Source organism: Pinus tabuliformis, chromosome 2_1 (genome assembly GCF_031772625.1).
Source record: "Pinus tabuliformis cultivar Carrire ecotype Pingquan chromosome 2_1, CPIR1, whole genome shotgun sequence".
In the NCBI taxonomy this organism is placed as follows: domain Eukaryota; kingdom Viridiplantae; phylum Streptophyta; class Pinopsida; order Pinales; family Pinaceae; genus Pinus; species Pinus tabuliformis.
In genome coordinates this window covers 763,743,893-763,888,071 of record NC_142299.1, presented here as the reverse complement: position 1 = coordinate 763,888,071, position 144,179 = coordinate 763,743,893, and the positions used below count along the sequence as shown (strand labels likewise).

At 36.9% G+C, this 144,179-nt stretch overlaps 2 protein-coding genes across 3 annotated transcripts; both read left to right on the top strand.

The window, feature by feature from the left end:
- Positions 1 to 67,919: 67,919 nt before the first annotated feature.
- Positions 67,920 to 133,273, top strand: LOC149202818 (zinc finger protein CONSTANS-LIKE 14-like). Of its 2 annotated transcripts, XM_089403266.1 has the most exons (5): positions 67,920 to 68,875; positions 69,044 to 69,385; positions 83,074 to 83,292; positions 132,087 to 132,433; positions 132,555 to 133,273. In XM_089403266.1, exons 1-5 carry the CDS (start codon positions 68,297 to 68,299, stop codon positions 132,676 to 132,678), a joined length of 1,611 nt encoding a protein of 536 aa, XP_089259392.1. In that variant the 5' UTR covers positions 67,920 to 68,296; the 3' UTR covers positions 132,679 to 133,273. The 2 variants fall into 2 exon arrangements, with proteins under 2 accessions (XP_089259392.1, XP_089259393.1); XM_089403267.1 differs by lacking the exon at positions 83,074 to 83,292.
- Positions 133,274 to 140,802: 7,529 nt separating this feature from the next.
- Positions 140,803 to 141,399, top strand: LOC149202817 (uncharacterized). Its single transcript, XM_089401692.1, has one exon. The coding sequence runs from the start codon at positions 140,803 to 140,805 to the stop codon at positions 141,397 to 141,399; it is 597 nt and encodes a 198-aa protein (XP_089257818.1).
- The last annotated feature ends 2,780 nt before the right edge of the window (positions 141,400 to 144,179 follow it).

The window sequence follows — 144,179 nt, the reverse complement described above, 5'->3', positions numbered from 1 at the left end:
CTGCCCCAATAGCATAGTCAGAGGCATCTGTCTCGACCTCAAATGGTTGTTGTAAATCTGGTAACGCGAGCACTGGTGCCGTGCAGAGGCGATCTTTCAACTCTATGAATGCCTTCTGTTGAGATTCAGACCAAAAGAATTTTGCTTTCGCTCCTCCCTTGGTGACTTGACTCAAGGGCCAAGTGATATGAGAAAACCCCAACATGAACCTGCGGTAGAAGTTGGTAAGACCTAGAAAGCTGCGGAGCTCTGTCAGAGTGGTTGGAGATGGCCAATCCCGAATGACTTGGATCTTGGCTGGATCCACATGCACCCCCTGTTCATCAATAATGTATCCCAGATACTGAACCTAGGTCATGCCAAAAGTGCATTTCTCCAAATTGGCACATAGCTTGTGTTGCCGCAGCATTTGGAGAACCTGTCGGATGTGGTGGAGGTGCTCTTCCCAACTCTGGTTGAAGATCAGAATGTCATCCAAGTATACCACTACAAATGAGTTCGTGAATGGCCGCAAGATGTCATCCATTAGCCTCATGAAGGTTGCAGGGGCATTTGTCAATCCGAAAGGCATAAACAACCATTCGAAGAGGCCCTCCTTGGCTTTGAAGGCAGTCTTCCACACATCAGAGGGTTCGATTGGTACCTGGTGATATCCTAACTTCAGATCGATCTTGCTGAAATATTTTGCCCCCTTTAGTTGGTCCAAGAGGTCATCAATCCGCGGGATCGGGTACCTATTACGGACAGTGATCTTGTTCAGCACCCGATAGTCAATACAGAGTCTCCAAGTCCCATCCTTCTTCTGTACCAACACGATTGGGCTCCCACAAGGCGATGAACTCGGACGTATGTGACCTTTTTGCAGCAGCTCCTGAATCTGCCTCTTGATTTCATCGTTCTCCAGAACGGAGCACCGATAAATTGGTCCATTGGGTAGTAGCGCACCTGGGGTCAGATCGATGGAGTGCTTGACCTGACAGTGCAGAGGAACCCCTGTGGGGGAGGTAAAGATGTCCTCGTACTCCTTCACGACCTTATCCATCTGTAGTTGTCGTGCGGAGGGGCCCTGTCTAGAGGCCATGGCCACCGTCTTCTTCTTTCCTTGAGGGCGTATCATCAGGAAAACAAATTTCCCAGTCTTGGAAATGAGCTTACTGCATTGTTTTGCAGTAATCAAAGAGATGGCGGCAGGCCGTGCTACCTCTGGTATCCTGTACAACTTATTTCCCAATGTAATAATAACAGCACGGGGCCTTGATTCATACACAGCATGTCGCTTCCACAAGTATGGTTGTCCTAATAATACATCACAAACTTCAAGGGGAGCAATGTCACACAATACCTCATCCATGAAGGGCTTGATGTTGTATGGAAGGCGACACTGCTGGCTCACGCGAAGATCCCGTCCTTGGTGAAGCCACCCAATGGTGTATGGTTGTGGATGTGCTGTGGTCGGTAAGCCCAACCGCTTCACGACCTTTGTCAAAATGAGGTTCTTTTGGCTCCTGCTATCGATAATGAACTGTAGCGGGGAGCCCTTTACCCACATCTGGGAGTGGAAGAGACGCTCCTCCTCCTCTGGATCTTCGGGTTCATTTTTCTGGATCTTGGCGGTAGCAACAGTGGCGTTGGGATCCGCATCAATGATCTGCTTCCCTTTTTCATTTCCCTTGTCGGGTTCTGACTCAGAGTCGAAACATGCATCTGATTCTGGAACCTTTAGCTCAGCCACCAGTGACTGCTTGGCCCAACACTCACTGGTGTTGTGAGTGGAGCTCTTATGGAACTCACACCATTTTCCCATGTCCTTTTTCGTCTTCGCGGCGTTGTTCTTTGCATGCAGCTTTGGCGGGTTGTCTTGGGCTACCCCGCCTTGGCTTTGTCCTTTGTTCTATGTTTTAGGGGCACCTTTCCCTTGCTTTGGATTCGCAGATCCAAAGTCTCGCTTCTTTTGTTTAAACTTCTGCTCGACCTTGACGACATATCGGTATGTTGTGCCGAGCGAGGAGATGGTCAGGAACTGTATTTCTTCCTAGATGTACTTGTGTAGGCAGCCGCGGTATTTGAGTATCAAACGCTGCTCCGTATCCTTGATACCCAACTTTGTGCGAAGGGTATGGAAAAGATTGGTGAACTCCGGCACGTCTTGGTCCCTTCCCTACTGCAACGTGGTCCACTTTATGTATTCATACTCATAGCTTCCGACAGGGTAGTATTGCTCCTTGATGGCATCCCAAAATGAATTCCAGGTGGGTGCGGCTGAAAATAGTGAGCCGGTATTTTCATCCTTCTGCTCGCAGTAGGTTTCCCACCAGTCCTTGACGTGGGGGGCTGCTTTGAGAAGAGCGAAAACAATCTTTTCCCGACTCGAAAATTCATGAACAGAAAAATAACCCTCTAGCAGATTTAACCATTTATCTACGGCATCTGCGTCTATTTGGCCCTCAAATATGGGGATTTCAAAATTAACTTGTACCTTAAAGGGCGTGGCTTTTCCAGAGTAGCTGTTGGAAGCCGATGCGTCGCTTCTGGGTAGCCGCTTAAGGATTTGGGCAAAATTGTCCATCATCGCGTTCTGTTGTCGCTCGAGGGCTTCTTCGAGCAAGATTTTGATAGGATCTCCTGCCCCCTCGTCTTTCTTCTCATCCACCATAGGAGGCCGTCGGGATTTGCGAGGCTGGTCTCGCAAAGGTTCAACCAGTTCAAGCCCTAACTCCTTATATCCCGACCTCGTTGGGGACATGCAAAGAAAAACAGAGAAAAAGCAGACCGCTCTGATACCACTGATCCAGACTTAAACAGGAACGCAACAAATTACAGAGATAACCATAAACACAGATATGCAGCGGAAATAATACTTCACTTCATTAATGTAAAATACTGAAATATGCTTACAAACAGTAATGGAAATAAACCAGCTAGGGCGATGGTAGCTTATCTCTGAGAAGAGATGTGGTGGCTACATGCCTCTGAATTGTCTTACAATGAGGCTCGACAGCCTATTTATTGTTGAGAAACAATGGAAAACCCTTAACATTCCAAAACCTAACCCTAGAAGATGAAACGCCAAATTGTGGGCCCCGTTTGGGTAAATTGGTACATCAACTTCCCGGGGTCGTAACTTTGGCATACGATCTCCGTTTGACGCGTACAACAGCTCGTTAGAAAGATCTATCTGAGAAAAACATCGTTTAGGGCCTCAAAACGGCTCCAGAAGTTCAGGACCCGAAAAAACTGCTAAAAATAGTAAGTTGTGCTACAATTAAGGAAACTGAAAATGCTGAGAGAAACAATGGTGGGGGTCCAGGTGGACTTGGCAGGTGGCCACCAAGATCCACCTGGATCAAAGATGGTACAACTCCTAGTGTTGTTAGAATAGATAAAGCCTCAAAGCCTCAAAGCAAAGCTTTCATTAAAAATGTCAAATCCTACATACAGAACTTTCATTAAAGCCCACATACTAACCAATAATTATGTAATACTGACAATTAGATAAAAAGCACACATACTAACCAATAATTATATAACACTGACAATTAGATAAAAAGAAATGGCATAACCAACTTATTTATGTGAAATCATATGTTATTCAACCAATTGAAAATTCGATATTTGAAATTTAATAGATATAAAATTAAATTTACTTGTGGAGGAAAATCAAATTAATATAGTATTAACTTAAAGTTTGGATATCAGGGGTAAAGTAACTGGATTAATACATGGTTGGAAACATGAACTTTAGATATAAATTATAAAGGAAATTGAATTAAAACGTGGTCAACACACTCTAACCCCTCACCGGAAATTATAGTTCCTACTAAGGTAGATATGAATAAAACTAATCTTAAGAAATAGTTATTGATATTTAATATATCATAAGAATGTATCACAAAAGCCTAAATTTAGTTATATCATAAGAATGTGTTAGTAAATAAGTGTTGCAGAACAACTTAGTCCTTCTTACTCAAGTTAAAAAATATGTTATGGGGAAAACTGCATAAAAAATTATAATCTACATTCGTTAATGTTAGTTAAATTAATAGTGTTTAGTAGACAAATGGAATCCTACATTCTTTAGGAGGAATTAATAAATTGAGATGTGAAGTGGAAAAATTAATTGTTTGCTCACGCACATGGACTTGCATAAATTTTGGTGGGTAGTAACCACTAGTAAGCCTACACATTTATATATTTACTTCTACATAAGTGTTGAGGAAAACATAAATAATGGTCAAAAGTGTAACAACCCTCGTTAAAAATCCATGTAAAAATAAATATAAGACCAAGGTCATGGGACACGTATTCCAAGTTGAATGGTGGGAAAAAACATCCTAGTGGGGTGTCAGTTTGGTTACTCAATGGCTAAGGAAATTTGCAAAGGCAATGGCTAAGGCTTTGGAAAGGCTTGATGCATTAATCGACATTTTATTTATGAAAATAATGGAAAATAGGAGAAAATGAAGGTGAAAGGTCACAGATTTGCATGAGAGAAATTGAAGGAAAAATAATGGGAAATGAAGAAAATAGAGACCTCATTGATAAAAAGGCTTCTGAGGATCAATTGGCAGCTTTTTGTCAGTTCAGACTTTTGTTAGTTCAATTTTGGAGCTCTCTATATTTTCTCTCTTTCGTACTCTTGGACACTTAGAGTTTTCTTGGAGCACTCTTGGAGGAGTGCGACATACTTGGGATTTGGAGAAAGAAGGCAAAGGAAAAGCAAGAAAGCACAAGAGGACATCGGGATCAGTAGCTACAACAAATTTTTCTTGCAAGTACCGAGTTGCATGTATGATTTCCTTGCTAGTTTTGGCATGCATGGCATATGCATGTGGTTATTTGGTTATGATCTGTCATTGGAATGGAGGATTACCTGGATTGACAGTGTTTTTGCCTAGCCTTTCCATTTCCTGGATAGATAGTGGTTTTTCCTAGCCTTGCCATTTCTTGGATAGCCGTGGTGTTATGGTTTTTACTTTTATTTTCTGGTTGGTTTGCTTGTGCCTTTGGCTTTGGGTTGAGTTATTAGTTCCTAGAAGCCTTAGTTGGAAAAACGCTCTGGAAGCCCTATAACAACTTCAGCTGAGTTACTAGTCCTAGAAGCCTTGGTTCAACAAACGCTCTGGAAGGCCTTGTGGGGTTGAGTTAATATTCCTGGAAGCTCGGCAGCAGGTGTGGGTTGAGTTACTAGTCCTGGAAGCCCTGGTTGGAACAAATTCTCTAAATCCCTAGACAACTTGGGTAGAGACCAATCTGGTGATGGTTAGTGATGTCTGGCCATGAGGTGGAATCGTTGGTGGAGGGTTGAGGTGGTTTGGCCTCTGGAAGCCTTGGATGGTTTTGATTGATTTGTTGTATGAGATCACACATTGATGCTTGGAATATGGCACAGGGGTGACTGGCTGAAAGAAATATTTGGTTTAGCCTAGTCTATGGTCGAGTGGTTCGTGGAAGTCCCATACCTGGTCGACTTATGCAATCATCAATAATATCTCTCTTTCTCCTTGGTATTTTATGGGTAAATATACTTGTTTATATGTGGCTTATATGGTTGTTATATCCTTGATATTTCTGTTGGTTATATGCTGGTTATGAGTGAGTTTTATGATAGTGAAAATGTATGGCTCTAATCATGTTTTGGTTAATCACTGAATGTACAATGAATATATGGCTTAATAGATGATAATGTAGCTAATGTGAGAAGGCATCAATATTTCTTGACGATTCTCAGATAAGTGTGAGATGGTTATGCTCATGTTGTTTAAACCTGTAGAATGCATATTTGTGACATGTTTGACAAAATTCCTATCATGGCAAATAGGGGTCTAGTCAAGTCCTTTTTCAAGTATTTGCATTTGTATCATTCTTTTGATGTTACTTTCCATTTCTGGAAGTTTCATGGAGTTCTATGCAGTGGCCTGAGTCCTGGACTAGAAAAAGTGGCACAGAATCTGGAGTCGCTTGCACGAAACTACCTAGAAAAGTCCCCAGTCGCAGGCATGCCTTGTTATGGGAGCGATTGGGGCTTTAATGCATCAAAATGTCAGTTTGTCTCAGGGGTTGGTCACCTGGATGGGTTGGATGGCTCCTAGGGGTTTTGTTAGAAGGTCAAGTTGGTTGTGTTCCGGTGGTTCCACTTCCTTAACTGATACATAGGGAGTTGAATCATATCATAGTAACTCTTCGTCACATGTTTAACCTAGTTGGTTGGTTACTTGGGTAGATGTGGGAGGAGGATGTTACAGAGTGGTATCAGAGCATGGTTTCGTTCTCCTTGGGTGATGTTTAGTTTCTATCTCCTTAGAGAATTAGTTCTCATATGTACATGTCAGTTGCATATAGGTCCTTTTGCTTGTGGTCTATGTGCTTGTTGTGTTTTCATGGCGGTGGTCATGGTTTTCAGTGTGATGTCATGCAGAAGTTGACAGTGTTGTTTTTGGATGTGATCATCATGAGTGCATGTCAATTATGCATTTGTTATGCATGTCATCGTCTATATGTTATTATGCATGTATTTTCATGGTTATGATTATGCATGTATAGTAGGTCATACATGCATTGTCAGGTCATTGTATGTAATTTGTGTCATCATGATGATGTTGGTTGTTATGATGCTAATGTGTTGGGTAAGATAGAGCAGGAGATGCAGATCATCAAGGCGAGGTTGCAGTACTAGACTTCGGGGTAAGAGTAGATCGTCATACAAGTTTGTATGCTAGGCATGCAGTTATGTTGGTTAATGGTTGTTATAAGAATTAGGGTTACTTATATACTTGTCATTATATTTTTGTTGTGGTTACATGCATGGTAGATGCTAGTTAAGTGTGGTCATATGCACGTGCATTAGATAGTTGTGTAGGATAGTAAACTATTGTTATATGCATCGTTGTTGATGTTATATAATAGTTAACTTGATGATTATGTTATATGTTAACTTTTGTTGTTATATGTTAGTTAAACTTGATGATTAGGGTAATTTCATTTAAGATATTGATGTTATTATGTCTTGTGCTAATCTAGATTGACCTATGCAGATGATTATGGTTATGGCATTCAGGTATGAGTTAATATATTGTGATATTACATCATACTAATCTAGATTGATTATGCATATGGTATTGTTATGCATGAATCACAGTTTTTTATGAGTTTATGATGTGAACATGTTATCTAGTTAATGTTAAGGATATCATGACCTTATTTATGTTTGAGTTGATGTGTTATGAAGTTATATCATGCTAATCTAGATTGATTGTGTAGACAATATAACCTCCCCTGAGATACATTAAGGTATGAGTTTGGTTATGTGTTCTATTTGGTGTTTGAGTGTTTGATTATGTCATCTAGTTGATTTATTTAACATGGTATGTTTGCAAGTTGTTTGAATGTTTGATTACTTGCATGATATGAAATGGTCTTTGTAAGATTGCATGAAGAAATGATCTTGTTTTAAGATGGCTGTACTAACACATATGTGTTGAGACAAATGATATTTCCTTGAGTGTAAGTAGGTGATAGTTGTAGCATTATGCATTATGACCGATGAATGTGAGTTTATTGTTGATTATGATGTGGTTGTTAGACTTGGTAAAGGTTGATTTGAAACTAATAGATATGTTGTCTTGATCTTTGGAACATGTGATTGACATGTGTGAGCAGTATTAGCATGAAAAGGTAATATTTGATTTGTTTATATAACTAACCGATGGTTTCTAGTTATAGCTAGATCTGTCAAGGGAATTGGAGTCCCTTGAGAGATGGCATTGATATATTTAGCTACAAGGAAGCGTGCTTGGCACAACAAGGTAAGATAAATTGCTATATTTATTTTTACATTGACATCTATGTGTTTATGGCAATATGATGTAGGAATTGCATAGCAAAAGAGATTGCCATGAAATCTTGAAGAAGGCTTAGGTTGAGACCTTTGAAGCATTGGAAACCATGGGGATTGAGTCATGATGTTTGTTGGGAGTTTTATGCTTTTGGTCTTTTGTGATTTGTTTATGCTTGATTTGCGGCCTTGATTGCGTCTAGTGCATGATCATGCCACTTTGTTTGTGGTGTCATATTGCTATTGGTTTTCATTATTTTCTTCTTGTTTTCTTTTGTTCTTACCTTTTTGTGTTTCGAGGGTCTTCGAAGTTGGTTAGGAAAGAGGAAAGTTAATGGATTTCAGGAAGAGTTGAATGAAATCCAACAGGTAATGTAAGACTCAGATGAAGTTGGTGCATATATAAGGGCAGCTGAAGGTAAGAGTATGGTAGTAAGTTGGATTGGTTGGGTCCATTAGGATAAATGGACAATGGCAAATAGTCATGAGAAAGGTAACATTAAAGGTGAAGTATATGGATCTGAGGCATCAGATGCCTTGTCTATGTTGGGAATGATTGTTCTCAATGTTGTGCATGTTGTGCATGAATAAAGGGAGTTCTCTTAACCTTGACCGTATGATAGCCCGTAATTATGTTGTGATCATGATTATACTGATGTATATAAATGTATATGTGTATGTATGTATGTCAATGTCTGACAAGGTCATTAGGGATCAAGATTGTTTTATGCTAATGTGCATATGTATATATATATGTATGTATGTATGTATGTCATTGTTTGAGAAGGTTGTTAGGGATCGTTCTTGTCAAGGAATGATTGGTTATGCAAGTGAATGGCATGAAGAGGTTCCTGGTCTTATGGGGAATCAAGTGGGAAGATTAGCCTTGACAAATCTATGAGGTCAGTATCATGTGGATATGAATTGATATTATGTACTTATACTACGCCTATGTTTATGTCATTGATAGGTAATGTCGAGGGATACATCAGCAGAATTAAATCAGTATGATCTATGTCATGTTGGAGCAAGCATGGATGGTAGAAGGACACTAGAAGCAAGGTTTTCTGGTAGAGACAGTGTGGTTTTGGATGTGTAGTGCCAATCTTGTTTATATGTTGTGCATATTGTATATCCAGTGATTGTACCTATGGTGTTGTGTTCCTGTTGTATATATGGTGTTGTGTGTATATTGCATATGCACTGTTGGGTATAGACGGTGCTATGTAGATGTTGGATATGTGGTGTTGTGTACATATTGTATTATGCACATGATGGATATGCGGTGTTGTGTGCATATGGTGTTATGCACATGTTGGATATGAGGTGTTCTGTACATATGGTGCTATGTACATGTTATATATGTAGTGCTATGTACATACAGTGTGTGTGCATGTTGTACATGTGGTGTTATGTACATATGGTGTTATGTGCATGATTGTACAAGTGGTGTTATGTACATATGGTGTTGTGTGCATGTGGTGTCGTGTACATGTTGTACATATGGTGTTGTGTGCATGTGGTGTCGTGTACATGTTGTACATATGGTGTTGTGTGTAGGTGGTGTTGTGTACATGTCGTGCATGTGGTGTTGTGTACATGTCATGCATGTGGTGTTGTGTACATGTGGTGTCATGCATGTGGTGCTGTGTATATCTGGTGTTGTGTACACATTATACAAGTGGTATGATGTTGTTACAGGTCTATTTGGGCACATCACTCCCGATGATCAGATCAGTGTAAACACGGTCTATCAAACCCTAATTCAGTTGCTACATGCCCTAGATATGCCACCTCATTGAGTGCTTTCATCCATGAGAGTTTCCTAACTTCAAACCCTACTGAAGTGCTTCCTTGGGTCACCAACGCACCCCTGGTTAGGGGTAAGTGCTCTGCAGAGCAGGTAGCCCCATTCAAGGCTGCGTTACAGAGCACCTAAGCCCACTCAAGCCTGCACTAGGCGAGAATCCTCGAAATATTCATTGGATCCTGAGTATATTCCTCCTTTCTAGAGCATTCTAGAAGGAACCTAGCTCCTATCCTATCAAGATGAGCTCGACTTAGGATATACTTGGATCATCTAATCCTCTATCCTCTCATCCCTTTGAACATGGAAACTAATCATCCAATTATGGAAAACCATTCAATGCCATATTAATGACAAAACCACTTGCATTCATCTATAAATTGGCCTCCCATCATAGAGCCAAGAGAGCTTGGATATTATAGAGAAATATTGTTGGTTTAGAGACTTGAAATCATTTTCAAGTAATGTTATGCTGCTGGATTGATGTTGCTATTGGTGTGATGAGGGTTTGGACTAAGCTGGATGAGTGACACGAGATCGAACCACATTGGGTGTAACTTCTCCTTCTATCAATCAATAAAGTTGTTTGTTCCTTTTCCAATACTTTTGTCTATATCTATGATGAATGTATGTTCAAATGTTGTCGATTCCATTTGTTTACAATAAATAGATCATATGCTTTGATTGTTGTCGTCTTTTGTTTCTGTTGGCAGGTACCAATTGAGCGAATTCAGTTTGAGAGGGAGCGGTGGAAGCAACTCAAAAGAGACCAAAGGAAGCAAAGGATCACAAGTAGGTTCCTTTATCTTATCTGTTTAATGTAGGAAAAGATTAAACATCTTTATTTCAATTGTTCTAAGTGTAACTACCCACTTAGGGAAGATATACTTATCCATAGGTATAAATTTCGTATAACAAATTGGTGACCATACTGGGGATTGACCATCGTTCTTGGTAGTTATCCCTTGTCTTAGCAGCACCAGTAGACTTTTCTTGAGTTCATTTACCCATATTCAGTCATTTTGAAGCTTGTTTGGTCAAAATGTGTGCTTATTTGTGTGTTGATAGTGCTCTCTGGCATCAACGCATTGTTGTTCTTGACACAGTGCTCTGTAGAGCAACCTTAGCCTAGAGATAGTGCTCTGCAACGCACTGTCTCCCACTCAGGGCTGTGCTGGTCCCTGTCAAGCCAAAAACCCATCTTCTTGCTTGATTTTTTCCAAACTGTTTCACATCTTGTTTGCTGAATGGTCAATGTTTCTCTGTCTCTGAAGTCCAAATTAGCATTTCTTTTCCATGCCCACTTTGGCTTTGTTTGTTCAATGTTTCTTTATGTTTTATTTATCATTGTCGAATCAATCCCAAAGTTAGCTTACATTGATTAGTCTTTACTTTTCTGAAAAAGAATTGTCATAAAGTCTTCATTTCTTTGAAAAATAAATTGTCGTAAAGTCTTCATTTCTTGTGAAAAACATTGATTGATCGTTTGTGCATTTAGTTTCTTTATGTTCATCTAAATGTTAAAGGAATGAAAAGAAAAACATGCATAATGCATTTAGAATTTTGTGTGTGCTTATAGGAATGGTATAGGGAAAGTTGCATTAGATGTGCTCTATGCTCTTTGTTTAGAGATTATGATTGCTCTATCCCTTTTAGTTACAGTTTTCATTGTTTAAATCAAATGAAAAGAATGTTTCTCATCTTAGTTGCATTCTAGGAGTTTCAGAAACATCACGCGGTGAACCTGAAAGGAAAACTTTTAAACAAGATCAACTAAAATTTATCTCAATTAACCTAATGGAGCATTGTAACTTAACGTATAACATTTAGAGGTCTAGGCTAGAGACATGTTCCAGCGTCGTTAAACATAGCAGCTGTCGCTAATGGTCTGTGATACATTTCGAGTGTGATACCTCATTCCACGTACATAAGTATATCGTAGCTCATCCACATATTTTTAGGTATATCGGGCGGTGTTATAGTATGAAAAGTATAAGGGAATGCTCTCATTGTGTGATTTCGTATTAGACAACGCTAACACGGATTGGGCCTCCACGTACTTTCGGAATATTTGGGAGGACTACATTAGGTTGTTATCCATCCATAGGTAACCGAGTCAGCCACCTTGTATACTGTGATACACCGAAAACAACATTCGGGGATATTACCTACACGTATGTCAAGTCCTTGGCTCTTCCAAGGCGGTATATTGCAGTTCATAGTTGCTTGGTAATTCTTTTGCCTAGATTACCCTCTTTTTGTTTATTTCTTTTTATAATTAAAATCAATCAGTAATCGTGGAAGAAAATCAACCTTTACCCCGTCGTTTGAGTAGGATAACGAGTAAACCGCCTTTACCTCCTGAAGCTACACCTATTCAGCGAAAGCGGTCTCGTTTAACTGGTTGCAGTACATCACAAACTTCGAGTTCTTCATCTGATTTACCAGAGTCACCTATATCGGTACGTACTGTGATTCCAGTTACTCTTACTATTACTGATTTACCTGCTACTGAAGTGGAACCTTTACAATTATCTGAGGACACTGAAAGTGAACTTAGTGAAATGGTAACTGAATTTGTTCAATCGGAAGTTGATCTCAAACCTATCATAGTTCAACAAGAAGTTACTTCTGAACCAGAAGTTGTTCAAGAAATTCATCCTGAACCCGTTGTTCTTTTACTAGAACACTTGGATCTCGAAGTTGAACAACCAGAAGTTGTTCCCGTACCAGAAGACGATTGACCGGTTTATCCTTAAACATCTGTAACTGTTGAGACTTCTCCTTTACCATAGAGTCAAACACCGAAAATTTATTACAAACTTGACGGTGAAATCCTTCCACCCGATTTGATTGCTATTGAAGAGGAATTTGAAGAAGAAACTTCACCTAGAACTCCAACTCATTTTGGACCAGGGCTTTATCTTTATCCTTCTTTTCCTCAGTTAACTTATATTGCTCCTCTTGATCCTGTTTACTTTCAAACTCCTGTAGATTCATTAGGACATTTATTGGGTCATTTGACTATCGCTGAAACAACATCCCAGACTGTATCATCTGTTACAGTTGCGATAGCATCTACTATCGCTACTTCTTCAATGTTTACCACAACACCTGAGTCACATCTGTATGGTGGTCCGTCCGTCCCACTGGGTTACCAATCATTATCTGGAACTCACTCCGGTGTTTCTTCTAGTCCATGGTCTTCACCCATGTCGTCCACAGGAATTTTACCTGGTTCTTCACTTACAGATACTGAACAGTTTGATCCATCAAGTCAATATCAAGCTGGTCCATCTGGTTACCGTCCAATGTATCCACTTAACACTGGATTACCTCCATATGGAGCAAAATATGCCCAAGCTGCTTATTCTTCGTACTCTGGAGGGCCACCATATGGCAGTATACCATCATCTTTAGGTCCAACTTATTATGGAATGATTGTTTATCAATGGCAGCCTACAATGCTTGTTCAACCAAGGCTTGTGTATCCATCACAACCAATACAACCTATTTCATCCATACTACTACGTCTATCATTATGACTTTACCATAGTCATAAGCTCAATTGATTATATCTCAACCTTTGCAAGTTGATCCTTCAACCTCTTACCCTGAAGTTTCAGGTCTACAGAATCAGTCTTCTTAGGCCATTTTACAACAACCATTTGTGTCTGGAATCCAACAACCTCAGGCCAGTTTACCATTAACTGGGATGACTCATACTTATATTGGTCCAATTTATTCACAACCTGGATAAACTTATACTGGTGGGCAACAACTATTGTATCAACAACCGTGGAAGCCACAATACCAACAACAACAATTCCAACAGTACCAAACTTATCCTGGACTTGGTTAACAAGCCTATGCTGGGTTTGGTCAACAACAAGCTTACCCAGGTTCTAGTCAACAAGCCTATGTTGGTTTTGGTCAACAGCAAATTTATCCTGGTTCCCAACAACAACCTTATACTGGATATTCTCAACAAACCTACCCCTATCAAGGTTACCAGCAACAGATTCCTTATGCTGGTATGCAAAGGCCTATTTCCCAGGCAATTCCATCTTACCCTGGTTACACTCAACCCAACCTAAACCGATAGTTGCCTTTTGTCGCAACACTTGAATTACCAAATTTAAATCGGCTTACCAATTATCCCATTCTTTATTCAGCTTGGTGGTCAGTGATTCCACGCAAATTGCCTTCTGATATTCCTAAGTTCAATGGAAACCCTGGAGAAAATATGTCCAATCACGTTGTGGCTTTTCATTTATGGTGTTCATCCAACTCCCTAAATGATGATTCAGTAAGACTACGTCTTTTCCAGCAAACGCTCAATGGTCCGACTGCAAAGTGGTATATTGAATTACCACGAGCTTCATTTGACAACTTCACAGCCTTAGCCACTACATTTTTAACCCATTTCTATTTACCCATCAGATATGAAACTGGAACGGAACTATTGACCAACTTTAAACAGAGCACTGCTACTCACATTTCTGATCATATTCATGAGTGGCGTCATCATCGTCGAATGGTCAAAAATTTTGTTCCTGATCATCTTTTAGCTAAGTGGTTTATTAAATCCTTGTTGCCATCTATCACCGAGGATGTGGCTGAAGGAGGAGCTATTACTAAAGAGAAGGTAATTGCTCGTGCCCAACACTTAGACTTGATTTACACCTAGTCTGGCACGCTCTATGATAAGATTCAAAATGCACCTAGACCAGCTTTTACTATTCCACCACCTCCATCTAGTAAGGACTCTCATGCCGGTGACGGTGTGATAGGTTCTTCAAGCACTCAAACAGCAAGTAGACCATCTAGTCAAACACTTGCTATTTCAAATCAAACCTCTAATACACCTGATAATACACTTGCTTCCTAAATAAATGTCGCGTCATCTGACAAGGGTAAAAATGAAAAGAAACCTGGAAGCAAGAAAAAGGGGAAAACCAAAAAGAAACAAAATTCTCCCCCTTAATAGAAATCATCTGATTCCTCTTCTCTGGCTAGGAACCTCGTTACCCATGTTTAATTTGTAATGAGGAGCATTTTACATGAGACTGTCTTCACCGCTCTAAAGTCTCAAAACTTCTTAAGACTTCTAGTACATTCGTTGTGTTGAGAGACCCTTTTCCAAACCCAAAGACTCATCTGGTTGCTACAGATCATGCTTCCACTTCACAAGTGCTTATGCTATCCGCCACTAAGCCTAAGACTGATGTTTTGGTGACTACATGAAGTAAATATTACGGTAATCCGTCGTTGTCGTCGAATAACCAGGATACAGATCAACCCAATACTTCGACTTCGACTTCGTCTAACTCCATTCCACCACCCATTGCACTAGAGTTAACAATAAAACCGCCAAAGGGAGTTGTTCATAAATCTACATTCAACCCTCGAGCTCGAGTAACACAAAATTATAACATAGTAGAAGTTTTAGCTCAATCACCTTCTGTTATGTCGATGCTTGAGGTGCTTCAAAATTGTCCCTCCCAAAAGCATGCTTGCAATTGGTGGAATTGATCCAACGGATTCCAATCTCGTAGATTTTAACCATGCGGGTTATACACCACAATTACCAGCACAGTTAGCATTCTTGATCCAAGTAAAGGCTTTGAATCACCTCATTCACCGAACCATTGTTGACAAAGGTGCATCTACTTGTATCATGTCAATGAATTGTTGGAAAACACTTGGCTCACCACCTTTGTCATGATCACCTATGACGTTAAAAGCATTTGACGGTTGCACTTATACACCTTGTGGAATTTTAAGTAACCCGCAGATAGAACTAGGGGGAAAAACCATAACTGTTGAAGTTGAGGTCGTTAACGACCCCTTGACTACATTATTTTACTAGGAAGACCATGGGTTTACGCTATGGCTATTGGGGTTTTGACATACTTTCGTATGATCGCTTTCCCTCATAAAGGAAGAATCACAGTAATTGATCAACTCACCTTCTTTGCCTCTAGTTCATAGGCAACTGGAAGCATTCTGTTAGTTCACGGACCTCCGCTATCTCTTCAAAACATTGGAGTAGGTCTCTTCAAAGATTCTTCCCTAATGGGCACCTTTTCACTACCGTCACCATCACAAACAGCGGAAGTTGCAAAAGTTGAGACCTGTAACATGATATCTTCCACTTCATTTGACTCATGGAAGATTTCCAATAATTCTGAAGTTGATATGCGTAATGAAACCAATGAGGATAGTTCTTGGTCTTGTGTCAACCTTGTTAAAAAATGAAACAAAGGGTATGAGGATAGTTCTTGGTCTTGTGTCAACCTCGTTAAAAAATGAAACAAAGGGTATGAGGATAGTTCATGGTCTTGTGTCAACCTCGTTAAAAAAAGAAACAAAGGGTATGAGGATAGTTCTTGGTCTTGTGTCAACCCCTGTTAAAAACTGAAACAAAGGGTATGAGCATAGTTCCTTGTTTTGTGTCAAGCTCGTTAAAAAATGAAACAAGGGTCTCGAGGATAGTTCTTTTACTGTGTCAACCTCATTAAAAAATGAAGCAACTCCCTTTTCCAAATCGAGTCTTTGATTAAGATCTCGTAAAATCCCAATCGAGTCTTTCCAAAATCTCGAAAGTGAACCTTCATTCCATCCACCTAGCTGAATGAAATGAAGCTTAGGGGGGCATGTACCTCGAATTGAGTCATTATGTTGGGGGTATGCAAACTTATAGCAAGCATAGTTCTTCGTTTTAAGCTTGTGTAAACATGAAACCAAATCCAAGAAGAGTTCTTCGTGGTTCAAGATTGTGTAAAAATGAACCCATGCCCAATTTACATCTCGTGATTGTTGTTTTTATCAGCTAATTTCTGCTAGATGAGCCTTGGTTGTTTCATTCCATCGCCACCATCTCTTTGGCCAATCATATGCTTTCACTTGGTTGTTTTTCCTTTCTTGAGGAACCGCAGTGATGAGTGGTTTTATTAGCCAGCCTCTTAACCATTACATGTTTTGAGCAGTTCCACCATTACCAGAACTAGTTGCTACCCTTTATACCACTCGTTTCTCCAGGAGAAGTCATGTTTAAGCTCTTTTATGACTCATAAAAAATGAAAAGATCACCAAGTATTTTCCTTTTTTGACTCGTTAAAAGAAAATAAAAATAGGGGGTCTGCTTTCAAGCTTTTTTCCGACCCTTTAAACATGAAAATATTGTCGGGCGCTTGTCCTTTTCAACTCATAAATGGATTGGAAACGACATCTACTCAGTATAAGTTTAAACTTTTCCGGATTGAGATGGATTACTTACGAAAAAGGAATACGTTGATCGAACATGGTCAATAGGTTCTCTCTTGTATTATTTTATGCTTTTTCAGACTTAAGAGACAAATTTACGAAAAAGAACTTGTGGAGTTTTCTTTTTGTCCCTTTTCAAACTCTCTAAACATGAAAAGGACCGAGTTCTCATTGTCGTTAAACTCGTTAAAGCATCAAATAGCGACAAACTTGTCCATCATGACAAGATCGAGTTTCACCTTCGCTAGACTCATTAAAACATCACATAGCGATGGATTCACCCGAAGGGTAGAATTATACATCAAGCATATGTTATCCTCCTCAATCTTGTTAAAAAATAAAGAGGTACTGTTCAGCAATGACTGGGGAAAATGGGAAAAGGGATAAATCACTTTATGGTAGCAAATCGGTCTTGAACATGACACCTTCACTTCATCTTTGTGACTATTTGGGTTGGGTTATCTGCTTGACGGTTATCATACCTATGGTCAATCACACCATCCATCACTTTGGTTTTGGGTCAATGTTGCCAATTCATTCAGTGTCGCCGACATGTTCAATAGAAGTCACTCAGTAAACTTCATCCTTTGCAATAATCATAAACCTTCATTTTCATGACCGCCATTCCTGAACATTGTGTCATCAATTACATTCTATCTTCAAAATCATTACACTTGTTTTGTGTCGTTGATTGGGGATACATCAAGGCCCTCCTGCGACGAGTCGCTTCTTGTCGACATCAGCACATTATCCAGGAATCTGACTTATAAACACCCTTCCAGTACCTTGAGGCTTGCATACATCAATGGCAAGTTTCTCGCTTCCGGCGACAGGTTGACATCACAGGCCTTCGACCAAAAGACTTTATATGGTGTTCTACATCAAAACATCTATTCACACCATGCAGAATGTATTGTAGTACCTTGAGAGTCATTATCATTATTGATGATTTATCTCACGTCTATTAACAACTTACATCATTGGCTGGTAATCAGACAGTGTCTTCCCATGTTCGACTTTAGATCACATTTTCACATGCTTAGACTCGTACTTGAGCAAACAGTTGGACAAGATACAAGACCTCAGATCTAGTTTCATCCATCCGGGCTGTGATTTCAGGAGAGTACTAAATCATATGTACGATGGCTTTACACATATATTCATGGATCTATATCTGTAGACGACTATCTGATTTATGTACATGTAATGAAAATTTTATATGTTGAGCATGGGTATGCCTTCCCTCAGCAATTCATGAAAAACTCAAAGATATCATGATATTATGTATTGTAATTGATGCAGGTCACCGTCTGCTTCAGATCCTCCTCATCACATCATAAAGCATATCACTCAACATTATCATTTTTGACTTCATACTTTAGGGCGCAGTTGTTACAGGTCTATTTGGGCACATCACTCCCGATGATCATATCGGTGTAAACACGGTCTATCAAACCCTAATTCAGTTGCTACATGCCCTACATATGCCACCTCATTGAGTGCTTTCATCCATGAGAGTTTCCTCACTTCAAACCCTATTGAAGTGCTTCCTTGGGTCACCAGCGCACCCCTAGTCAGGCGTAAGTGCTCTGCAGAGCAGGTAGCCCCATTCAAGGCTGCATTGCAGAGCACCTAAGCCCACTTAAGCCCAAACTAGGCGAGAATCCTCGAAATATTCATTGGATCCTGAGTATATTCCTCCTTTCTAGAGCATTCTAGAAGGAACCTAGCTCCTATCCTATCAAGATGAGCTCGACTTAGGATAGACTTGGATCATCTAATCCTCTATTCTCTATTCCCTTTGAACATGGAAACTAATCATCCAATTATGGAAAACCATTCAATGCCATATTAATGACAAAACCACTTGCATTCATCTATAAATTTGCCTCCCATCATAGAGCCAAGAGAGCTTGGATATTATAGAGAAATAATGTTGGTTTAGAGACATGAAATCATTGTCAAGTAATGTTATGCTGCTAGAATGATGTTGCTATTGGTGTGATGATGGTTTGGACTAAGCTGGATGAGTGACACGAGATCGAACCACATTGGGTGTAACTTCTCCTTCTATCAATCAATAAAGTTGTTTGTTCCTTTTCCAATACTTTTGTCTATATCTATGATGAATGTATGTTCAAATGTTGTCAATTCCATTTGTTTACAATAAATAGATCATATGCTTTGATTGTTGTCATCTTTTGTTTCTGTTGGCAGGTACCAATTGAGCGAATTCAGTTTGAGCGGGAGCGACGGGAGCAACTCAAAGAAGATCAAAGGAAGTGAAGGATCACAAGTAGGTTCCTTTATCTTATCTATTTAATGTAGGAAAAGGTTAAACATCTTTACTTCAGTTGTTCTAAGTGTAACTACCCACTTAGGGAAGATATACTTATCCATAGGTATAAATTCCATATAACAGGTGTACATGTGGCATTGTGTACATGTTGTGCAGGTGGTGTCGTGTACATGTGATGTTGTGTACACGTTGTGTAAGTGGTGTTTTGTACATGTGGTACTATGTACATGTACATATGGTACTGGTGTACATGTGGTATTGTGTGCTTATTGTACATGTTATTTTGTGTACGTGTGGTACTGTGTATGTGCATTGTGTAGTCATGGTATTGTGACATGTGCATTCACTGTGTTGTACTCTATGTGCATATATGTATTGTGTTGTACACCGAGTATGCATGTGTCTATGATTCTAGTTTATGATGATTACATGTGATCTATGACTCTAATTTATGATAGTTTCATGTGATATATGATTTTGATCTATGAAGGTTGTGTTTTGAGCTAACCATATGTGATATGTTTATACATGATGATTTGGTCAAAAACTAGTTTGAATTATTGTGACAGGAAGTGAGTTGAATTGCAAGTGTACCTTATTAATGAGATACCAATGAGGCATGATTTGAATTTATTTCAATTCATTTTGAGTCTAATGGAAATTATGTGCTTGGTATAGGAAAGCATGGAAATGCCCAGTTTGGGTGGTCGAAACTAAATGCAAACATTAATAGCAACAGCAAAAGGAATTGGAACAAGCAACAGTATGTTGGTAAAGCACTTTAGGTGCAGGGCCATTGTGGGACATTGATACCTAATAATGTCCATTAATTGCCATGAGCATGCTGTGACTGGCATGATGGTTTTGAGGCAAGGATATGCCTTGGCTTTTGTATCTTCCGGTGTGAGGAAGCCTTGCCAAGGGATGGACTGCCCGGGATGGGGGTGCCAGCGGAACTTGGAAGGCGTGACTACACGAAAGGGGGTGACTGAATTACCCGAGGGACTGTGTAGCAGAGAAGGGAAGGTCGTGGATGTATTTGGTTTGGTCATTAGTATATTCATATGGAACCAAATGCACATTGGGAGTATGCCTTGGAACAATGAGCTGGTAACTGTTCATTGAGAGAACAAGTGGTGCAGGATTGTATCTGGACATTGGGGTAGTTTGACTTTGGCAGTGGGTTCTGGAATTCCTACGAAGGAGGTGAATCCTAGTATTACTTTGAGGGCGGAGGTGTGAGCCTTTGGATTCACTTGTTGCCGATACGGGCATCATATCCTTTTATTTGTTGGTTGAGAAAATGTGCATATGTGTATATTATTATAAATATTGTATCGAGTTGGATTTATAAAGCTCCATAGACAATATGATTATTTGATGGATGAAACAAATGTGCATAAGTATATGTGGTTATTGTAAATATCGTAATGAGTTATGTTATAAAGTTGCAGTTAACAATATGTTTGTCATGTTTCAACATTGCTCATTGTAAATACTACAACACGCTGTGTTATAAAGATCCATGGGTAGTGCATTTTTATTTTCAGTGGACTTGCTGGTTGTAGGTGTCATTGAACACAGAGGATAGTGTTTCCCCAAGGGGGAGGGCTCTGTAACATCCCTGGTTCAAAATCCATGTAAAATATATATATATAAGACCAAGGTCATGGGACACGTATTCCAAGTTGAATGGTGGGAAAAAACATCCTAGTGGGATGTAACTTTGGTTGATCAATTTCTAAGGATTTGAAAAGGTATAAGGCATTAATTAGCATTTTATTTATAAAAATAATGGAAAATAGGAAAAAAGGAAGATGAAAGGTCACAAATTTACATGAGAGGGAAATTGAAGGAAAAATAATGGAAAATGAAGAAAATCAAAGCCGCATTAAAAAAAAGGCTTCTAAGGATTAGTTGGTAGCTTTTGGTTAGTTCATAATTTTTTTTGCTCAATTTTGGAGCTCTCTTTATTTTATCTCTCTCACACTCTTGGACACTTAGAGTTTTCTTGGAGCACTCTTGGATGAGTGTGGCATACTTGGGATTTGGGTGAAGAAGGCAAAGGAAAAGTAGGAAAGCACAAGAGGACATCGGGATCAACAACTACAATGGATTTTTCTTGCAAGTACCAAGTTGCATGTATGATTTCCTTGCTAATTTTTTCATGCATGACATATGCATGTGGTTATTTGGTTATGATATGTCATTGGCATGGAGGATTGCCTAGATTGACAGTGGTTTTTCCTAGCCTTTCCATTTCCTGGATAGCCATGGTGTTGTGGGTTTTACTTTTATTTTCTGGTTGGTTTTCTTGTGCCTTTAGCTGTGGGTTGAGTTATTAGTTCCTAGAAGCCTTGGTTGGACAAACACTCTGGAAGCCCTGTAACATCTTGGGTTGAGTTACTAGTCTTGGAAGCCTTGGTTGGACAAACGCTCTAAAAGCCCTTGGTGGGTTGAGTTACTATTCTTGGAAGCCCTGGTTGGAAAAACGCTTTGGAAGGTTGGCGATAGTTGTGGGTTGAGTTACTAGTCGTTGAAGCCCTAATTGGAAAAAACGCTCTAGAGCCCAGAACAGCTTGGGTAGAGACCAATCTAGTGATGGTTCATGATGTCCGATTGTGAGGTGGAATTACTGGTGGAGGGTTGAGGTGGTTTGGCCTCTGGAAGCCTTGGATGGTTTTGATTTTTTTTTTTATGAGATCTAATATTCATGCTTGGAATATGGCACAGGGGTGACTGGACGAAAGAAATATTTGGTTCAGCCTAGTTTATGATCGAGTGGTTCGTGGAAGTCCCATACCTGGTCAGCTTACGTAATCATCAATAAGAGATCTCTTTCTCCTGGGTATTTTATGGGTAAATACAATTATTTATATGTGGCTTATATGGTTGTTATATTCTTGATATTTATGTTGGTTATGAGTGAGTTTATGACAATGAAAATGTATGGATCTCATCATGTTTTGGTTAATCACTGAATGTAAAATGAATATATGGCTTAATAGATGATAATGCATCTAATGTGAGAAGGCATCAATCCTTCTTGACGATTATCAGATAAGTGTGAGACCCTTATGGTCAGATTTGTTGTTTAAACCTGTAGAATGCATATTTGTGACATGTTTGACAAAATTCCCATCATGGCTAATAGGGGCCCGCTCAAGTCATTTTTCAAGTATTTGCATTCGTATCATTGTTTTGATGTTACTTTTCATTTCTGGAAGTTTCATGTAGTTTTGGTCAATGGCCTGAATCCTGGCCCGAAAAAAGTGGCACAAAATCTGGAGTCCTTGGCACAAAACTACCTGGAAAAGTTTCCAGGTGCATGCATGCCTTGTTGTGCGAGTGACTGAAGGTTCTTAGTCGCATGCGTGTCCATGTCAACGGAGTGAATAAGGATTTAATGCAACAAAATGTCAGTTTGTCTCAAGGGCTAGTCACCTAGATGGGTTTGATGGCTCTTGGGGATTTTGTTGCATGTGTAGAAGGTCAGGTTGGTTGTGTTCCAGCGGTTCCACTTCCTTAACTTATACATAGGTGAATCATATCATAGTAACTCTTCGTCACATGTTTAGCCTAGTTGGTCAATTACTTGGGTAGATGTCAGCAGAGGGTGTTACAAGAAGTAAGTCCCGATAAATATATTTATTTACATCATATTCTTATCCATTTTTTACGCAAAGTCTTACTTAAATTATGACGAAAGTAATTGATGGTAAATATGTTATTTCCTTTCTTAAAAGTTTAGAAATAAAAAATCACTGCACAAATATCTAAAAATAATGCATGAATATTGCAACTATATCTATAAATTATGGCATAAAATATGTGAGGTAGTTATCCACCTGGAATTATCTTTTGCCGATGCAATAAGGCCTTCAAGTTATGGTCCAATTAAATGTTTGAAAAATAGTTTTTTTTTAATAATATTGATTTTTTATTTTTTTTTTCAAAATTAAACATTATAAGTTGTATTGGTCGATGCTAAATTAGTAATGGCCGACAAGAAAATAGATTGTGAGAGTACGCCTTGGTAGCGACTAACAATGAATTTTTTAGCTTTTTAAGATTTGTTTTTATTGAAATTTGATTAAATAATTTTAACTATAATTATAATTTTGAATTAATAAAACTATTAGTTTAAAAATAAAAATAAATTCAGTCATTTTGAATATTTTGATTATAATTAGATTGTATAATATTAATATTTAATATTTTTATTTTACTAATTTAAATTATTATACTTAATTTCAAATTAAAAATGTCATTTCTCTCACATTTAGAACAACTAGAAAATGGCTAATTCCTAACAGGTCTATCTTCCTGTTTTTTTTTGTATTTAACATGTTGGTATAATTCATCAATTTTTTTTTTTTTTTTCTCGTTGCAGCGTTGTTAGGGAAGTCACGTACTTTTTCAAATTATTTATATGAGTAAAAAATATTTAATATAATTTTATTTTTTCATAATTGAGAAAAATATTTTAATTAAACTAAAATTAATATTTTATATTAAAATTAAAAATAAATGAAATCCTCCATAATGGGTGTTATCTCTAGTGAACAAGACAATTTCCACATGGTGGGGAGAGGATTGTCGGCAAACATACTGGTGATATAATTATAGGTTCAACTGGTACAAAGAAACTTAATTATTCACTTTTGTATATCAAAATCATTACAGGAAAAAAGACATTTAGTTCTAACACCAACTCCAAGGGATGTAGATAGTTAGGATAGAGATGTCAATTGAGCCAATTGTTTCAATCTATAGCAACCTTAGGTTGACAGGTGGAAACTGATGGTGGTGGTTAGCATATCTAGTTATTCCTTCACTCTAGTTGATTTGACTATTAATTTTAATTTTTTAATATATAGGGTTTCAATTGGGTGTTGATTAGTAGATATTCTAGTCTATCTAGTTAAAGCACCTGAGCTTGTGGGATTCATGCTAGTAAATGATGTAAATTTCCCTTTTATTTCTTCTACTATGTTGGTGCTCTTCTTGTGGGTAGGTCTCTAGGCAATCCCTTTGTTCATGGTATTTCTTAGTTCTGCTAAGTTATTAAGGAAGGGTCTTCTTCAAAGGTTGGGCTTTGTTCCACTTGGGGGGTACCTCTCTAGTTAGTTCTCAATACTCTCCCTTCCTGTATAGGCATGAAGCAAGGTATAGTGAATGCGATAACTAATCACTAATCGAACTATGTCGAGCTTGACACAAAAGGAAAAACGAAACTCAAGGTCAATTTTGGCAACCCAAATGAACAAGGAAAGCATATGACCAAAGCGCATAACAAATCCTACACATCAAAATTTTGTATCACTCTAAATTCAATCCTAAAACTAAGAAACAAATAGATAATTTTGAAGCTTTGATCAACCAAAATAACATGTTCATGAATAAAGAACAACTTAAGAACTCGTAGGGTGGGTGGAAGATGCATGATTCTCAAGAACTTGTGAGACCAAACTTTTCAAAACTACAGAGTCGCTCTAGGTTATAAAATCCCTGATAGCACAAGCCATTGAGGATAAGAGCATATAACAACGGTCAATTCTAGTTAGGATGGAATACTTGGAATTGAAGATTGAATTTATAGATGAGAATTTCAAAACACTAGGCAAGTGCATATTCAGATTATGGCTCAAGACTTTAGCTAAGCACAAGAAAGTTGGAATGTGTAGCTCAATTGGACAATAAAGTAACTTTGTCAAACCCTTTTGAGGTTGAAGAGTATATGGAAGAAGAAAAAAACCATAAACACCAAGATATTCAAATGGAAACTCCCCCAAGCATGTCTTTATAACCCTACTCCAATCCATGGAAAACATTATAAGTAAATTTTCTTTAAATGTTTTTAGTATATAATTAGGTTAGGTTCTCTTAGAATTTTTTATTTAGCTACATAGCATTAGAACAAGCTCAAAACAACTACTACAAGTGAGAAATAGTTTGATGACATGCCTTGTAACACCTTGGGTTCTAGTTTCCAAATGGTAAATTTATGTTCATAATACCAATATGGAAGCTAGTTTGCGAAAACAAAACAAAAAAACTAAGTGAAATTAATAATATTTTAACTGAAAGCATATTGTTATATTGTTATCATGAACATAAACTAAAAACATATATATTAACAATATACATGTATTTTTGTCAATTGGGATTATCTTAGGTGGTTAGGAGGAAATATTATTACCCTCCCAACCTAGGTTCAATTCCCGCAAGTGACATGATGATATTTGTTGTAATGGATTTGAGCTTTATTGTTGAGATTGCTAAAATTTTATATGTGTGTGTGTGTGTGTGTGTGTGTGTATTCCTTGGAATATAATTTTCAATCACAAAAATATAATCTTTACCTTTTTATTTCGGTAAACCTATAATGTAGTCCATAGATATATCTTCCCATATTTGATTAGGTATTTGTAAAGTTTGAAGTATCCCTAGATCCTTGACTATGTCTCATTTATTTCTTTCGCACACTTAACATTCTCTTACAATTTTTGAATATATTCTTTTTCATTCCTTGTCAACTAGGTTTATCTTGGGTGATTTAGAGGAATGATTGTTATCCTCCACACCTGAGTTTAATTCTTGCAAGTGACATGTAGAGTTCATATTAGATATCTTATTGTAATAACTTCAAGCCTTGTTGTTGTATGGCCTTGAACACTGAATAATATCTTACCCTTGAAGGTGGCATGCCTAGATACATGGAAAAATATTTCTTGATTTCTTCCTTCAAAAGGATATTGTTTTATCATTTGATTTTTTACAAAAAAATTCCAACACATTTATGCAAACTCTAAGTATGAAATTTTGAAATATAATAGCCTAAGATGTGTTTTCTGCAGTGACATAGGTTTGATTAACTTTTTCTGTGATAAAATAAAGTTGTGGTAACTTTCCACAAACTTGCTTATTTTAGCTATTCAATGTGCCAAATGTCTATTTTTTTTATCCGCTACTAAATTTTGGACCTAAAATACTATGGTCCGTCCCTTTTCTAATGAAACTAGTGGCACTCAATTTGGGTCATGTGGGGGCATTTAATTTAATCACCTTAGCTACATATAACCATTAAACCACAACTTCAAGATGACCCATGTTTTCATGAAAATCTCAAATGAATTGAACCTTACCCAAAAACTACTATGCTTCTCACAAATTGATCGAATGCTTTTGGGATTTTAATTTGAAGGATATGGGATTTATTTTTGATATAATTATGTGTGCATGGGTCATAAGATCATTTCATATGATCCCTATCAATGCAAACACATGTTCTAAAACTACCTTAAGCTGACCCTATGACAATAAAAAAATCCCTTTCACGAAATGAGACTTACTCAAAGGTTAAAAACTCCTTACTCCTCACAATTGGATCCAATACCTTTGGGACTTTGATTGAAGGTCATGGATTAGGCCTTGGATATTTATTTTTTAAAATTTTGGAGAAAAAAATTCATTCTACTTTTATTTATTTTGGAAAATAAAGGTTACAATCACTACTTCCAAATATAGGGGAAGTGACTAGTTGGTTTGTCTCTTTATCCATATTTGCAAAGTAGGATTAAAAAATCCAAAATAAATTCCATAGAAAACCATCAAAATCCATATTCAATTTACATTATTATGAAAATGTAGTTTAAGAAACAGAATATATATATATTTTGGATAATAAAGGTTACAATCACTACTTCCAAATATAGGGAAAGTGGCTAGTTGGTTTGTTTCTTTATCCATATTTGCAAAGTAGGATTAAAAAATCCAAAAGAAATTCCATAGAAAACCATCAAAATCCATATTCAATTTACATTTGAAAATGTAGTTTAAGCAACCGAATATATATATATATATATATATATATATATATATATATTCACATTAGTGTTTTAAAATATAATATACATCGGTACCTTACAAATATAATATGCATTGGTGTTTATTAGTTACAAGTGCACTAATGCGCCTTAATTATGTATCAACATGGAAAAAAATATCCATTAGAACTTCTAACCACCTAGAATTTTCTGTTATAGGTGAACATTAATTTAACCTCCATTAAACCTCTGTTGCAAACAAAGAAGGGATATATATAGCAAAGGAATATTTTAACCATAGTCAAGGGTATCATCCTCTGACACAAAAAGAAAAACATTGGCAATTACCTCTACACTCGAGATTGCTCAAAGGCAACTACTGAAAATTCCCCTCAAATAACTTAGAGAAGGAGTAGTAGGAGCAATGGGAGGAGGTTTCAATCAAAGAGAACCCACAAACACCAAAAGAATCCATCAACATCCTCCTGTTATGGACATTTTTATGAGACATCAATGGATGGGATTTTTTGAGCAATTAAATTGGTATGATGATGAGGTAACCCATGAATTTGTCATGGCCCTCAATTCTCAAGGAGAAAATAGTGTCATTATTGTTATTAGAGGACTTGCAATCCATTTGAATGCAGAGCTCATAAGCAGAGTAACCACCATACCCTTAGGAGTTTGATGGGGCAAGGAGGATAAGGCAGTAAGTGTCACATCCAAGAAAAACTTATTTTCCATATAGAGAATCACGTGGAAGACAAAAATGGAGTAAGAAGAGAGAGCCCCCCTTACCCTTGGGATGAAGTGGCCTATCACATCCTCAAGTACATATCTTGTGAGGGGAGGTTGAGCATTGTGTATGCCTATCAATTTAGGTTGCTCTATGAGCTAAGGTTCCAGACAAAGTTACCAATTCCAAAGAGGCTTAGTGTTCCACATTTCCTCTTACAATCCATCATTGAAATGAGCCAGAAAGTGAGGGAAGGGAAGCACCAACACATTTCCCATCATGGCCTCATCAAGCTCATTATCATGGATGCCTTAAGCCACCTAAAGAACCCTATGCTATGGAATGACTTTGTGGACATGGACAGGGAGGTATTCATTGAGACACAAGCCCTTACCTCCACACAGCAAGAAGAAACACCAACATCTAGTACTGGGGGTAGGGAAGAAAAGGAAGAAGAGAGGCAGAAAGCAAAAAAAGATAAACAAGCAAACACATAAGAAAAAGGGATAGAAATAAAGAGTAGAGGAAGAGAACCTTGAGCTTGCCCTCCAAACCTCAAAGGATAGGAAGACAAAACAAGAAAATAAGCCTCTCATGAGGAAACACAAAACAAGAGGTCACTGCCACATTGACCACACTTGGCACACCTGTCAAGCCCAAGAGAAGGAAGCCCAGGTAAGGCCCCTTATACTTTAAAATGAGAAAGAGAACCAGAATAAGGCAAGGAAGCCTCAAACCCCTTCAAAAGTCCCTATTACCATTGATGAATCAGTCAGTGAAAGAGAAGAAGTGGGACCTAGTGAAGGAAAATTTGAGGAGGTTACCTCCCCTAAAGCCAAGGGTAGATAACCTTTGCCACCCATAGGGAGGCCCACCCCTAGATAAGTCACATCTAAGAGGCTCAAAGCACAAGCTACCGTGTTACAAGAGAAAATAGAGGAACTACAAACAAAAAAAGGCCGCTACAGGGAGAAAAAGGACTGCTACAAGAGAAACATGGACTGCTACAAGAGACACAGGGACTGCTATAGGAGCAACAGGAAATGCTACAAGAAGAGGCAGCCACATCAAAAGGAAAAGAAGGTCTCCAAGAACTCCAAGAGCCTGATCCACAACCTGACCTTGGATCCTACTACAAATTTGTTGAGGGAGGTAGGATTATACCCGAAAAATTTTCAATACCACTCTTCTTTGAGTTGGAAAGGGAAAGAGGTAGAACTCATAGATGGATGCAAATTGTAAGATCCGAGAAGGTGGAAGATGTGGGACTCATGGAGGAAAAAGTGTATGAAATGAGTAAGGAATTGAATAACTTAAGGCTAAGAGAGTCAATCATGGAGGATTAGCTATAGACAAAGAACAAAAGGATAAGAGAGCAACTACACGAAAAGGAGATACAACTTGCCACTATGGAAAGTTTATCAATGGAATCCATACAGTGAAGGAAACCATTGAAATACTATGTCATCTTCCTCAAGGAGTAGTGGATGCAATTCCAGATAAAAAACATTAGCACAGTATGTCTCTCTACCTTTCTAAGACTATTAAAAGTTCATTGACTTTTGCAAAAAGGAAAGTATTGAGGATAGAGCCAAACTGAATGAGTTATACATGCACAATATGATCCTAACAGACATGAAATTTTGGGACCCTAACTCAAGATTGGGGGACATGTAACTAATGACACTAGCCTCTTGGTTGACCCATGAAGAAACAAGAGTTGAAGAAGTAAGGAGGGTGATGACAAAAGAAGAGAATGAGCCTTTATACATCAAAGTAGAATTAGTGAGCCCCGAGACTGTCATTAGTAACCACAACCTCATCTCCATGGATCCTGAATTGGTGCCTCGGTATATGGCAGCCCAAGAACAATCTATCCTCCATTTTGAGGACACCTTTATGATGTTGGGGACAAAAATTTTGCAGGCTTGCCAAAGAAGATGGCATGCTCTGCCTCACAATTTGCAAATCAGAGAGTATCGCTCTCCAAAAAGACTAAGGAATGCCTTGGAGAGAACCCCACTCTACAAAAGAGTCATGCAAAGGTTAAAGATCAACTGGACAGGGCTCAAACTTAGTACTCCCTTACAGTTGGGCCTACAGGAAAGAAGAAACTCGATAGAAGAACAAAAGGAGTGGACAGAGATAGAAGCAAATGCAGGGTTCCATCCATAGGAAGGTATACCATCTGAGATGCCTCAGGATGTTAGAGAGGCAACCAGGGCCATGAATGAACTTCACACTAGAGACTAAGTTGCTTAGAGCGTGAGCAACACCTTCAACATGGAGGTGATGATGGGTCCCATCAATAGGTATATTTTGAGGCCCATTGTGCTATCCTCTAGCCCTTAAAATTCTCCTTTTCTCACATTAATTTGCATTTTTAGCCATAATATGCTTATTAGGAAGACTAAAGGGTGCTTGTCATATTTCATGGCCTAATGTGATTAATATGTAGGCAAAATAAGCATTTTTGGAGATATTTACTATGCAGGGGCTTGTTGGAGACATCTAGAGAGAATATAGGAGGCTTGTCCACTACATTAACTCTCCAACTCGGCTTGAGACCAAAGATTCCTCACCAACAGCTCGAATCCACTAGCAGCCGAGGAACTCAAGTGCATGTGAAGATCCAAGGGAACCAGATCCACCAATTTCGAGATTTTGGAGGGAAGCAATCCTCCTTTCAAGGGAGCTGCCCCTCAGCCACTTTTTGTATAAATAAAAAAGCCTAAAGGCTCATTAGGATTTGAACTTTTGTTGGAGATAGGAGTAGCTACTGAGAGCCTAGTGCTTGATACTATTATTTTCATGTCATATGATGTATGTGACTCTTATTTTCTGTCAATGAAAAGCTTATTGTTGGCCTACATCTGAGTTAAATTTGGAGGGATGAAACCCTTAGGTTTGGGCCCAACAGAGGCTTTAGTCCCTCTCCTGTATTATTTCCTTGTTTTTGTTCAAGTCATTGCATTTATTTCCTTGTTTAAGTAGGAATTATATTACAAAAAGTGTAGTTGTAGGTTTGACCACCACCTCTCTTGTGGGAAGTGTGGTTGGAGGATCTACAACAACAAGCCAAAAACATGTGTTTATGATTTCTTGGAAATTGTTAAGTTTTGGATTGTAACTCTTTTGCATGCTTGGTTTCTGCAACTTAGAAGTTAGTAGCATTGATTTGGCAATTAGAGTAGGTATATGTTATAGGATAGAATAGATCTTAAAGAAACAAAATTCAACTCATATTTTCCACTTTGATTCATTTTGTTGTAATATTGACCATTTAATGCATGTGCTTGATTAGTCTACAAGGATTTTTGTTGACTTGCAGGGGTGGGCACACTCATCCACATCCACTTAGATCATTCCATCTTCCTCCTGGACACATCATACTGCTCTCAAACTCTGCCACCAAGATCACCCTTTCAAGGCCAATGAAGGACACCGTGGGCATGAAATTTTGTGCAAGATAGGCCTTCGAGGGGTACTAGTCTTGGAAAAAGGGCTCCCACATCCTTCATTCACCTTTGTCCACCTTCGTCCACCTTCAAGACACCATCCTTAGCCTCAGAAAGCTCCCAGACCCACCCCTATAGCAAAACAGGGCACTCTTGTAGCAAAGCAGGGCCTCCTGTAGCACTTCCAATAACAATCATGTAGCATTGCTTAAGTCCAACTAGATTTTCCCTAAACCTTGACTCTTGCATTTTGAAGTTGAATAATGACCCCAGGGCTTTGATTTCATAATTAAGGAGACTCCAAGACCACTCCACCCCTATCTTTTCTCCATTACAACCACAAAACAATAAGTAGAATTAGACTTAGTTTTTTGAATTCCATAGTTGTGTTGAAGATTGAATTCCTCCTTTCCAAGCAAGTTGCAATTAGATAAATGATTCATGCAAGTAGAATATTGATTTGAGTAGTGTGCAAATAGAGTAGCATGGTTTATTTCTACAATTAGAATAGTATATTCCTTTCATGCAATTACAATTAACATTTACATTTAATGAATGACATTTTCATTTCTGTAGTTAGAATCATGTTCATTTCCTTGCAATCATGATATGCTTTCATAGAAATTCTCTTTGTAGTTAGTTGAAGGAGTGGTCTTTGTATACCTTGATCTAATCTAATGATTGAGGGTGACATGAGTAGAACTTAACCTATTGTGCATATATCATTGTCACCTCTAAGTTTGTACGAACCTCGGGTTGATAATTTAAGTTGAGAGCCTCGGAAGTTGCAACATCCTTGATGCAATACAAGGACTCATCAAAACCTATGGTAGGTCTAAGAAGTATGTTGTTTCTCATTCATCATTACTACAATGGAACTAAAGAGAAGCACTCTTCCATATAGTGGACAACATTCAACCCCAAAATGTAGCATCACCATCCTCAAGTAAATCCAATTAGCTATACCATGCACTTAGGAGAGGTTTATCTTAAAAATAAAGGTCGGTAGTCCCTTTATTTTAATCGAGTATAAGGTATGCAAGGACAACCACGTCCACAATGGTTACACCCTCATTAAAATTTTCTTTAAATATATGTCCCTCCAAAAAAATAGTCCTTAATGGTATTGCTATGGTCTTGGATATCATTGTATAAATACAATTGTATAGGTAGGTAGGACAATAATTATGAAGGTCATTGGGTATCCTTCTTTGTAGTATTTTCTATGGACATTGAATTGAAAGCACCCGTAAATTTACCTTCTCACATGGAACCTTCCATCACCCTTACCAGGTTTCAGCTTATTAGATCATTGAAACCATCAATGAGCTATATATACTTTATTAATTTATTTTCTTTTAATGATTTATGTACTTCTAGTATTTTCAAGCCCTCCATAAATGTTATCCAATTTGCTTTATGATCATTCATGAACATTCTTCCAAATTAGGATTTCAAAGAAATGATCTTTTGATCCAAGTGGATATTGGTGGCCACCCGCTTATTCCACTTTGAACCCTAGCATTGTTTCCTATCAATTTTCTATTTTTCAACACAGTTTCCTATTTCGGCAGTTTTCTATTTTTGGTAGTTTTCAGGCCTTGAACTTCTGGATCCATTTTGAAGCCCTAAATGATGTTTTTATGGGAAATGGGAACACATCATCGTGTGACCAGGTTTGCAGTCAAAAGTTGTTTTCCTCAAATAGACCTTTCAAATGGGCTATCATGTACACCAAACAAAGGTTATATGCCAAATTTATGACCCCAAGAAGTTGACGTTCCAACTAACCCCATCAGGGCCCATAAGATTTTGGCGCTTCATCTCTTAGGGTTAGGTTTTTGGATGTTTTGGGTTTTCCATTGTTTCTTCATGATAAAAATGCCTAAGAACCTCGTTGTAACACAGTTCAGAAGGTATGTAGTTGTCACATCTTTTCTAAGAGATAAGCTACCATCCCTTGAATTATTTTGCTTTCATTTTGCATGTAAATACTTTTTAGCATTTTTTATTTATGAATTTAAGTTTAGTTTCACTGTGTCTATGTGTTTCTATTTTAAATATGTATTTAATTTCGTTCCTTCATAAAACTGGATCATCTTTATAATAGTTTCCCTTATGAGCTCCTTATAAACTCTCTTATGGTGTGCCATCACAACCCCCAAATCTCATTGAAATTATAACACATTTCATTTTCTTTGTTGCATATGTTGTATTACATATTTTTCATGGCTATGTGAAACGTTGAAAAAAAAATGTGTTCTCGCCTGCCCAAGTCTTCCATATGGTGATGATCTTTTGATGCCACTTTACATCCTCCCACTTTGATAAGTTGTCTTATTCATTCAGTATTAACTTATACCAACACTTCCTTCAATAAGTCCAAGCCTATGTGGATATGTAGAAGAGTCTTTAAGCCTACTTCATGATCTCTTAGTGACACCTAAATCCACAAACTTTTTGAAATACCACTCCATTTTTTTTTACATTTTGTAGATTTTGTTGAAATTACACCATTGCATGTTCTCCTCTACCTAGTCATAGACTTTCTACTCTTGTTGTACCATGATTTAAAACTCCTCATATGCCATCCAAATGGGATTGCATTTGAAGGGGGTTGGTGATTTTGAGCCTTCATTTTCCAACTATAGTTATATGGGGAAATGGTTAGGCCATACCTCCTCCCTATTATGATCCATATCCGTTATCTTCTCACTTATGATAGTACACCATCAAAAACAAAGAAATTATATAATTTTGAGGCAAATCTTCGCATCCCCTTATTATTCTTCCACTTAGGCGGTGGATCTAGTGACTCAACATCCACCAAGTGCTTCTCCTCAAAACAACCTATGAAATAGTTTATTGAGGGATCTTATCTACAAGTAAATCTTCATATCTCTCCCGTCTTCACTATGAAATTAAAGTCTTGTCCACAAATTATATCTCGTTCATAAAATACAAGTTGTGCAAGGAGTTATATGCAATAATATTTTCTCCCATGTCATAGTCCATAGATGTTTAAGATAAAGATGTACCTATGTAGTTATTTGAGTGTAGCAACTTGATTAGTGCAAGATCAAAACTAACACTGGTTTACATCAAAATTTGGTTTTTAGCACACTACTAGGCCATTTGATTGATCCATAACATCAACAACAAAGGATTTCCATCAAGAAAAATGTTTATATACTAGATCATCCCATAGTGTAGTCTTTTGGAAATGAGACAACACTGGTTTATGTAAAATAACTAACCTCTTAATGGATCTCTTTCTCTAGGAAAATATTAAGCATCTTGCATTTAAAGAGAGAGTAATAATTTGTTACTCCTTTTTGGAGCTTCGCTTGCTCTAAGGGATCCTTTGATAGATTTTTGTTTACATGAATGCACTTCCAGGAGACCCTATTCATTACGAATTGTAGAGATAACTTCCAAACCAAAGTTGGCTTTTGTGCTTGGGACAAGATAATATCCAAACCTCCTCCTACAAATATATCTTCCTATGTTGCTTTATACCTTTAAACTAGAAAATAACTTCTAGTTAAAGTTGGGGTGTCTTTCTCCTCAAAGGATGATGAATTGTCCTTGTTGACACTCTCCCTAGAGTTGTATTCTAACTAAATAATTTCCTCTTCCCCACTACTCCAATTATATTCCAAATCACCCTCTAATGCCTCTTCTACCTTTGTTTTACATGTTGGAAAATGTAACTCCTTTTTGTTGGCATAAGAAAAGGATTGTCCCTAGCCTCCCTCCCACTCAAAATATCCATTACTCATTTCCAAATCTTCTTCACCTTGGACAACCCGCCTTTCACAAAAGTTTGATTGATCCTTTATAAATATCGTTTCCATTTTATGCACTATGCTTCCCATATATCTTAAAATAGGGGATCCAAATCACATTTTGCATATTCTCATTATTTTTTCTCCTACTTTCTCTCCACACATTGTGTTGTTCCTCCCTTTATTTCTGAAACTCTTCCTGTCCTCTAAATTCTTCCCATGTCGTGTCTAGTTATTTCTAAACCTTTTTCAAAAAAATATCTTCTTATTTCCTTCCAATCATCACCTTTTTTACTCATTATACTTTGCTTATCCCCATTAACTCTTTTCAAGGTATCTCTCCAATAACTTGTTAGGCTCGCTACCAAGTGAAACTCTCCCACATCTTCATTCTCTTCCCTATCTAAGCACATATTCTTAATTTGAAAATGTTCTATACATTTATTGCACTTGAAAGGTATGTTTGTATAGTCTAAATTGCTTTGATATGATCTTGCACCCAATTGCATATCCATGCCATCTAGTAGGCCATTCCCTACCTCTATTTCAACACATATTTTGGCGACAATGGCGCACTCCCTGTTCTTGGCCAATGGAAATTTTTGGGGGCTAACTTTTTCCCATGGGCTAATTTTCCACACCTTTACACAAAAAATTATTCACCAATTTCCATTTTTTATATAAATTATTTGCCTAGTTCTATAACATAGACTTCTTTTATCTTAAAAATCACCATGGTTTTGTAGAAGCTATACAAAATTTCTTAGAAATTTGAATATGTTTACAAAAAATTTACAATTTGCATATTAGGAGCTAGTCAAATTTACCAAGGTTTTTACACATTAAGATAAATTTCCATCCTCAAAATTTTAATTGTCTTTGTCTTCTCATCAATTTACCTGTTTGTCCCAATGCTAATCTTGATGGACTTCATAATGTTGTCCACTAGAATTCCATTAGTAGTGTCCATAGTTTAACCTAAATGGGTATTTGGTTGATATGTTCCCTAACTAGGTTGAATAGAGGTACTAAGTAGCATGCAACTTGAGTGGGTAGCTATAATAATGCCAAACCTTCCAATAAATTTTAAGCTTATTTACCTTTGTTTGAACACAAAGATAATAAAAATATAATATACTAAATGGAAAGTTGGTGTACACCCCAAGGGATTCTTCCATTGTTTTGTTAACTAAGGTTTAGAGAGTTTTTTATCATATGACTCCAACTAAACCACCCAATGAGGGCTCGTTCTTGGTATAAGTATTCGTTTTATTTAACCATCAAATTTTCTATGACTGGATTCATTTTTTCTCTTTTTTTTTCAAGTGATCTTCTTCCTTTTTTCCTCCTAGAGGGTTTTGTCTAGATGATTTATTTTCCCTAGTTGAACTTCTCACATTCTGTATGTAATTCCTTATCCTATTGGTGGCTTCTATATGTCCTACATTTGATCACCCATGCAAGATCACATAAGATATCTTCTCCTATATTTGAGAAATTTTGAAGTATATCTTGTTTTGATCCTCTAAGGATACTACGATTTTGATTCTCACCCCAGTTTTTTTATTTTTTTTGTGAGAGTGTCCTCCTCAAGGTGACCTTGTATATCTCCCCTTGTCGTTGCATTTATCCTTACTTTCCCTTTGATTGTCTAGATGCATTTTCCTTATTGATGATGTTGAAAATAGCAACAAGAAATGTTAAAAATAAAATCAAGAAGAAACATCCTAATTTAATTTGTCCTTGAATTAAATTGGGAATTAAATTGTAATTCAATATCTCATGACAACTTGTAATAGTTAACTAAGTTAATTTGACTTAGTTAGCTCAGTTAATTTGAGTTGAGGGTCTAACTAGAGTCATGTAGAGTGTCTCCTACAATTAGGAGCACTAGTTGAGTTTATTTTGAGTTGTAATTATTTAATTTAGTCTAACTAAGTTAAATTCAATTAAACTAGTTCCAACTGATGGAGGAATTAGTGGGAGATCCAATAGTGAGGTGTAACATGTAGCAGTGGGGTCTAACTTACTAAAGTGGGGTGTAACTTACTGTAGTGGGGTGTGACTTACCACAGTGGGGTGTAACTTACTGTAGTGGGGTGTAACCTACAGTAGTGGGGTGTAACCTGCAGTGATCAATAAACTGAAGATTCACTCATAATTAACTCATGCATGTCAGATCAGAGAAATACCTAGTTGAGATTGGAGTTCAGGGACAGTGTACTATCAGTTGTATAATCATCTAAATTGTATAGGTGGTGCATGCAATCAGAGGAAGGCCTATGAGGATTGTGCAATTCATAATTGTGGAATTTCCCAATTAAATATGGGCTAATTCCAAAGGGAACAACGCAAGGAAATAGGAGCTTAGCGGGCAACAAAATTAGTTTGAGCTTGTCTAGGAAGCAGTGAGATAGATAGAGATAGTGCAGAGGTTGCTCGGGCTTGAGAAAAGCATTGTAATCTTCTCATATTTTCTGATTAATGCAATATACAAATAGCGGGGGTTTTTAATTGTGGCTTTCCCTATAAAATCATTGTGTTATGTGTGATTGAATTCTTTCTCTTATATGCTTCGTGATTTCATTGATCGTTTATTGTTTCTGCTAATGAGTAGAGTAGATTCAAGTCAATTGTTTTAGCATATTACAATTTGCAGTTTGAATCTACAAGAAATTTATACATGGTATCAGAGTTGAAATCACTATAGAAGAGGAGAATACGAGTTTTTCTTTTGCAGGAGAAATCAAATTTGCAATATCATACTTTAGAGCTAGCAAGATGTCGTTCTACAGATTGAGACTCGAATATGCCCTTGAGGGTAGTTCGAACTATATTGCTTGGAAGGATAGGATGGAGGCAGTGTTGGAAGACAATGGGCTTAAGGAATTCATAGACAAAGATATTCCTAAGCCAGCTGATGCTCAAGATCTGGTAGAGTGGAGAAAGTGTGTGGCAAAGGTGAGAAGGATTATCTTAGAAGGAGTTCAAGATCATATTGTCTCGAACCTCCACGGTAAGGAGACTCCATTTGCAATGTGGAAGGCCTTGACAGACCTATTTCAAAACAACAGTGACCACAGGAAGTTGGCATTAAAGGACAAGCTTAGAAAGATCAAGATGGAGAAGGGTGACTCTATATCGAAGTACTTGACCAAGTTCACCCAATGTCGGGATGAGCTTGGAAGTGTCGATGTTATAGTTGCTAAAGACGATATGGTGAGCTTAGCACTTCTAGGCCTTCCCAAGAGCTGGCACAACTACCAGGAATCAATTAATGGGAGGGAGAAGCTACCAGAGTGGGAGTGGTTGTGGTCCGACTTGGTACAAGAAGAGATTTGGCGGAACACTAGAGATGGGACCTCATCCAAAGAAGTGGAAGAGGACTTTGCATTAATCAACAAAGAAAATAAATCCAAGGGAAAGCAGTCCCCAAGTCGAGGAGGGCAGCAAGAAGGACTTTTCGAACACCAAATGTTTTCACTATCACAAGTTCAAGCACTATGCCACGAAATTCCCACTGAAGAAAGCAAGCAAGAAGGAGCCTGCAGTAGCAACAATAGATGAAGCTCTAGCTTCACAATTCGAACTTGATTTCACTCTCATTGCATGCATGATAAGAACTATAATGTGAAGCATGTGGTATCTCGATAGCGGTGCCTTGTTCCATATGACGGGGAATAAAGATCTCTTCAGTGACTTGGAGGAGAAAGACCTCAAGCATAACATAGAGTTTAGAGATGATGGGAGGTATATCGCGACCGACATCGGTAGTGTTACTTTTTAGAGGGAGCCTGGCTCCCCTCTCAGACTCACATATGTGATGTATGTTCTAGGACTAAAGAAGAACCTTGTTTCTGTCGCGGTATTGGAAGACTGTGGCTACGATCTGATTTTTAGCAAAGGAAAGGTTTTCCTTAAACACATCGCCACGAGACAGGTGAAACAGATCAGTGTGAGAGTCAAGAACCTATATGCACTTGGGGTACACGATGCATGCAAAGCCTTGAGGAGCAAGGCAAAGGTTAGAGATTTGGTGGTTAGGAGGGAGCATAAATTACCTCTCAACATGTAGCCTCAAAAGTAGCCTCAGCAAGTTATGGAGCAACCAAAATTGGAGAAGCAGAGAGGAGGATGAGTGGAGACATCCACTCAAGCAGAGACCTCCAATAGGGGGGAATTTCGAGCCAAGTGGACAAAGGGAGCACATGCAACCATACCTCCTGGTGTGAGGTCGGGCGATGTGAAGCAATAGTCCCAAGAGTTGCAGAAATTTGGGCAAGGTCCATTGAGGTGTGTTTGTATCATGGATCATTACCTTGCTACGGGGACCCATAATATTCAGTAGCAGGAGGATCAGTGTCAGTCGGATACTGAGAAGTGAATAGCAGTGCTGAAAACAGAGCAGGAGGCTCAGTAATAGAGTCAACAACCGCACAATTTTTTTCCCAGTAGATAGTTGCAGACATAGTTGATTCTATTTATTTTGATTGGATGCTTTTTTTTGTTGCAGATGTTACAGTAGCAACAACAACAATGACAAGAGTTGCATGCAGAACATTCCAAAGGTACCAGATCAGGATAGAGTTGAATTCCTCGCTTGTTTAGAGGGAGTGTTGAAAATAGCAACAAGAAAGGTTAAACATAACATCAAGAAGAAAAATCCTAATTTAATTTGTCCTTGAATTAAATTGGGAATTAAATTGTAATTCCATATCTCATAACAACTTGTAATAGTTAAGTAAGTTAATTTGACTTAGTTAGCTAAGTTAATTCGAGTTGAGGGTCTAACTAGAGTCATGTAGAGTGTCTCTTACATTTAGGAGCACTATTTGAGTTTATTTTGAGTTGTAATTATTTAATTCAGTTAAACTAGTTCCAACTGATGGAGGAATTAGTGGGAGATCTAGTAGTGAGGTGTAACTTGCAGCTGTGGGGTGTAGCTTACTGTAGTGGGGTGTAACTTACTGTAGTGGGGTGTGACTTAGTGCAGTGGGGTGTAACCTGCGGTAGTGGGGTGTAACCTGCAGTAGTGGGGTGTAACCTATAGTGATTAGTAAATTACAGATTCAATCATAATTAACTCATGCATGTGAGATCAGAGAAAGACCTAGGTGAGATTGGAGTTCAGGGACAATGTACTATCAGTTGTATAATCACCTGAATTGTATAGGTGGTGCATGCAATTAGAGGAAGGCCTATGAGGATTACACAATTCATAATTGGGGAATTTCCCAATTAAATATGTGCTAATTCCCAAGGGAACGACGCAAGGAAATAAGAGCTTGGCAGACACCATAATTGGCTAAGTATTGGCTTGAGCTTGTTTGGGAAGTAATGAGATAGATAGAGATAGTGAAGAGGTTGCTCGGGCTTGAGCAAAGCATTGAAATCTTCTCGTATTTTCTGATTAATGCAATATAAAAATAGCAGGGGTTTTAAGCTTTGGCTTTCCCTAGAAAACCATTGTGTTATGTGTGATTGAATTCTCTCTCTTCACTACAACAAAACCAGCGATTAGCGTCCCTTTTTACTTCTCTTTTTGCATATAGAGTCCATTTTTGGTGCTATTTGCATCCATTTATCAAATATGGTGCAAAACTTGACACAAAATTTGCATCAAGTTTTGCACCAAATCTTACACCAAGTTTAGCACCAGGTATTGCGATAGGTTTTGCACCACGTTTTGCACCAAATTTTATGCCAAGTTTTGTGTCATCCTTTGCACCAGGTTTTGTTCCAGGTTTTGCATCAATTTTGGCATCTATTTTTGTTTGACATACTTTTGCATCCTCATTTGCATCCACTTTTTGCACCTACACTTGCATCAACTTTTGCATCCTTTTATAAATCATTTTTTGCATCCATTTTTTCATCCATTTGTGCATCACTTTTGCGCCAAGTTTTACATCGAGTTTTGTGTCTAGTTTTGCATATAATTTTGCATCTACTTTTGTTGCATCCACTTTTCCATCTTGTTTGGCATCCATATTTACATCCTCTTTTGCATCTATTATTGTACCCACTATTGCATCTAATATTTTTGTGCCACAATTGGCGCCTAGTTTGGCACCTCCTTTTGCACCCACTTTTGATTATAATTTTGCATCCACGTTTGCATCCTCATTTGCATCTAGGTTTTCATCAACTACTACATCTATTTTTGCATCCCTTTTTGTATCCAATTTTGGACCAGGATTTGCATCGGGTTTTGTGTCTCGTTTTGCATCTACTTTTGCATCAACTTCTATTGCATCCACTTTTGCATACAATTTTGCATCCACTGTTGCACCCATTTTAAATTTCACTTTTTGCATCCCTTTTTACATCTTCATTTGCATCATACTTTGATTCTTTTTTTTCATCTATCATTACATCCACTTTTGTTATGCCATAATTTGCACCATGTTTTGCACTCACTATTGTATCCACGTTTGCTTCCAATTTTGCATCCATGTTCACATCCTCTTTTGCATCAAATATTGCATCTATTTTTGCATCCACTTTTGTGTCAGGTTTATGCATTGGGTTTTGCATCTCGTTTTGTATCTACTTTTGCATCTACTTCCATTGTATCCATTTTTTTCATCCAATTTTGTTTTGCCTGTTGCATCAATGTTTGCTTCCACTTTTACATCCATTTTTGCATCTTATTTTGCATATTTTTTGTCTATTGTTACATCCACTTTTGTTGCACCATATCTTGTGCCTACCATTGCAACCACATTTGCTTCCATGTTTGCATCCACATTTGCATCCTCTTTTGTGTTCAAGTTTGCATCAGATATTGTGTATGTTTTTGCATCCCCTATTGTATCCACTTTTGTTTCATCCATTTTTGCATCTACTTTTGTGTCCGTTGTTGCATCCACATTTGTTTCACCACAGTTTGTGCCAAGTTTTACACCTACCATTGGACCCATGTTTGCTTCCACTTTTGCCTTCATGTTTGCATCCAAGTTTGCATTGACAACTGCATCTACTTTTGCATCCACTTTTGTGTTAGGTTTTTCATGTTGTTGTGCATCTACTTATGTTGTATCCACTTTTCATCCAATTTTACTTCTATTGTTGCCCCCATTTCTATGTTCGCTTTTGCATCCCTTTTCCAACACTCATCATATTTTCTGCATTGATGATATTCCTTATGGCATTGACAATTATGAACAATTGATGACAATGTCAATAATATTGACAATGATGAAAATGAAGATGATGGCGATGACATGAATTGTGATTATGATGATAAAGACGATAGTGGTTACAATGACATTAATGATGATGATGGCAATGATTATGATGATGACGATGCTAATGACCTTGGCGAATCTTCCCAATTTTAGATGTTGTCATTGTCATAATCATAAGCATTATCTTTGGTGTCATCATCATCATTTTCATCTAGGTCATCATCAAAAACAATAATGGCATGAATGATGATGATGATTACAACAATGTTGATAGAAATTACATTAATGATGATGATGGGGATGATAAAAATGACAATGACGATGATAATGGTGGTGATGATGATGATCATCGATCATCTCTCAAAAATAGAGTTGTTATTTCTCTTACGTATATCAATGTGTCCTAAACAACCCTTTTCTAGCACTGATCACATTTTTTGGGTTGATGATATTTCTTACAACGTCTATAATTATAAACAATTGCAAACAATGTCCATAATGATGATGATGATGGAGTTGATGATGATGGCATGAATGGTGATTATGATGATAATGTAATGATGGCAATAACGATGACAAGGATGATGGTGATGATGATGACAATGATTATGATAATGAGAATGAACAATTACTAGTTTCACTACCATCTTCTGGATACATATTACTATCATACTTTTTAAATTTTCTGTCTCTCTTGAGGTATCTTACTATAATGGTGTTGTCAACACTAGAAAGATATCTTGTTGTAATGGTGGTTCTAATGTTAGCACTAGCAAAGTTTTTGTTAAATTTTGGTTAAAAAAAATCGATTTATGCAATTATTTTGACAATCTATGTAAAAAAGTAAATAACATCCAATTATTTTGACTGTAGTCCCATTGATTATCATGAATTCACCAGTCTGAAGACCATCTTCTACATACATATTATTATTAAACTTTTTGCATTATATCCCTCTTATATCTTGTTGTAATGGCAGTATTAGCACTAAAAAAATATCTTGTTGTAATGGTGATGTTAGTATTAGCACTAAAAAAATCACTAAATTTTGGTAAAAAAAAGTTTATCATTTATTTATTTTTAATTTGGGAAATTTTTGTTTTTATTTTTTTTGTTTTTAATTCTATTTTTATGCAGTAATATTTTTTTTGGTTGAATTTTGGTAGTAACTAGTTTTTGGTCGAATCATATGTATTAACCATGTTCTTTATGCTACAAGTCTAATTGTTGGGACAAAATTGCTCTTTCAAATAAGTTGCAAAAGCTATTTTACATCCATTGTTGCACCCATGTTTACACCCACTTTTACATCCCTTTTTGCATCCTATTTTTCATCTTCATTTGCTTCTTTTTTTGCATCTATCATTACATCTACTTTTGTTGTGACAAAATTTGTTCCATGTTTTGCACATACTGTTGTACCCACGTTTGCTTCCAATTTTGCATCCATCTTCACATCCTCTTTTGCATAAAATATTTCATCTATTTTTGCATCCACTTTTGTGTTGGGTTTTGCATCTCATTTTGTATCTTCTTTTGCATGTACTTCCATTTCATCCATATTTTGCATCCAATTTTGTTTCTCATGTTGCACCCGTGTTTGCATCCACTTTTACATCCCTTATAGCATCTTGTCTTGCATCTAAGTTTGCATATTTTTTTGTGTCTATTATTACATCCACCTTTTTTGTGCTATTATTTGTGCCATATCTTATGCCTATCATTGCAACCCACATTTTCTTCCACTATTGCATCCATATTTGCATCCTCTTTTGTGTCCAAGTTTGCATCAAATATTGTTTATGTTTTTTGCATCCCATTTCGAATTTACTTTTACATCCACTTTTGATTTGTCTAGTTTTGCAACTAATTTTGTGTTCACTATTGCACCCATGTTTGGCCATGTTTACATCCCTTTTTTCATCCAAGTTTTCCTCCTTTTTGCATTCAAGTTTGTGTCCCTTTTTTTTTACATTCATTGGAGTATCCACATTTGTTTCACCACAATTCATGCTAAGTTTTATGCCTACTATTGTGCCCATGTTTTCTTCCACTTTTTCATCCATGTTTGAGTCCTATTTTGTGTTCAAGTTTGTATGAACTATTGCATCTACTTTTTCATCCACTTTTGTTCAATTTTTCTGTCTTGTTCTGCATCTACTTATGTTGTGTCCACTCTTCATCCAAATTTACGTCTATTTTTACCCCCATTTTTTTGTTTACTTTTGCATCCATTTTCCAACACACATCATATCTTTTGCATTGATTATATTTCTTACGACATTGAAAATTATGAACAACTGATGACAATGTCAATAATTATAACGATGATGATAATGAAGATGATGACGATGACATGAATTGCGATTGTTATGATAATGACAATGATGATAAAGACGATGGGAGTTACAATGACAATGATGATGATGCTAATGACCTTGGCCATTCCTCCCAATTTTTAAATGTTATCATGGTAAAAATCATAATAATTATCTTTGGCGTCATCTTCCAAGTCATCATCATCTGATCATCATTATCATTATTTTCATCTTGGTCATAATCAAGAACAATAATGGCATGAATGATGATTATGATGTTCATGATGAAGATGACAAAAATTATGATAAAACTTATATTAGTTATGATGATGGGGATGATGACAATTATAATGACGATGATAATGGTAGTGATGTTGATGATCATCAATCATTTCTAAAAAATAAAGTGGTTATTTTTCTTTCATATATCATGTGTCCTAAGGTTGGTGATATTTCTTATGATACCTATAATTATGAACAATTGACGACAATATACAAAATCATGATGATGATGATGATCATGAAGAAGACATGAATGGTGATTATGATGATAATGAAATGATGACAATAATGATCACATTGATGGTGGTGATGATGGCAATAATGAAGATGATGACCCTCCCTCTAAACTAGCGAGGTACTCATAATGAGACAAAAAAGTACTCTCAAGTTGAAATATTCATATAAGAAGGGATCTAGATTGATAAGCATCAATGATGATTTACATCAGCATAGCCAAAATTTTCAAAATAGTAAGGCCTTGACTAACAAGTTTATCTCTCCATTAGATCAGAGCACAATGTTGGGAGGCATAAATTTGGACACCACTGCCTTTCAAGGCACTTACCCCACCAAGATGTTTACCAGGTATGTCCTCACATGATCATTTCCTAATCCACTATCATAATATTTGACACCAGAAAATGTCAATCCTCATGACTATTCTTATCTTGGATTAATGTACTTGACTTATGGCGATTAGTCCTAGTCAATGTCCAAATTCTCAAAGAATATTGGTCCCAGATGTTTATCCAATCCACCATTATCCCTACTAGTGCCTTTACTAGGCTTACGATTGTTAATCCTAGCCATAGTACATGACACATGGATAACATGGTGTCTACCCTCACTCCCTCTCAACCAGGGAGGAAACATCCACAAGCATAAGATTTTCTCAAGAATACCCATCATTTTCGTAGAGAATAACATCATTAATTTGTTTTCATCACATGACGACTTTATGATTAAGCATTCATAGATTTGTGGCAAAATATTTCCCCTTTTGTATTTGTGATGGAATACAATAAAAAAGTGAAAGCCAAAATCATTAAACATACACTATATTGATTTATCTAAGTCTAAACTCTAAGGTTGAAGTGAAAATTCATGTAAATCTTATATCTATGAGTTGTGCCAAACTTATGAAAACCTTATTCCCTAAGTCCTATATATAAGAAAATGAAAAAGAAAGAAAAATAAGGGCCAATAAATGGTAACTCATGTATTCACTCCCTCTTTGGAAAATATATGAATATATACACTCCTAGTCACACTTGATCACATGTATGTGATGGTTAAATCATGAATTCTTCTTTTCTCCTTGCATTTTCACTTCATCATTTAAGCACCTAATTGAGGATCTAAGGAATGTTTGTTTCCTAAGGCTTTCATGTCTACTCTTGGTTTACTTATGTCACACTACTGTCAATTTATGTGACAGAGTGAAATACATAAGTTTGTGGAGTTATTATAGAGGTGTATTGAGTTCGTAACCACACACACATGTATTACATCTCATTGATCCACATGTGTGGGTTGGAGACTCATTTCTTGACAACTTTAATGGAGACTACTTTGTGGCTTTAATGGTATAGCTTACAAAATATCTTGTTAAACATTTCGATTCATTCTTTCTTTTCCTCGAGACACTTATAATATTGAAGTCACTCCCAACAATCCATGGAGATGGGGAGTATAAATTACTTGTGCTAGAAATAGAATTGAGAAATAGAGGTTTTCCATTTGCGATATTGGAGTCATAGACATTGGATACATGGTAGTAGTCCTCAATGTCAATTAACTAAAATTGTATTATCATAATGCGAAAAGAGGTAAACATATTGGTAACCTTGATGTCTTAATCATTTCAAATAATAACCATTCCACCCAAGTATCTCTAAGCATCAACCACTACTACTTGGAAATTCCTCCCCCATTTTCTAATTATATGAGGTTGAACCTCACTTAATATTTTTGCTTCTTATATCAACATTATTTATGGGTGCTTTGCATACCATTTTTCTTTTAGGAGTTTGTTTTCGCTTACTATTGATGCCCCTCATGTTCCAAGACTATTTTCATCAAAAATTTACATAGAAATAAAGTATAAAGTGACTAAAAAGAAACATGTCTCAAGATTTAAGTGCTTGGACAATTCCACTTCATGACTCCTATATTTCCTTAACCTGGGACCAAATGGTGAACTTGATGGCCTTAAGGGAAATTGATCAATGAAAATCTAAAAAAGAGGTGATTTTTGACTTTATCACATACAATTTAATATACTAAAAAAAATATCCATAACAATTTCATCAATCAATGAATCACTAAAAAAAATATCCAAAACAATTTCATCAAGAAAAGAATAATTGCATTATAAAATACAATATATAAACATTTTGGGAAAGTTTTGCTAAAACATGCTTAAAAATCAGCATATTTAATATTAATATTTAACAATAATATGGACAATAACACATTTTGATAAATTAAATAACATATTATCAAGCCTAAAAAATGTCACTAACTAAAAACTACAAAGCATGCAACCAATGGAAGTGACCACTCAAGGCCACCATAAGACAATTAATCTATTAAGACCAAGATTAATGGGGACAAAGATCTATAAAGGACAAAGGAAAACCTATTTTAACTTTATTGTTTTATTAGCCTGGTTCAAGATGAACATTTCAAGATATCATGAAGAACATAATTAGTTTTATTGCATTAAGAAAACCCAAGCACATTCTATAACTTAGCAAGAAAGAGATGTATAACACCCATCTCAGCAACACGACACATGACATTAAGTTACTTTACTATATATAATTTAAACTCCTATCATAAAATCACAAATTTAGCATGAATGGAATGTTTAAAATCCATTTTTATAAAAACAAAATATAATTTTTCTTATAGAAAAATATACCAAAAACTAAATATATTTTTCTAGAAAAAAAAAAATACTAAAACTAAATATATATTTTAAAAAAAACTAAAACATAAGCAAACTAGAATTTGAATTTGACATTCTTGGTCACTTTTGGAAACATATGGTGGAATGTAATCTCTTTATCCTCATCTTTAGCTTTTTCCTAAAAAATAAAAGCATACAAAAGTGGGAAAGAGCCATAAAGCATGGGGAAGCTTTTTCCTAAGCACAAAAGCATCTAAAAAGTGGAAAATTCCTTTTTTATATGAGGAAACATTATTCACCCAAAATATTTTTCCCAAATTGAACTAATGAGGAATTTTGGAAATCTTCATAGCCTCCACTTTCCTATATATTAGAGGCTTGGCCATTGAAAAAATGATGGGAATTTTGTATTGTCACGCTCTTGAGATCTGTCTTGAGAGGGAGAGTTTTGGAGCTATGAGTTGGGGGAGGTGATGTTGCAACTATATCTGATTGTTGTAACTTTCCTCCAACTCCTTTATTCATATAGATCAGTTGTTCTTCCTTCCATATGTTTCTATTCATTCTTTACTTCTTCTATTTAACTAATGTATGCATGGTTTTTGGTTTATATTTATTTATTCAATAATATTTATATGTTTTTTATAGTTTTGATTATTAAGATATTATGTTGTGAAGGTTGCTTTATTCTCTCTCTTATGTGTAGGACCAAGCTTTGGAGCGCTTCTTGGCTATATGAAAAACTCCAAGAAGACCTGCATGCGAGGACTCACAAGAATTCATTCTCTTTTTCTTAATCTATACTCTACATCTTGATCTACTAAGAATCCTAAGCCTTAGAACAACCTTTCTCTTAATTGGTTTGTCCTAGGTTTCTGAGATAAACTGAGAGGGTTTTGTTTTCATCTAACCATGCATTAAATCCTACAACAAAATGATATTTAGAAAATTTAATATATTTCACTATGTAAATGAACTTAGTAAAATGAACCCATAGAGGTGGTCATAAATGGAAATAAAAGTAAAACTCTAAACAAGAAGCCAAAAGTGGATTTAACCATGGATGAAAAATTGGGAGTAGAATTGGATGTTAAACTAGCCCTCAAAACAATATGCAAACAATGACACAAAAAGGTTTTTAAAGTAAAATTAAAAAAGGGTGCAACACTAGACACAAAGAAGGGAACAAAATAGGGCATATGAAAGGATACCGAATTGGGTGCAAACAAGGATGCAAAAATGGACACCAAAATGAGGATGCAAAGAATGGTGTAAAATTAGGATGCAAAAAGGATGTATGAAAAGACACAAAACAAGATGCAAAATGGGACTAAAAAATGGTGAAACCAAGGATGTCAAAGATGATGCATAACTAGATGAAAATTCCAACTAAAATCTAGGTGCAAAATGAGATGCAAATGTGGACACAAAATGTGGCAGAAAAAAGGATGCAAATTTGGAAGCCAAAAAGGATGAAAAACTAGATACCAAAAAGGATGCAAATTTGGACATAAAAAATGGTGCAAAATTGGACACAAAAGAAGAAAAAATGGTGCAAAAATGGGCATAAAAATGGCTCAATTTTGGATGCAAATTGAGATGCAACATTGGATGTAAAATGATGCAACAAATCATTCAAAACTTGGTGCAAAAACAAATGCAAAAGTAGACGAAAAAATGGCTCAAAAGTGAACGTAACAATAGACACAAAATGGGATGCAAAGGTGGATGCAATATATGGTTCAACATAGGATGCAAATTTAGATGCTCAAAAGGATGAAAAATTGGATGCAAGAAATGGTGTTAAAAATGATGCTAAATTGGATGCAACAAATGATGCAAAATTAAATGCAAAATATGGTGCAAAATAGGATGCAAAAAAGGGAGATAAATAAAATGCAAAAGTGGATGCAAAAAATGGTGCAAAAATGCATGCGAAATTTGGCACTAAATCAGATTCAACATATGGTGCAAAACTGGATGGAAAAGATGGTGTAAAAAAAGGCAGAAAAATTGGCACAAAAATAGATGTAAAAATAAGTACAAAATTAGAAGCAAAAGATGGCATAAGACCAGATGCAAAAATTGGCACAAATTGGATGTAAAAAAAGGCGCTAAATAAGATGTCAAAGATGGTGTAAAAATCGATGCAAATTATGACACAAAAATAGAAGCAAAGAATTCCACAAAAGAGGAAGCAAAAAATGATGCAAAAATAGATGTAAAAAAAGGCACAAAACTAGAAGCAAAACCTGTTGTAAAACCAAATGAAAATCTTGGTGCAAAATATGATGCAGAAAATGATGGAAAATTTGGCGTAAAAAAGATGCAAAATTTGGTGCAAAAAAGGACGCTTTAAAAATTGTACAATAGAGCCAGATTTAGCGCCAGGTTGCTCATCCCAATTGAGAAAAAAATGCACTAGAATCTGGTGCTAAATCTGGCGCAAATTCCCTGTTTTGTTGTAGTGCTTATATGCTTCGTGATTTCATCGATCGTTTATAATTTTCGCTAATGAGTAGAGTAGGTTCAAGTCAATTGTTTTAACATATTACAATTTGCAGTTTGAATCTACAAGAAATTTCTACAAATTATGCCTTCTTTTTATGATGATAAATCCACCCTCTTGGAGAATCTTCTCTCATACTCAACTAGATGTGTGTTACGACTTGACAAGTATGCCTTTAAGTTAACACCCATTTAAGTGTCATCACATAGGATAACCCTAGATGAGATGTGATTGGAAAACCCAATTCCATCTTGCAAATTTCCCTCCTTAATGTGATCTTGATGGACTCAAGTAGGAAGAAACCCTTATAAACCACTGCTATTAGTTAATACATTCTTTAACCTTCCACAAGTTAGTCCTAATTACAAAACCATGGTACTTTTTTTTGATGTGTTGACCTCTAACAAGGGGTCTCTTTCACCTACCACTATCACGAGAGGATTTAACCCATCACACTCCCTGAAATGGTTATTGTTGTATGCTCTACCTCTTATTAAGGCTTGCTCATTTATGCCTTAATCAAAAGATCCACCCTCTTCCACCTATTTATGTTCGAGTTGTATTAAAATGTCATTTAATTCCATGCACAACTAACTACAAACCCTTTGATCCTACAATGTCCATGTTAAATCCTACCTACCCCTTTCCTTCCCTAGTCATCTTCCTTATATACTAGTCATTTCCAATACCACATTCTTCATTACACACACACACACACACAATAACAATAATAATAATCTAATTTTAAGGGCACAACCAAGCAAAACACCATATTGGTGTATGAGACCCCCTTGTTTGTGGAACAATCTCATACACAATGTTCACTATGTATATAATAATAATAGTAATCTAAGTTTATGGTCACAACCAAACCTAGCACCAAATTGGTGTATGAGATCCCCTTGTTTAAGGAACAAGGGATCAACCTTTACGTAGCAATTTGACAACTAACATCAATGAAGGTGTACATACTTTGTCCCACTCTAGATTTGAACCTATGACCTTAAGAGGAAACACATGTTCTTAACCATATATAATCAAATTTGGGCTAATTACACGAAACTCTCATTAATTTACTCCTAAACCATAACCCAACCAAGGCTTTAAATTTAACCACATTTAGCCTTTTTCTCTTTAATTTGTTGAAGTGGTCCCTTCATACACATATCTTGGTGTGCTTTTCGTGGGCCCTCACCTAAACATGTTCCCTATTACAAAAGAGAGAATTTGCAAAGGATATGTTACACTAAGTACACTTGACAGACAATGTTTCTAGCCTTAGTTCCAAAGAGGTTATGTAAAAATTATATTTTCCACACTTTAGTGTGTCCATTAGTTTGTATGGGTGTGAAGTTCATGGTATTAGACTTTCAAGCATCGGTTTTCCTTAAGTCAATATAGTTATAATTTCTACAATGTCCAAAACCATGTGCACCAAATGCACAACCCCATAAATAATTATTTCAACTAAGTTTGGAGTTTCTATGTTGCACATTCAAGTGATATTCCACATAACAATGTTGCTCCATAAACTAAGGTGAATTGCAAATACAACGACCATTAAATAAAAGTAGATACCTCAATAAGGTCCTACCATCATCCATGATGTTTCCTAAAACAAGGGCATCAAGGTACATGGTATGCACATTGTGTGTCATTTTCATAGTGTGTAGCACTAAACATTGATTGACATCCATTTGTCATTTTCTCCATTGACACTTTGCACATGTTAAAGGGGTATCCACAAGTTAATCTAGTATTAAATATAAATGTGTGTATATGACACACATAGGACAATTTGCATTGAATTAGTGGAACTATTGTTAATGAAGATGCATGATTATTACCAAAACTACCTCCAAATTGAGAATGTGCACATCAATATCCCTACATATATTAGATTAAATTATTTGGATTGAGACTTTCCTTATGCCAATTTCTCATATGCACTGAGAGAAATATGATAATCATAATTCAAACACTAATGTTTCTATATGTTAATCTATTATGGGATTTGAGACATGCATTATTGCCTTTCTAGAAAATCACGGGGAGATTATTGTCTCCCATTACTTTTCATCGAGAGATGGCTTAACATAAAAGGGACATGATTGGAAGAATAGAAGAGACCTCCTTGGATGATACCTCATGATTGAACCCCACATCCAACTCATAAACTCATTCCTTTATTGACCTCTATGGGGATAGAGGTATAAGAAAGTTTATAAATGAATCTAGCGATTTTACTTGGTAATTGCTAAAGAGGATGACTTAGCATAAAAATACATAACTGGAAGAATAGAAGAGACCTTGGAAAATACCTCATGGTTGAACCCCACATCCAATTGATAAACTCATTCCTTCATTGAGCCCTATTATCTAGAGGCATAAGCGAGTCCATAATTCTACCTAGTGGTTTTGCTTAATAAGTGCCAACCACTGTGGAACAACACCACAACAAAAAATCAATTGTAAAGTTCATTGGCCTCCTATCTTTGGAGAGAAGTTTGGGAAGACCTGGGAAAAAGTTTGCTTAGCAAGTACTAACCACCTTGGAACAACACCACCACATAAAACCTATTGCAAGGTTCATTGGCCTCATATGTTTGGAGAGAAGTTTGGGAATACCGGTCCTCTTTTGCCATTTCTTTTTAACAACTCTCCTCTTGTGATGACTTGTACATGCGTTTTTGTAGCCTTTTTGTTTTCTTAAATTCCCTCGAGACTCTTGGCTCTTTCGATGTTGTACAATCTTTTATTGGGTTCTATTCGCATATTTGTGAACATGCTGCCACGTTATTTCCGGAGACCCCTGGTTCAAGATTAATCCCAACCCCGTGCCGTGGTGGATAAGTTTCCCGTTCCGTCGGTTGGAGATTAGAAAGTGGGTCGTCTCAACCGCCAATCTCGATCTCTCTCCCTGTAGAGATAAGATATGATGCAGGTTGGTCATGCCCATCTCTTTCGCTGTCTCTGGAGCCATGGATGGATCAATGAGTGGAACGATGCAAATGATGGGACATGGGAAGAGTTACTGACCGAATAGTGTTTTCCAAGATCTTCAATTGATCCCATCAATCATCCAGAGGTGACATAAAAGCGCACGGGCCGAACCCAACAAACCAGAGCCTCAATCAATGAACAGTAGGGGCAGGCGTGACAGATACTAAGAGCACAGACTTTTTTGTTCTGACGTCACAGCTGCCGCAAGCATATACCTCAGGCTGAGGTCGACCAAAAAGGTCGCCGGAATCGCCGCTTGAATCGCGGAAAGCGCAAGCGACGGGAGAATTCAGACAAATTCCAGAAAGGTCGCCAATAAGCTAATGGGTTGATTGAACAGCTGGACAATTTTGGCGAATATCCCAGTCTGCGCGTTCACATTGGTGATTGCCCTTGAAGCTTATCGTTCCCACCCAAGGGCCCGCCTGGTCGGAGAAGCGTGGAAAGCATTACATCGCGCGCGTACGGACTCGGCCGCGCGTATCAGTCGTCGTTGTCGGGCAGATGACAGAAACGTCAAACGTTGGCCACTAACCGAGACGAGGAATAAGCACCACCAGCAGAGTAATTCATGGGGCCGTACTCTAAACAGATTTTTTGTCATGGAAATTGTGGTAATATTTTGATAAATTCCAGTATAGATTTTTGTAAATCCAGAGTATAGGGGTCAAGCTTTAATATTTTGGGTGTTCCATAGATTTTTGATAGTGTTGAATTCATTTCCGTCATCAAAAATATGATTTAAACGCTCTTTCTTAAGATTTGCTGAAATATTTTTGCGTAGATTCCAACATTTTTTAAAAATATGATTTAAACGCTCTTTCTTAAGATTTGCTGAAATATTTTTGCGTAGATTCCAACATTTTTTAAGGTCCCTACAATTTCTCCGCCTTGATAGACCTTTCTCCGCATCCACAGAGTTGTCAGAGGTTATCCATCAATCACTGACTAATAAGTACTTAGTTACAAAGCATTTAATGTTGTATAAGTTTTTGTGCTATTAAAATTTAAATGATAATGTCAAATTCAATGGGATAGTAGTTACAAAGCATTTAATGTTGTATAAGTTTTTGTGCTATTAAAATTTAAATGATAATGTCAAATTCAATGGGATAGTAGTTACAAAGCATTTAATGTTGTATAAGTTTTTGTGCTATTAAAATTTAAATGATAATGTCAAATTCAATGGGATAGTAGTGACAAAGCATTTAATGTTGTGTTAATGATAATATCAAATTCAATGTGATGGTGGTTACAAAGCGTTTAATGTTATGGGAGAAAGATTTTGTCTTAAATGATAATGTAAAATTAAATGTAGTGATAATATGGGGAGGTGACTTTTTAGTTTTTTAATAAATTTTGTTTAAAATTTAATTAGAAATTTGGAACCCTAAGGAGGGTGCCCATGAGTGGTTATGATGTTAGCTCACACAAAAGGGGCTACCACTGCGATTATACTTGGTTCATTGCATGCTTTTTCATCACCTGATCATGGCAGGAAGTCACCACAAGGTTAAATGTTATTTGAATATTCTAGATGGCATAGGGAGGTATAGGCAACAAGAGAATTCCATCATATTGGTGGAGGAAAAAATTGATGGTATAAACCTTATGCTAACCATTCTAGCCACGGGGTCAGTCAACATCTCCTTCTCCTCAATGAGGGTAGTGACCAGTGGGAGCAAATGCTTGGAGATTCTGCTCAATAGTTGTTGACTCACTCATTTTTTTTGCTCAATAGTTTTTTTGTTTTCTCATATTGATGTATGTCAAGGTCTAGCTCATGTTGACCATTCTAGCTAAGATATCAGCCAACATCTCCTTCACCTTGGATGAGGTTAGGGCGTATGCTTAAAGATTCTACCTAATAGTCGTTATGACCCACTAGTTTTTTGCTTGGGGCATTAATAATCTTTATTGTCTTCTCATGTAGATGTATGTCGAGGTCTAGCACAACTAACCTATTTTTATAAATTTTTATTTACAAAATACTCTAATTAGACAAGTTTTTAACAACCTCAAGACTCTAAACTTATGTTACTGTTCTAGTTTCCCATGGGGTAAATGAGTCCCAAAAAATTGTTTATATAATCTTCATTTGACATAATGCAAAGTGTCTAACTTCACATTTTCTTTTTATAAATTTATACTTTTAACTTATTAAATTTACACAATTTCAATTTTTTTTAAATTTTCAAACTGAATTTATTAAAAAAAACAACTTAAATCATAAATCATTGTTTCTAATAACACTAAATCTATTTTTATATTTATTTTAAAATACAATTAATAACACTAAATCTATTTTTATATTTATTTAAAAATACAATTATATATAATAAATCTGAGCAAAATAGTGTGATAGCATTTTAATAAAAAAGTTAAAAAAATTACCTAATTAAACTATAAAATTAACTTAAAATTCAATAATAAGATATAAAAAGCATTAAATGTTGACACTAATATTTTTCGGAGTTGTCTATAATGCGACTTTTTGAGATTCCGGTGACGGAATCCGGCGGAAGAAATTGAGATGAAATCATGATTTGTTGCAGTTAAAATGGTTTTTTAACTGCATATTCGGATTTAGCACCCTGAAAAACCCCTGGGACGGTTTCATTGTGCAGAAATTAGCTATCAAACTTGGATTCCAATAAATTACTGCCGGATTTTCACCGGAAAAAATCGCCGAAAAGGCTTTCAAAAAGTCGCATTAAAGACTACTCCATATTTTTCTATGTAAGTTTAGTTGTACTTATCTGCGGTAGAGCAATTCATGGCCACCAGGGTTGAGCCTAATCTTTTCAGATTTATTAAGCAAACAGTAAAGTTACTGGTTTACTTGTACTTTTATTACCTTATACTGTTGGGCATTAATTGTTGATGGACGAGTTTTGGTTTTGAATGTCTAAATTTTCATATTTTATAATGTAGATAAGTTTTTGTCAATTTTGTCAAATTAGGATTTAAGTTGAGTAGTTGGGAAATGCTAGTCTCGTATTCAGAATTTAATTTCGACAAGAAATTTGAACTTTGTTGTAATGGGTTGTAATTTTATTGTTAAGTTTAAATAGTATTTTGAAAATTAAATAATATATATTTCAAAGAAAACGTTATAATAAAGGTAATTAAGTCAGCTCTTATTAAATTTTTTATTTTTGTTTGATAATGAGCCAAATTTGCCAACTCAAAAATTTGACTAAAACCATAAATTGTAATAGGTCTGAAAGAATCAATTTAAATTGTAATAAATCCGAAATAATTCATTTAAATTTAACCCTATCACAGAAATATAAATTCCAAAAATTATAAAAATATTTTTCCCAAATAAAAAACCAAATCAGATTAGTTAAAAAAAACACATTACTGCACAATTAAACAATGTCATATAAACAGATACCAAATTTACCGAATTTATTTCTCGACAGTGGCCTCGTAATTTTTACCTACTCTTGTCTGTAAGAGAGAATTCCATGAGGCGAGAGTATCGCGATTGAATGATTGCAATAGTCACCATATTGTACAACACACGTCATGGCAAAAAGGTGCTTTTGTCCATCCACCATGTGCAGTTTTTAAGATGATGATGATGGTTAACGTCGGTTGAGACCAAACATATATAGATATATAAAATTAATTTTTAATATATTTATAAAGTGAAATTATTTAATTTTTGGTAGTTTTCTGTTCAAATTTGTGGGAAAGACTTGAACATTGAGGCCGATTTAATTTAGGTTTAATTTTTAATTAAAAAAATTAAACTTTTAATAATTTAAATAGGTAATATTTTTTAAATATAAATTGAATTAAATTTATTGTTAATTTGAAAGAAATTTTAAATTTATTTTTTATTAATTAAGAAAATAGTTTTTTAAATATAAATTAATTAAATATTAAATTATGATTCAGAGCTATTTGATGAAAAAGGAAACTTATTCTATATCAATTACTAATCAATTATTACTAATAACAAAATTTTATTGTAATTTAATATTTACATATATTAAATAATGTTGCAAATAAATTTAAGATAGTTAATTTTTTTTCTTTTAAAAAAAGAAATTGAAGAGAAACAAAAAAACATTTGGAAAATAAATACAAGTTCTTAGAAATATATGATTAAATTTTAATAATTTTTAAAATAAAATGTATTTTTTTATATATTAATTTTTTATAATATTTATTTTAAATATAAATATGTTATTTTTTTTTTTGTTATTTAAGTAATGTGAGTATTAAGTAACCTAACATAACATCTTATCACCATTACTCTATATCTCCTAAAAATAAATATATTACATTTATTTTAAAAATTACAAAAAATAAATATAAATAAATAAATTTTTTATCAAAATAAATTATATAATAAAAACTTTTTATAAATAAAATTTCCAATGTTATTAATTTTAGTTTTAAATATAATAGGTTAATTTAAAAAAATAAATTATAAATAAAATAAATGGGTCAAAACTGAAACTATAATAAAGCCCTTTTACCAACAAATTTGCAAATATAAATGAAGTTTTACTATAATAATTTTTTTTTGAAAAATAAGGATGATTGCACAATTTTAATATTATTATATTTATTTTAATATAAAGATAAATGTGATTAAACAATGAATAATAATTTATATGGAAATATTCAACCCAACTAATATTATGGTGTAATGTTCGGTTTTATAAATTTTATATCTAAAATTATATAAAAATATTCAAACTCATTAATATTAATAATTTAAAAAAAAAAAAAAAAAATTCAAAACTTAATCCAACAAAACTATTTTTTTAAATGGGGAGGGCGAGGTCCCCTTAAGAAGCTGTATTAGGCCCAATTATTCAATATACATTATGTACAACCATCACATCACAATCAAATCATCATATGCTGCCGGCGCAGCGCTACAAATGGGGCTCGAACGCGGACCGGGTGCGAGAAAACCGTCATCCCCGGCAGCGTGACCATGCACTCACGTGCAAATCCAACAAAACTATATAACTGTGAATTTTTAACAATACAAAATATTAATCTATAATAACAATATTCCTTAAAAAAAAAAAAAAAAAAAATCATTTTTACACATAATAATAATTATTAGAATAAAGTCTCTCACTTAAAAACGTTGATAATATAATCAACAATGCTTCTCACATAAAATACCTAACGACCTTTTTCCCAATCATATAAGCACCTTCTTTTTATAAATTAAAAAAAATTATTGCTATAGTGGGAATCTCGAAATTCTAATATATTATATGTATGTATAAATATACGATAAATATCCGCACTATATATATATATCACCTTTTCTTAAAAATGAGAGAACCTAACAATGTGTACTCCCTTTACACGAACCTTATATTATTTCACTGATATTTTTTTATTTTTTTTTAACATTGGCCACCTTTTGATTACCCTTAATTTACCTTTTGATTACCCTTAATTTAGCTTTTCTAACTTTGATATGGTAGGATGCTTTAAACATTCTTTGGATATTTATTGGTTAGCTTTTTCTATTTAGAATTGGGTGAAGTATAGTTTTGCATTATTATATGCGAAAATTCAATTGTTCAAATTTTACTTTTAACGTGCGTTCAATTCAAATTATTATGATATAAAACGGTGTATAGTGTGATGGATCGAGGTTTGTGAAAAATAAATCAAGTTTCACTCGTATTTATTAATATATTAATTAATTGTTTTAGTTAATATTTAGGATTAAAAAATATAAAAATAATATGGTATAGAAATTTAAATTTAAAGGTGGATTTATTGAAAAAAAAAAATTAGAACATAGAGGAGGGTGAGATGGGTTTGGATGGAAGGAGGTTTCTTTGCGAGTTTGTGGAACTTGGTGCTTTGAGGCGTAGAGGGATTTATAAGTTCCACTATTTCATACTCCTCACTTGAGCCTTCACCATAAACCTTGAAGTTGAACATAAAGTTAGTATGTAGATAAGGTAAGTTTGGCTTCCAACTTTTAGACTACATCCAAAGGTTCTAGTTCATGAACCTTTTGGTTCTATAATGCAAGGTTTTGGCAATCTAGTAGAACTCCATGCCTCATAAAACCTTGGTGTCACAAAATTTGGAGAAACAAGAGTCTTAAACCTTACTCTAAAATTCCATGTTGATTTCTTAAGTTGAGGTTGTTTCATCATGCTAATCAACCCTTCCATAGCATGCCTAGGAACCTGATCAACACCCATGCAATAAAGATGTTGAGAAGCATGTCTAGCGATGTTGGCACACCCCTTTCCTCTCTTGGCCATGTTTTGGTTGATAAATCTAGGCTTGTGCAAATTGGTCATGATTGCTTCAAAGCACAAACCCAAGATTGATAATCTCTAGGCAACTCATAGCCATCTTAACTAACAAAGAGAGTATGCAGTAGAAGCACACTAAAGACCAACAAGATAAATAAAAGACATCTTAGCCTCAAACCCTAAAAAGATATAAACCCTCATAACCACAAATAATTATTTGTCCACCAAGAAACAAAAATAGAATGGCCAGAGGGCCAAAAGTAATCATTAGTAAACAATAAACAAAAAAACCAAGACTCAAGTGATTACGTTGAAGTGATGAATATGATAGACTATTAAAATTAAATCAAGTATCTCCATTTCCATTTACAATCATCTTAATTAACTACCATAATTACATATAAAAAAATGATTAATAAACCATAAACAGAAAAGCCAAGACTCAAGTGATTACCTGATTACCTTGATGTCATAAATGTAATAGACTATTAAAATTAAATGAGTATCCCCATTTTCATTTACAATCATCTTGACTAACTACCATAATTACATACAATATCAACTTAAAATCATGTGGCTGGTTGTAAAACCCTTGCACCTGCAAAATCTTATCCCTATGCTTGGCTCACACGAAGGTTTCTTCCTACACTCGAACTCATGAAACCAACTTTATTAACCTTGAAATCCCACCCCGGACTCATGAAACCAACTTTATTAACCTTGAACTCCCACCCCATAAGGGAAGCATGCATCAAAGATCCCTCTTCGTCAACCACGTAGCTTAATCAAATTTAGTTGAGATACCACCTAATCCAAGGTTAAATGGAATAAGTTAATTTTGGAGTAAATTTATCTTACTTTTATTTTTATCTGAAAACTGGAGTTGAATTTGATCAAAACTTCTAAATAATTTGAGTTTGATATGATTTAAGTTTTATGTCTTTAAAAAGTCTGTTTTTATTTTAAACCCATTTAAATATTTGGAAAATCAATTAGAGTTTTACATCAATTGGAAATTTGATTTATTGAATTATAGATTTAACTTATTCTCTTACCAATGTTAAATATATAAATTTAACTTATTCCGTTATAAATTTATAATTTAAATTATTCTATAAAGATTACACTTTATTTAAAATTTTCCTTTATATTAAACATTATTTTATATATTAATAAAAATTCTATTTAATTTATATTTTTTAAGTTAAAATTTTAAATTTATTTAAAGATTTCCAAATTTTTTTACGAAACTATATTTTCTTTAACTATGATGAGAATATTGTATCACATCAAAATCAAGTGTATAATGAAAATTTTTCAGGGTAGCTATACCTATAATCTCACGACGATCTTTATTTTAAATATCTATTAATTTTTCTACTATATTAAAGGACACATGTTTTTGGAGGTGTAGATTCTCCAAAAAAAAAGATGCAGATACAGATAAAATTACAAGAAATACCATTTCTCATTAGGATACAGATAAAATTACAAGAGATACCATTTCTCATTAGGACTCCTACTTCCAAGTTTACACTTTTATTGACAAGATCATCTCCAAAAGAACTGTTCACTATTAGCGCATGTAATAAGCTAATAATAGAGAAAGTTAGTTTCAGATTCCTTATTCTATGAATATTGCTTAGCAATTTGCAATCTTTATGTAATGCTCCATGAACAAGGTGATGGTTAACCAACTACTAATCTACCAACACCACCAAATCTTGAATATTTACTTCTCTAATCAGAAAAAATATTATAATAATTTATATAACTTTACCACATTATTTATTCAACTAACTAACCCACTGTACTCAATTTCAAAATTTCCAAAACTAAATTTAAAATTAATATTCTCGTAAATTTAAATTAAAAATTCCATAAAAATAACACATTTTGAGTAACCCTAACTTTAGCTCAATGCCAAAAATTTAGATAATCATGAAATTGCGCCTCACTTTCAAAATGCTGTAGTCTTTAACGCGATTTTTTGAAAGCTTTTCCGGCGATTTTTTCCGGTGAAAATCCGGCAGTAATTTATTGAAATCGAAGTTTGATAACTAGTTTCTGCACAATGAAAGCGTCCCAGGGGTTTTTCAGGGTGCTGAATCCGAATATGCAGTTAAAAAACCATTTTAACTGCAACAAATCATGATTTCATCTCAATTTCTTCCGCCGGATTCCGTCACCTGAATCTCAAAAAGTCGCATTATAGACAACTCCCTTTCAAAATCACTATGTTCTATATCATCGCGTCTAAAAGTTCAAAATTGTACGTATTTGGCTGAATAGATAGAGAGAGAGATTGTGATTATGTAAAAACATCACAATCCATGATTTATATTGTGTGAATAAATTTTTAGAATTATTTTAATGTATAAAATTTAAAATAGTGTGATTTGTTTAGTTATTATATTTGTGGTAAATATGGTAATTTAGTTTTTTTGAGTCGGTATTAGTTTTGACCAAAAATTTATGACATTTATCTATAGTTTAATATTAGAAATTCAAATTTTATTATTTTTTATTATTATTTAAATTTGTTTATGTGTAAGGTGATTGGTGGAGGTCATCTTATGGGTTGTTTAGTAACTCCATTTTTATTAGGTACTTCTTTTTTCTTTTTTGAATTATAATTTTTTCACAATATTTTCAATTTAAGATGGCTTATCATTAATTAAAAACATATTTTAATAAATTTAATTGTAAACGATTATATATATTAATAAAAATAAAACACACATATAAATATATGTATGTTAATATAAACAATATTAATTAATCATATTTCTTAGTTTTTTGTTATGGCATTTAACAATACAATATTTTATTAATTTATTAATTTTATTTTTGTGATGAAATCTGTCTTTGTTATTTTTTTGTTTAATTAAACTATATTTAAGCTAAGTGGCAGGTACTAGCTACTATATAACCCTTGTTTATTTTTAATGTGTATAAAACTGGTTGTATTCCATTTAATAAGTTGTGGAATATTATGCATGATTTATTATATTTTTATATAAGTGAATTAAAATATTTTTTTTAATGATAAATTAAGATAATATATTATCATCAATTTAATATTATTTTAAAAATTACATATTTAATCAATTTAAAAAATAAATGAATGATGAATAAAAATAATAAAAAAATATTTTTGAATAAAAAATAAATAATATATATGTATATAAGTGGTAGAATATGATGTATGATTTATTATATTTCAATTAAATTAAATATATAAAATTATTTTTTATATAAATGATTTGAAAATTTATTTTAATGTTAAAATTAAAACAATATATTATCAATTTAACGTTATTTAATGATATTATTATTAAAAAATATATATATTTAATTAAATACAAAATAAATTAATAGTGAAGTGAAAGCTTTATTATTATGAAGATTATGATGATTTTTTTAATAATATAAATAATTTATATATAGATTTTTTCACTGGAATCTAGTAAAACAATTTTAAGAAAGAATGCGATTTTTTGTTATTTTAAATGTATTTTTGAATGCATAAAAAGATTCAACACTTTGGGAAACCCCCTGGACACTCAAATTCTACATATTAAACAACTTAAAAGTTTTACAAAATATTTGGTGGATTTTTGAAAAAGTGTCATGAAAAAGGCTATTTCGTTTATAATTTAGACTATGCCTATATATATAAATACTTATTTCATAGTAATCTTACATTAATAATAATAATAATAAATTATACTTTTAATTTAAAAAATTATTTATTTTTATGTGTGGTTCACGAACACTAAAGATCGGTGGCCGCTACCTGTAAGGAAACTAGGAAACTGTTCAGGCAAATCCACCTAAAGGGATCACTTATTGCCAAGGAGAATTAACCCCAATAGCATCTAGGAGAATTAGCCCTACGAAGTCTCATTAGCAAAGTGCTTTAATGACTATAAGTCTACCAATTGAGCTAACCTTTAGGGCTTTTAATTTTTTCTTGTTTTTTTAGCAAAGTGCTTTAATGACTAGAAGTCGACCAATTGAGTTAACCATTAGGGCTTTTAAAAAAAATATTTTTTTGAGCTAACCCTTGGGGCTTTTTAAAAAAATATTTTTTTGTTTGTCAAGTTCTCTGTGTCCTCTAGAGATGACTACAGATCTTTGGCTTGAGAAACTACGACCCAGGGGCGTCTAAGCCATCAAAATCACCCCATCAAAATCATGGTGGATTGCACCTGCCCTGGGCCCAACCGCCCAACCATCCCATAACATGATGAATTTTTGAACCAATAACCTTCACATTACAAAGTGACTTAACAATACACCCCATCACAGTCTATTCAAAGTCCAGTGGGCTATTTAAAAAAAATATTATTATTACTATTATTATTTATCATAAAATAATTAATATACGAGTTAAACATATATACATCCTAACTTTACCATGGGGTTTTATTTTATTTTATTATTTAACCATGGTGAATCCATAACTCATCACATTAATCTAGGCTAGTCCCAAGGTCAAACCTAGATGTTGCCACTATAACACCAAGAGGATATCCAACAACTATAAGCTAGATTTACTAGGAATTTATGACTGGGTAAGAGCCAAGATTTTATCATGGAAATTCTTGACCTATAAATAGGCTTTGTTACAATATAATGTTTTATCAATATCACATACCGAACAAGGTATAATTCATTTCATATGACATTTATGCATGTGATATATATAAATAGGCTTTGTTACAATATAATGTTTTATCAATATCACATACCGAACAAGGTATAATTCATTTCATATGACATTTATGCATGTGATATATATATATATATATATTTTAATTAATCAATTTAATTAAAAAAATAGTGAGCATAACTATTTTTGAGATAAATCTCAACCTTTGATTTGTAGATATTATTAAGAATATTGTAGAATATTCCATGAAAGTTAAATCTTTACCATCTATCAAATAATTATTGATAATTAAATTAAAATTCTGAAAGTCTTATTCCAAAATAAACATATTTATAAATGTAAAAATAGACATATCAACTTAATTAAATAATTTTAAAATAAAATTTAAAATTACTGTCTTTTAATATAAAAACTGAATTAATAATTTAAAATTTTAAAAATCATTATTTTTTTTTAATATTAAATAATAATAAATCAAAATATAATTATTATTAAACATAAATAATCACTAATCCAATGAAGAATAATATTTAATTAAAAATTATTTAAACTTGATAATATAACATGAAACATAAAGAGGACAAATAATCACTAATCCGATTAACAATAATATTTAATTAACAATTATATAAACAAACTTCAACCTATTAAATAGAATAAACAATCACTAATCCAATTAACAATAATATTTAATCACAAATTATTTAAATAAACTTCATAATATAACATGAATCAAACATGTTAAATAGAATTTAGTGAATAAAGTACAAACAATTATTTTTTAATAGTTTATTTTAGATAATGGATATGGTCAATAATATTAGAATTTTAAACTAAGATAATCCATTAACCTTGATGAATGGTTTATTTATTTTAATGTTTTTAATAAAATATAATAATTATATATTTTTTAATCATATTTAATGAATAGATTACTTCATAACGAATAATTTATTTTTCAAATTTCCTTATTAATTAAACAACTCATTAAATGTGATGATTATTATATTATTGTTTAGGGAATTTTTTATATATATATATATATATATATCAATAAAATATTATTATATTATGGTAGGTTTTTAACCCAATTTTTTTGAATAAGTCAGAGTATAACAAATTATATTTTAAATTAATTATTTATAGGTGATATACTATTAAACTTTTAACTTATAATAAAATATTTAATTACTTTAGAATGACTAGTTTCTAATATTAAATAATTATTATTAATGTGATTAATTTGAAAGACTGATATCAATATTATATTATTGTTTAGAGAATTTTTCACATATATATTAATAAGAATCGAGAATTCTTATTATATTAAAATACATTGAGATAAAATTTAATTTAGATATATGATTTACATAAATAAGTTGAAACCAGTGAACATTGTGAGAATAAAGTATGTATTAATGACCATTTATATAATTTTGACTTAGAAGCTTTTCAACAAAATGCTATAATATTCAGAGTATTCCACTTGTACATTCACCAATATTGACCTAAGAAAAACCAAAATTGAATATTAAATCTTTACTATCTATCAAATAATTATTGATAATTAAATTAAAATTCTGAAAATCCTATTCCAAAATAAACATATTTATAAATATAAAAATAGACACATCAACTTAATTAAATAATTTTAAAATCACAGTCTTTTAATATAAAAACTAAATTAATAATTTAAAATTTTAAAAATCATTATTATTTTTTTAATATTAAATAATAATAAAATCAAAATATAATTATTATTAAACATAAATAATCACTAATCCAATGAAGAATAATATTTAATTAAAAATGATTGAAACTTGATAATATAACATGAAACATAAAGAGGACAAATAATCACTAATCCCATTAACAATAATATTTAATTAACAATTATATAAACAAACTTTAACATATTAAATAGAATAAATCATCACTAATCCAATTAAAGAATAATATTTAATCACAAATTATTTAAATAAACTTCATAATATAACATGAATCAAACATGTTAAATAGAATTTAGTGAATAAAGTACAAACAATTATTTTTTAATAGTTTATTTTAGATAATGGATATGGTCAATAAGATTAGAATTTTAAACTAAAATAATCCATTAAATTTGATGAATGGTTTCTTTATTTTAATGTTTTTAATAAAATATAATAATTATATTTTCTTAAATCATATTTAATGAATAGATTACTTCGTAACGAATAATTTATTTTTCAAATTTCCTACCTTACCAATATAAAAGGCACAATATAATTTTGCTTCTATTTAAAAAAATATTTATACTTAATTCTTTTAAAATATATATTATTAATTAAACAACTCATTAAATGTGATGAATATTATATTATTGTTTAGGGAATTTTTCATATATATATTAATAAAATGATTATTATATTATGATAGGTTTTTAACCCAATTTTTTTAACAAGTCAGACTATAACAAATTATATTTTAAATTAATTATTTATAGGTGATATTACTATTAAACTTTTAATTTGTAATAAAATATTTAATTATTTCAGAACAACTAGTTTCTAATATTAAATAATTATTATTAATGTGATTAATTCGAAAGACTGATATCAATATTATATTATTGTTTAGAGAATTTTTCACATATATATATTAATAAAAATCGAGAATTCTTATTATATTAAAATACATTGAGATAAAATTTAATTTAGATATATGATTTATATAAATAAGTTGAAACCAATGAACATTGTGAGAATAAAGTATGTATTAATGACCATTTATATAATTTTGACTTCGAAGCTTTTCAACAAAATGCTATAATATTTAGAGTATTCCACTTGTACATTCACCAATATTGACCTAAGAAAAACCAAAATTTACAAAGCATCAAAATGTTACATTAAACCATGAGGAATTATTTCTTCACTTTGATTTCCTGATTAACCATTAAGGAAGGGGGACATACCCCTTTTGTCCTTGCCACCAAAGTTCACCTTGATTTAGCCTTAACCGCAAATTAGCCATGTGATAAGCCTTGGAGTTGTTTGATATGAGAACATGGAGGCATTTCTTCATGGGATAGGCTAATATAACTAATAATTTTGCTTGAAAACTTGACTTAACTTTGTATTTGACAGGGAGATTTGAATATAAATAGTGAATTATAAATTACAAGTGTAGTCTAACTAATAGATGAAATGACCTTTTTTCAGACATTTTTTTTTCTAGTCAATTTTGTCCAAAATTTGATACAAATTTTTAAGAATGATGAGTTTAAGTTGTTTAATTTGCAAAGATAAAATGTCTGGAAGATTTTTTAGAACGTTAAATCTATTTATTCATTCAAAAGTACATTTTAAATAACAAAAATCCAAATCTCCAAAAAAACTTACTATATCCCTTAGTCAACTAAATAAAAAAATTCTTACCTCATTATTTTAATATTTTTAATAAAAACTCATTATGTTAAAAATAATTATTTGTTTTAATGGTTTTTTTTTTAAATGAAAAACAATAATAACCGGAAATAAATTTTAGTCATGATTAATAAATAATATTTTATTATTAATATTTTATACATCAAATTTCTATATCACTTTAAAGCAAAAAGCAATTTTACTCTTTATTAAAAAATAACCATTTTATTATAAAAACAAATATCATTATTAAATAAAAATATCCAAATTGATATCAATATTGCATAAAATAAAAATTAAATAAAATAATCCACAAAGACAGTCTTACCACGATTGGATTGGATCGAAACCCGGTAGAAGTCAGAAGACTGGAAGCAAATATGTAAGCCCATTGCCAAATGGTCAGGTTCATTTATCTTTGAGCTCCTCTCATCCCACAATGAATAAATGCAAATGATAGCTGAATCCACCAACTCATCCGCATAAATTTCTCCAGCAAAAATGCAGCCTCCCACTCGCGCGCATAAATTTCTTCAACGGAAATCCAGCCGGCCACTAAATTCTCTGCACTGACAAAAGCCCACAGACTAACAGATCCCGACATGGATCGCCCCATCCCCTGGCCATCTGCATACACAGAAATCTAGACTTGAAAATCTTTCTAAATTCTGTATGGAGCCCTGAACTGTAGGTGCAGGGTTCGATTACCGCTATGGATGAGGCCGCGCCCGCCAAGGCTCCTCTCCCTTGTGACTACTGTGGCGAAGCGAATGCAGTTCTCTACTGCCGCGCTGACTCCGCCAAGCTCTGCCTGCCATGTGACCACCACGTCCATACTGCCAATGCCCTGTCCAAGAAGCATGTCCGATCCCAGCTCTGCGATAGCTGCAAAGACGAGCCCGTTATTGTTTACTGTGCGGCCGATGACGCGGTTCTTTGCCAAGAATGCGACTGGGAGACCCATGGAGGAGCCTCCACTGGCCACCACCAGCGCCACTCCATCGAAGGTTTCACGGGCTGCCCCTCCGCTGAAATTCTGGCCACCAAGTGGGGTTTCGATCTCAGCGACAAATCTCTCAATAACTCTGCTTCGCCCCTTGGGCTCACCGATCCCCAATGCGGGAATTCCCTCGTATGGGGAACGCTTGATGATTCTCTTGACTGCATCGTATCGGGTCGTATGAAAGCCGATCCTGTGGATTCCTGGCTCTGCACGCCGTCCTCAGCTCTTCAGGACGTCCTCGTCCCCAATCCAAACTTGGGGCCCGTCGTATTCCCGGCACCAGGCAAGGTACTGGCCATTCCCCAACTGTTTTCTCGAACACCCAAATGTGATTTCAGTGTACGCACTTCGATTTTCCATGCAACTAAGGTTTTTTTTCAAACGCGCAAATGCGGTGTCAGTGTACCCACTTGATTTTTTCATGTAACTGACTTCTCGAATCTGTTCTGGTTACAGCAACAAAATCATCCTCTGTGTGGTAAGCAGAAGCAAGTAATATTTGAACAGCTGCTTGAGCTGATGAAGCGGGAAGGAAGCACAGAAAACCCCGAGGATGATGAAGAAGAAGCAAAGCCTATTTCCAGACCAGGCACTCCTAATCAACATCAGCCAATTCATCCATCCCTAGAGGTAAATGATGCGGGAAACCAGAATCCATCACAGGGCGAACAACGCTCTGTAGAGGCAATTCGTCCTGTTCCTTCCTCGTCATTGCTGATGCTTCAACAGAACGGATCAGATCGTGCTATTGAGCAAGATATTATCTGGAATCGCAGCTCTGGGAACCAAGCATCCCAGGTATGTTTCGGAGCTTTTCTTGGCCTTGTACAATTAGAAAATATTTCTATAGCTTACTTTGATTTTTGACTTCTAGGCGGTGAATCTGAGGGGGTTGGCTAGGCCCCCATATTCTTACTATGGTTTGACAGGTTTGCACTGGCCCTTGGGTGGTCCATATGCATATGCACGATAGTTTGGTGTTCTATTACTGTTGATAAGTTTGGATCTTTTAGCGCTGGGATGTTTAAACGAATGTCGGACAGAAAGTATGAGCCGGTTGCAGCTAAGCCGTAGCTTTTCTGCTAATAGTGTAGTTATACATATCTTTCCCTTGAGAGATCCATATCCATATCGAAGATGGTGCAGTTGCTGACTAACGTGTTCAGTTCCTGTCAATGAGATGAGTTTGCATAATTAACCACCGGGGAGTTCAAACCAGTGTCTTGCAACAGCATGACCTGGTTCCAGCTATGTCCTAGTTTCCTGGTAATAGTGTAGTAAATCATATGGAAAAACCCCCCTATGTACTGAAATATTTGTCACAGCTCAAGTGGTCTGAAACCACAGAATTGGACTCATAGTGATCTGAAGGCAAATACTACCGATGCACCATTATACCAAGCCCAATTTGACAGTGAATAATGGGAGACCAGGCTTGTACTTCCAATCAGCCCTCCAGTGTGATAAATTATTGGAGCTTAGGAGCTGCCTGGGTTACAAATGATTTTCTTCAAGAATAGGATGTGTGTGTCTCTGTAAATATAATACAATAAAGATAAATAAGATCAATTTCAGAGCAGCATTTCTCTTTAACATCTGAGTCTGGGGAAGGGGATAGAAAATTCCATTGCCTCACTAACTAAAGCACCCCTGTTATTGCTTCTAACAAGACTAATATCTTCCCCTTCAAAATGTCTCACCATGTTAACAGGTCGTCAATTAAGTCACGTGACACCGGGATACAAGATACACAAGACATGTGGATATGAGTGTCCAACAGGGGACACTTTGACCCTTGAAATGTGACCTGAGGAACATGTTATATATCTCTCTTCTAAAATGTTACAATACAAAAACAAAATATAGACATACAGATCCAAATTTTTTAGAGCATCCACAAAATATTGATACAACTAATTACTACATTAAATACAATAAATGTGAATATCCATTACACATAAAATAGCGGTTTAGAAGTTAGAACTTGAAACCATAAATTGCAGTTTTGTCGTTGAGTTATTTGATGTCATCAAATCAAAATGTATGGCACAGATTCTACTGATACTATAGATGGCAATGCTAATGGCAAATGCAAAATAGGGTATATACTAGAACCGTAGATAGAAAAATCTGAAAATTCATTTGTGTCCTCTTTGATGTCAAAATCATCAAGATTACCAACATTGCTATTGCTCTCTACTCCATTCTCCTACCCCTGTAGATCCTATCCAACTAGTGGTGTGGAGAATGACCCCTCAAGAGGATTACCATCATTAAAAGTGATTGGTTGTAGCATTGGTTCATTGAGATCCAAGTTTGGCTAATGCCAACTAAATGTTATTGTAGAATCCCATATTGTTAGGAAATACATCCCATATATTTGTCTTTCCTTTCAGTCGCTCATCCCTAATTTTGTATATAGAATAGTGGGTGGAGTGCACATGCACCACTGTCTTTGCTTTAGAAGTCGCTTGGAATCCTTTCAAATCTGGTTTTTCTCTGTCATCGGCATAATTGTAAAGCATTTTCTATGGTGGAGTGTGAAAAAGGAGGGTCAAATCGCTTTCCTCCACCATGGCATCCCTTTAGACTGGTTCATTTGTTTCTTCCTCATAAGTAGAAGGATCATAATCATTGATGCTGCTCATAAAGGTGAAATAACTGGAAAATCTAGCAGGTGGTGTACACCCTGAATTCTTGCTAGGAGCCTCTACATGCTCCTCCACATCCCTCAAGGTTTGTTCGGCCCATCTTGTCCTCCTCCTGGTAGAGCTTGAAGGAACCTCTCACTCCTCCGCCAGATTTGAAGGTTGTGCACCTACTATTGGTGCTGTTGGTCCCAGCTCAAGCTCATGAGCCTATCACTTTTGATCCTCTACCCGTGTTGGCTCTATGTCATGACACCTCCTGCATGTCTTGTCCTCCTCGAATCTGACATCCCGATTGATGATGTCTCTCTTTTGTCGTGGAATGTAGACCTTGTAGGCCTTTGAGACCTTGCTATAGCCCACAAAAATGGCCTTCTCCAATGAGGGCTCCAACTTAGTCCTCCTCTCTATAGGAACATGGACATAAACTCGATTGTCGAAGATGCGTACATGACTCACCTCCGGTCTCTCTCCCATCAACATCTTCTCAGGAGTCTTGTCCTCCAATTACCCTATGAGGACCCTTGTTTTGCAAGTAAACAACTGTATTGCAGGTCTTCGCTCACAAAAACATAGGCAAGTATTGAGCATATATTATTGCCTTTGTTGCTCCCGCTATGGTCCTGTTCTTCCTTTCTGCAACCCCATTCTGTCAAGGGTTGTAAGGCATTGTGAGTTACTTCTTGATCCCTTCCTCCCTGCAGAAATCCTAAAACTCATTGGAGGTATACTCGCCCTCATTTCTGAATCTCAGTGCCTTAATCTTCTTCCCAGTTTGGTTCTCCATAAGAGCTTTGAACCCTTGAAACTGATTGAAGACCTCACCCTTGGTCTTTAGGAAGTAGATCCAAGTCTTCCTGGAATAGTCATCTATGAATGTTGCAAAGTAGCTAGACTTTGTGATTGATTCCACTGACATAAGACTACATATATTTGATTGCAACAAGTCCAACACTCTCTTGAACCTAGTTTCATAGCGAGTAAATGCTGCCTTGGGATGCTTGTCAAATGCACACCCTTTGCACACTCCCTCTTGCTCCACCCTAATCTCTGGAAAACATTCAGCGATCCTCTGTAACATAGGAAGATCCCTGTAGTGTAGGTGTTTCATCCTCCTGTGCCAAAGCTTACTCTCATTGTCGTTGTCATGTACAAGAGCCTTCACTGGTTGACCTCTCAATAGGTATAGGTTGTTCTCCTTACTACCTATGACTCGCCTCATGTTAGGATCAACCCCTTTCAGCTTAGCAACTACTACACCTCTTGTGAAGCTGACCTCTAGTCCGCTATCCTCCATGGTTGAAACTAAAAGGAGATTCTTCTCCAATCCTAGTACAAACATCACCTCCATGATACTCCTTGAGTCCATCTGAAATTGTATGCTACCAATACTCTCTATTGCATACGTGGTGCTGTCACCAAGCTCCACATGTAGATCTCTAGGCTCCTTGGCCATGCTGGTGAAGATATCTTGAGATCCCATCATGTGACGAGATGATCCACTGTCGAGTGTCCACAAACCACACCCCTCTCGTAACAGTGCCAAAAAAGCATGATGCCAAGGGAAAGTTCTTCTTGAACTTCTTGGCCAACTTATTTATTTGTGTTGTGGTTGCCATAGATGTCTTCCTTTTGTGCCATTCTTCTTCTTTGGACATTGTTTGACATAATGATTGAACGTATGACATGCAAAGGACTTGACTTTTCTCACATCCTTCTCCTTCTTGCCTTGTGAAGATCCTCCTCACCCTGGTTCTGCTTGGCTTTCCCCTTGCCCTTCTTAGCTTGCGCAACAGGATCAATTTCCTCATCCCCACCTCCACTCCTACACTGTCCACCTCGTATTGAACTCTCCCAGATTTCTTCCTGGATGAAGTCATCCTACAATGGGCTCCAATCAAGAAGTTGTTGTCTAGCAAGGATCCCCTCCACAAAGGTGGTCCATTGCTTAGTGCAACCATTCAAAGCTACCTCCACTAGCTCCGAATCACTCAGCTTCTCTCGTCGCTGATAGCTCATCATGAGCTTGCTGGATCTTGGTGAGATATGAGGTCATGGTCTTTGATCTGTTTATACGAATGATGTTCAACTTCTCTCTCTGTTAGTTTGTGTAGTTTAGACAAGTGTTCTAGTCTCAAATTGTGTCTATGAGGTTATGGAACACATTTTCTCCAATACCTAAAAAAAGTTTTGCAAGAAAAGACCTTGATTAGATTTAATTAAGCATTTAATTAATTTTCCTAAATCTAACTTAGGGAAATAAGCTTAATTAATTAGTATTAATTGGGGTAAATTGATTTTCCTCTAGATACCTTTGGAAAAGTCATTTGACGGAGTCAAGATGATCTTAGCCATTGATTGTGATTATATCATGGCCGTTGATTTGTTAACGAGAGATTATTAGAGGAAATCGATGGGCATTTGGAGAACACATCGAGACACAAAGTTGCAATGACAGCAAAGGTGCAGAGGCAACGCATGAACATCAACAACATGGGTTTTAGCAGAGATTCTTCACAGTGATTTCCAGGGAGAGTTGGAGATCAACTTTTTTTGTAGAGAGAGGTCGATTTTCCAGTGGTGCGAGTTGCTCCGGCAGGGTGTGTGAATTACCCTAGCAGGTAGTTCGAATTGCTCAGAGAGGCATAAATTCTGGAGCAAGGAAATTTGCACAGGAGAGATCGATTTGCATAGGAGGATCAATTTGCTAGTAGAGGTCGAGATTTTCCAGTGGAGGCCTAGTTAATTTTCCCAACCAATGTGAGTTGCTAGGAGGGTCGAGTTTATTTGTCGGCCTGCACGTGTGAGTTAGAATCAACTTCAAAGGGAGGCCAATTTTGTTTTGGTGGGTCAAACAACTTCCAAGAGGTTAGGGAGACTTGCAGAAGTGATCAGAATAATTTTTCGGAGGTTTGCCATTTTACAACAACTTCTTGTAATATTTTTGCTGAAGAATTTTAATAATAAAACCCTCATCTGTAGATTGGGTTTCCCTTTGGGGTTTTTCGAGGGACATTTTTCTGAAAATATTGGTGTTTATTATTTGTGTGTGTGGGCATAATTTTCGTAGTTGTTGTGGATTTTTTTTTAGTGAAGTTGCAGTTGACAAATAAATTGAACAAATAGGAGAATAATAACCAGTAATTGCAACAATATTTAAAATTGTACATGGTATCAGAGCGAATATGAGAGTAGAAGGAAGATCTGCGCAAAACACAGGAAGTGAAAGCGAGGGTTTCTACCCATATCGAATTCTTCAATTTACTTCTCTAGTTTATTTGAGTTTGCTGAATTTCTAGACTTTCCAGAGATAGCCACAACACGATTGAGAGATCAGAACAGGTTGGATGGAGCCTCCAACTTTGGTGTTTGGAAGACTAGAATGTCATTCTTACTGGGCGAGTATGGTCTAAAGGAGTTTGCGGAGAACGTTGTTGCCGTACCGACAAATCCACAATAACGGGCTACCTACAAGGAGAATGCCAAAGCCAAGAGAATGATTTTTGATGGATTCAAGGATCATTTTGTTCCACATATCACAGAGAAAGGGACAACGAAGGAAATGTGGGATGCCATCATAAAACTGTACCAAGATCTTACAAAAAATAAGAAGTTGATTCTCAGAGAGAGACAAAGGACCATCAAGATGCAGAAGGGTGAAGACATAACTTCATATCTCACTAGAGTATGACTTGCCGGAGACGAGCTTGCTGTAATGGGTGCTAAGCCTAGTGATGAGGAGGTGGTGCGAATAACACTCAATGGATTTACCAAGGAGTGGGGTGTTTTCGTCCAGGTGATCAATGGGCGAGACCAACTTCCAAATTTGGAACACCTTTGGAGTGACTTCAGTCAAGAAGAGCTCAGACTCAGCTTGGTTAGTGGGAGTAGCAGCGACAATAAGACACCGAAGGTTGTGAGAGAGTAGGAAAATGTTGCCCTGGCAAGAAAAGGTAAAGCAAAGAAGGGGTCCAACAAGGGACCAAGCTCAAAAGGAGAGAAGAAGAAGGACATGTTACCCACCACTTTGTGGGTGATATCCCCAGGAGAAATTTTTCTCCATGATGAACCTCAGCCGACAGCCAACAACCCCTTGCAGTGTCCTACTAGCTCGTTGTGCCATTTCTCTACCACCTAAGCTAGCCATGTGGTCCCTCACCCACCTGTATTGATCGTATGTTTGAAGGTGGGCCTCCAGAATCTAAAGGTATGTTTTGTCATTTGGTAATTGAATCTTGGGTTTACTTATCATGGATACTTCTGGGTATGGATTGATGGGGGGATTTGGCGGAAAGTGTGGGCTTAGTTTGTGTGCTTGTCCCCTTGATCTCTTTTGGGTGTTAATGTTGGATCTTAGTCCTGTGGGATCTCCTTTATTGACCATTTGGTTCTAGGGCGGTACTACTTGGGAAACCCCGACTTTGGGTGCATGGTCTCGCTCCTTTATCCGCATATATTACTCCCTTTCTACTCACTATACCCCATTCATCATTTCTCCCACTTGGGTCTACATTTCCATTTTGGGTCCACATAGGGCCAGCTTCCCTAGCCTCTTGCCCCCACCTTGGGTTAGGCCTGGAATGATGCCCCGGAGGTTGAAGCGGCTAAAAGAAAAAGAAAAAAGCATAATTGGCCACATTTAACAGGAAATTGTACCACAAAATGGCCATGACAAAAAAATAATTAGCACGCGGGCAACAGCCAATACATGAGCTCTACCCCAACCCATGGTCATCACCGTGGTTCCATAGGCCCTAGATGAACCTCCTTTATCATTCACAAACCCATGATTGTCCCAACCCCTGGAGGGCAATGAACTGCCATACCTAAAAGGGGTTAATCACTGCTATATCTTACACATCATGCTCTTGTCCTTTGAACCTCGAGCAGTTAATTAAAGAAAATTCATAAAAGAAAAAAGGCATATAAAGAAGGGTGGAAAAATCAAGGTTGGGGCACCTCATGTACCACGATTGATCCCTCCTATACATTACATACCTAGGTGTGGGCTTCCCCTTATCCAACTACCCCTATGCCCCAATATGTGGCCCAGGGTTGCCCCTCTCATTCCCTATTCCATTCCACTTATTTATCACTTGCCACCCCCATTAGAGGGATGTACCTTGGACATAATATTCCCTTTAAGGGCTGAAACCACGTAATAAGGTACTTGGTTAACCTCCTTTGGAGCTTGGAGAAACTAGCACATGCCAAACCCCACTACAGAAGGGCATGCCATTATGAAGTGCCCACTTTTTTATCCATTATTTGTAAACTCTTTTACTCGATTAGTGCGAGTGGCTTTAGTGTGTTGTTGGAGGCAGTATATTTGCCATAATTTTTTTCAGAGGCAGAGTGAGTTCCAAAAGGAGGCATTGTGCACTTCCTTTTTGCCAGTGTGAATTGTTGGAGGAGGTGCAAATTGAATAGAGGGCTAAGTTGGAACTTGGTTTGCAAATGGAAATCATGGATTTCTAGTTCGATTTTGCTAGTAGAAGTGAAGGAAAAATATTGCCGAAGCTTTGCTAGCGTCAGACAAGTAGTTGATGTAATCCTTGATTTGTTGAAGAATTAATAATATAAACCCTCATTTGCAGAACTTGTTTTCCCCTCTCTGGGGTTTCTTTCTAGGGACAATTGGCCAAAAGTATTGGTGTCTATTATTTTGTGTGTGTGATATTTTCTCAGTTCCCGCGATTTAATTTTTGGTGAAGTTGCATTGGTGATTTATTCAATATTTGTCGCATATAATTTGCAGAAGACAAATAATTAATTTTAAAGATAGGTGAATAATAACCAGTAACTGGAAGTTGGAACAATATTAAAATTTCACATAGAGAACCAATCATTAAGAACACTCCAATGACCTACAATTGGGTTATTTTACCCCCATTCAACAAGTATATATATAGATGATGTGACATTTCATTTTCTCCACAAACAAAGAGCAATTCTGAGCATGAAGAAGTTGTTTTGGAGATCATCTTTCTATCTTTCTATCTCTGTGAAGGAGTCTTTGATCGAGTTCTTGGACGAGTTTGACCAACATTCTTGGACAGTCACACATGTGAATATAAGGATGAATTGACTGCAACAGTTGACTGAGTTTGATTGTTCGACCTAGCTGATTTGACTATAGTTTGATCAAAATCCATACTGTAGTTGATTGTAGGGTTGATGCAGAGCCGAAATTTGACCGTAGGAAGGTTGACCAGTGTTGAATTTATGATATTTTGGTTGGTTTGACCAACGTTGACTTGTTGAAGATTGACTAGGTTTGACTAGTATTTTGACTTGGATTATTGGCACATATTTCTAGACAATTGCTGATTTTGTAAACCTTGCTGAAGAATAATTTCTCCTAAAGAAAAGTTGTTGGGTTTTCTCCCAAGGTTGGGTTTCCTAGGGTAAAATTTGTTGTCTCTATTGTGCATGGATTTCTTTCTATGATCTTTATTGTTTCTACTGCATTTACTGTTGATATGTTTTGAAGTGTGCTCAATGATATCAGTGGCATAGAATACTATGTGAAAATCATTAGGAAGTAACTATCTAGCATAAAATTGTATTCTATTGTGCATCTTGTAGAAAATTCAACATGTTACACAATGTTAATGTCAATATTAAATACTCTTATGTTGTATTTGACCATGGTAGTGAGACAATATGTTATTTAAATGTAACAATTAATGCTACGATGGTAGTGAGACAATATGTCATTCGAATGTAACAATTAATGCGAAGGTTAGGTAGGTCATTAAATCACCATAACTTGATAAGGGTATTGCACATTATCTAATGTATGATGATATGGGTGAGAGTGATATGTGCATTTTGCACATATGTATTATAACATATCCCTATCATGTAATTGTTGTAGAATGAGTAATATAAGGCATTTACTATTCTCTCCTACTGAAGATGGGGCTGTGGCATGCTGAAGCTACTTCATCCTAGTTCTTCATAATCGTGCAGCAACAAGGAAGACTATAGTTAAAATAGAGCATCTTGGGTTAACTCATAACAATCGCTCTTTACATGACAATGCAAACCCAAAGAACATTTCACATGGCGGAGATCTTCTCCTCATTATAACATCCATGCACAAAGTTTACAACCAATCTATGCTCTTGCATACTTTACTACTAAACTTATAGCAAACTCACTAAAGTTTCCTATTGAAATGTATATTATGGCCATCTCTCTACAATTTGTTTGGTAACAATCTATTGACTAGCTATGATTCAATTGGCTACTTGGATTTTAATGGTTGCCATCATATTTTTTCTCCACAGGAGGTTTGTTTAGCATCCCTTGAACTATTAACCACCTTGTTACAACATCTCACTCTTTCGGTATTTGGATCCACATTTGACTCTTCACGCATATCATGTCTATCGTTAGTCGTTGTTTGCCTTCCTTTTGTGCATTGTCACATTGTTTCTTGATGCATTTGTCATGTGGCCTCCTTATTCCATTGCTTATACACACGTTGTTGTGCTCATGCTAATACCCTCTTCCTTTGCATGTTGTTTGCATGTCATGCACTTCCTTTCTGGCCAAAAACACATTGCACTCTTCTCGCTTTGTTCACACTCCATTTGTTGTGCTTTCACACTTGAAATTTCTTTGGGATGCTCTTGCATCAACTTCCCCTTGTGAATAAGGCATGAGTGTTGTTATGTTGCTTCTTCCTCCTTTTTTGCATTCTTTCCCTTCTGAAACTTTATGATGCTCCGAGAAATCCAAGTACCATCCTCGTCCAAATTGTTCTTTCATTTCACTAAGCATTATTTGTATTTGATATTCTGTGCGCTAGTTACCTTCTCCTCCATAACTTTGGTTATCTCCATTGGCATTTTTCTTGGCATCCACCTTGCCAATTTGCTTTTGTGCCTTGTTATTTTATTTATCATCTTCTTCTGTGATGGTGTTTCCTTCCTTGTACTCATACAATTTTGCAACATTAAATATGGGTGATATATTAAACTCATTTGTCAAGCTCAACTTTGTGTGCATTATCTCCAAAAGCCTTGAGATTCTTTAAGATCCAATCATCTTCATGTTCAACTTGTTGTATGCTTTTCTAAGATAGTGCTCCTTCCTCAAACACTCTATTACCAAGTCTCTAACTATAGTTGACTTGTAATTTTGTAGTGCACAAATGTGTTCTTTATTCTTTGTGTTCTTCAATTTGTCGTGGTCATTTACATGCACCTTTTCTATTTGTTTCACAAATACCTTTGCGTTGTTGCTCCTTTACTTAATTGTCACCATATCAATCTAGTTTACACTCCTCTTGGAGTTATTCCATATACAACTTGGAATGGTAGATTTCCCATTTTCCTATTATACATGGAGTCAAGCTGCACCAAAACCGAATCCCTTTGTCTTGTCTTGTGTTTAGCTAAACATATCAAAGGATTTCATCGGCTTTGGTTCACTATCTTGATCCCTTTATGGCTGATTTGTTGAATTCAATTGTGACTTTGATCCCATATTCTCCCATAGCATTTTTCAAAAGTAACTAAGAAATATTGTGTCCATATTTGATTTGATCATCCTTTGCATCATAAAGTTGTATTAACTCCTTTAAGAAAAGCTTTGTGCAATAGCTCACATCATTGCTCTTCTTACAAGGTAGGGAACAGACCATCTTCAAAACCATGTGAACCTGACAAACGCTATTTTAAACCTTCATTGTGTTCTCAACAGTTCAAATATAAAATTCATTGATATGGTCTCCCGAGGCAACTTTAGAATTGGCACTGATGTATATAAACTTGTATTTCGAATCACTCTCTTAAACATTTGAAAAATCTTGTACTATTGCCACAAATCTATAGAAATTCGTTGACCTTGTTTTACATATGTGACTAATAATATTTCTCCTCCAACATAACATGTGTTGTGTCATGCCCAAAATATCCTCCTAGGGTGTCATTTTGTGACTCTTTGATCAAGTTTTCCCTCGTTGATCCTTTAGGGATATCCATTTGCACTCCTTTGAATAAATAACTGTCTTGGTTTAAACAATCTAATTGCAATGTTTTATCTTGCGTTGTTCAGTTTGTACACACCTTTGTGACTTACCCAAAATTGTTGTCGCACTCATATAAATTGTTAATTTGTTCAAGCCTAGATGTCTTGTTCTTTATCATTACCAAGATCAATGCCGTCCTACTTCATGTGTCACTATTATTTTCTCATCTTTGGACTTGTGCTTGAGCATAAATGTGTAACTCTGCATAAGCTTGAACTATCTCACTTTTTGGTTCAAATTCCCTCGGTTGTTAGTGAAATCCCTTGGCAACAAATTATGCCTCCGTTGCTTCAACGATTGTACAATAGTATACAACTTCAAATAAATAAGAAGAATATTTCGTTTGTGCTTCATGCAACTTTCCCTGAGAAATGACATGTACCTTCTTTCTTCACTCAACATTGTGTTAATTGCTGCTGTATGTGCATTAGAATTCACTGAAAGATTTTCCCTAAGAAATGACATGTACCTTCTTTCTTCACTCAACATTGTGCTAATTGCTGCTCTATGTACATTAGAATTCACTGAAAGAAACTCATTGAAAATAGGTATCACTCTTGGTTGCTTCGAAAGAGTTTTTGTCTAGCTAGAAGAGCACTTTATTGGATGAGAAGGGCTTGTGGTCTCCTGTTCCCTTTGTTTATATTTTTAACTTACATTTGGAGAGCTTAGATTGGGTGTAGGATTGCATTGGGATTGGTGCTAAGGAAGCACAAATTGAGAAAAATGGGCACTTCACATGTGTGGAGTAAGCCACTTTGGAGTAGGGTATTAGGCACTTTGAAGTTGGGCACTTGGCCGTATGAGCATGTCACCACCTTACACAGTGTGAGGAGGATTGCTTGAGTTGAGGCACCATTGATTAAATAGTGCACTGTCTTGTAGGATGAGTGCTTGACATGTGTGCACGTAGATTGGAGGGTGCACAACTTTGGGGGTTGGACAAACCATAGTGTGACATGTGTTTTGAGGAGCATTTTGTTTGGCACTTTGTTTGTTGACTTGGCCTATGGTTGCTTGTGGACTTATTCCATTTTTGTTTTGTCGGCCTTCCTCACCTTACTCTATAGATAAGGAGAGGAGAGCGTCTTTGTTATGAATGACTCTATTTTCTCTTAGAGTTTGATAGTTGGTATAATGCTAGCTATTTGGATTATCTTTGAAGATCATATATTACTCTCGTAACAAGAATTAGTGCTTGTGGGATGTTAGTGCCAGTGTTCGCTGGCTTGTGAAATATAAGTTTTGAGTATTGTAGCTTCTAGGATGCAAGTGTGTGATTCTCCCTAATAGCTTGTGTGATTGAAATGGGAGATCTTAAGGTTTGGCAGTTGGTGCAATGTTGGCTTCTTTGTAAGTTCTAAGAATTGGCTTATAGAGCTTAGTTGGATTCCTTGATTGGCCTTTGTATTGCTGGTTAGGGTTTACAGTGATAATGGATGCCCTAGCTAGTGTTTGGGTTGCATTGAAGAGTCTTTGCATGGGATAAGTTGAAAGGACTACTTGTATTAAGTTGAGATGAGCTGAGGTATTGTACTTTGTCTTAATATTGTGATAATATGAAGTGAATTTCTGTTGCCTTAAATTTGTGATTGTAGCTCTAATTTTTTCTTGTACTGAGAAAGTTTAATGGTCGTTTTCGTCTGCTGATTTATTAGGACAGCAGGGTTAAATGACACATTGATTTTGCATGCTTAGTGAAACTTGATCTGATTTATTGCCGTTATATTTCTGCTATAATTGAAGTAATTTTCAGATTGTGTTTTGAGATAGGTCTTGCTGTAAGGGCCACTGACATGATCTGTGCTTCTGTTGGAATTAGTTTTAGTGCTAATGCTGAACACTATATGAAGTAGATCCATATAAAAGACATTTATAAAATAAAATGAAATGAATCCAATGTATTCTCTATTAGCAACATGACTCCCCCACCTTGTGGTGGGTCCTATTTGGCATGCACTAGAAGATTAGAAAGAAGTCGGAAATTTCAACAAATTGATGATATTCTTAGCTTGTGAGGTCATAATACAATTGTTTCCAGAGTTGGATAATTAAACAATTAGAAAAAAATGTTGGCATTAGACAAAATATCTTGACAGGTTGGGTGGGTATCCAAGTTGCATAAATTATGATTTAGCTATAATGGCTTAATCTTTTATGGAGTTAGTCTACCAAAGAGTTTCCTTCAATTTTCTAAAGAGAAAAGTAACCTTGTTTTGTTGCAAATGAAATAAACAATATTGTTCACAAGGACTTTCCTTCTTTATGTCTTTCATCCATGTCTTTTGGACCATAAGGCTATTCAGTTTTTTGGAGATAACATGACTTTTGTTCAATGATATTATGTAGTCATGGCATGCATTTTTTAAGGTTATTTTTTTTCTCAACATTCAATACCTTTGTATAATTATTCTCTTTGCTTACAAGGATCTTATGCATTTAGTGGAGAGCAAATGATGCAACATATTTGAGACCTTTCTCAAGAATGATAGGGATGCCTTAGGATGTTTTCTCAACCGGTACAAACTTAATATTTGGTTCTAAGATTTTACGATGCAAAATCTTATGGGTTTGCAAGAAATAACATCTATACTGCATTTAGATTACTTAGGGAGGTAGTTATACTTTTAGCAAAGTCTTTTACTCATTTTTTTGTATGCTATTTATTTATTCATGATTGGTGTATATATTAGTATATTGGTGCTAATAAATGATATATTGGAATGTATTTCTAGGCATTACCTTGTGGATATTTGATTTCTTAACTTATTCTTTGATAATCATTGTCATTGCAGGGTTGGGATTTGAATGCACATAATGCCACAAATTGTGAGGGTCACAATGTAGATAGATACAATGTAGCTGATATAGACTTTAGCAATTTTAAGAGTTACAGTGACCTACTTGAAAATGCTTGCAATGACTCTGTGATATCTTTGGAGAACATTAGCACTATGAAATGCTCACCAAAACATACTACTCGACCGAGTCTCCAGTACTTTGCTTCACATGATGTAAGTAAGATATAGTTTTTATGTGGCTTTGAAGTTTTATTTCTTTTCACTCACAATGCTTTCTAAGCAACATTGGCTTGTTAGAAGGAAATTAAGGACATATGTCCAAAAAAATAAATTAAGTGAGTGCTTAACAATTGTATATCTATTTTCTTCCCCCAAAATGATAGAAAGTATACAACCACCACATAAGAATAAGAATGTAGGCAATATAGGAGTCGTGCATATTATTGGTAGTGGAAGTGCGTAGAAGTTTTAGATTGCTTTAACTACTTTTTTTTCTAAGTAATATTGTTCTATTGATATGGTACAAAAAAGGTTACAGAGAGGCGTGACCTTAGAGTTGTTGAGCATCAATCATCATCAAAAATTGAAACTGTTTGTTTTGGACTGCCCCTACATAGTGGAAACCAGTCCAAGAAGCCATAAAGACTGCCCCTATTATGGGGGAAACCAGCCCATTGAACCAGAAAGAAAAAGACCATAGCTGGGTATACATTGTTTTTCCAAAAAGACAAAGAGAACATGTAGTATCAGAACCAAAAAGACAGAGAGACACATCCACCTGGCAGCAAGACGCATTCGTTGGAGGCCACGTGTTAAGTCGGTGGCTCCTCCTGGGCTGGTTCCTCCTCAATCCTGCATGCAAATTGATACCAGTCATCATCCGCGTCAGACACGCCACGTCCCTGAGTTGGTGGAGCCTCCTCATCGCCACCTATGCCCATCTGCCTCTCAGAAGTGTTGTTCTGCCTGCTTCCCGAAGCCTTTGTGCCATTATGCTTGTTGTCCTCAGCTGATGAACCGCCAGCTTTAGCCTTGCCATGCAGAGTCGTTCTGCATTCACTTTGATGCTTGTTGCTAGGGATGCTGATTCCTCGGCAGCCTGAAGCCTCCCCGCTCTGCTTGTCCCAGAGGCCAGACAGAGGAGCTTGCTGCTCAAGCTCTTTCGCGAAGGAAATTGTGACAGTGGCAGTGATTGTAGGCCGATTTAAGGTGCTGCAGAAGTGGAATTGAGTGCTGTGAGGGCCGGGATAAGGAGGAAGAGGGAAATCCGCAGAGCGAGCTGCTACGTCTCTCCTACCCCTACCACTTCGTGTATTCAGGTAGCGTCGAGAGGGGTAGTTGAGAGGATTGAGCGTCTCAGTGGATGAGTTTGAGGAAGCGGTGGCGGAGCTGGTCGAAGCTTGTGAGCGGATGAATCCTCCACGGGTTCCTCCGCGCCTACTGCACGTGCGATGCCTGAGGCGAGCCATAGCAGAATTATGAATTAAGTTGATAGCAGAGGAGTTGGAGGTATAGTGATGCAGAGAGTGAGCAAGGGATGTTGGAGCTTGGTCTAAAATAACGACGCTGGAATGAGAGAAATGGAAACCATTGCCAAGATCCAGGCAAGGAAGAATCTAGCAATGACTGCTGGTCGCAGTGCGAATACACGGTTCAGCAGCTTGCGAAGGGCAGAAACCATGGAGAAGAGGAGGATTTGCAAATCGATCTGCAGGGGCCATGGCTATGAGGGAGGTGAATGTATCACAGCTTTCGGGGTCATTTATTACCTTCTGCAATGTGTTATAAATTCGTCTGAGGTTGGCGCGCGGGACGATGCTAGTAGCCATATGGCTTTCCTGTCCGCCGGCGGTCCGTCTTATCATTTTAATTAGCGCTATTGACACCCGCATCCGGGTTTGCTTTAACCACTTTATACATGATCTAATACATCAATTTTGTGTGTGGCTAAGCCGTGACCTTAAAATTAGATTATTATTATTCTAATATACATCTATAATTTGGTATCACAACTGTTGATTGTGTGTAGCTTAAGTGGTGAAGGGGAGAAGTTGTTATCCTTCCCAACCCCCCCCCCCCCCCCCCCCCCAATGTAGGTTCAAATCCCATGTGTACATGTTTGTCCTCTATTGTTGATTAGGCTTTGCAAGGTAGCAATCTCACTCTTGCTTAAGCGCTCAAGGGTGGGACAAGTTGTTTCCAAAACTCCAAAATTCAATTATATTTAGCTTGGGTGGTTAAGAGGAGAAGTTGTTATCTTCCCCAACTAGATTCAAATCTTGCTTATGACATGTTTTCTTTTCGTCGGTTGAGGCTAACAAGGTACTAGTAATCTTGCTCTCGAGGGTGAGATGGATGTTTCCAAACATTTTAAAGCCCAAGGGGTTAGCTTAATTGGTTGTGACCACCTAAATTCTTGCTTCATCCTTGAACTATCCAAACTTACAATTGCAAAAGTTCAAATGACAAGATCAAGTACAATAATGTATCAATTATAAATTCTGAATAATTTTTTTCCCTTTGATTTGTAAGCATCAACATTGATAGAGTAAGTGCACATGTATCAATAGGAGGAATGTCCTCTTTGGTTGGTATGATGATGGTTGTGAGAACACACTAATTCACATTATTTAGGGCCAAAAATGGTGCAATACTGCCTAAAAATAGGATTACTATAGGTTATTGTATAAAACAATGGGTTTGGAAATACTTTGAATCTAATGCCCCACCAACCAAAAAATATAAAATCGACAAAAAAAGTTCCCCCTCCCCCCAACAAACCCTAATGCTATCCTACATAATGACAATCTCCCTCCTTGTCCCCTCCCCCCATTTGTCTCGCTCTTTTCTCATTGATCATTTGTGAGCGTTTGAAGATTTCGGTGTTGTGATAAAGAGAGTTGATTTAGAGTGAGATTAAGGTATTGCTTGGAGGATAAAGGAAAGATGATGATATCAATAGTCGTGTCAAGCCGAAGGGTGGTGATGAGAACCTCGATCTAGGGTATGATAATGAGTATACGTTATAGTATGATTTTTTTGGGATTTTAGATACCATTTGGAGCCTCAATGTTTATGCATTTTGGCTTTTAGATATGTATTGCATTTGAAGTGATTTTTCTATATTCACCCTTACAACCTCTATACATAGGGGAACTATACTTGTTTGGTTCCCAATGGTTTTGATTTATATTGATGTACATGAATAGGTAATTCTTAAGTTAAAATTTGAGTAACTTATGCTTTTCTATATGATTGATAGGTCTTTTTAGTTTGTGTCGTTTGAGATTTGGAAATTCTACTTTGTGTTTTGACAACATTGGCTACAACAAAAAATTGAATTGCAATGTATCAACAACAAAGATTTGGAGATGAAAATTGTTGAAATCGCAAGTTTAGTATAATACAATTTTTTGCTTTGATATTACTTTCTAATGATTTTCTATAATGTTCCAAACGGGGGAATTTTACAGATTCTCGGAGTTTTGGCTTCAACTTCAGTTAAAATTTCATTCAATTAACAGGACATTGCCATGTAAAATTTATCAACATAGAACTGCAAGTAACTATATAATGATAAAAAATAATTCTCAACTTTATTTATAATACATATAAACTGGGGTTTTACATGTTGAAACACTGATATAGTTGAGATAGAAACTGGCCTCAAGAATCTGCTCCAATGTTGTGCTGGCCCTCCAAACCTAAACTGAAATGCAACTGCTGAGCTCTCCTGTGAATTCTGGATGAATTCACAAAGGGGGGAGATGGGTACTTGCCCAATCTCACAGAATCACCCGAGGGTTTACATCCTAGGGCTACTATGAAGTAGAGAACCAGGTTCTCAAACCTCTCATACAAGAAGAAAAATAAAATCCAAGATGTCCTCTAATGGCCTTCTCCTCTTTTTATAGATCTGTTGGACTCCTCTAGAATCTCCTAGTTTATGATAATTTTAATCATTGAGCACATTTCCCTCTTTTTATTTCAATTAAAATATCTTTTTAATGTGGGAAAATGGTAAATTGGTCACCATGCCTCCTTAGGCCACTGAAAATCACTTTTAACCATCCCATCTTGTAGATCTTCTCGTTTCGGTTGCAATGAGCTATTACACTAAGGGGCTCTGTCAAGTATTCCTCTTGGAATGCCACCTTAAGCGTAATTAATTGAGTTAGGCACACTAATAACCCCGTATTATGGGAATTGTCAGAATACAATGGAATGAGAAACAAGATGTGTGGAATCAATCCAACTGATGGAATATGGCAAGTGAACTCCTCTAGACCCCATAAAACAACTCCAAAAGCCCCTGGGCCCATTGATGACGTAAACCTACACCTGACCTGTATGCCTCTAGACCTGAAAGTCCATCCTAACCATGCCATAAGGAACACTAGAAAAAGGAACATAAAAAATCCTCCTGCTCCAAGATTGCTTGCCCTCAAGCAATCCAAACCTGTGGACCAGTCTGGTGGTCCAATGCAACTGAGACCCAATGCCTAGATCCCATACAAACCACTGGGTGATGTTATGCCTTTGTGTCAACCTACCATGAACGAACCCCTCAATGCTCGGATCCCAGAACAATCTCTAACTGTCATCAACAAATCCTCTTGGATCCCAATGACACCCAGAGCAAGCATCAATGCCCCATGGCTCTTGCTGTTCTATATCACTGGCTATGAATGTTGTTCCATTAACTGTGTACCAACTCATCACCTCTTTCCAGTCCAACCCTTAGCATAGGCCAAGGTCAGTCCCACTATGTAGTTGTAGGCCTAGAGTGCTGGGAAGTTGTTGGCCTACATCCCATCGCCAACTAGAGCATGTAGTACTCCTCATGTCTTAAGGGTCCTTGCTGTACTATGCTCACGATTGAGAATATCGTGCCACCAACAGCATACCAACTCATAATCTCCTGCCAATCCATCCCATGGGAAGGATCAAATGCATGTGCACTTGTATATGGTACGAGTCCACTGTGTTGCACCATGCTCAACTCATGCAGCTCTACCCAACCAATCAACCAGATATGTCTAGGAATCCCTGCCTCTCTCCTTATAAGTGGGCAACCTATGCTGCACACACTGTCTATTTACCCCTGGAGAGTGTTGCTGCCTGGAAATATTGTAGCTTTGCTAGCTGCCGCTGCATCTACCTGGACCTCATCAATGGGCAAACCCAAAGATGGATGCGCCACTATCTCCAAAAGAGCCTCCCTCATCTGACCGAAAACTTCATGCCCCATCGGTCCACTCGTCACCTGCAAAACTGTTTTGTCAGGGCCCAACACCTCTTGATGACCAATGTTTGCAACTGGCAACCCGCACATCTGTATGCCCCTCATCAATGGCTGGCCCCAAGGACTGCTGCTCATCCTTCTCCATCATGGGTTCAATATGAGTCATTAGTTGACTATCCAAAACTGGCCCATCAAGCAGACTGTGCTCCATTGTGTGCCGCACATGGTGACTCATCAAACATGGATGTATATCTAGGTTGCTGTCAACATCTCTACAAGTTTGCTCAAGCTCCTCTATGTGCTCACCATGCTGGATTTCTACTGATAGCTCATCTCCTTGGTCTCCTCCCCATATGGAAATAATTTGCTTCTCATCAAACCTATCCACCAGATAGTTATGCATATCATGGTTGTTGCCATCATCCCCACATGCCTGCTGATACTCTTCAGAAGAATCCTCATCTGGAAGGTCAGAATGAGTCTCCCCTTGATGTACCTCTGTCATCGCCTCTATGTCACTCGAGCAAGAGTGGTCAAGTCCCCAAGGTTCCTTGTAGGTGAAGCAAGGACCCTTCGTCCTTAATTTGTTCTTGCTGCATGTCCCATCATGTTAAATTTAGGTATGTTCTATGCTTGGAGCAATTTACTTCAATTTTTCATATTAGCCCAATGTCAATATTCAGATTAGCAATCACATGAACATGATAGTAAAGTGAAGATAGAACATAAAGATAAATAGTAGAAGACAAGCCAAGACAAGAGGACACAGGATGTGGCACCAGCCAGGGACAAAACCCAATGTGGGGAAACCCTTGATCAATTCTTCTTATATTCTTCAATAGTTCAGCAGAGAGATAGAGATAGAGTACAATGAATTAAAGTCAATACTGACTTGCCAAAATAGGAGATCAGACATCAGAGATCTTCACCATGAAGATGACACAATGAGGTAGCAATCCTCCTTCCTTCGCTGCATCACAGATTAAGGCACCTTTTGCATGCTGCAAAGATTGGTGCTTTTCTTGGCAAATCTGGTCACTGGTTAGGGCACAAACTCTGACTGCTACAACACCCTAAATACACCCAACAACCCACCTATTGACAGTGACTTTCCTTCACACAGTCCCTCCAACTATATGTTGCCTCATAGGGCTGCTATCCTCCCTGAACGCAGCTCCTAAAGGGCCTCCAACTGCTGGCTATGGCCTGCGGCCTAGCCCAACAGTGGTCTGTAACTTCAGTCCTCTTAATCAGTGCCCCAAACAGTCCTTAGACACCAGACCCTTGCTCCCCTTTTCTGTGGCTTCTTCTGCCTTGCAAACTGAGCTTAAGAACAACCCAATCATGCCCAAATACCCCTGAAATAGACCATGCTGTCACCTACAACAATGTGGCTTAATCATAGATCCTTCATGCTGTTTTAGTACTCCTTTTGCTGCGGCTAGGTCCACACTTCTTGCTGCGTCTTAGGGTCACTTTCTAGCTGTGATTAAGGGCTCCACAAACAGCTACTTTAGGCCTTCTTATGCTGCGGATTATGGCTGTACTTTACAGCAGATTAGGGCATCACTTGACAGCAGATTAAGGCTCCCTTTGGACAGCACATTGGAGCTCCTCTTTACTGCGGATCAGGCTTCCTCAAGTGCAGATTAGAGCCTTCCTCTAAACAATGGATAGGGCACATTTGAACTGCGGCTAGGGCACCAACTGAACTGCGGTTAGGGCTTCATTCTAAGCTACATATTAGACCTTTTCTTGACAGCCTATAGGAGCCTCTTTAGACTGCATATAGGTCTCCTCTTTGAGTTGCATCTAGGTCTCTCTTGACAACGGATTAGGGCACCTTTAGGATTGCAGCTAGGGCATGTATGAATTGTGGCTAGAAGCCTTTCTTCACTGCGGCTTGAACTCCTTTAGGACAACGTATAGGGCTTCTCCTTAGGACTGCAATTAGGGCTCTTTCCTTTAGACCTCTCTTTCCACCAAAACCCAAACGAGTGGAGAGAGAGATCACAAGAGATGAGTGTGTCAAATGACTTGAAGACCTCTTCTATTTATAATGCAACGTTGAGGATAAGTTGGGGTAATTTGGTTGCTGGCAACCTTGACAAATTGTCAAATAATACAAATAAATTCATATCTCCATAAATACATGTTGGAATCGATTTATCTTTAGATCAATCCTACACCTCTCGGAGAGAGGAATCCAAGAAAAATATCAGCTGCCATAAATAAGATGACCCATATGGAGTTTGGCCCTAGTTGCCAATTTTAACACATCAACTCTCAGCTGCTCCTCTGTGGTCAACCGCCTCCTGAGCAGATTTATGTTCTGCTCAACCAACCTTCTGGCTAGCTCATAAGTAATAGGTGAGACCAACCGTTCTCACCTCCAAATGAACAACAATCGACACTGCAACTTCTGACAATTGGCATCACGATCTCCCATACATGATGACAAGATGAACTGCATGTGTGTTTTGACTAAGTCAGGATGATGTCTCCTAATGCTGAAAAAGCATTGGAACATTGCAAGATTAAGTCATCACACTCTAGAGCAAAAAATGATTTCATAAGTCCTAGTCATGGCCATAATTTCCAAAACTTGAAACTTCTTCCCAAATGTAGGACCCTCGGAGTTATCCAAGTCTTGCATGGTTTCTACCATTAGCTTGAAAACTCTCCTCATAACATCATCATTGTAAGGAGCTATAGGTGCGGTTAGCCTCATGATGTTGTTGAGGTAAGATGCACCAAGAATTTTGACTCCATCACAAGGTTCCTCCAAGAACATGTTTTGTATGAGAGCAAGCATAGTGGATTGTAGAGCCCAAATTAGTTTCTTCCCTTCTAATTGGTTCACTTCAGAAAGGAGTGCATCCAGATCATCTAGTTTGAAAAGTGTTAGAAAATCAAAAAGGCGGAAATGTTTTCTTATGTTGATAATTACTCGTGATATCTTAGTGAAATATTTTCTTATGTTGATAATTACTCGTGATATCTTAGTGTTCTTATTAACTTTTCTTATGTTATTCTTTTATCTTTGTTTCATCAAGCAATTATCAAAAGCAAAACACAAAGATCAAGCCACTAGATGTAGGCACTTTGCCAGGGATAAAACCCCTCTATAGGGAAAAACCCAGTCAAACTCTTCCACTAGCAAATTCAAGTTGAGATAGACCAAGACCCTAGACCAAAAGACCTTCCTCCTCCACCAAGTCAACCTTCCAGTATGATTCAACAACCTTCAATAGTTTATTCTTGTCCAACAGCTACAACCCAACAACAACCTAGAAATTTCGGCCCCCAGCTACTCTAGAATTTCAGCGCACCTTCAGAATTGTAGTTTCGGCCCCCATCAACTCCAGAATTTCAACCCACCTTCAGAATTGTAATTTCGGATGTTCTAGCAGCTTCACACGTGAGTGAGAGAGAGAGAGAGAGAGAGAGAGAGAGAGAGAGATTTTAACTTCTTATGCTTGATAGAGACCTGCTTCTCCTTCACTAGCCCTTTCCTCTTCTTCTCTCGAATTTCACACTTCTTGTCCCAGAAATTGCAGATCGAACTTTTTGAGTGCTCTAAATGAGGTTGAGTTTCTGTCGTTATATAGGAGATTCTGCCCCTCAATTAGGCCGACTTGTCTAGTTTGAGGTGGACTTGGTGGAGGAGGCCTAATTGGCTTATTTTGCATTAAAATAAATTTCTTTCTTGACAAATGAAGCTTAAGAAGGGTCTTTTACATTATGACATGGACAAGGATACTTGACATAATTCCTAGAAGCCTATAATGGAGGCTTTGACCTATAAACAATTGACCCAAGCATGAAACCCATGCTTTAATAAGTCAATTTCTTAAATAATGAAATTTCTTTTTCTTTCTTTTGATAAATACATTACATCATGACTCAAATACAATTATGAAGATCGACACTAGTTACATTCTTCAACACTCCCTCTTAACCTTGGGAGGTATTCATAATTACATATATACAAAAGATGCATGGAAGATCTCAAATTGATATGCTCTATGAAGAGTCACAACACACAGTGCTACAGATTAGATACCTGACTAGGGTACTCTAATCGGGTGGGACCAAGATAGACTCAAGCTTTAGCTACTACAGGTACCATCAGGCTTTTAAGCTCTACCATTAACCTAGGGATCTAGGTGCGTATCCAAGGTCGGAGCTCCATGACCGACGCTACCCTCCCTACTTCGGCATATAGACATCAACACATAGGTCGACCAGATGTCCTCTCAAGCATATTGCCATAAGATGCTTCCTCTCACCTTATAAACTAACTTAGATATATATATCTGCCACTCCAAGCATGATTCAAACATTCAATCTTTTAATAGAAAGATCCTACACAATCACAACCTCAATCAGTAATAATATATATACAAGAAAACACAAACCTTCAGGGTCCTCAATCATTCTGATGATACTATCATCAAGTTGTCCAAATACAACTTATTGGAAGCTTTCTTCTTATTTCTCCAGTAGCACCAAATACAACCTCGGGACTTCTCAAGTCTTTGTGAACATCTATCTGTAGTACTTTCATTCTTCGGTTTCATTCTTAATTCGAGGTATTCATTATGACTGCCATAATATGCCCTCCCTCTCAACTGGGGAGATATACCCTTTTTTCTATTGAGGCTCCCTCTCAGCTTCATAACATCAAAGAAACTTCATCCTTTCAAGGCTTCATTTATGGCATCAAGGTTATCTTGATCATCATCATTCTTATAGCTTCCTACATCATGTTCATCATCATCTTCAATTACGAACATCTCCAACATCTTGAAGATTATGTACCTGCAAATCTTCAACAACAAGTACAACCAAATATACAGAAGCATGAAGACAACTACAATATGTTTATCATGTTATTACAATGGAAGCATCAAAACATTCAAATTTTAGACATCAAATACCTAAACTTCGTTAGGTTCATAATCAACAAGAGACACATCTTTTTATATACTATACTTCAACTTCTGCTAGGGTTTTGTCATAAACCCTAGATTTCTTCTTCGAGACATAAATCAATTCAATAACAATTCAATCATAGTACAATATATATCTATGGTTTCAAAAATAAGCTTTTAGAATTACATGTCAAACTTTACTAGGGTTTGTTGCAAACCCTAGATTTTCTCATCAAAACTAAATCATATCGAAATTAATATCCTAGAATATCAATTTCTACTAGGTTTTGTTACAAACCCTAGATTTTACAAACTAAATCACTAAGTTAGCATACTTACGTATACATATCTAGGATGCACTAGCATTTCACATCAATATCTACTAGGTAAACCCAAGACACAAACATCAAAGTTAGATATACAACAATTTCATTCGGAGTAGGGTTTTGATCATATGAACGAATATATACCTAGGGTTTCATTCTTAGGATCTTACTTATTACAAAGGTTTTTGTTTATAAACTCTAATTCACCAAACCTTAAAGATTTACGGTTTCATTATATGACCTAAACACTAACTGTAAACCCTAAAGTACTAGGGTTTTACCATAACAATACCAAAACCTTAAATTTCAAGAGAATAGGATTTCTATATTTCTTCAACAACCTCAAGTAGACTAGGGTTTCATAATCAACATTGGCATATCCTTAGCAACCAGAGGCTAGGGTTTTGTAGTGAACCCTTAAAGGTTAGGGTTTCATAAGAATGATCAAAATGATAGTATGACGAGGGTAGATTCAATCTAATGGATAATCACCCCAACAAGAATCTTTAAGATTCAAAACTCTAGACATAACGATGTCAGTAATGTAAAACAAGTTTCAAAAGAGAATGAACATACCTTTTCTTGTCACAAAGCTTGTAGTGTAAGACATACTTTGAATTGTTCTTTAACAAACCCTGTAAGACATCAACTCTTGACTAGTTTCCTTTGCAACATAACTTCTTCCATGCTTAAAGTTTATAGTTTGAAGTTTCCTTTAGAACCTTTGTGTATTTTGCAATCTTTCCTACCAAGGAAAACATAAAAGGTTATCAACATATAATACAAAGAAATCTTGATATGAGAGGGAAACCAAACATAAAAGAGGAGACAAGGAACAAGATACTTATCTTTTGGTAAAATGGTGAAAGCTCCCTCTTAATCCAGTCCTTTTGAGGGATATCTACAACTTATCAAAATAATTAAAAAATGTTCTAACAAGACATGTTAGAACTGCAAACTCTAGAAATCAAAACATAAAGGAAAATAATACAAAACTTAGAGTAGAAGACTAAAAAGGATATGTAAGAGACGACTTAGTAGTATAAATCTTTGACTTCTGATTCTTCAGTGTTGTTCTTCTTAGGTGGAGCTTCTTCAATGATATTTGCTTGTTCCCTATCTCTCTTCTTATTTCTTGGATTCTTAGCACATTGATTTTTGTAATGACCCATATTATGACAGTGGTAGCATTCAATCATGGATAGTTCAACTTTGTTCGTTGGTCCTTTGAACTTCTTGAAGGTTCCCTCCTCCTTGTGATGAGCGGAATAGACATTAGAGGTGTTTTCTAATGATATTATGGTTTCTTCTTGACTGGAATATCCTTCCAACTATTAATTCCTGATGCAAAAGTACTCCAAGATTTTGGTAGTCCTAGAAGAGTAGCAAGCTCCTTTTCCGGTACAACTTCATCTATTGCTTGGAGTTCATCTCTTATTCTAGATATCCTTGCAAAGTATGATGATACAGTATCGTCTGTTGTCATCTTTATTGTCCTTAGTTCATTCTTGAGGCTTGCTATTTGACCAATGTTCTTGATAGTGAATAATTTGGAGAGAGCCTCATACATTTATTTAGTGGAGTCTATGTTGGATATGTATGGAATTAGGTTGTCCTTTACTCCATCTACTATTAGATTCATGGCCAAGATTTCAGTTTCTCTGAATTTCTCCTTCTTTGCATCATCTGTAGGCTTCTTGATTTTTCCTTAAACAAGGTCCAAAACTTTGTGCTTAGCGAGAATAAAATCTATCCTCTTTTTCCATGCCCTGTAGTTGGAGGCTCCTTCTAGTTTGTTTTATCCCTTCATTGAGTTTGTCATATTGCTATCTTCTACTCCTTGTGACCTTCCTTGAAACCCTTTTCTTATATCTCTCCTTTCAATAGATCTTCAGTCTACCTTTTTCCTTCTTCTTCACCTTAGCTTTGATACCATGTTAGAAAATCAGAAAGGCAAAAATATTTTCTTATGTTGATAATTACTTGTGATATCTTAGTGTTCTTATTAACCTTTCTTATGTTCTTCTTTTATCTTTCTTTGATCAACCAATTATCAAAAGCAAAACACGAAGATCAAGACACTAGATGTAGGCACTCTGCTAGGGCTAAAACCCCTCCATAGGCGAAAACCTAGTCAAACTCTTCCACTAGCAAATTCAAGTTGAGATAGACCAAGACCCTAGACCAAAAGACCTTCCTTCTCCACCAAGTCAACCTTCCAATATGATTCAAGAACCATCAATAGTCTATTCTTGTCCAGCAGCTACAACCCAACAACAACACAGAAATTTCGGCCCCCAATAGCTCCATAACTTCAGCCTAGCTTCAGAATTGCAGTGTCGTCCCTTATAGCAGCTTAGCAGCTTCACACATGAGAGAGAGAGAGAATTTCAACTTCTTATGTTTGATAGGGACCTCCTTCTCCTTCGATAGCCCTTTCCACTTCTTCCCTTGAATTTCACACTTTTTCTTGTCCTAGAAATTGCAGATCAAACTTAATGAGTGAGTGCTTCAAATGAGGTTGAGTTTCTGCCTTTATATAGGACATTTTGCCCCTCAATTAGGCCGACTTGTCTAGTTTGAAGTCGACTTGGTGGAGGAGGCCTAATTGACCTTTTTTACAATAAAATAATTTTCTTTCTTGACCAATGAAGCTCAAGAAGGGTCTTTTACATTATGACATGGACAAGGATACTTGACATAAATCCTAGAAGCCTATAATGGAGGCTTTGACCTATAAACAATTGACCCAAGCATGAAACCCATGCTTTAATAAATCAATTTCTTAAATAATGAAATTCCTTTTTCTTTCTTTTGATAAATACATTACATCATGACTCAAATACAATTATGAAGATCGACACTAGTTACATTCTTCAACAAAAAGGACTTTCCCTGTGACCCTCATATGTTTTAAATCTGTCCCAAGTGCAAGGATTTTGTGTTGAATCTCCAACTCTTTTTTTAGATCCCTTGGTTGTTCTTTTTGAAGAATGACATAGACCCCTTTTGACAAAGGTTTGTTGTCTTGCTTGGGTTTCTGGTCCAGTGATGCATGGTGGTTTAAGGAACTAATTTCTGTGTTGCTCATTCTTCTCAATTTGTTTAGGAGTTCCTCCATTGTTTAGTCTAAGAACATTTGTGATAATGAGGCCACTGTTTCTTGGGTTTGTCGGTTTCCTCAGGGAGGCGTTTTCGCAAACAGTTTGATGACAAATTGCTATAGATATATACTATGGGTTATAGACAAAGATAATGCTGCTACAATTTAATTAAACATGGAATATAAATTCTAATAGCATTCATTCAAATAAAACAACAACAACAAATCAAATAGAGAAACCTAGTATATATATAGGCAACAAGGCGCTCTTCAGTACATATGCCACAGGATGATCAATAGCTCCCTTCCAGGTCTTTTTTGTATAATAACAACCTCCAGATATCACTGAGTATATGCATAGCTAGCAAGAATATTTTGTAAATTTCTTCTCTGTTGTTGTCCTCTTGGCTGTTCTATGTTGGATCAACAAAACAATGCTTTGCTACAAGTGTACAAGCTCAATTTGGCCCTCAGTCCTCTGTTTGCTGCAACTATAGGCACCTCTGGTCTTGGTCCCATCACACAACGATTAGGGCCTCCACGTCTCGTGATCTTGCTTAGCTCAGCTCAACACCAATTTTAGTCATAGAGAATTTGGTATATCTTTGCCCTTGGAAATGGTCATGTACAACTACAGTTTCTTCTCTTCTTTTATGCGAACTAGATTTGCCTTGGATTTTGGCTCCTTCGTGTAACTGTGGATGAATCTGTTGTTCTTCACTACATGCACAAGAAATGGGAGGGGGTATTTGTGCTCAATCCATTACCTAATACACTGCTCTTTGTGGGTATGCTGGCCAAAAAACACAAAGAAAAAGTGACCCTCACACAATTGTAGGTTAGACTTCTGATGCCCGGAACTCATCCTAGGGAAAATAGTGATGCTTCTCACTGAGTATAGAGGAAAATTAACTCTTCTTGACTGCAAATTTGGCTCCACTACCTTAAAACTTCGACCTAGTCAATAGATTGATTATTTAGTCACCAATCTAATTGCTCCTCTGCATGGGCACAAACTAGTGATGTAATGCATAGAGACTTCAAGCAATCACACTGATCAACACTTCACACATCAACATTATACGCACTGGACGTGTTCATCCAATTGTAGACTCTGGCAACCAATAACATGGACCCTTGATCTGCTACAACAACAACTCGACCTCACGTAGCTGTTTTTTAGAGATTAATTGTCATAGGCGCCGGTTCTACTTGATTCATTCATAGAATCACCACTATGCTAATCATCCCTCAGTCCTGGGACCTTGGTCCAGGGACACAGTGTTAATAAGTAATTCGCACAAAGCTTTGGTCTTCCATAATATTTTTAATGTAGTGTTTTTCAAACACTGTATGTGGTTCCAGACTTTGGATGGACCCACGAATTTGACCTTTAAACTTGTAATCAGTGGCTGCGACAAACAAAATTTAATCGCTTTTAATAATTTGATGGTCAGTTGCTACAACAAACTTTGACTGTGGTCACAAGCACCAGATTTGGGGCAATTCGACAAGGGATGCTGGAATGCGGCTTGAGGATTGCACATGGGAACCTCAACCAACGAATTGCTCAACCTTCACAAAGCTTCCACAATTTAATCAATTTACTTAGCGGATTTGCATGTCAATTCCGCCTCTACTATCAACAGAATGTTCAACTTCTATTCATTGGCTTATCTTCCCTTTTTGAGCGTGATTTTACCGGATGAGAAAGAGAAATAAACTCGGCCCTTCAATTTTTGTTGTGCCTGTCCTCTACAACAAGAAACAATTCGGCCTTTCCAGATACGGTTGCTTTAAGCGGTCTCTGAGCAATCTCAGTTTCAAAAATTTGAACACACAACATACACATATCTCTCAATAAATTTATTCGAAATTGCAATGGCACAAGGAAATCGCAGCTCGCGGCTCAATTGATGGCATAAAAGCATTCTCTTCAATTGATGTTCAATTTATTCGGACCCAGAATGATTTTGACAACACTTTTAAAAAAGAATACACACTCCTTTTGTAACTCGACCCCCCTATAATTTCCTCAAATCTCTTTCCTAATCAATTTGATCAAACTGCTGCGTTTTTAATATTTTTGTCAAATTGCCAATTTGTCGGACAATTATTAAGTGAAAGACAATTTCATGGCCAAATACTGGTTCATGGCCAAATACTGGTTCAACAATTTGAAACAAAATTGTCGAATACTTAAATGAGAGACAATTTCATATTGGTGGCCCGTAAGAGGAAATATTCAACAATTTTGATCTATCTTTGACATCTCCAACATAAATCCTCATGGTGGCAAGAACACCAACTTTGATACCACTGTAATGTTCCAAATGGGAAAATTTGACGGATTCTCGGAGTTTCAGCGTTAGATAAAATTTCATTCAATTAACAGGACATTGCCATGTAAAATTTATCAACATAGAGCTGCAAATAACCATATAATGAGCAGAAATAATTCTCAGCTTTATATATATATATATATATATATATAAACTGGGGTTTTACATGTTGAAACACTGATATAGCTGAGATAGAAACTAGCCTCAAGAATCTGCTCCAATGTTTTACTGGCCCTCCAAAACTGAACTGAAATGCAACCACTGAGCTCTCCTGTGAATTATGGATGAATTCACCAAGGGGAGATGGGTACTCGCCCAATCTCACTGAATCAACTGAGGGTTTCAGTTTTGGGGCTACAATGAAGTAGAGAACCGGGTTCTCAAACCTCTCATACAAGGAGAAAGATCAAATCCAAGATGTCCTCTAATGGCCTCCTCCTCTTTTTTTATAGATCTGATGGACCTTTCTGGAACCTCTTATTTTATTATTATTTTAATCATTGAGCACATTTCCCTCTTTTTATTTCAATTAAAATATCTTTTTAATATGGGAAATGGTAAATTGGCCACCATGCCTCTTCAGGCCACCGAAAATCACTTCTAACCATCCCATCCCGTAGATTTTCTCGGGTTCCAACGAGCTATTACACTAAGGTGTTCTGTCATGTATTCCTCTTGGAATGGCACCATAAGCATAATTAATTGAGTTAGGTACAATAATAACTCCGTATTACGGGAATTGTTAGAATGCAATGGAACGAGAAGCAAGCTATGCAGAATCAATCCTAATGATGGAATATGGCAAGTGAACTCCTCCAGACCCCATGAAACATCTGCAAAAGGCCTTAGGCTCGCTAATGACGTAAGCGTGCACCTGTGACTACTCTGCCTCCAACCTTGAAAGTCCATCCTAACCATGCCATAAGGAACACCAGAAAAAGGAACATCACATTTTCAAACAATTTTTCTCGTGCCACTGATATCATTGAATAATCAGAAAATCTCAAAAGTGAATGCAACAAAAATAGTAAAGATCATAGAAAGAGAGCCATGCACAATAGACAATAATTTTTACCCTTGGAAACCCAACCTTGGGAGAAAACCCAACAATATTTTCTTGAGGAGAAATTATCTTTGAGCAAGGTTTACAAATTAGAAAATTTGTCTAGAAATTTGTACCAATACACAAGTCAAAATACTAGTCAAACTTGGTCAATCAATTGCAAGTCAACGCTAGTCAAACCAATAGGAAAAATTAGAAGTCAACGTTGGTCAATTTGGCTTGGCTAAACTAGCCCACGGTCAAACTTCAACCCTGTGGTCAAACTGGGGTCAACTACGGTCTACGCCAACAATTTGTACATGCCGCTGTGGTTAACCTTGCGGTCAAACTCGCTCGTGAGGCCTTTGCTGCGATCAAACTTAGTCAATTCTTCACACACGTGCGACTTGTCAAACTTGTCCTTTCACATGTGCAACTAGTCAAGCTAGTCGTTAAACTTGTCCTTCTCTCACATGTGCAGCCTCCAAGAGAGAGATAGAAAGATGAAGAAAAGATAAAGAACAAATTTCTCCTTTAGCTGAAATTTCTCCTCCACTAGAAAAGATTCAATGAGCTTGCTATGTTGATAATTTGCCTCTCACACGCTGTCTGTTTATATAGGGGTCTAAGGTTAAGTGGAAACCCATCAAGGTGGTTTCTCATCACAAGAAACCCCTTCACTAATGGAGCCTACATCACAACTCAACATTAGACTAGAATTGTTTACCTCATTATTTGGTGAAAAATCTTCATTAATAAACAACTCAAATCTGCTCTATGAAAAAAAATAGGTCACTCCATCCAGGAGCATAATGTGAGGATTGTAGGCCTTTCAACCCAATGTATCCTTCTCCCCTAGTCAAATGAGCATGATTGCATGAAAGATGTCTACTCCTCGACCATTCACCCCTAGACAAATCAACATGGCTCAGAGGGTGAATGTGTCACCCCCCCACTAGTCAAATTAGCATGACCATGTGGGAGAATGTTTGCCTGATGCTACAAAAACATTAAAACTCCCTTTAGTTGGGGAGACATTCTACATCACACCAAGCTTGTCTTGGAAGTGTACAAACTTCCTCCTAAACAGAGGCTTGGTGAGAAGGTCTGCAATCTACTCGTATGTGGATATGTAATAGAGCTTCACTGCTCCCTTTTGCACCATGTCTCGGATGAAGTGATATTTGATGTCAATGTGCTTTGACCTGTCATGAAATACTGGATTCTCTGAAAGCTTGACACAACTTTAATTATCACAACATTTCAAGGTCGTCTCTAGCACTTGATCAATTTGCCTTGCAAGTAGCGTTCGAAGCCACACCACTACATGACTTATGGCACTTGTTGTGATATTCATATACTCCACCCCTGCTTAACTGAGTGCGAAAAAAGTTTGCTTCCTGCTAAACTAGGATATCATGGCTAATCCCAAGTTGAAGCAACACCTCAACGTACTCTTTCTGTCCATAGCATTCCCAGCCCAATCAAAATTTGTATATCCTCGCAGCCTCACTTCACCACTTGAGGCATATCTCAGACCATATCCAATTGTACCATGCAAGTACCTCAACACATGCTTTGCTGCAACCCAATTTACATGCCTCAACTCAACCATATATTGGCTCAAGGTGTTCAACGCAAAGCAAATATCTAGCCTAGTGTTATCCAGGTACATTAAGGATCCAATCAATTGGCTGTACATAGTGGGTCCACGAAATCTGAATCTGAAGCAGAATCACTCAACGTCATTAGATTTGTCACCATAGGTGTAGCCATGGACTTATTGTCCATCATACCGAATCTCCTCAAGATTTGAACTGTGTACTTCACTTGCCTAAGGAAGATATCACGAGGTCTCTGCTACACCTCCAATCCCAAGAAATATTTCATGAAGCCAAGATCCTTCATCTTGAATTTCGAAGCCAACTCCCTCTTGGACCTGACAATGAGCCTCTTTGTCCCACTAAGGAACAAATCATCAACATTCAACACCAGGATCAAAGGATCACCATCAACCACCATGAAGTAAAGGTCAGGATCTGCATCACGCTTGGTGAAGCCCAAACTCATAAAGTATCCACCAATCCTAGAATATCATGCCCTAGGTGCCTACTTGAGTCCGTACAAAGCTTTCTTCAATCTGCAAACATGGGACTCCTTCCCATGTACAACAAAACCCTGAGGTTGCTCTATTGTAATATCCCCATTTTTGTTTTCCCTTATGATGCAGTTAGGGTGGATTTCTAGGGTTTGTGTCAACTAGGTGACAAGAGCGAGATTAAGTCATCTGTGGGCCCAAAGGGTTTTGGAGGAGTTTTATGGGGTCTGACGGGCTTCGCTTGCTATATTTCATCATCAGGGTCAATTTCATATAGTTCGTTCTTGGTTCCATTGCATTCCGACGCTTCTCGTAAAATGAGGTTATTATTCAACATATTTTAATATAATATGATAAAGGTGTTATTTGGAGTGGATTATTTTTATAAACACCTTAGTGTAATAGCTTGTTGGAACTAGGATTAAGAGATCTACATGATGGGATGATGAAATTGAAAAGTGACTTTCAGTGGTCGAAGAGATCATAAAGGCCTATTAATCATTCTTTGGGATTAAAAGTGACTTAAATAAAATAAAATAAAGAGTCACTTAGATAAAATTAAATGGAGGAGCTTCTAGAATGAAAATAAAATAATAAAATAAAAGTGCTTCTAGAAGGTTGGAGAGAGATCCATCAAATCTTTAAAAGAGGGGAGAGCAAGTCATTGGGAGCATCATGGACTTGTAATCTTTTCTTTGGGAGAGTTTCTGGAACTTGGTTTTTAGGTTCAGAGAGCCCTAAGATGAAAACCCAACTCACTATTTTGGGGATTTCATTCAAAAATCTCATTGGCCTTCATTAACATCAGTTGGTGAACGAATCTGGAGTAGATCTGTGGATTGGAATGAGGATCACTCAAAGCTCCAATTTGGGCTTAATTTCCAGTAATTTATTGGAGGATCAACATCTATAGTTAGCTATTTAGATATTTGCTGGTGTTTGTAATAGGTTCTTAGAACCTTATTTTAATATAATAAAGCTGAGATTTGCTGCATATGTCTCATGATTATTTTAAGTTACTGCTTTTACAACTGCAATTGTATTGATTATGCTTATAATTTAATGGTGCAATGGTGCAACTTGATTGGGTTTTGGAAAAAGCATTTTATGGTGTATTTTCTTGAAGCAAATTCCTGGAATATTTTGTCAAATTTTGTTTGGGATATTACATCTATGTACACTTTGTCCTCAATCACACCATTGAGGAACACGATCTTTACATTGTGATATAAACTCTAACCCATAACAGAAGCCAGAGAAATAATAGTCCTGATAGAAGTGTACTTGGCAATTCGAGCAAACGTCTCCTCATAGTCCACTCCCTCTTTTTGGGAGAACCCTCTCGCCACAAACCTCGCTTTGTACTTCTCGATGTTGCCATCTACTGCATGCTTGATCTTATAGATCCACTTGGAAGTCACTATTGACTTCCCCTCTGGTCTCAGAACTATCTCCCACACATCATTCTTCATGATGGACTAATACTCCTCCATCATGGCATCCATCCAATCTTGTTGGCTCCTCATAATTGGAAGGCTTGGAATCAATGATGTGGCTCATTAATGCTATGTAACTCGAGAACCTCTATGTTTGTATGCTCTCCCTGAAAGTATTCCTAGGAACTCTATGCCTCTTTGCATTTTGCAAAGTGTCACGAAGCCATGCTGGCCTCTTCCTTGTCCTTGCAACATTTGATTGTACTAGATCCAAGATCCCGTTGGACCTCTATCACTACTCAAAAAAGATCCCTTGGCATTCTTGCTAAGTGCACAACCCCTGCAAACACCCTCATGCTCTGCCTGAAGCCCGGAAGACCTATAACAATCCTCCTTAATGCTGGCAAAGCCTTGTAATGCAGGGATGCCATAACTCACATAAACTGATACTCTCATGTACTGATCGCTTGGCTAGATGTCTTAACAATCTGCACAGTCGTCCCTCTCGAACACCAGTCACTCCTGCTGAGTCTATGCTCGGGCCCTTAGGCCATACAATAACCTGACCATCTACAAATGCAACTATGTAACCTCTATCCTCCAACACTGAAATAGAGCAGATTCTTCTTCAATCTTGGTACAAACAATACATCTCTCATGTGTAGAGAATCTTCAAACTCTAGTTGAAACGATGTTATCCCAATTCCTTTCATTGCATACTTGGCATTATCTCCAAGTTCCACCTGCAATGCTGAATCCTTCTCCGTCAAATGAGTGAGAGGATCTCATGAATCTGTCATGTGCGTAGAAGCACCACTGTCCACCAACTAAATATCACTACTGTTTTGTAATAGTGCTTGTTAGAGAGGAGACAAAGAAATATTCCTTTCAAAGATCATCTGCAATCTCATCAAGTTTAGATTCCTTTGTCTTCCTCTGTGGTAGATGCTCATCATCATCATCTTTATCGATTGTTGATGCATGCTTCTTTCCCTTCCTTTTCTTCTAAGGACGCTAGACATTTCAAGCATCTGACCTTTTGAAAGATCCTTCTTCTTTTGATCTTGAACTGGAGTTGATTTTCCACTTGCAATTTTCTTATCGATGTTTCTTTTTCCTTTTCCTTTCCTTGCATGGGCTACAAGGGCTTGAGTTTCTTTATCTTGGGGTTTCTGCAAGCTGTTATTGGACAACAATCTGGCATCCTGTTGGATACAATCAGTCCAAAGCTGATCAAACTTAGGTAGCTTAGCTTGTGCACAAATACCGTGTACAAATGGATCCCATGAAGAATGAATTCCAATAAGAGTCACTGTAACAAGATTTGCATCATCAATAGTATGTCCAATGGCTCTAAGTTGTTCTCTCAATTGGGAGACTCTCATGAGATAAGTGGCAACTAAATTTGATCTGGACATCATGATACTACGATGCCGATGCCTCAAGGCCAATTTCTTGCTAGTGTTCATATTCTTGAACAATCCCACAAAGGCATCATACATCTCTTTGGCAGTTATCAACTCAACAACATGTGGAATCAAATGGTCCTTTATGGAATCTATCAAGATCCTCTTAGCCCTTTCTTCATTCTTCTTATGCTTGGCTTTCGCCTCAACTTCTTGAGGTTTTGAGATATTTTCTTTCACATAATTCTAAATATCATTTCATCCAAGGCAAGGAGTATTCTGGTCTTCCAAGATCTCAAATGAGTTGCACCATCCAACCTGGCTTCTACTCTGAGACTAGGCCCTGGCTTCTACTCTGAGACTAGGCACCATCTTGACAAGAGATATAAAGTTTGATCAAGCTCCTTGAATACTGAAATCTAAGGCTGGTTCAATGGTTGATCTTCGACAAAGCTCTGATACCATGTTGAAATTCTATGGCAAGTGCAGTAGAATAAGATTTTTTGCTTTGATAATTAATTCCAAACATTTTTCAAACAAGTTTTCTCATGCCACTGATATCATTGAATAATCATACACAAAAAATATCAATTGTAAATGCAACAAAAACAATAAAGATCATAGAAAGACAACTCTGCACAATAGACAATAATTTTGTACCTTGGGAAGCCCAACCTTGGGGGAAAACCCATCAATCTTTCCTCGAGGAGAAATTGTGTTTCAATAATGTTTACAAATCATAAATTTTTTCTAATAAATCTGTTCCAATACACAAGTCAAAATACCGAAAAAACCTAGTCAATCAACTGCAAGTCAATGCTGGATAGACCAATAATAAAAATCAAAAGTCAATGCTGGTCAACTCGGCCTGTGGTCAAACTTCGGTCCTGTGATCAAACTGTATAGTCAAACTCTCACACATGTGGCCTTTGCTGCGGTCAAAGTTAGTCAATTCTTCACACACATGTCGTTGGTCAAATTGTTGTTCAAACTCGTGCTTCTTTCACATGTGTGGCTAGTCAAACTCATCCTTCTCTCACATGTGCGACCTCCAAGAGAGAGATAGAAAGATGAAGAAAAGATGATGAACAAATTTCTCCTTTAGCTAAACTTTCTCCTCCACTAGAAAAGATTCAATGAGTTTGCTATGTTGATAATTTGCCCCTTACATGTTGCCTATTTATATAGAGCTCTAAGGTTGAGTGGAGATCCATCAAGTTGGCTTCTCATCACAAGAAATCCCTTCACTAATGGAGCCTACATCATAACTCAACATTAGAATAGAATTGTTTACCCCATTGTTGGGTGAAAAATCCCAATCAATAAGCAATCGAAACCTGCTCTATAAAAAATAGATCTTTCCATCCCGAAGCACAATGTGAGCATCATGGGCCATTCACCCCTAGCCAAATCAGCATGGCCCCATAGGTGAATGTATTATTCTCCCCTAGTCAAATCAACATGACTGCATGGGAGATGTTTGCCCTTGGGCCATTCACCCCTAGCCAAATCAACATGGCCCCATGGATGAATGTATCATTTCCTCAGTAGTCAAATCAACATGATCCTGTGGAAAGATGTCCGCATTTTGGCTTAGATATGTATCATTTGAAGTGATTTTTCTATATTCACCCTTACATGCTCTATACATAGGCGAACTTTACTGGTTTGGTTCCCAATTATTTTGATTTATATTGGTGTATATGAACATGTAATTTTCTAATTAAAATTTGAGTAACTTACGCTTTTTTATATGATTGATACTTTTTATTAGTTTTTGTGTGGTTTGAGATTTGGTAGTTCTAGTTTGTGTTCTGACAACGTTGGGTACAACAAAAGAATTGAATTACATTGTATGAACAACAAAGAATTCGAGATGAAAATTTAAACAAAAATTGGAATTGTTGTAGTTTGTGTAGGAAAAATTAGTCTAGATGTTGATAACCCTATCTAGTTTTTCATTATTTCCAATGCGATTGGTAAACACTTCATACATTTATGGTGCTGCAAGGTTCAAAGAATATTAAAAAATGATTCTCATTCACAATGGTGGTATTCATAAACTTTCTAATGTTTAGCTACTTAAAAGAGATCAATGGTCTAACTCTAGTCCCAGGAATGATCTAAAGATTGGTGCCACATTGTTTGTTCTTATGGAGTGACATGAGGTGAGAGAAATGCAACAAAATTTGCTTGACCTTCCTTATGCTATGATTGCTTTTCTTAAACCTGAGAGCGTAGTTTTATGATAACTTATTCAGTTTTGAGATTAGGCTTTACACAATCCATAATATGGAAGATGACATCTTTTCAAGCATGACATGCGATGTAAAAACAAATTTGAAGTTGTTGGATACAAGCACGAACATACATTTGACATGGAGTCAAATCCTTGTTTATTGACCAGGGTAGATGTGATTAACTTGATTTGGAATTTGGACCAAAGGGATGTTAATTTGACTAGTAGTTGTACACATTGTTGTCGCCTAGATTGTACAGGCACTGCAACAACGATTCTGGTCGGGGGTTGTCACTCTTATCCTTGACCTCTTTGTTCTAGCGGTCTCCCAATAGTAGATTATGCGGCGTAGTCTCTATGGAAATGTGAAGATGAAGGACAAATTGGCAACCAACGAGTCCAGGAGACATGATTGAATGGCCTAGCTACTTGGTTAATTTTAGCAAGATTTAAAGATTAGATTAGATTTGAATGTAAGACCAGTGCTTTACGGAGTCAACTTCTTGCTTGTTACCAATTAATTGCCAAGCAACTAGATGAACAATCGTTGTTTGGATGCTTTACTAACCTAGATGAAATGCAAATCCTACAAGCTAGGTGAAATGCAAAATCTTGGTTGATTTTAAGTTAGATGCCTATTCTAAATGTAACATTCCTCGTGACTGTTTTAGAACTAGTCTCTAGAGTAGGTTGTGGGATGGAAGCCAACGAGAAGCAAGCAGAGGCTTGATTAACGATACCTCCCCTTGTGTTCCAACCACCTAGTGCCTCTAACGCTACAGAGACTGTGGCTCTGACGATTGCAAGGTCATCATGTTAACCACTAAAGAGTTTCTAGACTCCTCAAGCTAGTTGAGAAAGGTGGTCCTATCTCTCTATCAACCAAGCTTACGCTTGGAGGTAAATTAGTGCAATCCAATCCTAGAATGTAAATGCAAGATGTAAGATTACTTTTAGTGATATTGTTAAATATCTAAAGTACTTAGCGACAAATCACAACGATATTCAATTTGAAACGATGAAGTACTTAATCAATATGTAATGACGATCTTCACTAAAAGAGAGAAACCTCAATGAAACAACATAGAAAGCACCAAGATGTTGTTAACATCAAGACAATTACTCATGAAATAATAATGCCAATTAGATAATGACCAATAACAATAGAGTGCCAATGTGTCAATTAGATACACAAGATAGAGAGCTTAAACACAATTAGCAATTCTTCCAAATTACCACAAGAATATTTCTTATCACGATTATGATTATCAATTGACTTGAGTAGCAAGGATGTAAGGAACAAATGCCAAGTGAATTTAGATGACTACTAACAATTTTTGACACCATTGCAATGTTTATATCAGACCTTATGCAACATATATCAAAACTCTGATTTTAATGACAACCCTCAAGAAGTGACAAGATATGCAAATAAATGTAAGCCCCACCAATGCCAATGATTTCCCAATGATGAAATATGCTGGCAATTCAATTATTATGCCACCTCTATTTTAATTTAGATGATTGTAGCAAAGATATCAGATCTAAAAATTGCCCAACAATCCTAAAAAAATAACTTATATGCAATCAATGTAACCACAAGATTAATGTTCAATGCCTTAAGTGACTTGTTAATGAATTTAGGCTTATTTTATGTGTGTTTTATGCCCTGAATACACTACTGTAACAATTATATCAGACATGAAACTTTCAGATCAGACCTCTAAAATTTCAAATCAGACCTTGAAAATTATATGACAACAAACATAAAACAATTAAATTGATAGATCAAACCCTTGTTATTTATTCTTGATGCCTTGTATGAGCTATTAAATTAATGCGTGGGTTCTTTAGGCTTGTATTATGATGATTATGTGTTAAAATTGGCAATTAGGGCCAAACTCCATGTGGATCACCTTATTTATGGCTTCTGATATTTTTCTTAGATTCCTCTCATCAAGAGGTGTAGGATTGATCTAAAGATCATCCGATTTCGATAAGTATTTATGGAGATATGAATTTATTTTGATTATGGACAAATGTCAAGGTCGGCCAGCAAACTTACGTAGGCTCAGAAGCCCAACAGTCATGTCTATTCAACCTCAACGTTTGCATATAAATACAAGGAGCATTCTCCTCATTTGGACAACTGATCTTCTCTCTCTATCTCCTATGCATAAAAGGAGCCTCTCTCTTTCTCACGTGTGGCTGAAAGGAAGACGTCCTAGGGCAAGGAAGACGCAGAAAGGAGGATGCTAGGGCAGCAGGTCATCTCTTTGACCAGCATTGACCTTCTAGAAGTGCGGATTGGGTGTGGTTTCCTCTCCTAGGTAGGCTGCAATTTTTGGCATGAAAATCGAGGTGATCTGACCTCTGGTTTGACTAGTGTTGACTGCTCTAGTTTAGGGCTGCAAGTTGACTTCAGAAATCTGCAAATTCACTGAACTTTTGGGGCTGTTCAAAGGTTGTTTCTTCAGGCTGTTCGAGGACAAGTTGATCGGAAATTGGCCAAGTATTTTAGGGGTCAATTTCAGCTAGTTTGACCAAGTTTGATTTTGCTGATCTAGGGTTTGTTGCTGCTGATATAAAATTATAGAATTCAGATTTTGTACTATTTCTCTCTCCTGAACTATTGAAGATAAAAGAAGATTTGATCAAAGGGTTTCCTCGCATTGGGGTTTGTCCCTGGCTAGCCGCCACATCTTGTGTCTGTTGTCTTGGTTTGTTTTCTGTTGATCATTTAATGTTCTATCTGCACTTTACTTAATGTATATGTGATTGCTAATCTGTGGCTAATAAGAAGAAAAATAAGTAAACTGCTCTAAGCATAGAACATACCATAATTTAACATGGTATCAGAGCTGAGGTGAAGACAAAGCCCAAGCAAGAGCAAGAGCAATCACCGAAGAGAAGGTTGGCAAGGCTATCTTAAAGAAATCATGGGGTCCTCAACACACTTCCCTGTTGAAGACAAACTCCGTGAGAAATCTGACTATCACAGATGGAAGATGTCTCTCGATCTAACATTAGAAGAGCAGGGAGTGTTGGACCATGTGAGAGGCGGGATTGTTGAGCCTCCATCAAATGCATCTGCTACTGCTAGGAACAAATGGACCAAGGCAGAAGTCAAAGCAAGGAAGATCATCCGGGACTCTATCGACAAGCGCTTGGTGGCCTATGTTTCCGAGCTGAACACCTCCAAGGAAATCTACGATAGACTGGTGAGTTTATTTAAAGTTAATGATGCAAATCAAGTCTTGTTCCTTAGAAATAAGCTGAAGGAAATTAAGAAGGGCAAAGATGAGAGTATGCAAGCATATATCTTAAGGATCACCGAGATCAAGAACGATCTCCTATCTATTGGGGAAGTAATTCCTGACAGGGAAATGACACTCACAACTCTTGGAGGACTGCCATCTGAATGGTATATATTCAGGACTACTTTTCTCAACAATAACGTAATTCCTGGATTTGAGGAATTAATGGCCAGATGCATTCAAGAAGAAACAAGGATTGAAGAGCAAGAAATGCCCATACTTAAAGGTCATCCCTTTGCCTTTTGTTCTCATACTAAAAGAAGAAACAATTCTGGGGCTAAATTCAAAGGAAACGCTAGACCAAAGGGTGGAAGAAAATGACGATGTTACAATTGCAATAAAACGGGTCACTATGCAAGGGAGTGCCCTGATAAAAGGGACTCACACCGGGACGATGATCAAAATCCCTCTCAAGGTAATCAAAGGAATGGCAGGTCAAATGGTAGAGGTAAAAGAAGTGCCAGAAATCAAGGAAGAGGACAACCATTCAAGAAGGCAAGAAATTCCAGGTATGAATCTAACACTGTTAACAATAAGCAAGATGAATATTATCTACCAGCAACTCTATCTACCACTGCTCCCCCGGACTCGTTGGGAAATTGGCTTATTGATTGCGGTGCCTCAAGGCACTTCAGTGGTTACAAAGAAGCTCTCTATAATCTGATAGAGAAGGAAACCAACCTAGAAATTGTTCTTGGAGATAATTCAAAATATTCCGTGAAAGGCGTAGGAAATGTCACTCTTCAATTGAATCAAGGTAATACCATCCACTTACAAGATGTATTATATGTAACTGATCTCAAAAAGAACCTGGTGTCCATTTCGACAATGGAAGACAAAGGCTACAAGGTGGCCTTTAGCGATGGCAAGGTATGTGTATGGAAAAAGAACTTTAAAGATGCTTTTACTCTTGGGTTTCGAGTTGATTCATTATATTAGGTCGGTGGAAGTCCGCTGGGTGTCATGTCTTGTGACACATCTCTTCAGTCCGAACTATGGCATCAGAGGTTTGCTCACCTTCATTATAAAGCTCTACTCGATGTAAGAAAAATGGTGACCGGGATGCTCGAGTTCAGATTAGAGCAAGAAGGTGTATGTCCAGGATGTGCCGAAGGGAAGCTCAAAAGGGGACCATTCCCCTCAAGTCAAAGCAAAACCTCCGATATATTGCAGTTGGTTCACTCAGACATATCCGGTATGATGCCTGTGAACTCCTTGGGAGGATATTTATATTACCTCACTTTTACAGATAATTATTCTCGCAAGACTTGGATATACTTCTTGAAAAAGAAGGATGAAGTGTTCTCCTGGTTTCGGCACTTCAAAGTCTTGATCGAGAATCAAAAGAAGATCAAGATCTTAAGCACTGATAATGGGACTGAATATGGATCCAATGAATTTCATGACTTTTGCAAAGAGGCTGGGATTAAGAGGGAGACTACTACACCATATACTCCTGAACAGAATGGTGTGGCGGAAAGGAAGAATCGTACAATTGTGGAAGTTGTCCGTGTTATGCTCCATGATCAAAGACTTCCAAAGTTTCTATGGGTCGAAGTTGAAAATACCGCCGTATATGTACAAAATCGATGCCCTCATCAAGCATTGGGTTCCAAGACTCTCGAAGAAATGTTCACCGGTAAGAAACCTGACGTATCTCATTTTAGAATTTTTGGAAGCCCTGTATATTTTCATGTGCGTAAAGAAAAAAGGAATAAATTGGGTGCATCTGGAAAGAAAAGAATCTTCCTGAGCTATAGCGAAAATACTAAGGGATATAGAATCTATGTAGCTGGCCAAAGGGAAGTTGAGATTAGTCATGATGTCACCTTTGACGAAGATATGGCTCTTAGCAAGGTAGACAATATTCCTACTTTAAGGGGATCTAAAGACGCTGACACCAGGGAACCGAAGGAAAAAGAAGATGAGACAATGCCCGATGTGGAAGAACCTATGTATCCTATTGATCTTCCTCCGCCAGAGCCTTCCTCTTCTAGGAAGAGGCCTTCATGGCTTAGGGGGACACTTGATGATGCTGAAGGACACATTGCACCTCGAGGAACCTTCTGTGAAAGTAAGAAGCCGAATAGGTATCAGGGATACCTAACCATCATGAGCACGATCATCCAAAATGAGCCTTCGTCATTTACAAATGTTGTCAAGCATCAAGTATGGAAGGATGCTATGACCGAGGAATATGAGTCCATTATGAATAATGATGTTTGGGATGTGGTCCCCAGATCCTAGGACAAAGTAGTTGTCACTTCAAAATGGCTTTACATGATAAAGCATGCATTTGATGGAAGTGCGGAAAAGTATAAGGCTCGTTTTGTCGTTCATGGCTTCTCCCAGAAGGAAGATATAGACTATGATGAGATATTTGCACCTGTTGCTCGATATACCACCATCCGCTCGATCATAGCCCTTGCTGCTTCACAAGGATGGAACCTACATCAGATGGATGTCAAGACTGCGTTCTTACATGGTTCAATCAAAGAGGAGGTCTATGTGGAGCAACCCGAAGGATTTGAGATTTATGATCGAGAATGTCGTGTGCAGGTTGAAGAATGCCCTCTATGGGCTAAAGCAAGCACCCTGAGCATGGTACGAGAGGATCCATAGCTACGTGATGAAGCTGGGATTCACTTGAAGTGAAGCCAACCTTTACTTTAAGGTTATAGATGACAAGCCTCTCATACTGGTGCTATATGTTGACGACCTCTTTCTAACAGGTGCTGACCCTCTCATTCATGCATGTAAGAGAGAGCTGGCTTCTGCGTTCGAGATGAAAGACCTAGAACTTATGCACTATTCCCTAGGACTGGAAGTCTAGCAGAAACCAAGGGAGATTTTCCTATCTCAAGGAAAATATGTGGTGAAGATATTGGAGAGATTCGGCATGGTGGACTGCAAGCCCGTAACTACCCCAATGGAGCTTGACTTCAAGAAGTTAAGCGGTAGTGCTGCCGGACCTGTTTTACGAAATGCTACCGAGTATCGTCAACTCATCAGAGCATTAATGTTCTTGGTGAACTCCTGTCCGGATATATGCTTTGTAGTCAACACATTGAGTCAACATATGGTTGAGCCTCACCACTCACATTGGATTGGTGCCAAGAATCTGTTGAGATATCTTCGTGGCACAATCACTCATGGGTTGAGATACACTGCCGGAGATGTGAGACTACTTGGGTATACTGATGTTGATTGGGCAGGCAGTGTGGTGGACCGAAAGAGCACTTTCAGGTGCTGTTTCTCTTTGGGATCTGCCTTGATATCCTGGATGAGCAGGAAGCAGAAGTCGGTGGCTTTGAGCACCGCCGAGGCAGAGTACATTGCTGCGAGCATGGCCTCCTGTGAGGTAGTCTGGTTTCGAAAGCTCTTTAGTGAGCTGTTTGGATATACATTGGATACCACCGTGATTCTGTGTGACTACCAGAGCGGAATCCGTTTATCAGAGAATCTCGTATTTCATGATCACTCCAAGCATATCGATATCAGGTACCACTATATTTGAGATATGGTGCAGCGAGGAGCAATAAGGCTCCAACATATCGGTACAGATGAATAGGTCGCTGACATTTTGACAAAGCCCCTAGGAAAGGTCAGATTCCTGACTTTCCAAGAACGACTTGGTGTCGTTCAGAGATCCTCCTATGAGGGTCAAGTATGATGTATTGAGCTCTGGGAGCTCCAGGGGGCGCGGGGTACTTCTTGGAGCAACATGTGACCACAGGGCGACTCACCATCCCTTGGTGGTGCACTATGTACAGGGTAAAGGTTCAACCTTCCCCTGTGACACCCTGTGGCGACTGTGGAACAGGATGATTAGTTCTCCTGTGGGCCAGGATGATTAGTTCTCCTGTGGGCCAGGATGATTTGTTCTCCATGGCGACTGTGGAGCAGGATGATTAGTTCTTCTGTAGGCCAGGGTGATTAGTTCTTCTGTAGGCCAGGGTGATTAGTTCTTCGTGGCATCCACTGGACAGGAATATTCGTTCTCCTGTGGACAGGATGATTAATTCTCCTGTCGAGGCATCCTACCCATGCAGTTTGGGACTGATGGGAAGTACCTCTCATCTGATCAATGAACAGGGAAATGAGGATAGGGATCGTAGTAGTACTATCGATGGACACATCGCTGTATGTACTCCTTATGCTAGGATGACCTCCATTGATCTGGGATCAGTGAGAGTAGTTCACACTCTGAGACTGACTTCGAGTCAGTGGAGGATGGTATGATACATCCTCGATCATTCTTCTTCTTCATAGTTTGAGCAGAGCAAAGTGGGGTCAAGCTGTACAGGACAATGCATTTGATGGATGGATAACAACGACGGTCTGACGGATTGCAGATGAAGTTCTCCCTAGTTGAGAGGGAGTGTTAAAATTGGCAACTAGGGCCAAACTCCATGTGGATCACCTTAATTATGGCTTCTGATATTTTTCCTAGATTCCTCTCATCGAGATGTGTAGGATTGATCTAAAGATCATCTGATTCCGATAAGTATTTATGGAGATATGAATTTATTTTGATTATGGACAAATGTCAAGGTCGGCCAGCAAACTTATGTAGGCTCAGAAGCCCAACAGTCATGTCTATTCAACCTCAACGTTTGCATATAAATACAAGGAGCATTCTCCTCATTTGGACAACTGATCTTCTCTCTCTCTCTCCTACGCATAAAAGGAGCCTCTCTCTCTTTCGCACGTGTGGCTGAAAGGAAGACGTCCTAGGGCAAGGAAGACGCAGAAAGAAGGATGCTAGGGCAGCAGGGCATCTCTTTGACCAGAGTTGACCAAGCGTTGACCTTCTAGAAGTGCGGATTGGGTGTGGTTGCCTCTCCTAGGCAGGCTGCAATTTTTGGCATGAAAATCGAGGTGATTTGACCTCTGGTTTGACCGGTGTTGACTACCCTAGCTTAGGGCTGCAAGTTGACTTCAGAAATCTGCAAATTGACTGAACTTTTGGCATTGTTCAAGGGCTGTTTCTTCAGGCTGTTCGAGGACAAGTTGATTGGAAATTGACCAAGTATTTTAGAGGTCAATTTCAGCTAGTTTGACCAAGTTTGACTTTGCTGATCTAGGGTTTTCTGTTGCTGATATAAAATTACAAAATTCAGATTTTGTACTATTTCTCTCAGCTGAACTATTGAAGATAAAAGAAGATTTGATCAAAGGGTTTCCCCGCATTGGGGTTTGTCCCTGGCTAGCCGCCACAACTTGTGTCTCTTGTCTTGGCTTGTTTTCTGTTGATCATTTAATGTTCTATCTGCACTTTACTTAATGTATATGTGATTGCTAATCTGTGGCTAATAAGAAGAAAAATAAGTAAACTGCTCTAAGAATAGAACATACCATAATTTAACATTATGCCACTGTTATATCAATATACCAGATCTGATATAAAATATGCAGTCAATTAAAATGAGAGATGAAGGCAATAGAAACAAACCCCAAGGCCCAATGGCGTATGCCAAGTTTGGAGATGCGAGAGAAATCACTTGCACTCACAAAATGTTACCTCAAAACCCAAAGATCAAACCTTTATGACTGCTGCAAGTGTTTTTAGGTGGCATTAACAAACATATCAGATCTGAAAATTACCCAACAATCCACAAAAAATTACTTCTATGCACTCAAATTCAACTTTAGTCTAATTATAAATACCTTGGGTGATTTAGTGATGAACTTAGGCTTATAAAAAGTGTGTTTAGGCCTTAATTATACTGTTGTCATAAATTACTTCAGAATTTAGTTTTAGGAGAGAGGTGAAATAAGAAGGTTAGAGAGCAAATCAAGAGGCCTTGGGGCCTTGTAGATGGCTAGGAAAACTGTCAATGAAATTGACCAATTGAAAATACAATGTTAACCCCAAAATCGCTGCAAAACAAATTGTTAGAGATAAAATTCCAATCCCTTGAAGAAACCCTTGTTTGCAATGAGATCTAGCCCTTGTAGGGCTTATGGCCTTCTTAATGCTTGCAAAATAGGTCCCAAACACTAGCCTTTTAGGTTGGTAAGGGCTAGGGCCTTCAGATTTAAGTTTAGTTTTTCCAAAAAAAATAATTAATTGACACGAGGGGATTAATTATTTTTCCACCCTCAAATATTTTAGCCATGGTGTCTAAATATGAGGGACCATATACTAAAATATTTTTACATCAGATAGTACAATAATTCAACCCTCAAAGGGGGAATACCTGTTTGTTATAGAGCCTCATAATATTTATCTAATTCCGCGACACAATATGATATAGTAGACCAAGTGATTTGTAATAAAATAATTTAGCCAAATAGCTTAAATTATTCCCAAATCACTTTTACAATAGACCTGACTAAAACGCTAGGACTCACCTAAGACTTTGTTGATAAATTCCATCCTAGCTTTGGGGTTGAGGCTGGAGGGAAAAACTTTGTCGATCATTCGTGTTGAGAAACACATATAATCAGTGAGACGAAAAAACTCCCTAGGATGAAACTCGTCGCCAAAATCATAAGCTTACCTAGGTTGTTACATAATTAAATGGTTGTACTAGCATCATTTACATTACAAATTTGCAGAATGGGTTTACAATGACATAATAAGTTGTTGGCTAATAATTCTGGTCTTTTAGAAAAAATTGGCACAACTGTTTCCTTGGAATTGTGACAAAATGTGTGCAACATCTGGCTCCATATGGGGACACGTTGCTTCCATGAAGTGACGTGAGAATCCATAATCTTGTATCCAAGAAAACAGAAGTCCATCAAATAAATATCCATTCAAAATCGAAATCACCATGCATACATAGAATATCTGCTGGAATAAAAAAATCTACTCCAATGAACTGAAATATAAAGATACGAAACATAAGTGCATAACAAGAAAACTAACTAATGACATAAATAAAAGGAGTACAGTTAGAGATACTATACAAAAGATGCCCTATGGCATCAAATGTCTTCAAAATAGTGCATGCTGAGCATTTGTTGACTTTTTGGCAAGTCTGTGGGTTGCTTTTCGGATATGCCATGCTGAATTCTAAAGATCTTGGGACTTTGACTTATCCATTTATCGATTTGCTCTCAACCATTAGATGCATCAAACCTCTTCCTTCTTCTTTTCTGTGTTTTTTTTGTGGTAGGCTGCGATGTCAATGTTGATGTGATCGGTGTGCAACTTTCTATCTGATCTGGACAATGCTCATACGGAAAATTTGGAATGCCCAAGATTTTTGTGACCTCCTCGTCTTTATTTTCATGAAACTGCTTTGTTACGATTGGTGGAACAATCTTGCAAGCTTTAACCTGATTCTCATCAATTTCCTTCCTGCCTGGATCATCTTTAACCATTTCTCAATGGAATCAATGACTTCTTCATAATAAGATCAAGGTTGCTTCAGGGCGCTGGGATACTCGTGCTTTGGATCCTTTGGTCTTGGCTAGAGTTCCTGAACCTGTGATTTTTCCATTATCTGCAACTTATTTTGAAGATTGATTTGTTCACTTCTTAAGGCATTCATTTGATTAGAATGCTCATTCTTCATAGCATTGATTTCTCTTGCATGATTCTCCTCCATGGTATCCATCATATTCTAAAAGGTAATTGTTTGATTACACTGCGTAACTTCCATAACCTGTAACCTGTTCTGAAGAGACGTTTGATTGGCTTTCATGTCCGTTATCACTTTATCATGATTTATTTAAAGAAAACTCATTTCTACCTGATTATTTGCTTCCGTAGTGATCAAATAATTTTGCATGGTGGTCCTCTGATTGGAGTGATAACTTTCATAATTTTTAGCTCCCCATCACGCTTTTCTTCTATGGCCAATAATTTGGTATACATGGTTCTCATATCCTTGACATGTTCTGCTATTAATCTTTCTTGATTATGTTCCATGGTTTTCATCAACTGTGCTTGACTGAATTGCATGTCTTTAACCATTTGATTCAATTCCTTGATAAGATGCTTATCATTTTCTTTTTCATCATCAATATTAATTTCATCCTTCGTTCCTGCCTTTCCACTATTAAGGATTCTTCTTGCAACGACACAAGTGGATTCATCGTGAAAATGATCACAAGGTTTGCAATATGGCAAAGATCGATGTGGCACATTCTCTTGACACCTTTCTACGATATTTGGGTCCTTCACAGGATTAATTTCTTCTTTCTTCATAGTATTTGAGCTACAGGGTGAGCCCCTTTGATCTCCATATTTATCTTCAAAAGCATCAATAATATCTTTCAGAGAGTCGAAGGAATTGTCAGGAAATCATAAAACCAATCCTTAGCATCACCCTCCAAGGAAAGGACAAAGAGTCGCATTTTAACATCTTTATGATTATAACGTGCAAAGCCACAAATTATTTCCATAAGACGAGTAAAATTCTTGAGATGATTTTTGGCGGTGATTGCATTATCACCCGTAAAAGAAGGCAATTTATTAATGGCACTTTTCATCATATCATGGGGAGTGTTAGTAAAACGACAAGGGGCGAACAAATCAATCATGATGACTTGTTTAGAGGGAAAAGGAGCCAATGGATGTCAGAGAGAGATCCTTGTTCAAGATAAATAAGATGCCTATAAGAAGTGAGTTTCTAGCAAAAATTCTTCCAAGAAATGAAAGAAGCGGAGTTGCCACTTGAACATGAATCTAGCTCTAAAATCCAAAAGGCAAAAATTGAAAAGTTAGTCAGGGAGAAGCATATGGATATTAGGGAGAACTTCCTGTTTGAGAAAAAAATGGATGAATTAGTGGAGTCACCACGCAAACAGGAAACTAACCCAAATGTCTAGGTGCTAAGGTGCAAACAGAGAGGTGAACAAGGTGATAAGAAGATTAGTGAGATATCAAAGCACCAGAAAACGTGGTGCTTGATGGATTAAGAAGATGAAAATGATTAGAAGATTAGGAAGAATGTTGTTAAAAAGCTGAGAACAAGATAAACTTGTCCTCGAAAATAACGCCAAAAGATTTTGTGGCGTTGCCAGGAAAATGAAAAGATCAAAGATGAAGGATGAAGATGAAAGATTGAAAAATTTGTCGCGAAGACCAAGGATAGAAAAAATATATCTCCGGTAACGATACCAAAAAAATGTGGTCGCTCAGATTGTACAAGCATTGCAACAATGACTCAGGTCGGGGGTTGTCACTCTGATCCCTAACTTCTCTGTTCTAACTGTCTCCCAACAACAGGGTATGGGGGGTAGTCCCTATGGAAATGTGAAGATGAAGGACAAGTTGACAACCAATGAGTCCGAGAGACACGATTGAATGGCCTAGCTACTTGGTTAATTTTAGCAAGGATTTAAAGATTAGATTAGATTTGAATGTGAGACCAGTGCCTTGTGGAGTCAACTTCTTGCTTGTTACCGATTAAATACCAAGTAACCGCATGAACAATCGTTGCTTGTATGCTTCACTAACCTAGATGAAATTCAAATCCTACAAGCTAGGTGAAATGCAAAATCTTGGTTGATTTTAAGTTAGATGCCTATTCTAAATGTAACCTTCCTCTTAACTGTTTTGGAACTATTCTCTAGAGTAGGTTGTGGGATGGAAGCCAATAGGAAGCAAATAGAAGCTTGATTAACGATACCCCCGTGTTCCAACCACTCGGTGCCTCTAGCGCTGCAAACACTGTGGCTTCGACGACTACAAGGTCACCATGTTAACCATTAAAGAGTTTCTAGACTCCTCAAGCTAAATGAGAAAAGTGATCCTATCTCTCTATCAACCAAGCTTATGCTTGGAGGTAAATTAGTGCAATCTAATTCTAGAATGTAAATGCAAGATGTAAGATTACTTCATTGATATTGTTAAATGTCTTAAGTACTTAGCGATAAATCACAACGATATTCAATTTGAAACGATGAAGTACATAATCAATATGTAATGATGATCTTCACTAAAAGAGAGAATGCTCAATGAAACAAGATAGAAAGTGCCAATATGTTGTTAAGATCAAGACAATTGGTCATGAAATAATAACGCCTATTAAATAGTGACCAATAACAATAGAGTTCCAATGTGTCAATTAGATACACAAGATAGAGAGCTTAAAAACAATTAACAATTCTTCCATATTACCACACGGATATTTCTTATCACGGTTATGATTATCAATTGACTTGAGTAGCAAGGATGTAAGAAACAAATGCCAAGTGAATTTAGATGACTATCAACAATTTTTGACACCACTGCAATGTTTATATCAGACCTTATGCAACATATATCAGACCTCTGATTTTTATGACAACCCTCAAGAAGGGACAAGATACGCAAATAAATGCGAGCTCCACCAATGCCAATGATTTCTCAATGATGAAATATGCTTGCAATTCAATTATTATGCCACTGTTATTTTATTTTAGATGGTTGTAGCAAACATATCAGATCTGAAAATTGTCCAACAGTTCTCAAAAAATAACTTATATGCAATCAATTTAACCACAAGATTAATGTTCAATGCCTTAAGTGACCTATTAATGAATTTAGGCTTATTTTATGTGTGTTTTATGTCCTGAATACACTTCTGTAACAATTATATCAGACCTGAAACTTTCAGATCAGACCTCTGCAATTTCAAATCAGACCTTGAAAATTAGATGACAGCCAACATAAACCAATAAAATTGATAGATCAAACCCTTGTAATTTATTCTTGATGCCTTGTATGAGTTATTAGCTTAATGTGTTGGTTCTTTAAACTTGTATTATGATGATTATGCCACTGTTATATCAATATACCATATTTGATATAAATTATGCAGTCAATTAAAATGAGAGATGAAGGCAGTGGAAACAAACCCCAAGACCTAATGGCCTACGCCAAGTTTGGAGATGTGAGAGAAATCACCCGCACTCACAAAATGTTAGCTCAAAACCCAAAGATCAGAACTTTATGATTGCTGCAAGTGTTTTTAGGTGGCTGTAGCAAACATATCAGATCTGAAATTACCCAACAGTCCACAAAAAATCACTTCTATGCACTCAAATTCAATTTAGGTTAATTATAAAAGCCTTAGGTGATTTATTGATGAAATTAGGCTTATAAAAAGTGTGTTTAGGCATTAATTATATTGCTGTCATAAATTATTTCAGAATTCAGTTTTAGGACAGAGGTTAAATAAAAAGGTTAGAGAGCAAACCAAGAGGCCTTGGGGCCTTGTATTTGGCTAGGAAGACTTCCAATGAAAGTGACCACCTGAAAACACAATGTTAACCCCAAAATCGCTTCAAAACAAATTGTTAGAGATAAAATGCCAGTCCCTTGAAAAAACCCTTGTTTGTAATGAGATCTAGCCCTTGTAGGGCTTATGGCCTTCTTAATGCTTGCAAAATAGGTCCCAAACACTAGCTTTTTAGGTTTGGGTAAAGGCTAAGTTTTTCAGGAAATGGGTTTCTTCCTCGATTTGAAAATAAGCAACCTAAAAAAATAGCTTGAAAACCCTAGACGTCTAGGGTTTTTGAGGTATCCAATGTCAATTTCTTCCTCAATCCTAAAACAAATTTTGAATAGAAACCCAAATATCCAATATTAAAAAAAATAAAAATTCAAAACCCCAAATACTATACAAAAATTAAAATGGGTTAGGATTTAAAATACAAGGGTTAGAAAAATAATTTACAAAAAAATTATTCTACAAAAATATATTTACAAATATACAAATGTACAATGCTTGAGAGAATGTTTGAAGAGTAAATTTTTTTATGATAATGACAATAGCTTGATTTATTTCGAAAAATAGGTGCTAACCACAACCTTAGCGAAGTAAGAAACCCACATAAAATTCCCAATGCCCAAACAATGTCAACGTTTGCCCACAGTATGTGAACTTATGTTTACAAATATACAAATGTATAATGTTTGAGAGAATTTTTGAAGAGTAAATTTTTTATGATAATGACAATAGCTTGATTTATTTCGAAAAATAGGTGCTAACCACAACCTTAGTGAAGTAAGAAACCCACATAAAATTTCCGGTGCCGAAATAATGTCAGCGTTTGCCCATAGTTTGTGAACTTGGAGCCCAAGGGTTGGGGAACCTGCAAACTCTATATATTTCTTAAGAGAAAATTGTTAGCTCATACAATGAATTGGATCACTTAAGATAAGCCCAAAACTTACCAATAGAATATTCCTATCATCTACAAATGAAATAACAATTATATGATATTGAAGCACAATTTAGGAAAGCACATACCCAACACGTACCACAGATCAATGAAACAAAGACACCATGAACTGAACCCCAAAGTATTTTATTATAGATTTCAAACGTTCCTAGCAGAACAATGGCTTCACACCAACGTTACAAAATTACATTTAGACCAAAGTCACTATCATTGTCAAGAATAGAAGCAAAATGCCTTCTATTTATAGAGAATTTCCTTCAAGTGGAAAATAACGCCTAGTTGGCTTGATCTTTATCAAAATTATTTCAAACATTGATAAGTCCTTGATCAACTTGTAATTTTTGTTGTCGAAAATATTTATTTTTGAGGAATTTTCGAATTTCTCATAAAATCCACTTTTTATTAATTCAAAATAATTATTTTGAATTAATTTCCTCAAAAATTTGATTTTGATTTAACCACCAAGGTCCAAGGTTCCAAATTCTCTTGAAATTTCCAATATTCCCTTGGTGGGTGACTTCCAAAAATTAACTTTTTTTAAACCTATGAATTTTTCTACTTGGAGAAATTAATTTCTCTAACATTTTAATTTGGACTCTAAATTAAATAATTTTTTGACTTAGGATTTAAGTTTTTTTGCCAAAAAAATTAATTAATTGACACGAGGGGATTAATTATTTTTCCACCCTCAAATATTTTAGCCATGGTGTATAAATATGAGGGACCATGCACTAAAATATTTTTACATAAGATATTACAATAATTTAACCCTCAAATGGGGAATACCCGTTTGTTATAAACTCTCATAATATTTACCCAACTCTGCGACACAATATGATCTAGCAGACCAAGTGATTTGTAATAAAATAATTTAGTCAAATAGCTTAAATTATTTCCAAATCACTTTTACAATAGACTCGACTAAAATGCTAGGACTCACCTAAGACTTTGTCAATAAATTCCACCCTAATTTTGGGGTTATGACCGGAGGGAAAAACTTTGCCGACCATCCATGTTTAGAAACAGATAATCAGTGAGATGAAAAACTTCCTAGGATGAAACTCGTCGCCAAAATCATAGGCTTACCTAGGTTGTTACATAATTAAACGGTCGTACTAGCATCATTTACATTACAAATTAGCAAAATGGGTTTACAATGACATGATAAGCTGTTGACTGATAGTTATGATCTTTTAAAAAAAATTGGCACAATTGCTTCCTTGGAACTGTGACAAAATGTGTGCAACACACCTCTTTGATTCATCCACTAAGGGATAACTTGAAATTGTACAAGAAGGGTAGACTTGGTGTTGATGCCAACCTGTTGTTTGGCTAGATAGCTCGATGAATAGTTTGCTTTATAGGATGAAGAAACCTTAGCCCTTATAGATCATGCAAGAAAGGAAAGCATCATGCATTAGCATATGATGTTGAGAATGAGGATGAGCATCCACCTTGGAAGAAGACAAAGGAATCCAAGCTTGAAGAGATAGCAGATGGACTTAGTTGAATTCTGCAAGGAGGCAAGGATCAAGGAGTGGACAATTTCGTACAACTCTCAATTGTTTAATCAAAAGATAAGTAATTCATATCTTTCTCCCTTTATTATAGTTCTTTTTCCTTGTTGAACCTCTTGTCTTTGTATTTTTTACTTGGTTATAATTGTTTCTTCCATGGCCTCCTAAATGAGGTTTGTAAGTACATTATGAAGGTTTCCAAGGCGATGATTTTGGCAGCAGATGGCAACATTAGGAAGAATAAAGCAAGGCTTGTGACAAGAGGATTCTCCCAGTAAGAGGGAGTGGACTACAAGGATATTTTTGCTCCAATCTCTTATTGATAGGCCTAAGGGATCGAACATAAACTCAACAAGAGTGATTGGTGTTTGAAAGGAAGAAATTCTACAGATTGTTAGGAAATCCAGGATCGTGCCGGATGACAGGAAAAGCTTCCAGTGTTGAGGGAGCAGACTGTCAGGGAGAATGGAAGGAGCAACTTTGCTAGAGGATGTCATGACTTGAGATTGTCAAGATGTTCATAGATAAAAGGTCTCTAGGATCAGTATGCCTTCTTTGAGGAGACCGTGTCGAATAGCAGAAGGACTTGCTTAAATGATAGAGGGAGCAACAATAGCAGAAGGACTTGCTTACGTGACAGAGGGAGCAACAACAAGAAAAGGACTTGCTTACATGACAGAGGGAGTAGCTACAATAGAAGGACTTGCGTACGTGATAGAGGGAGCAATAGTGGTAGGAGGATTTGCTTTCATGATAGAGGGAGCAACCAAGACTACCATATGAAGACTTGCTTCAGTGTCAGAGGAAGGGTTTTGGCCAAATACACTATTTCTTGGGATTGGAGATTCAAATTTGGTGGATCTCATAATGTACATGCAACTTTGACGTACTTGGTTAACACCAGGCCTGATATTTTCTTTGTAGCGAACACCCTGAGCTAGTATATAGTTTTGAGCCAAGGCAGACACATTGGGTTGTATCAAAGCATGGTTGAGGTACCTGCGTTGTACAGTTGGATATGGTTTGAGTTATGGCTCAGATGGTGAAGCACGAATGCAGGGACATACGGATTCAGATTGGGCCAAGAGTGCAGAATACAAAAAGAGCATGTTAGGATGTTTCTTTAGCTTGGGATCGATTATGATATCTTGGTTTAGCAGGATGCATAATTTTGCCACACTCAGTACAACAAAGACAAAGTATATCACAACCAGTGTCGCTAGTTGTGAAGCAGTGAACTTCAGAAGCTTCTTGCAGGACTCTTTTGATCAGGTCACTTCATTCGAGACATGGTGCAGAGAGGAGCAGTGGAGCTCCAGTGCATATCCACAGGTGAGTAGATTGTCGACATTCTCACCAAGTTTCTGTCTAGATTGAAGTTTGCATACTTCAGAGACAAGCTTGGCGTGATGCAAAATGTATCCCTCGTTGAAAGGAGGGTTGATGTCTTTGCAGGGTTAGAACAAACCATCTCCTGAAGCCATAAAAGACTTTGGCTGGGTCGTAAAGGACTTTGACTAGGGGAGATGGATACATTTTCCTAAGAAGCCAGAAGGACTTGGCTAGGTCATAAAGGACTTCGACTAGAAGGGTGAATGGCCCAAGGCAATTATAGGGGCAAATTACAGGATTGGACAAATCTTCTCCTAAGAAGCCATAATGAGATAGATGTAATTTGCTTGAAAAGCCATAAAGGAATTTCGTTGGGTGAGTGGTCCAAGGGCATATTCCCTCCTGAAAAGCTAGAAGGACTCGGCTGCCAGGAGGACTTGGTTGCGTCATAAAGGATTTTGACCCGAGGAGATTGATACATTTACTTAAGGAGCCACAAAGGACTTTGGCCAGAGGTAAAAGGACTTGGATACTCACACTCCCTACTCCAGGATGGAGTGATCTATAGATGTGCATGTGAGGAGTTACATTGCCCATTCCAAGATGGAGTTATCTATAGACATGCATCAACTTGGAAAGCTCATGAACTTTTCTTTTGAAGTAGAAATTGTAGCTAAGGGGAAATGTGTTGCAACCAAGGAGAATACCTCCCTTGCTAAGAGCGAGTGTTGATTTTTTTTGTAGCATCAAGGGGTATTCCCACATGCCAAGAGGCCTCCTAAGTCGGCCTAGAAGATTTATGAAAATAACAATAAAAACTCAATTTTTATTGGGCTTCATGTAGGCTCAAAATGGACAAGTTGGCCCAGCTCATGAAGGGACGTGTCCCTTGTGGTAAATGCACCCATTCGACTTACTTATATATATATATATATATATATCATCTTCATTTTGATCAATCATAATCATCATCTCTCTTCTATAATAGGCACTTGTGGGAGTAGATAGAGGATGAATTTGATTGAAGTTTGGACTTGGATTTTGGCACAAATTTCTAGACAATTTGGAATTGTAAACCTTGCTGAAGAATAATTTCTCGTGGAGAAAAATTGTTGGGTTTTCTCCCAAGTTTGGGTTTTCCAGGGTAAATTTGTTGTCTTTATTATGCATGGTTGTCTCTTTATGATCGTACTCTTTTCATTGCATTACTATTGAAACCTTTGTGTATAATTGCTCAATAATATTAGTGGCATAAGATAAATTATATGAAGATTATTAGGTAGTAATTATCAGATTAGAAGATTGGTTTCTACTATGCATATTGTAGAATAATTCAACAATATATTCATCAAGAAGTGATTGTTGATTTCCCCTCGGGCCTTTGCACAATCTCCCACACATCATTCTTCATGATGGTGTTATACTACTCCACTATGGCATCCCTCCAAACCCACTGTTGTTGGTCTACTGTCTCCTAAAAAATGGAAGGCTTGAACTCATTGATGCTACTCATCAAGGCCATGTAGCTAGAAAATCTCCTTGGTGGTCTACTCTCCTTGAAGGTGTTTCTAAAGCTTCCACATGCTCCTCAACATCTCTCAAGTTCTATTCGGCCCATCTCGCCCTCCTCCTGACAGAGCTTGAAGGAACCTCTCACGCCTCCTCCTAATCATAAGACTAAGTCCCAACTGCTGGTGCTGCTAGCCCTTGCTCAGCCTTCAGAGCTTCTTGCTCCCAATCCTGTGCCATTGTTGGATTTGTACCATGTGACCTCCTAAAGGTCACATCCTCCTCGTATTTGACATCCCTGCTTATAATAGTCTTCCCCTGTGTTGGAATGTAGACCTTGTAGGCTTTTGAAGTCTCGTTGTGTCCAACAAATATGCTCTTCTTTGGTAAGGGCTCCAATGTTGTCCTCTTCTCTAAAGGTATGTGGACATAAACTAGACTATTGAAAATGCAAAAGTGGATCACCTCTGGTTTTACTCTTGTGAAAGCCTTCTTAGGAGTCTTGTCCTCCAAAATCTTACGAGGACACTTGTTCTGCAAATAGACAACTGTGTTGCATGCCTTTGCCCACAAAAACATAGGTAGATCCTAATCATGGATCATGGCCTTGGTTGGCTAGATGATGGCCCTATTTTTCCTCTTAGACACTCCATTTTGTTGCGGATTATATGGCACTGTCAGCGCCTTCCTAATCCTTTGCTTCCTTGCAAAAATTCTTGAAATCATTGGAGGTGTACTTGCCCCTATTATTCAACCTCGAGATCTTTATCTTCCTCCCTGTTTGGTTTTCCACAAGAGCCTTAAACTTTTGAAACCAATTGATGTCTCCACGAAGTATATCTAAGTTCTCCTAGAGAAATCGTCAATGAATATCACAGAATAGCGATACCTCGTCATAGATTCCATTAACATAGGACCACACACCTTAGAATGTATCAGATCCAACGCACCCTTGTACCTTCTTTTCCTGCTTGGAAAAAGTAACCCTAGCATACTTTTCAAGTGCACATCCCTTGCATGCTCTCTCTTGCTCTATGCTGAACTCCAAAAGATTAGTGACCATCTCTTGTAATATTGGTAAAGCTCTATAGTGTGGGTGGCCCATTCTCTTGTGCCACAACTCGCACAGGTTGTCATTGTCATGCATTAGGGCTTGTACTGGTTGCCCTCGCAACAAGTAAAAATCACTGTCCTTTAGCTTAGGTCAGATTCCCTTAGCCTGACAAGTACCTGTCCAACCATCAATCTAAGATACATTGTGCATGGAGCTATGTTTTATTCTATGAGACGTGCACAATACTTGTTGGTGTACAAGTGAAGAAGCGCTTTAGTGCTTGACTCGTTCTAAGGGAATTTGTTAGTTGAAGATAATGAGCGACTAGGGAGCTGCTATGCTTTGGTCCACACATCCTCTTAAAAAATTTACATTGCACATGTTTCTCTTTCACACATGGATCATATCATCTAGAAGGGCATAGAAGCAGAAAAATCTTCATTTACTATTTACAATTATATTTTTTTCCTAAAGTATGTCGTTGGATGGAGTTGATATCTTAATTAGCTTCTTACTACGTTTAGCAAGTAGGTTGTTGGGGATCTTATTTTTATTGTATTTCTTGGAGAGAAAACTGAATCTAGGAAAACAAATCATGTTATTATTGTATGATGAATCAGAGCTCACATCTATCCAAGAATTTGCTCACTTCATTTGCAAAATGGAATAGATTGGTGGGAGAATAAAAAGAAAAACAGTTGTCTCAATTATATTTGTGTTTTAAGTTTATTTTGGCTAATTTTTGAAGGTTTCATTGTAAAGATCTAGCAAAAGGGATTTGCTTGTCACAATTGAAAACTTGAAGGTTGGTTGAGAAAACTAGCAAGGAGCCACAAGAGGAGCAAAGTGCTACAGTGGAGGAGCTTCATAAGGTACATGTTTCCTTATAATCTTTAGTTTTCTATACCTAGACTAGAGTATTGAGTTTGGCAAAGCTTCATTTGCTTTGTAATTCGTACATTGTTCTACTGAAGGAACTGGTAGCACATTCCTATCACCATCTAGATCTTGGAACACCAAGACTCTCATGAGGGAATTTGATAGGCACATGTTAGGATTACCCATAATCCCATGTAACCCCATATCCAAAGTAAGTTGGGCTCTGGTTTCCTTTCACTTATCACCCCAAGCCCATCACGTTTTCATTCTTTCAGCAAATCTTGTTACTAGGTTTTCTTTACTCCACTCCCACTGCTCGAAGTAAGCCTACTTAACCCATAGGGAAACCCCCCTTGACTAGGAAACCTTTTCCTCAGTTTGAAGTGCAGGGGATAGTTAGTGAGGTGACACTGGCCAACCTCCCAAGTTACACAAAGCTAGCACCCATCTTTGGGACTTTAAGTTTTGGCGCTGGTTTGTGTGGTAACAGATTCAAAAGAAGATTTTTTGGGTTGCAACCTGTACATGAAAAACAAGGATGGTGATCTGGTGATTTTGGTGATGTATATAGATGATATCATCATCACGGGAGTGAGCTCGAAGCAATTATGAAGCTAAAATCTGAATAATGTTCCACTTTTGACATGACGAACTTAGGCCTTCTACATTATTGTTTAGGTGTAGAAGTTTGACAGACTATGGTTTTGCTTCACAGACTGAATATGCAAAACCTGTTAGACAGGTTCAGAATGGCTGATTGTAAAAGTATTGACACATATGGAAAAAGAGATAAAACACTTGGCCCATTTAGATTTAAAAAAAAAAATGAGCTATTTTATAGGAAACTAGTGGGGCGTTTGATTTATCTCACAGCGACCAAGCTTGAACTTAGTTTTGCAGAAAAGTATATATCCAGGATTATGACAAATATCAGGGCATAACATTACAGAGCAATAAAAAGGGTTTTGATATATTTCAAAGGTACAAGAGATTTTGGAATATTATGAGGCAAAAATGAAGAATTTCAGTGGGCTGGCTATTCAGATTCTGATCAGACAGCAATAAAAGGGGCATGTGAGGGGGTTTGGCTTACGAGAATACCTGCAGATTTAATGATTGAACAACATGGGCCAACAGTGTTTTTTTATGATAATCAAGGTGTTCTAAAATTGGCAAAGAATCTAATATTCTTGATTGCACCAAACATATTGATGTACGTTGTCATTTTATTGGGAAATTTGTAGAAGATGGATAAGTTGAACTACAATGTTGTACCGCACAAGAGAAAAGTGCAAACATTTTCACTAAGCCACTTAGTTCAAATGAGTTCGCTAAATTTAGTGCCAAGCTTGGTGTATTTTGCAGCATGACTATTTAGGGGGGATGTTGGTGTAACTACTAGCTAGTACTATTAATTAATGATCATTTAGTACACTAGTTTTTAGGTTAACTTATGATGATGCATTTTTTTTTTGCTCTGTTATCTATAAGAATCAGTAACTTGGCTGGTCTTGTACTTGCGTGACACGGGGTCGATTCCATCCGTTACAACTATAACCTCTAGGTGCCTACACATGCCTTTTCCGTAGGCACAGGTGAATCAGAGGGATTTGAACTTCGAACCTCCTTGAGCACATAAGACTTCATTTTCATGGCCATCGCCAATTGAGCTGCCCACTGGGGATCATGATGCAATTTTTTTTATTAAAGTACTCTAATAATTAAAAGAAAAACAAAGAAACAAAAGGAAGTATATTCTCTCTCTCATCTCTTAGTATGTAAAAGAAACTTTTGGTGCATGAAATAATATATGAAGTATATCTTTTCTCTCTTGTCTGTTTCTTTTGTAAACCTCATAAAGCTGCCACACAAAACTCTGAACCAACTATTGTTTGATTGCTTGACAGCATTTCACATTGACATTTTGTGGTTGCTTCTGCTATGTTCCTTGTAAAATCATTGGCTATATGAACCGCAGCATTTTAATAGTTCCATCTGATTTGTAGACAGGGACCATAGGATGTTAAAGGACCCTCATCCATGCTTTCATGAGTTCATTGCTCCTTGTGACCTTTGGGGTTTGTTGTGCTTATTTTGACTATTTGGAGTTATTGTTGACATTCATTATTTCCTTACAGAGTCAATAAAACTTATCACGTGATGAATCTGGTCTAAGTTTATAAAACATCTCCAAACTTGCTCACAGACAAAACGTAGTTGGACCACTAATATAAGCAAAGGAGGCATGGCAAATCTTTTTAATGTATAAGTTAAGCTTTCTATCATCCATAAAAATTTAGCATATTCAACACCTTGTAGATTGCTTGGATCACTTGGCTCCATCTACCGAGTTGGAGGATTGCTCCAGCTCTTTAGCTCTTCTGGGAATAAAGGAGCAGAACTATGCAAATTCTGAATGTTTAACCTTGCTTGTAAAGCTGCCAAAGGGTGTTGCTTTTCTATAGGCTTTAGCATCACAGTATATAATAGTGATTAAAAGATTGCCTTAGCATGAAGGGTGAACAGAATTCACCTGGGGATTTGATGGTACAAAGCATTTTAGGGTCAGTTTTAATTAATTTGCACTCTGTTATAAGTCAGGAAAATAGATCAATTTGGTCTTTGGACCTTTGGTTAAATAAAGTATCTTTTTTTTGCTTTTTATTATTTAAATTAAGTGTTATTAGTGTAACCTGTCATGATTTATTCTATTTCAGAGAGAATAACTAAGCCTTTACCCACTGCAGCTGATTTTTGTAAATGTCCATTCGACTGTTAAAAGGTAGGTTGTTTCAATTTTGCAGAAATTCTCCTAATTGCAGATTAGTTGATTCAATGAACCCAATTCCACAATCTTGATTTGTCTGCATCAGCAAGACGTGAAGTACCAGTCCTGTTTGTTGTAATAACTTTGATGATATTTTTAGTTGAAATTGACAACCATTGATTTTTGCATGTATGTTTGTTGGTGTTTCCTAGATATGTTAGCAAATAAAATTTTCTCACAACTGGCTGTTTTGTTTGAATGTTGAAATACTTTTGGCCTTCACCCTTTGCAAGCTGTGATAATCCTATAGTCTTGTGGTTCTCTTGCAGGCTTGCGCCATACAGCCAACTGGGAAATGGCCTAGCAATCTTCCGGGCTCAGTTGGTCAAGTTCCTGGATCACCTCGTGTTCCAATAGAAACTGCTTGTTTGGGAAGATCTGCAGGGGAATTGAATGGAAATGATGCAAAACCCCCTACAAAGGTAGATGACTCAGGTTTGGCATCAACTTCAGCAAAGCTTGGAAAAGACACTATTAGCCCTGATTGCGATCGCAATGTCTCCTCATTGTTCAAGGGGGATCCTGGACGAAACACAACCAAGCTTGACAATGAAGCATTAGCCCAAGCACGAGGCAATGCAATGTTGAGGTACAAGGAAAAGAAAAAGACAAGAAGGTAATGTTTTTGAATGTCCTTTAAATTGTCTTGGATGTATTTGTTTTGTATATAATGGAGATTTCCTTCATAATTTATCTCTTGACAAGCCCAAATAATAAGGGAGAGGTTATGCACACAGATATGAGAAGCACATTCGTTATGAATCTCGCAAAGCTCGAGCCGATGTAAGGAAGCGTGTGAAAGGTCGCTTTGTAAAAGCAGACAAAGAATGTGATCAAGATGCCCTTGGAAGTAGCAATTAAAGATTTACCTCTGTAGTGGGAAATGTTCAACCTGCAAATTATTTTGAATATTTTCAGATTTGGATTGCCTTTAACATCAAGGGAAATGTTCTTTGAAAACAACATACCTTGTTTGTTTGGCAGAATGTGTGCATAATGCTAAACAGGAAATGATGCTGTGAAGGACAGTAAGTTGAATCTGGTCCATAATTGGTGGCCAGGGCAGCGTTTGATGTAACCAATCTAGGCCCATCCATTTCATCACTCAGGGTTGTCTGTTATCTTTGTATTGTAATAAGTCGTCAATATAACTTTCCTGATGAATGAAGTCATGACATTTTGGTTTTTCATCGCAGTTCAATGCATTCTTCCTGTGTCTTTCTGAAGATGTCAAAACCAAAGTGTAGACATACAACATATTTGAGGTCACCAGCCCCACATGAAGGTATTGGGAATGATATTACAGTGCATTCCCATTATATTTGTGGGGCAAATTGATCTTGTATGTTATTAATTTGATACAGTGAATTTATATATCATTTGTGTAGTTGTAAAGGGTGAAGACGTCTGTCTTTGAGCCCTTATGTTCAATGTATACTGCATGGTTGATCAACAATGTTATTTTGGGGTAATTTTGCTTTGACAAGTCCAAAATCTCACAGGTTTAGTACTAGCTTGAAGATATAAGAAATGAAAAATAAGCTCGTTCTACATTTCAGGCAGGAAGGATATGATGAGTTCTCTTCTAGGCTACAATGTATGAGTGCAATAATGCAACTACCAAAGTAGGGTTGTATATTTGCATAAAGAACTATTTATACAAGTCGTAGGAATCATATTGTCCACAATGAGTTCAAATTTGCTAGTTTGCATACAGATAAGCCCATGTACTGAAGAGGTGATGTCTATCGATAAGGCTATCTTGCAGAAGTCTGTTTAAAATCTAGGTTGCAGAATTTTAGAAAATAATTTGTATTGACAGCTACATTGATGATGCATTTTCTGTTTGACCATCTGTTTTTCTTGGAAATACACACAATTAGAATTTGTTCCGTGTTGTGTAATAGTTTTGACAGGTCTTTTGTCTACATGATTTGGCACATCATCAAATGGAATAAAAATGGAACAATCATCTTGGTTGTGGATAGAGCAGAGCATAGATTTTTAGTACGTCTAAAAATGGGGCCTTTCTTTTGTTAGCATGCTTCTATGTGGTGCATATAATTGACACAAATTGTGAAGGAAATCTACTTGAACTAGCCTTCTTGCAAGTTTTATCTGTATGCTTCTATGTGATGCATAGAATTGACACAAATTATGAAGGAAATTGATTTAAATAGTCTTCTTGCAAGTTTATCTGTATGCTTTTATGTGATGCATAGTATTGACACAAATTATGAAGGAAATTTATTTGAGCTAGTCTTCTTGAAATTTAAGTTGGCTTTGGTGCATGGAGTTCAAGAAAGATGGCATGCAAGTTGATTTTGTCTGTTGTTTTGGGTTATTTGGAACAGTAAATGTAGTTTGCACATTTTTATATGGTTAGGCTTGAGTTATGACTGAAAGTGGTTTTTCTTGTATTGTTACTCATTTAGAAATGCTGCATGGGATTTATTGGTAAATATGCATATTTTAGAATTCATTTTCATGTTATTTTCTTCATTGATGGTTATAATAATCTTACCAAAATTGTTATTTCAACAATTGAGCAATCTTGTTGGAGTGTTTGAGGTTAGTAACTAGTACTACATGCAGCGATATCTTTATGTAGTCAGGTGAAGTTTTCTGTAACCTAAGGAAGCATGATGTGTGCAATTGTGGAGATTGATAGTGCCAAATATATGAGATTCTAGGCTATATTTAAGATGGGAGCTATATGCAAAGACAAATAGATTGTTGCTTGACAGTACTGCCCAGCAAAAATGGTGTAGCGTTAAGAAGCGCTCTAGTGTGGTTTCTAGTTTGAAAATCATAATTTTAGCGAAAATTCTCTAATTTGAAAGTATTTTTTTTTTTATCCAAGTTATATGAAAGTGTGTTCTATGGACGACATTAAATATATCTAGAGATGTCAAATGGGTTGGCTAATTCATGACAAATCTCTGTTTTCCTAATAAACTGATAGCTAAAAGATTAGCGTAATATATGGATATATTTAATAGAGACAACCAAATAACTTTCATCCAAAGAGGAAAGATCCAACACTTTAGCAAAAGCATTCTTTCATTTCATCATAATGGAATGGAGAAAACTTGTGATAGATTATAATGGGATTTTCCTATAATTCTAATATAATCTTTAATAAATCATGGGGTCTCATACACCATGAATGTGGTTGTAAAAGTAAGTGGTATTCTAACTATACTCTGCCTCCTTTGTATGTTTACAGTTAGGTAGAAATGTGCGGGACAGCATTATGGCTGGAGGGGTACTAGAACTAGGAGTATTTAAAGCTTAACTATTAATAATTATCCTTTGTATGTTTACAGTTAGGTAGAAATGTGCGGGACAGCATTATGGCTGGAGGGGTACTAGAACTAGGAGTATTTAAAGCTTGACTATTAATAATTATATTTTTAGGAGTATTTAAAGTTTAACTATTAATAATTATACTTTTATACCATATGGTAGAGTTAACATGGTGTGAGTCTCTCTATATATTTAATTTCTCTTTTATCTATTTGGAGATCTAATAAGGATGACATAATAGCTCTAATGTAGTTGTAAAAGTGGCATTCTAACAATACTCTACATATACACCAGGACAACTGGCATTCTAACAATACTCTACATATACAAAAGGACTGTGGGATGGTTGTCTCCTTTCTATGTCTACATTTTGGGTAGAAATGTGGGGTACAACATTGTTAAAAGGGTTACTAAAAATAGGATTATTTAAAGTTTAACTATTAATAATTATTTGTTTATAATACAATCTAAAATTAACATAGTGTGAGTTAGAATATCTCTCTATATCTATTAGGAGTTCTAATAAGCATGATATAATATAATGTCTATAGAGTGAGTAATGGTTGCTTAAAAGTATATACTTGCAGCTCTAGACATGTGCATGGAATTCAGTGGAGGTTCATGTGTGTTAAGTGGTTAGGGTTGAGTTACATGAGTTAGACTTTGGCACTCAATGTGCATTCAGACACATATTAGGGTGATATTGAAATTTATGTATTGTGCCTTGTATGGTTACATATATTTGAGTAAATATACCATTATTCAACATGTGATGTAAGTACAAGTATATACCTTGTGTTAGATAACAAACACAACACAACAATAGTAAAAATTGCAAAGCCATAATTAAGAGAGTGAAGCATTTAGATTGAAAACTTTATACTCTTGAACAATTCTTTTGTGTGGGTATGTCTAGTGAGTAATTGTATTTACATAATGAAAAATTGATTATATAGTCAAGCTAAGTTAAATATGATGACACTTTATTAATTTGAGTAATTTAATTAATTTAGAAGTATAGTTAATTATAATAATATATGATAATTATATGTCAATTGGTTTTAGCTTAGGGGGTCGGGAGAAATATTGTTATCCTCCTCACTTGGGTTCAATTCCTACATGTGATATGTTGAACTCATAATGAGTATTTCTTGTAATAGCTTCGAATTTTATTGTTTGGGCAATCATTCGAGGATTGAAACATGCGTACTCATATGGAATATAAAGATATTTCTCATGGAAAAAGAAATGATAATTATAATAATTTAACTTTAAATACCTTTTGTCTTGGAATCCAAAGTTTGGACAAAAGATATTTCTCATGGAAAAAGAAATGATAATTACAATAATTTAACTCTAAATACCTTTCTTTGATGGTCAAATGGAAACCAAATAGTTGTATTGGAATCCAAACTTCCGACAAAATTCATTGAAGACATTTGTATATCTCAGATTTGTTCAAAATATTAGATTTCAAGGTTGTCACCAACCATTTTGACTACCATTTTTTTAAATAAAAACGAAAATTTATGTTGCCTGAAAAATTTAAGCCTATTTGTGGTAGATATTTATTAAAACATTTGTTTCCTCATATGAGATATACAAATATTTCTCATGGAAAAAAGAACATATAATTATAATAATTTAACTCTAAATACTTTTCTTTGATGGTCAAATGGAAACCAAATATTTGTCATTAAATCCAATCTTTGGAAAAAGTCATTGAAGATATTTGCATTCATCTCAAATTCATTCACAAGATTAGATTTCAAAGTTGTCACCAATCATTTGTTTGACCACTATATTTTTTAAATAAAATTAAACTTTATGTTGCTTGAAAATTTTCAGCCTATTTGTGGTAGACATTGGAGTTGATGTTTAGTGACCCCTGACTCCTTTGATGGTCAAATGGAAACCAAATGTTTGTCTTGGAATCCAACCTTTGAACAAAATACATTGAAGATATTTGCATTTATGTCTTGAATTCACTTAAAAGATTAGATTTTTAAAGTTGTGTTGTAGTTGCTACAAACCCCCTCCAAAATTTTGCCCATGCTTTGATTTTGGAGCTTCTCTTCTGTCCACAGAGCTCATCATTCACTGTTGTCAAGTATTCATGCCTATGTAAAGACTTATCTATGTAGTGCGTGTGATGTCTTGTTTTGACTCCGATCTGAACCTTCTCAAACACAATCCATCTCCTGCCTTGACTTTGAAGCATTGTCAGTCTTCCCTTTTGGAGCTGTGCAATCTTGGAAGGCGGGCCAACCTTGAGCATCTGAACTGCGCAATCTTGGAAGGCTTACCAACCTTGAGCTCAGAAACTACACAATCCGGAGAGGCAGGCTAACCTTGAGCTCAGAAACCATGCAATTCACTGAGGTAAGGAATTGCCCAGTGCCTTGTCGCTAGGAATTGCGCAATCCTTCTTAATAGTGTGAATGGCCAATTTCTTGGAAAAGTAAAAAAAAGAAGAAAAAAACAAAAATCAATCCCTATAAAATAGGGAGTGGACAATTAATTTCCCGAAGAGTGGCACAAGTTGATATTTTTGTTTTTCCGCCAAATGTTGCTTTTTCCTTGATTTTATGCATGCACGTCATAAACCCTACCCTACCCTAGATCTATATACTAGACGCCCCTAGAGTTCATTGCACATTTGATCTTGGAGATCTAGCATTCCTAGCGAGATCAAGGAGCCTACAGTGGAGTTTGCGTGCTTTTCCGGGTGAGTTTTGTTTTGTCGTCTTTTGTCACTTTTTTCTCTCGCTTTTTGTCATTTCGCTTATGTGAGTGTTGTTTTGCGTGTTTCTTTCCATGGATGTTTGCGTTTTAGTTGTTATTAGCTTGCGTAAGTGTTGATTCGGTCCATCGTTCACTTTTTAGAAGTGTTGCATCAACTTTTTGTTTTTGCCCACTAGTGATCACTATTGTTGTCATTCTCAGGAGACAATTCTTGGCTGTGGGGAACCAGTGCTCGAGACATCTTGAGATTGATTAAAAACAATTAAAATCAATAGAAGGAAGGATAGGCCATGAGGGTTTGCAAGCAAAGCTTCTAGTTCTGAAACCCTAGCCTCTCAAAGCACAATGGCCATAAAAGCTATGAGAGTTGCAGAGTGCTGGATTTGAGGAGTGGATTGAAGAAGAATAGAAGGCATAACTCAAATTAAATACTTAAATTCTAAATTTAAATTACTGCAGAAAGAATAATCTAAGACTAAGAAAATGTGAATGGAATTCCTGGATGTGGAGCGCTTCATTAAGGGCTTTAGGATTAATTTTCATGAGTACAACTAAGTAAATCCATTAAAAACTAAACCAAAGCTCCAACTGCGTCTTACACTGTCAAAGAGAAGAAAATACATAAATTTGAATGCTGAAACACAAGGGAAAAGCAATCACTGCAACTTCCCAATGCTGAAATCAAACTGTAATATCATATTCAGATTTCAAATAAAATTTTGTTTACATTACCCAGAAGCTTGGTGTCCTTAACACTCTTGCCATTAGAGCCCTTCGAATTTCTAACTCTGAGCATCTCAAGGAAGAGAAAAAACATTTATCTTCGGTATTTAAGGGTATAGGCTATAAAGAAAAAGAAATTAGGAAAGCTATAGAAAGAGCGGAAAGGAGGGTGTTATCTCAGGAACCTAAGGCCCAAGACCTACCTCAGTGTGGTAGAGTTTTCCTACCATATATTCAAGGGGTGACAGATAAGATTGCCAAAATCTTGAAAAGGAAAGACATAGTCACACAGTTCTCAACACCTGGAACAATTAAACAAGGTATGAGGTATGTCAAGGATGATATTGATAGACATCAACTCAAGGGAGTTTATAAAATTGATTGTTCTTGTGGCAAAAGTTACATTGGTGAAACCGGGCGTTCTCTATAGAAAAGACTAAAAGAACATGGAGCAGATATTAAGAATGGAAGGTCTCGTACGTCGACTCTTGCGGAGCATTCCTCAAAAACGAAACACCAGGTTTGTTTGGAGAGTGCCTCAATTATAGCAAGAGGAACAATATCAAAGACGAAAGATTAGGGAGACTCTTGAAATTATAAAACATCCACAGAATCTCAACAGGGACAATGGTATTGAGATCAGTGGAAGTTGGCTTCCTTTAATCAAAGGGATTAGAACCACCAATACATCATAATAAGGTAACTGCTCCTCTCCTATTATAACTTTCTGATCTTATATTAAAAATAAAATTCAAATAAAAAATAGTTATTATTATGATTCTTAATAATAATTATCATTATTATTATTATGTATTTATAATAATAATTAATTAAAAATTATCTATAATAATAATAAGAATAATTCATTTATAATAATAATAATAATTGTTATTAGTATCATTAATTATTTAGAATAATAATTAATTATTATAATATCTATTAATCATTTAGTTTATTAACCAATTATTTTAAAATTAACATATAATAATAATTAGTCATTATAATATCTATTAATTAATTAATTAATAATTTAATTATTTTAATTAGATAAAAGAGTATTAATCTAATGAAATTAGTTATATTATTTATAATAAAATAATTTCAATTTATCTTATATTTAAAATAAAATAATGAAATATCAATATTAATTATTAAGCATTTACAATAAATAATTAGTATCTAATTATAATATCTATTAACTAATTAAATCTAATAAAATTAGTTATATTATTATAATAATAAAATAAAATAGATATATATGTATATATGTATATATGTATATAGATATATATATCCGACATTATGCTTAGTAGTATTTTCACTCCGCTCGAGGAGATGGAGTCTGCAGCGCGAGGCGGTTTTGGTTAGGGTTTCGGTTACGGACGTATCCTTAGTCTGCAGCACACCGCGCCCGTGTTACCTCTCCCGGTTCCCGCACCTACGTCCTCACCGCGGCTAAGAGTCTACCCACTATCTGACGCTCTGCAGTTACCGTCTTCGCATCGACCTGTTTACCTTCCGTTTGTTTGCCCTCCCCGCCGTTACGCCTCGCTATCGATTCCCGCATCACACCTTGGTTACCTGTGCTCCGAGGTTCTCGCCGTTTCGAAGGCTCCGCTAGCTGGCAATATGGAGGAACTTGAGGCTGTCGACTACACCGAAGATCCTTTGAACGACGTCTCCATCTGGCGTACTCCCTCCTCCAGCTCACAAGGTATGTATCTCCCGGAACCTTCGGTCGATTTTGCTGCTTACTCTGCCGGTGACTCCCCGGAACATCCTCCCGTTATTCTCCCGGATATTCCCCCCACTTGGCCTGCATTGTCTACTCCTCCCTTATCGCCGGCCTCCCTAGGGTTTGTCGCTGGGTGCCTAAACCCTAACCCTAGTTCTTCTCATTCTGCAGCGCATCAATGGCCCTTCACTTCCGCTCCGTTTTCGACTCCCGCTCCCCCCGTCGCCGGCTCACACTCGGGTTGTTTCACTGATATTCCCCCTCTCTCGGATCCTCTCCCCGTCTCTGGTACCTTACCCCCTCCCCTCGCCCCTATCACAAACCCTTCACACGGCATCATCTCCTCCCCTGCTCCGTCCCCCCCTCTGCCTCCTCCACCAAGAACTGGACCGGGTAAAAAGTACCGTTGCTTCAGATCCAGGGAGGAAGACATATTCCTCCGTCTCGAAGAGGACATCTAGTGGGGAGACATCATGGAATTTGCTGATAGGGTTCTGGTGGGTCGCATCAGAGGACGAAATTACTCGGTTGCACGATTAAAGGCTTCGGCTACAGAAGTTTGGGGACAACACTTGGTCGACATACCCTTCGTGCAAACCTTTGTGAGGGGATGGTTTGCACTGCGCTTCGCTCGTGCCGATCACACAAATTGGGTACTTTCCTCTTTCTGGCACTTTGAACATTCTTCGGTACTTCTGAAATGCTGGACTCCCATGTTCGATCCGGCCACGGAACAGATCGGAATCGGCCCTGTTTGGATCAGACTCCCAGGTCTTCCCCTGCAATTTTGGTCCGAAGATATCTTTCGCAGAATTGGCAATGCAATTGGGGTCTACATGGATTATGATAAATCATATCTTCACACTGGCATGATGGCATATGCGCGACTTCTCATCAATCTGGATACCAGGGGGGGTCTACAAGAATATATCACTATCCAGTGGAGGGACTTCTCCAGGAAACAGATCATAGACTATGAAGGGATCCCTTACAGATGCCGCCGTTGTCATAAGGTTGGTCACCTCTATTGGGACTGCCCACTTCTGAGAAAAGGGCCGACACCAGCATAGGATGCGACACAGGATCGACCCTTCTCACCTCCTGGTCACCCTCAGACTGCGGTGCCCGCGGGGACTCCAGTACAAGTTGAAGCTGATCCTCCCTTACCGACTGCATCACTGGCGGAAGCTCCCACCCGTGCATCGCCTGCTCCCGTCCCAGATGTCTCTGATCCGGCGGGCGACGATACACCGGGTATGTCAGCTGTCTCCACTTCTAATTTACTCTCTTCTTTGCATGATCTGGCTGCATCTGTCTCTATGCATCGGGCTGTACCCTCTTCTTCCCCCGCATCGGTACCTTCCTTCCCCTCTCCCCGAGTGCCCTTTCCCTCCTCCTCTCTCAATTGTCCCATCCCCTCCCCCTCTCTCTGTGAACCGCCTTGTCCTCCATCTCTCCCCCCGCTGGCGACCGATCAGCTACCTGAGCCCATTTCCTCGGCACCCCCTCGGTACTCTCTCCGCCCTCGGACTAGAGGGATTGGTTCTGACACTATTGGGCTGGTTCTCGACCCACCGCCTTCTCTCCAGAAGCTCTCGCGAGGACGACCATCCCGTCTTTCAAAAGCCAGACATGCGGTTGATGCCGAAGTCGCACTTGGTCGACAACAGACCATCTTCAGGGCCCTTAGAGCAAAAAGCCCTGCCACACATCCGACATGAAGATCATATCCTTCAATTGCAGGGGGTTTGCTAGTACACCCAAAAAACTAGCCCTTCGGAGACTTCTCTCCCTCTCTCTATTGGACATCATCTTTTTGCAAGAAACGCTCTGTAATGCAAACTCCCTTATACCATCCCTCGAGGCTTGGTTACCTAACTGGACCTTCCACGCTATAGATGCTTCAGGGAGATCCGAGGGTCTGGCAATTGGTATCAATAACAGAGCGTTGAGAATAATAAACACATGGGGTGGCAGAGGATTCATTGGCATCGATGCCTATGTACAGTCTATGGAAACTGTCCTTAGGCTCATCAATGTATATGGCCCTTGCTCTGACAGAGAGGCCTACTGGCATTCTCTCTTGACCTCTTCTCTCTTTCAACAGGATAACATCATCCTGGGAGGGGATTTGAACTTCACATTGGGCTTCTGCGAATCATGGGGGCATGCTGCCAGGACTGACCCTTTCTCGGATACCATATCCACCCTGCTGGAGGAACACCACTGGATCGACACCCCCATGACTAAACTGCAACACACATGGTCAAACAACAGGAGTGGTGATCAGAGTCTGGCCAGGAGGCTTGATAGATTTCTTATTAAAGAACCCCTCCACAACAGGATTGCTCGTATAAGGCAATGGGTGGGATCTGGGGGCATATCCGACCACAGACCTATTTATCTGGAATTCTCTGATATTCATAATAAAGTAAAAAGCCCCTTCAAATTTAACTCCTCCTGGTTAAAAGACCCATCCTATATTCAGATGGTCACAGAGTACTGGCAGAGCCGCCCCATAGAAGAGGAGGAACATTTCACTGAGGGCTTCATCAGGAAATTATCGGAGCTTAAAAGGATCTCTAAGGCCTGGGCACACCAAAAGAGACTCCGTGATGATCAATCTTTGCGGGAGGCTGAGGACTTCATTGCTGCTCATGAAGAGGAGGATGGTGGTATCTTTCCCACACAGGAAAGGAAAGACCTTTACATGTCTCATATTGCAAAGAGATCCCAGATCCTGAAGGACAGGGAGGAAAGATGGAGGCTTCGCAGCCGAGCCATTTGGCTCGCTGAAGGGGATGACAACACTCGTTTCTATCATAGATTCGCCAATGGGAGAAAGGCTATCAATACCATTTGGGAACTAAAAGACGAACAGGATCATGTGGTCACTACACAGAGGCATCTATCTAAGCTCGCATCAGACCACTTCAGAAGCATCTATAAAGCCCCCCGCGAATCTAACATTCTTGAAATCATGAGAGTGGCTGAGCATTTCCCCAGATTCGTTGATCCAGAGGAACATGATGATCTCACTAAGGAGGTGACTTTGGCAGAGCTGGAAGCAACTATCAAATGGTTCAAAAAGGATAAAAGTCCAGGTCCTGATGGCTGGACCATTGAATTCTATATTGCCTTCTTCGACATACTGGCAGATGACCTATTGAAAGTCATTGAACTCTGCAGACAATCAGGCAGGATCTCCATGGCCATCAAATCCACCTTCATCGCCCTTATCCCCAAATCTGATCAGCCTGTATCTTTCAATGACTTCAAGCCCATATCGCTTTGCAATTGTCTCTACAAGATTATTGCAAAGATTATAGCCAACCGACTGAAGCTTATATTATCCCGCCACATCTCATCTGAACAGTTTGCCTTTCTTGACCATCGTCAGATTCATGAAGCCATTGCCACTGCACAGGAACTCCTCCACACCCTCCACATTAAAAAGCAAAAAGGCATGATCCTCAAAGTCGACCTCACTAAAGCTTTTGATAGAGTAAACTGGTTACACATCAGATTACTCTTGACTCACCTCGGCTTTCCCTATACTTTCATTAAATGAGTCATGTGTTGCATTTCTGAGGTTGCCTACAGTGTTCTTCTTAATGGGGAGGCCACTCCCTTCTTCACCTCGAAAAGAGGTCTCAGACAGGGCTGCCCCCTCTCTCCTCTTCTACTCCTACTGATCATGGAAGGCCTGAGCAGACTTATCATAACAGCTAAGGACAGACATCTGCTCTCGGGTATTTGCATATCCAATAATTTTCACCTCACGCACTTACTGTTTGTGGATGACATTCTCATATTCCTCAATGGAGGACTGAGTGACACCACAACTCTC

Coding starts and splice junctions, on each gene's coding strand:
- LOC149202818 (XM_089403266.1), top strand. CDS start 68,297: ATGGATGAGGCCGCGCCCGCCAAGGCTCCTCTCCCTTGTGACTACTGT. Junction 83,293..132,086: donor AGTACTTTGCTTCACATGAT/GTAAGTAAGATA, acceptor GTTCTCTTGCAG/GCTTGCGCCATACAGCCAAC. Junction 132,434..132,554: donor GAAAAGAAAAAGACAAGAAG/GTAATGTTTTTG, acceptor TTATGCACACAG/ATATGAGAAGCACATTCGTT.
- LOC149202817 (XM_089401692.1), top strand. CDS start 140,803: ATGGAATTTGCTGATAGGGTTCTGGTGGGTCGCATCAGAGGACGAAAT.